The 144,179-nt window shown below is 34.4% G+C and overlaps 1 pseudogene; it reads right to left on the bottom strand.

Moving 5' to 3' along the window:
- Positions 1-25,248: 25,248 nt before the first annotated feature.
- On the bottom strand, positions 25,249-142,497 carry LOC149545072 (glutamate--tRNA ligase, cytoplasmic-like; annotated as a pseudogene).
- Between the last annotated feature and the right edge of the window lie 1,682 nt (positions 142,498-144,179).

The following is a 144,179-nucleotide window of genomic DNA, read 5'->3' as shown; positions in this document are numbered from 1 at the left end:
AACCTAGCCTATAACCATCATTTTCATCCTCTTAAGCCTACTACTTCTCTAATCCCACTTAATCATTCCTAATCATCTCCCTAATCCCCCTCATTAGCCTAAGAGTGTGCTCACACATGTGTGAGATGGCACTCTTGTCTCCCACTCTTCTTCTCAAATTTTCTCACACATGTGTAAGCAAACTTTGAATTCTTGACCATTTGCATGGCTTTCATGTCACCTTATGTGGCATCTACATGGATGCCACCTCACCAAGCCCTCCCTCAAGCCTATAAATAGAGGGCTTGTCTCAAGCATTTCCATCTCCCATTATTGCATTGTTACCATGCCATTTTGAGTTTTGAGTTCTCATGCTAAGAGTTTGCATTTGTAGCTTCATTTTAGCTTTTTTTTTTTAAATCATAGTTTGCATATCTAGTTAGCTCTTTCATGGCGTATCATCTTTATCCTTGAATTCCTTCAAGAATGGCTCTCTCCATAGTCATTTCTTGAGTTATTCTTCATCTCATTTAGTTTAGATTCATATCTTATTTGCATACACACTTACACTCACTCACTCAAGAGATTTCATTATTGTTGTGTTTGGGAGAGCACACCAAACATACCTCCCCATCCTAATACACCAACAAGGCCTCTCATGGGTGTCTTTGTTGAGCTGTAGAGGTGGCTGGAAGGTTGGATTTGTTGGTTTCTTAAGATTGCAAAACTCAAGCAAGCATTAGTTGATATTTATTCCTTGCATTTTGGTGAATACTTGATGCATTTTGAAGGTTTTAAACTAGTGTTTGTTTGTTAATCCATGCTTCTTGCAGGTCTCATTTTCTAGCACACACCAAGTTCTCATTAGAACTAACCATTTAGAAGATGATAAGGAGAAATTTTTATATTATCATAATGGGTTGAAGTCAAGCATTGAGGAAGAGCCGAGTCTAGTTAAAATGACTAGTATTGAGGAGGCATACAATTTTCCATAAGAGTTAAGGAAAAGAAGTTTGATAACAAGAATAGTGGAAGAGGTCACCATGGAAGATCTAGTGGATGGTCTTATGGAGGCTATTAGAGTAGTTAGAACTAGAGGGGAAAAAGGATGAGGCTAGTAGAGTAGTTAGAACTAGAGGGGAAAAAACTCCAATCAATTCCATGATCATAACAATAGAGATTAGAGAAGAAGAGGAAGAGGGCAAGGATCTGGAAGAGGGGGTTTCCATGGAAAATATTTTCACTATGGAGAAGAAGGGCACAGAGCTTTTGAGTATTCCCCTCATCAAGTAAGAACTAATAGAAGAACTAAAGGAAAGTCTAGAGTAGTTCATGCATCATCACATTTTGAAGATATTGAAAGAGGAGAAGTCCTAGTTAACAAAAGAGTCTTGTTGGGTGGTGAGAATGAACCTACTCAAATGAGGAGTTTATTTTGCACAAGGGGCTAATGTAACATCCCCATCTTTTTAGCCTCTCAATGGAGTTCTTAGCCTTTCACTCTTTGAAGACTAAGTGGAGAAACAAGGTAAAATAATTAAATTAATTTCTTATAAAGTAATTAAATAATTAAAAAATTAAAAGGTGACTTTATATTTAATTACTTTAATTAAAAAGTGACTAAAATAAATATTAAATCATAAGCCACTAAAATAATATTATATTATATGAAAAAGGGAATCTTCTAGAAGCACAACTAATTATTTTTGAAGGAGGAAGCTTCTAGAAAAGTGCAATAAAATAATATTTTAGGTTCTTCTAAAAGAGGTGAAGGAAAAGAATAAATAGAGGAGAGAGCTTCATTGTAGGGCATCCAGATTTGATATTGACATTTGCTTGTGCACTTGTGGAGCCAAGAGTTTCTACATGACATTTCAGTCATTGAGAATAATAACTCTCTCTGATTGGTAACTTTGAGGCTATGAAACTATCAACTAATATTGTTACATTTGTTGGAGGTGATGTTTCAATCATCTCATTGAAGCTTATTGAGTTATTGCAGCAATTCATGAAGAAGATACACCAAATTTAAAGGTCATTCAAAGCCCTTATTTTATCTACACTTTGGAAGGAGTTAAGAAGCAAATTTGGAGGCATATTACAAAGTCCATACCCATTTACTACAATCCTATAACAATACCACTATAGTGAATGACCGATTCTGATAAGTTTTAAAGTTGCATACCAATCTCAAGTTCCTTCATTTTATCTTCATATTTATCCATTATCTGAAAATACATTTACATGGTTCTGTATGGATAGTCTAGTTAGATTGTTGAAGTCATTGTAACCTAATTTTATATTATAATTTTATATCAGCAGAATATCAATTTGTAAGTTTGAAATATAATGTTAGTTTGCATGCCAACTATTTGACATAATGTCACTTGGCTGTAAGTGTTAATTTGCATTGAATAGATGTCATATAATGCATCAAGAAAAAACAAAAGAAAGTTGTATTTCATGTTAGGTGTAGTCTAAGTGGAAAAGAAGTTATTTTTATGTCATCCTATGATATTAGAAGTCATCTTTTTATTCTGAAAACAAACCGAAAAAAAAGTAATATATCCCTTTGTTGTACAAGTGTTTGACAAAATTCCTAGAAGAAAATATAGCAAGTTTCAATCAGATTTGGATAGGGATATTACAATGGTATCAGAGCTTTCATCTTGCTATCTTGTGATCAGTCAAATAGCAAATGAGTGAGAGAGAAATTAGATGTTATAATAGGAAACAATGAAGATAACGATATCAGAATCCTCAGGTTGAAGGGGATACATTCTCAGAAGCATTAAGAGAAAGAGATACTGGCAAAACAATTCAAAATATGGCAGAAGAAGAAAATAGGGATGCAAGAGCTGAAAGAAAATTTGATACCATGCTTGATATGATTTCACACTTATTAGAAAAAATGGATTAGCAAACCACTCAAAATCAAAACACAGTTGAATATAGTGAAGATGAATGGTCTATACATCGTACTGAAGACACTAGAGGATTAGCTTCTAGGCCTCTTTTTCCCACCTTTACACTAAGAGAAGAACAACCACATGCTACTCCAACTATTTCTCTTGGAGACAATGCTAGACAAGCCTACTTAGAGTATACCACTCTCCCTCCTAATATGAGAGAAATATGGACATTTGATCAATTCATGAATAAAAAATATAGGAGAGGAGGAAGGAATGATCACTATGCTCCAAGAAATGACTCTCAACAAACACTTGGTAAGATTTCCATGCCTTACTATGATGGAAGTAACAAATGCATAGCTAGGTCTTGGGTTCAAAAGCTTGATAATTATCTTTCTTTAAGACCAATGCCTGAAGATGATGCCATAAGATTTGCCACACTACATCTTGAAGGAGTTGCTCATAAGAGGTGGTATCATGGGTTAGTCACTCTTGGACACAACCTTAGTACTACATATGAGGAGTTTACCAATAAGTTGACTGAAAGATTTGATGTCAAAGATCTTGAGGTGAGTTGTCATGAATTGGCACAACTAAAATAGCATGGTTCCCTTGATGCTTATGTGAATGACTTCCAACAGTTATCGGTCATGGTTCCTAACATCAGTGAAAGAAGATTTTTGGTCTTATTCATGTAAGGATTGATGGAACCATTGAAGGGTTGGTTGAAATATTCTGATCCTCCCTCACTATAGGAAGCAATGAAGACGGCATGAAGTATGGAGTTTACTGCCCCTACTAGCAAGTTTATATCAAAGGGAACATTTTCCAATCATGAAAACAAGAAATTTTTTAAGGAGGACAAAGCTAAAGGTAAGTCTACTTTTCCATTTGACTATGAGACTCTTAATGATTTAAGGAAGAGGAAACTATGTTTCTATTGTAAGGGACCATATGATATTAACCATGACTACCCTATGAAACCTAAGGGGAAGTCAAATCGTGCAATGTGGGCACTAATTGAAGATTTTGATTTAGACCAGCAATATGAAATTAATGATTTAGAATTAAAAAAAATAGAATATGATGAAGAATTAGAGGAATAAGTGAAGCTCAGAGAGGCTTGTCTTAAAAATATTCAATGAGAAGGGTCTTTTAGGATGCAAGGGGTTCTTGCTGGTCAAAAATTATTACCCTTCTTGATACAGGTATGACACACAATTTTATTGATGATAGGCTTGTTGAAAGGCATGGAATACATACTAAGGAGTTTTAGGGAATTCAAGTTAAGGTTGTTGATGGTTACACTCTTAGGTGTGACAAGATAATTTCAAATTTTCCCATGCACTTGAATAATTATGAGTTCAAGGTAGATTTTTATGTGGTGAACATCAGAGACACAGATATGGTTTTGGGAATGACATGGTTACATGACATAGGAATATTCACCCTAAACCTTTGTGAGATGGAAATGAGATTTGAAGTAGATGGAAAAACTCATGTGTTGAAAGCACTCAGAGACACCATTTGCAAGACTATTTCTTTCAAGAAAATAGAACGTGTCTTGCATCATGACATGGTTGAGTGGGCAAAAAGTTGTGTTTTGAAGCCAACAAAGGAAGAGCAGCAAAAAATTATTTATCCTCCTGATATACAAGAGTTGAGGATCAAGCATGATGAGGTCTTTAGAAAGATTCCACCTGATAGACCTCCAAATAAAGGGGTAGAGCACATCATCGAATTAGAGGAGGGTTCTAAGCCTATGATAGTCACTCCCTATAGGCACCCTAAGTGGCTCAAAGATGAGATAGAAAAACTATCAAGGAGTTGCTAGCTATGGGGCGTATTAGACCAAATCACCTTTTGCTTCATCAGTAGTATTGGTTAAAAAGAAGGATGGTACTCTAAGGATGTGTGTTGATTATAGAATTCTTAATAAGAGAACAATCAAGAATAGATATCCCATTCCAAGGATTGATGAGTTGATTGATGAATTGCATGGTGTCAAGTACTTCTCCAAAATTGATTTGAGATTGGGTTACCACCAAATTTGTGTGAGGGAAGAAGATATTGAGAAGATAGCTTTTCATTGCCACTATGGACATTTTGAGTTTGTGGTTATGCTATTTGGGCTAACCAATGCCCCTACTACATACCAGTCTACTATGAATAGGGTATTTTATTAACAATTGAGGCAATTTGTGTTAGTCTTCTTTGATGATATCTTGGTTTATAGCAGGACATGGGAAGAGCATCTTCCACATCTTGACATAGTTTTGGGTATTCTTGGTAATTAATCTCTATATGCCAAGGAATCTAAATGTGACTTGGGTATGATAGAATTATTATATTTTGGTCACATCATTAGTGTAGAAGGAGTTTAGATGGATCTAGATAAGGCAAGGCAATTGTTGAATGGCCTACTTCAAAAAATTTGACACAACTTAAAGGTTTTTTGGGCTTATGTGGATTCTATCACAGATTTGTCAATGGGTATTCTATCCATGTAGCACCATTTATAAATTTGACCAAGAAAGGGGCTTTTCTCTAGACTCGTGAGGCATAGGAATGCTTTGAGACATTCAAACTACTTATGACTACTTGCCTAGTGCTTGATTTGCCTGATTTCACTAAACCCTTTGAGTTGCAATGTGACACTTCAGGTGAGGGAATTGGAGCTATCCTTATGCAAGACAAACATCCAATTGCATATGAGAGTAGGAAGCTAAGAGGTCCTAAGAGGAGATATAGTAGATATGACAAGGAAATGTTGGCCATTATGCATGCATTGGCCAAATTTAGGCAGTACGTAGTGGGTAGTAAGGTCATTGTAAAAATAGACCATAATAGCTTGAGACATTTCATTGGGTAGTAGGATCTCAATAACTGTTAGCAGAAGTCAATAAGCAAGTTGCAATCTTATGACTTTGACGTTTCTTTTGTCAAAGGTTCACAGAATATAGTCACTGATGCCTTGTCTCACTGACCATATTTGAGCTCTAAGGCTAAGGTTTCAAAGGATTGGAGTCATTTGATTGTGGAAAATTATGCTAAGGATTCTTGGGCTTTAGGTATTATTGATGGGTCACTGTAGGATGATAGGTACACAATGGTGAATGATCTTATCATTTACAAGGGGAGGATCTTCTTAACTCTAGGATCAAAAGTAAAGAACATAGTATTGAGGTTCTTTCATGATTCACCATTGGTAGGCCATCCCAAGTATTTCAAAACCTATCAATAGGTTCGGGAGAGGTTCACTTGGAAGGGACTAAAATTTGATGTTCTATGATATGTTAGGAAGTGTGTTGTTTGTCATTAGAAAAAATAAGACCATACATATCCTACTGGTTTATTACAACCACTTCCAATTCCAAATAAGAAGTGGGAATGTATATCCATGGACTTCATCACAAGGTTGCCAAAAGTGTAGGATAAGGATTGCATATATGTGGTGGTTTATCGCTTGACCAAGTTTGCACATTCCTTTCCAGTCACTATTTCATATTTAGCTGCACAGGTCACTGAACTATTTTTTTGTGAGGAGTTTAGATTGCATGGATTACCATGAAACATTGTTAGCAACCAAGACAATTGATTTATGAGCAATTTCTAGCAAGAGCTTTTTAGATTGTGTAGGACCGAGCTTTCTCCGAGTACTTGTTACCACCCTCATACAGATGGACAGATAGAGATAGTCAACAAATGTGTGGAAGGGTACCTCATAAATTATATTGTTGGGAAGAAAAAAGGGTGGGTTAAGTGGATATACCTTTGTGAGTATTGCTACAATACCACTTACCATCTTTCTATTTAGATGACACCATTCATGGCCTTGTATGCTTATGAGGCTCCTAGCTTTCTTGACTTGTTAATGAGTTGATGATTTGTTGATGAGTTCTACTACCCTTAGATGATGAGGGTAAGTTTGTTTTGATACCAGAGGCTATATTATATTTTAGAGAGAAGCAATTGAGAAGCTATGTCATTAGAGAATATTTGATTAAATGGAAGGACCTACCTATTGAGGATGGTACATGGGAGAGTGAAGAGATTCTACAACATCTAGAGTTGAGATTGCTTGGGGACAAGCAATTTCTAGAGGGGAAAACTATAATGTCCCAATCCTTTTAGCCTCTCAAGGAGTTCTTAGCCTTTCACTTTTTGAACGCTAAGTGGAGAAATAAGGTGAAATAATTAAATTAATTTCTTATAAAGTCATTAAATAATTTAAAAATTAAAATGTGACTTTATATTTAATTAATTTAATTAAAAAGTGACCAAAATAAATATTAAATCATAAGTCACTAAAATAATATTATATTATACGAAAAAGGGAATCTTCTAGAAGCACAACTAATTATTGTTGAAGGAGTAAGCTTCTAGAAAGGTACAATAAAATAATATTTTAGGTTCTTCTATAAGGTGTGAAGGAAAATAATAAATAGAGGAGAGAGCCTCATTGTAGGGCATCGAGATTTGATATTGACATTTGCTTGTGCACTTGTGGAGCCAAGGGTTTCTATAGGATATTTTAGTCATTGAGAATGATAATTCTCTTTGATTGGAAACTTTAAGGCTATGAAACTATTAGCTGATATTGTTGCATTTGTTGGAGGTGATATTTTAGTCATCTCATTAAAGCTTATTGAGTTATTGCGATAATTCATGAAGAAGATACACTTCAGATTTAAAGGTCATTTGAAGCCCTCATTTTATCTACACTTTGGAAGGAGTTAAGGAGAAAATTCAGAGGCATATTAGGAAGTTCATACCCATTTACTATAGTGCTAAGAACAATACTGCTACAGTGAATGACCAATTTTGATCAATTTTAAAGCTCCCTACCAATCTTAGGTTCCTTCATTTTATCTTCATGTTTATGCATTATCTAAAAATACATTTACATGGTTCTATACAGATAGTTTAGTTAGATTATTGAAGGCATTGTAACCTAATTTTATATTAATAGAATATCAATTTTCAAGTTTGAAATATAATTTTAGTTTGCATGCCAATTGTTTGACATAATGTCACTTGGTTGTAAGTGTTAATTTGCATTGAATAGATGTCATATATTGCACCAAGAAAAAAAAAAAAAAAAAGTTTCATTTCATGTTAGGTGTAGTCTAAGTGGAAGAGAAGTTATTTTTTAGTCATCCTATGATATTAGAAGTCATCTTTTTATTCTAAAAACAAATTGGAAATAAAATCAATCATATATCCCTTTGTTGTGCAAGTGTTTGAAAGAATTCTTAAAAGCAAATATAGCAAGTTTCAATCAGATTTGGACAAGGATATTATAGCTAATGTGAAGAAAAGTGTTGTGATGTGATCATTGATGGTGGAAGTATTTAAAATATGGTGTCAGAAAAGAAGGTAACAGAGCTAAAGATGAAGAGGTAGAAACACTTGCATCCATATTGTATTTCCTAGGTGCAAGATGACTAAAAAGTCATGGTCAATGAGTAGTACCAAGTGGAATTCAAGATTGGAAGCTACCAAGATGAGGTACTTTGTGATATCATACCTATATATATATATATATATATATATATATATATATATATATATATATATGTCATATGTTGTTAGATAGGTTGTGGCAATTTGACAGGTATGATGTACATGATGAGCATGAACATACCTACACTCTAACCAAGGAGGGAGTGAAACATAAGCTAAAGTCATTGAAGGAGAAAGAAGAAAATGTATGTAGTTCTGCTAGAATATGTTTTGTTGATGGAAAGAAGTTTCTCAAGGCAATGAGGCATGCGTATATGTGTTTTTCTGTAATTTCAAAAGATGGTAAAGAAGTAGAGGTACTTGCATAAGTTGTAGATTTGTTAGAAGATTTTCTAGATATTGTGTTAAATAGTGTACCTAATAGATTACCCCTAGTGAGGAAGACCAATCACTAGATGGACTTGATCCCAAGAGAAAATTTTCCAAATATAAAAGTGCACAAAATGTCACTAGTAGAAAGTGATGAGTTAAACATACAAATGCATTAGTTTTTGTAGAGAGGGTTGATTTGAGAGAGTCTAAGTCCATGTATTGTACTAGAAATATCAGCACCTAAGAAGAATGGATAATTGAGGACAAGTATAGATTATCAAACTATGAACAAGATCATAATCAAGTAAAAATTTACATTACCACAAATGGATGACATTATGCACTATTTGAGTGGAGCTGTGTATTTCACAAAGATAGATCTAAGGAGTAGGTGTCATCAAATTCACATTAGAGAAGGAGATGAGTGGAAGATTTCCTTCAAGACAAGGGAATGATTGTACAAGTGGTTAGTCATACCTTTTGGGATAAGAAATACTTGAAGTACTTTCATGAGGCTCATAAATGAGGTACTGAAGGAGTTTCTGGGTAAGTTTTAATTGTTTACCTAGATACTATTTTGATCTTTAGTAAGGCATTGGAGGAGCATTTGATGCACATTCATAATGTGTTTAATAAGTTGAGGGAAGAAAATCTACTAATAAATTTGAAGAAATGTAGTTTTTTGAAGGAGTTGGTGTACTTGGGATTTGTAGTATCAGCGTAAGGTCTCAAAATGGATCCTAAAAAAGTGAAGGCTATCCTCGAATGGCCTACTCTAAGGAGTGCAAGAGAGGTAAAATCTTTTCATGGACTAGATAGTTTTTATAGAAATTTTATTAGAGGTTTTATTAGTATTTGTGGACCTTTAACTAAAACAATAAAAGGAGATAGAAATGAATTTAAGTGGACTATAGGGGTAGATATGTGTTTTAATCTGTTGAAATAGAAAGTTATAGAAAAGCCCATTTTAACACTATTTTAATAAGGAGTTTCAAGTAGACTATGATGCTAGTGGTTTTGCAATAGGAGTTGTTTGAACCAAGAAGGTATACCTGTTGCTTATTTTAGTGAGAAATTAAATGATTTCAAAAGAAAGTATTCTATTTTTTATTAGGAATTTTATGCTATAGTTTAGGCATTGAAGAAGTGGAGATATGATCTTCTTCCTAAGGAGTTTTTTTGTATACTAATTATCAATCTTTGAAATATTTGAATAGTCAAGGAAAATTAAATCAAAGAGATTTGAAGTGGGTTGAGGTTTTGCAAAGTTATACATTTATTTTGAAACATAGGAGTGGGAAGTCTAACAGAGTTGTAGATTACCTTAGTAGAAGACACATTTTGATGAAAAAAATGTAGATTAAGGTGGTTGGGCTCAAGAAACTCAAGAATTTTATCTAGAGGATCCTAATTTTGGTAAATCTTGGAAATTTTGCAAAGAACCTGTTACACTTGACAAGAAAAAGAGGTTAGATTTCATAAACCAAGATGGTATGTCATTCAAAGAAAGTTAGTTATGTATTCCTAGAATTTCTATGAGGGGGAATCTCATTAAGGAGAAGCATAGTAGAGGATTGGCTAGACATTTCGATAGAGTCAAAACCATTGTGTTGGTTGCTGAAAATTATTATTGCCCATAGTTATAGAAGATGTCATAAAGTTTGCACAGAGTTTTAGAGTATTCTAGATGGTGAAAGGATTTAATATTTTTGGTGGTTGATAGATTTTCAAAGATGACACATTTCATTCCCTGCAAGAAGACTAGTGATGTTGATCATGTGGCAGAGTTATTTTTCAGAGAAGTGACAAGACTACATGGTCCTCAAAAGAGCATATTTTTTGATTGAGATACCAAGTTTGCTGGGTATTTATGACATACATTATGAAAGAAATTGAAGACATACTTGAAGTTTGATTCATTCCATCATCCAAAAATTGATGGAAAAATAGAAGTTGTGAGTCAAAGTTTAGGATTTTTTTTGAGATTCTTGGTTGGAGATAAACCAAAAGCTTGGGATCTAATTTTATCATAGGTAGAATTTGCATATAATAATTTTGTCAATAGGAGTATTGGTAAATCACCATTCCAGATTGTATATGCAAGTAGTCTCAGAAATGCTTCTAAATTATGGTAGTTGGATAAAGGAGAAATAAGTAGCGTTGAAGTAGAAGATTTTGTTGAACATTTGAAGAACATCCATGAGGAGGTGAGGAAGCATAGTATAAAGATGAATACATAGTATAAGTTTGAGGTAGATGTGAAAAGGAGGTATCATGAATTTTAGATTGGTGATAAAGTCATGGTTCGTTTGAGGAAGGAGATATGTATTGCCCCACCTGGAGATCATTGGAACAAGGATAAGTAAAATTCTTTACATTTTTTTTTCAAAGGGATAAAGCATGGATACATACAACATCAACATGAAACTAATCACAAAGATTATAATAGAAGACTCAACCAAATAGTCCAATCTATTGGAAATGATTGAAAAGATCATGAATGAAGGATAATGGAACTGGTAAAGAATGTTTTCAATCATTGTTTTGTCATTGATGTCAAACTTGCTACTTGCAGGAATGAAAATTGCTTTAGTGATCCAAATACTATTAATTGGTTGATTGACAAGGAGGTGGCAATTAATAAGATCTAACTAGAGTACCTAAGAGAAAGGTTGAAGTTATGATGATGTAATGAAGTACAAGGATCAGCTAAGCCATTGATGAAATAGTGTATTGATGACATACTCTGAGACACATGATGTAAGGACTAACTAAGTTTCAAATAGATTCTTAGTTGAAGTCGAGAAAGTTCAACTTAGTGTATGCCGAGTGATCTTTAAGTGCTGAGTGAATATCAAGTGTTGAGTAGTCTTCAAGTGCTGAGTGATCTTTAGGTGCCGAGAAGCCTTTAAGTGATGAGTGAAGATTAGGTGCTGAGCAAGATACAGGTGCTAAGCACTAGTTAAATAACATTAAGAAGCTAAGTAACATCGAAGGTGCCAAGCATCAGTAAATCAGTGATGTCGAGTTGTTGCATTATTTTGAAAAGTTGAAGATTCACCAAATCTAACCCAACATGGTAGTTATCTAGAATTTTGTGAACTAGATAAAAGAAAAGAATGATGAGCTGGTGGCACAAAACACTATGTAAAATGTTTTTGGTGAATATTAATGGATTTACCATGAAGTTTCTAGATAGAAATAAGATATGGGATAGATACACTATATCCTACCTAATCCATTGAAACCCTAAAGTTGGAGAGGGAGATTTGAGTGGGAAATGAAGAAGAGAACTTATTTATAAGGAGTTATAGGTCAGAGATCAAGTGCTTGTGTAAGAAAGGGAATTGGTCATAAGTGTGATCATGCAAAAAATCCAAGAAGAGTAAGAACAGAGCATCAAGACTATGAGTTGATCAAGTGACCATAAGATTGCATTGGCATAACGAGTGGAAGAACTCAAAGAGACAGATCTTGAAGGGTGAATAAGCTGTCAGCACTACAAGGAAGAGAAGCCAAGCAAAGAAAGGAATTGAAGAGTGATCTGAAATCTACATAGTTAGGGTTTCAATCTGTATCAGGTCAAAACCCTTCTAATACTTTCTTACCATTGTATTAGATATTGAAAACCCTACATTGCTAGGTTAGCTTAATAGCTAGGTGGATAAAGCCTTAGGAAAAAAATAGAAGATCCCCAGGAGAAGGATAAAGAGATCCTTAGGAGGAGGATAGGAGATCCTTAGAGAGGGATGAGAGATTCCTTTGAGAAGGTGACTAAAAATCCCATGGACTTGGGTAAGCCTAACAACTCTATGTAAATCCTTTAATGGGGTGACATTCCAAATTGAATGTTCTTAAATCCTTTAACAAGGTCACATTTAACAATGTGTTGTAGCCTTTAACAGGGTAGACCATCAGAAGTGGTTGAAATCCATTATGCAGTTATTTTGTGGGTATCATCCCCACTCTAGTTTTACCTTCTTATTCTTGGAGGGTTTCTAGGTTATCAAATCCTTAGTGTTATGGTGTGATGCATGTTTACTTTTCATGGTTGTTTAATGTTTAATTGCATGCATGATAATTTTAGTTATGTGCCATTAAGGATTTGTAGAAAAAGTTTTATTGGACATCATTGGACCTTGGATAACTGATTCACCTTCCCCCCTTAGTTATTCTAAATAATTCTAACAAAATCAATAAATGATTTCCAAGTATCACTACTTACCAACACACTAATTAACCAAATATGTGAGTTGAACATACAATGTTCATTTCCAATAGTAATGGAAATACAAGGAATCTTGAAAGATAACTAAGCCTAAAATACTTAAAAACTATCTAACTTTGATATCCCTAAACTTGCTAGGATCTTGAATCGTTATCTTAACTCTTGGAGGTCTAGAACCTAGCTCAAATGAATCATTACATATATATAAAATATATCTTAAGTATAAGTTAACATTCTCTTCTTCCTTATTCCTTCTTCCTTATTCTTTCTAAATAAGGAAGAAGAGAATGCCAACTTATACTTAAATGATATATTTTTCTTCACTAGAGGAAGCAACAACTCCAAAAAGGGTATCTCGAATACCTTCCAAAAAATATCCAACAAGTCTGAAGGTATCTACTATTTTCTTGAGTAGGTTTTCTCGTAGACCCTATGTGGTACTTTCTACAACTACTGTGTGACACTTTCTAGTATCAAATGATATACTTTACTACTACCATACAATACTTTACTAGTATCACATGATATTTTTTTGCTACCACACAATACTTTCTAGCATCGTACAATAATTCTCATTATAGCCAAGCAATACTGTTCTAGTATCATCTAGGTTTGCAAGGAAATACTGAAGGACCAATTTAGAAGGAAAATAGAGTTAGAACCTCCAAACCAAGGAGTACCACAACCACCATTGTCAAAGAGTAAGCACTCAAAAGCATAAAGGATATCAAATAATTCTAACATCTACTCCATAATGTCAAATGTAATCATGTAGAAAGAAACATCAGAGTGAATATACATGTGCATAAATAAACTATTACAATAAAGAAAGCACAAGAAAAAGGAGCCACCAAACTAACAACAATATGCTCATTTCCTCCCAACCATAATGGCATTATGAGACCTCAAAGGCCCTAACCATATTCCTGAGAAAGAATCTCAAATTGCCAACAAGATAGTTGGAGTTGTCTTATGAGATCATTCTTACCAATAACCATCAAATAACATCGTAAGAAAAATTATGTACAACTTGCTAATCTACCAATAACATCACTAATCCAAAGAAATGGTAAGAAACATCATCTAGCAATATGATACAACATCATGATAAAGAAATGCATAAAGTAAACATACTAAACATCATATAGAACATGATATTAATGTATCCAAGATAAAACATAAATCAGAAGAGAACATACTCCAAATAAACCAAATTATGAAGTGAATATCTAGCACCAACCTCAAACTAGAAATAGGCCATCTCTGTACACCAATCCCCAATAGTCATATAGGTAGATATGCCTTCCAACTACATGAAACCCATAGGCCCACTCCTATCATGGTGATGGAGATTATGATTTGACCACAATCACACAATATAGTCATCCATGGCTAACACTCACACCAAATAGTATAGAGGATTGAAACCAAGATCATGAGACAATGCAATACAACAAGTCTTGGTTAAATGCTCTATAGGTCTACTATGTAGGGACTCTAGTGGAGTGTAAGTCACTTAGCATCAAAAATCCCAAGCTATATCTAGCATGGAATGAATCCCTTAAGAAACCATCACACTAGTATAGAATGAATCCCTTAGGAAACCATCACATTGGTGCAGAATGAATCCCTTAGGAAACCATCACACCATGCCCTCAAATTAACCGTACAGGTCAAACCCTTAGATTAACTGCTCAGGTGTTCACTTATCTGATATTAAGTTTTAGTACCCATTTATTAATTAATTTATGACTTGTTAGAACTTCTTCATGCTACCTTCTTAGAATATACATTGGGGTATATGAGAGAAGCCACTCCACATGTCTACCCTACATACCCATATTCATCACACGATGTGTCTCCAAAGGCATTGCAAGTTCCCAACCAAACCCAAAATGAATAATCCCTCAATTGGTCTATGTCCATTAGTTTGGGTCTTGCAAGATCCTATCAAATGCATGTTCATGTTCTCATTTGTGGGAATAACCACTACACAAAAGTTATACACAATAAGAGTTGGATGAGAAACAATAGAAATATGAATTATAAAATCACTAAACCAAGCACATAGCCGAGAGTAAAAATTCAACATGAATCCCAATACAAGAAGAATATATATATGGTTAGATTGTATTCCTCATGGGAAATCCAAATCCATGACCAAGATTAGTGACAAGAAACACCCAAGAAAACTAGATGGCACACAAGTTGAGGCAAAATTACAAATGACCAGAATTCAACAAAATTAAAACCCTTTTTACAATTGGGTATTAAAACCCCAGATATCAAATAAAATTTTGGTTTGAAATCCATATCCAAAAATGGCCAACATAATGGTTAGAAACCCCCAAACCCCACACCAAAAGCAAGAAAATGCAAATACCCTCCCAACCGGGTAGAATCGACATACAAGAATGGATAGGAACACTAGTTCTTGTTGATAATTGGCTAATCAAGATATGTAATTGTTTTCATTTATGGCAACACATGATGTACATGTTTACGAGAAACCTCAAAAATAAAGATACTTAGCTTTTGGTAATCAAAAAATTGTCTAAGTATGAAATTTGGTATACAATAGTGTATTGTTTTGTTTATAACTTGTTGATGATGTCATATTATGACTAGAAAAGTTAGATGGAGATAGTATACATGTTGATATGACATGTATAACCTTAGAAGTCAATATAGACTATACAAAATAAAGATATTTGTGTTTTAAGTGAAACATGACAATGTAATTAAAGGAAAGAATTATTTTGTTTACAAAATAATTACTTGTCCAATTAGGGCCGACATCCTAGATGGTTACTCTAAGTTGGAAAAGTTTATTATGGTCTTAGCCAACTTAGCAGCAATTTGTGTAAAGGCATGGTATTTATACAAAGGAAATCTTGCGAATTCAATGGTGTTATCTTGTAGTAGTTGTAATGTTGAGAAATTGTATGTGAACTTTTGTGAAAGTGATATATGTAAATTTTGTGAAGCTTTTCTGAGATCTGAGACTGAACTAAGAAAGATTCTATATTCTAGAAGTTTGATTACTTGTTTAGGTAGTGAGCTTTTCTTGTAATTAGAAGTGCATGTTTGGGTAGTGGGCTCATCTTGTATCTTCTGTACTACAATTCCTAACAGGGTTGGCACAACTCCTAATAGAGTTGGAATCTCCTAATAGGGATTCAAAGTCTCCTAATAGGGACTCTGTATACTAAATTTTCTTATTGAATCCTAACAGGGTCCATCCTCTAACAAGGAACTTATATATTAATATATCATCTAGTGGGTATCATCCCCACTAGGGTTTTCCCTTGGCCAGGGTGTCCCTAGTTAAAAAAATGTGGTGTTATGAGTTATCTTTGTGCATGGTTACTATTACTATTTAAAATTATTTTATTACTTTTTAATGTATGGTTTAAAGTAAGAATAATATCTAGTTGGTGACTAAAGTTTGTAGATTACTGATTCACCCTCCTTTGTAATCCCTATTTCTAATAGTTCTCTACCTCCTAACAAACTAGTACCAAAAATAGACTAAAAAATGGAGCTAAGACATAAAAATGGAAGAGCCCTACCTATTAGCCAAAAGGAAAAAATAAAGAATGCTTGCAATAAAATAATCACTTTCCTAAAACTGTTAGAAGTCTCGGAAAACTATGGTCTCCTAGAGTTGGATCCAATGAGATCAATCCATGTCGATCCCATGCCCATAGCTCCCACAACAAGAAAAACCACAATCCTCCTTAAGAGGGTTTTGGGATTTTTGCTCTCAAATTCCAATTTGAAATTGAGAAGTTAGGAATAACTCGCCTTTTTAGGGTATATATTCACTTTAAAAATGAAATATATATTTAGGAAGATATCTGGCTTACTAGATTAAACCCCTTCTCTACATAGACAAAATCAGGTAATTCCAATTAAATGGAAATCAACTATGGCAAAGCTACCATTAATTAAAATAATAAGATCAAAAACCAAAATACCCTTAAAAAATTAAATCACAATATTTCAAATAATTTTTATAACAAATACAAACATCTAAATGCATAGACATAATACTAGTCTAGTCACAAATGCAAATGAATCCGGATTTATTAAATCATTGGAGGGTTTAATTAATCAATTAAACAAAATACGTCACCCATATAGGGATGAAATTTTCTAGGTATAAATAACCAAATCACTAACTCCATGTGCCACTACTAGGGGTATAAATCCTACACATTAAACAACATGATCAATACATCAAATAATAATATAGTCGAATTGATAAATACATCAAGTCGCGTAATTAATCATTGATTTAATTACATTATAATAACCTATTTAAATCATTGACTACATCATAAACCATCTCAAAGAAAGAATGAAGTAAATATCTATAGCATCAAATTATAGTATCTAGGATCCAATAAGTCCATCATATAATCATAAATAGTGTATATTTCCAAATAAAAAAAACCAGATATTGTTATAAAGCATCATGTAGATATGATCAAACTGAAAAACATAGTATCTATCATCTATGATATTGGAAATCAAAATACAGTATCTGACCATCAGGTCATCTTGAATATCATCAAACATTAGTATCAAAATATCTCTCGAATCAAAATATAACAATGTATAGAATGAAAACACGAGAGGTGATACAAGATATTTCCAGTGGGTACATATAATAAGCTAAAAATGAAGAAGTTTGAGCCAAGAAAGATAGTGCAAAAGAATGATTCTAAAAATGCTTATGAGCTAGAGTTTCCAACTAAACTAAATGTTTCACCAGTATTTAACATTTTAGATTTGACAAAATATTATGGAGGAGATGGAGATGAAGTTGCAGAAGAACATTGGAGTATTCTGGCATCTACTTCAACTATACATGAGATTAAGGAGATATTAGATAGTTGTGAGAGAAGAAATGTATAAGGAACAAAACATATTCTAGTCAAATGGAAAGGGAGGCCAGTGGAGAATTCATCATGGTTAGTATGGGAGGAGGTTGACTATATCAATTTTCCTCTAACTATTCAAGATAGGATAGGGTCACTTCTCACATTATCTAGTTTGTCTAATGCAAGATAATCCTAGGTGTAAATGAAATCTCCCATCACCCAAAAAAAAAAATTATTTCCAATTTTCTAGGTTTTGTGTTTTCAATAAGGCCGATTCTTATAGAAAGTTTCTATTTGTGTGATTTTTCTAATTTTAGTAAGTTGATATTATGTGCTTAGATTTTTCTAATCTCATATGTGGAGGTTCATCTTTGACATATCATCCAGCGAGATGAATATATTATTGTGTCATATATATTGATGCAATTAGTGCAGATTTTTTATAAGATTTTTGGCTATCCAAAATTTAGGTCTAGTGATGAAGGCCAAAATAGTTCTTAAATGAGGTAAAACCTCAATTGGTGGGTGTTTAATCAATGATCCATTGTAGATATCTAGCAAGGATTCTAGAATGGGGTTGTAATAGCTCATCGGGTTAATGGTTTGGTAGTTGTGGTCTGTAGAAGTGAACCCATTCGAAAACTTAATTTTTAAATTATCTAGAGTAAATATTATGTAATAAAGTGTGGTGAAATGATATAATATGAGTTTGGTCAACCTCAAGGATTAGGGCTTAGTGTCTAGGACTTTCTCAGGCAATTAAAAGTGCCTACATAAGGAAGACCCATAAGATGTCCAAGGTAGTTCTAGGTGATAGTCGCAACTCTATCTTGCAGACTATTGTAAGGAAGGTGCCCATGTAGTTTTACATATTATAATTCTATAATTCTACATTTGTAACAATAATAAGAAGCCCATATTCCATTCTCTCAATTTTTGTTGTTCTCTATTTCTGTTGTTTGTTGTGGCATTAACAGGAAAACCCTTCATCAATTTATGCATCAAAATAATTAGTGTACCTCTTCCAAATGTTAATAGTATTTTCTATCAGTTAAAGATAGTAGTCATTACATCCTTGGTTTACATCAATTAAAGTGTCTACCTTTTACTACTAGCACTTCAAAATTTCTCATTAATATTTATCTTAACTATCCAAGGCCTAGTCATCACATTTCATCTTTCTATAAAAAAATTTAAATGATTATCCATAGCTTTTGGTTATTGGTTAGTGGTATTCCTTTAAGTAATCCTCTTAAGTCAATACTAACTTAGTTTGATGAAGATTCCATCACACCTATGGTTTATGACTCCTTACTTGTTGTCTGGTTTCTTTTTCCACATCTTTTTTTTAAATCTTAGTTCTCATCATTTCCACATCAACAACTTTCTTCCCTTTGTTTCCCTCTGACTAGTAGAATGGTCAATTGTGCATTCTATAGCCTTTTGAAGAATGATCAATCTTGTGACACACAAAATATGTGATACCAATTAGATTTAAATGTCTCATAGTAAATTTCATTATTCTCACTATGTAGTTGATTTCCATATGCCCATAATATCCACATACTAGAACAAAAATGATCAAACACTTTTTCTTTGGCCATTGTGATCAGACATTTGATTGGGGATCGAAGAACCATTATATTTTCCTACAATCTTTATCATTATTACCATACTTATTTCAAGCATAATAGTAACCATCAATTCTACTTCAACTTGACCATTGCAATAATGACCATTTCATACTTGTGGTTCAATAATCGGTAGTATTCTTATAAAAACATTAGCATTATGACTAATGTCTCTCGAATATAAACAAGTAGGTTTAGTGAATTTCTTACTATTTATACGAGTCTACACCTTTTTATATCTTATGGATTCTCCTTTGTCTTGGATGGTTCTCCAACTTCAAATTGTCCTTGAGTAGTATAGCCCAAACTAGTTGAGGTAGTGCAAGGTAGGAGAATCCCCAAAGGAGATGTCCTAGCCCCCAAAAAATAACCACACAATGAAAGATAAACAACAATGCAAGATTTGAAGCCAAGTTACAATAATTTATTCATAGATATAACTGATTACATGCACTATTTTAGGTTGTAAGGCCTTCCCGATTATGGCCAAATACAAAGCAACTAATAGTTTTGCAAGATCCCTCAAGATCCAATCCAAACCCTAGCTAGTCCAAATCCACACTATGATAGAAATCTCCAAGGAAGATCTCAACTTGTGCTCGCAAGCCTACCAAACAATCTCCTTATTTCCTAAGTGTTAGCTACTAGCCTTTCTCAAAATTCACTCCTCTACCACCTCCTCTTCTCCAAGATGTAATTATACTCAACTAAGCAACAAGTTAGCCCAAAATACTACAAATTAAATATCCCTTACAATAACTACTTGAAGAGAAACTAGTTAGCCTCCAACAAAAATTAAATACCAAATGCCATTAAAGGCTTTAAAGGCTTGAAATACTAATTAAATACTGTAAGAATTTGGCTTAGGCTAGAATTCACCCAAGAACTAAAGAACTCAACATAAGCACACAGTAGACCAAAATAGGCAGAGTATGATTAGAATGATGATATTCATTCAATAATTGGGTGCAAGAGTACACTAGGAGTGCTTGAATATAAAGGCCTCAAGAGAGCTTCTAGAATGCATAGAAGTTAGCACCATGACATGTCATACAACCAGACACATGTCCACCAAATATGGATTATCCTCCATTAAGCATGGGATTAAGTACGATGATGTGAGGATAAGACTACAATGGTGTAGCATGCAAATCTATGGAGTAGACAACATGTGCTAAATAAGGAGTGCGAAAAATTGTGTTGTCATCATAACAACTTAGTGAATGATGCATACTCCTGTGTTGTAGACACCATGTGCCTAATAAGAGTTGCGTAACTCAATGAGAGTTCACAAACTCCTAAGTGTCTCGCCTAAAATAATAATAAAATAATAATAAAATAATGCAAAATAATTAAATAATGCATTAACCTAAGTAAAACTGAAGTAAGTGTAATAAGTAAATACTTATTTACACCAACACCCCCCCTTAAGTGCAAGTTAGGGGAATGCCCTTAAGCTTATGAAATCTAGGATGAAATGTAATATGGGTCCTAGCTGCTAGGCCATGTTAGGTACCCATGTACATAATGATATGCAAATCTCTCATAAAGCGGGGAAAGAGGGAAAACCTCATGGGAAAAACCTTCCCCCAAAAAGAGAGATAAAGAAGGATGCATTGATGGATGGAGTAATCAAGATCCCTCCATTACAAAATACATCCAATATATACATAAAAGAATGATAAGAAGAGGTAGAGAGACAGGATGGGCTCCCCCCCCCAAAGAAGAATGTCGAACAGTGAGTGCTCCAATGAAGAAGCTGATCCAAGACTATAGAATGGTGTTCCTCCCCTTAGGAAGAAACAATGCCAAGGGTAAAAATGAGATGCTTCCACTATGTGTAGAAAGAATACCATGGATAAGAGATTTCTCTAAAACCTACTCAACTGGCTGAAGAACCTGTCCCAAAGAACTGTTTGTCTCTGCAACTGATGAAGAATCTTGCTGCAACTGCTGATCATAAGTATCTAGAATCACTTCAACCTATGATGATTGTTCCTGTAGAGAATGAACAAGAGATTCTATAACCCTCATGACAACTGAAGAAGGAAATTTTGCATCAAGAAGAAGAGGCAGATCATCAATACTATCCCCCAAATCTGTCACTGAACCTTTATGTGGAAGACTAGAAGTACCTTGCTATTCTGGACCTATCACTATGGTGATGTATGCATGTGGACTGAACTGATGAAGTGACCTCTCACTGTATCTATCGATAGAACTCCATGTATCTAAATCTGTTGAAGCACTATCGTTGGTGTCACTATCAGTATCCACACTGTATGATGTGCAAAGAGGAGTAGAGGACAAGCTTGGTGATCTTTCCTCAAAATGTACATCCTTCTCCAAAAAAATCTGATGTGTCTCAAGATCTAGAAGTTTATATGCCTTCACACTATCTTCATAACCAATGAAGGTACAAGGCTAAGATGACTATGCCTTGCAACCCCTAGAAGATCTCTTTGCCCAAGCAGGACAACCAAAGACTTTGAAGTGTGTCACAATAGGTTTTCTGCTGCACCATGCCTAAAAAGGTGTTTTGCCATCTAAGGTAGGATAAGGAGAACGATTAAGAATGTGAGTGGTACTTGATATTGCTTCAACTTCTAATGATGGATCGAGAGACTTAGCATGAATCATGCAACTTGCCATAGACTTAAGAGTTTAGATCCTCAATGCTACAACATCTGTCTTATGTGGACTAAATGCTAAAGGAGTCTGAAGATCAATGCCCTCATGTCTACAAAAGTCCTTAAGTCTTCTGTTCACATCCATGTTTCCATTGTCCATGCGGAGTACTTTGATGGCCTTTCTAGATTTTTGTTCTACATGAGCCTTGAAGTCTAGAAATGCATCAAAAACTTCACCCTTACTATGCAGAAAGTAGACCCAAGTGAACCTTGAAAAGTCATCAACTAAGGTAAGTATGTAGTGACCCTAGCTGAATGCAAAAGGACCTGCTAATACCATGAGAACCATTTGTAGAACACTTGGTGCTCTTGAAGAATTCCCTCTGTATAACTTCCCCTCTAGATGTATATCCACTGAATCTAATGAACATTTACCTTTAGAAAAGTTGATTTGAGGTAGGCCTTTGACCATTTGGTATGTGCAAAGTTTCTGAAGATAGCGATAGTCAAGATGACCATACCGCTCATGCCATAATTGCATATTTGAATGAGATTGAGTTAACAAGGCCTTTGAAGGAGTCTTGGGTACAAAATGAGAGAAAGAGTACAACCTCTTGTGATCATTCACTTTCCCCACTACAACCAAGGAATTATCTTTAAGATTATGCACTTTTACTAAGTTTGGAAGGAACTCAACTCTATGTCCATCTCCAAAGTGAGTGACTTGGTAGATTGAAAGGAGATTTGAACTTAGGTTTGGAACATAGAGAACCTCTTGAAACTCTCCATTTTCCATTTCCATGTTTCCTTTTCCTTCAACTTCCATTTTTCTATCATTCCCCATGAAGATGTTTGGTACCTTTGAGTGATTCAATGAAGAAAAATCCTCCTTTGAAGAACCTATGTGATATGAGGCACCTAAGTCAAATATCCATTCCTTATAAGAGTTTGCATTTTCCATGAATGCTTGCCCTTTGCCCTTTGAATCTAAAGAAGATCCCTTCTCTTTGTAAGCATTAGGCAATGGAACATTATGTTTCTCCATGATGTTGGTTAATTCATCAATCTGTTTAAGATAACACTCATGCTCTTCATGACCTGATTTCTTGCAATAAGCACACTTCTTCTTCTCCTTATTATTGTCCCCTTTCTTGTTGGAATTCAAGGACTTGCCTTGTTGATTGGATTGAGGTGTTGTCTTTTCTACATCCTTAGATTTACTCTTCCATTTCTTCTTACCCTTTCCTTTGTTTGAAGATTGGCCAGCTGAATGTTGAGAACCCTCATTGGCCACCAATGCTTTGGACTTAGGTGATTTGAGAATCCCCATTTTTTTCAACTTCTTTTCTTCATCATCCAATAGTTTAGCATATTCATCAAAAGTGACTTTCTTGTAGGCAGACCCTATGGTAGTCTTTGAGGTGTTAAAAGAAGATACAAATGTGGAATATTCAGATGGTAGCTTGTTATGGATGAGATAGATTAGCCTGTCATCTTTGATAGAACTCCCACAATTAGTAAGCTTTGTCCTTAATTCATTCACCTTAATGATGAAGTCCTGTATAGAGTCATACGACTTAGGATCTAAGGAAACTAGCTCATCTTCAATCTTGAACACATCCTCTTCGGACACTTTACCATAAAGGCTTTCAAGGGTATCCCAAGCTTCCTTGGATGTAGTACATTTCTTGATTTGATACATGATCTTATCATCTACCCCCAAACATATATCACCTAGGGCTTTCCTATCCATGGCTACCCAATTTAAAATTTCACTTGTAAATACATTATCACCTGCTGGTCTAGGAAGAGTACCATCTACATATTGTGAAACTCCATTATGCATTAAGTGAAACAACATTTTGATTGACCATGTCGCACAGTTATGAGGAGTTAATTTAGGAAACTTAAAGTTGCCCATAATGCAAAAAAATGAAAGAAAAGTGCAGAAAAGAGATAACACAACACCAAGAATACCCCCCTTTTCACTAAATCAAGAACCCCCCCCAAAAATAGATGCTTTGGGCACTTTATTAGTAGTGCAATTATAGTGGGCCACTTGCCAATTTTGGCCTATGTAGACTTTTGATTTTTCTTGTTACAACATCTTAATAGAGTACAAATCTGAAACTTTACAATGTGCTACAATACTGAAGCATTACAAAGAAAAAAAAGTCCTATTGCTCAAAGTGAAATTTTTTTCCATACAACACTATAATCTAATGCCAGATCTAGAAAGTAGACAAAAAAATATGCACTTTCAAAAAAAATAGAACCTATTTTCGACTCCAAATGTGCCTGTACGAAGCATTTGAAGTTGCCAAATGCAGGATTATCCAGGTATAGTTGCCAAAACATGCAATTTTTGAACAATCCATGCACCAAAACCAAAAAATAGCTGCACCACTGAAAAATTTGGAAATTTTTCCCAATTTCAAAAAAAATTGCACCTGATTTGGAGTTCGGATGTGCGAGTTATGACCTCTTGAAGTCGGACTGCAAAAACCAAAATCAATTTGGTTAGGGGTTGCACCAGCAAAAGACGGGGTTAAATTTGATGGTCATACGGCTATCACAGTAGTTATAAAATAGCCTATGATGATGTATAGATGGGTATCAATTTTAAGGTCATGAAATGATGATGTCAGTAAAAAAAATTAGCCACTTGGATGACATGGCGCTGACGTGGGTCTGTGTCGTACGGATCCGTATGGATTGTATGGAAAAAATTACGTGGCCTAGTGATTGGGCATATGGCTACTGACTGTATCTACGTTGGCACTGACAGAGTGCTCTGTTGGCAGATAACATGACAAGTTTTGGCCATCGTAAATTTGTTGCGTGGCTAGGGGTTCAGCAATGGACGTGGCTGAGCTTGTGAACTAGAGATCACCGCATGACAGGGTTCATTAGAAGTGGTGACTGGGTGGGTGAGTGATTTAACACTGTGTGGCAGGATGACATGATACCATGTGTCATTTGTCATAGGGTCAAAAATGTCACCACTAAAGATTTGAGACTTCACCAATTTTCGTGGGTAATATCCCACAATTGCTGGGCGAAGGAATAAAATGTACTTTTTATGCACAGGCTCATGGAGCTTCAAATAAAGAGGCTTCTAGATGTTGGATGGGCATGCCATCAATTTGGTCTTGCAGGCTGAAGACTGTGGGCACGGCCGTCAATTTTTGGTTGATTCCGTCGGATTGTGAGGCCGCCAGTTGAGAATGGAAGACCGGCCGGTGGTACAGTATGTGGGATTTGGTATTGCCTGCGAATTAAAAAACCTACAAAAAATAATATATCCGGCCAAATATGCAGACCGGGGGTTGATAGCCAGGCTCTGCCAAAAAAAAATTTTCGACCAAAAAAATAATTCAAAAATATTTGAATAACGGCAGAAAAAATTTCAGATCCAAAAATAACAATTAAACAGATTTGAAAAATCATACCCAATTTGCAAATCGGTGCCTTTGGCTGCCGGTTTGCAAATTTTTTTTGCCTCATGATCAACTTTCACCCAATATAGGTGAGTTTATAGTCGATCTTCACCAAATTAGCACTCCAGATGCAACAAAGAGGTCAGATCTGGCTCTAGACACTCCCAATTTTTGTGAATTCTCTGAAATTGAGGTGCTGAAGCATGAACGGTCTCAAATAGCTACGTGATGAGAATCCTTCTCAGCTCTGATACCATGTAAGAATTTGGCTTAGGCCAAAATTCACCCAAGAACTAAAGAACTCAACACAAGCACATAGTAGACCAAAATAGGTAGAGTATGATCAGAATGATGATATTCATTCAATAATTGGATGCAAGAGTACACTAGGAGTGCTTGAATATAAAGGCCTCAAGAGAGCTTCTAGAATGCATAGAAGTCAGCACCATGACATGTCATACAACTAGGCAAATGTCCACTAGATATGGATTATCCTCCATTAAGCACAGGATTAAGTGCGATGATGTGAGGATAAGACTACAATGGTATAGCACGCAAATCTATGGAGTAGACAACATGTGCTAAATGAGGAGTGCGAAAAACTATGTTGTCATCATAACAACTCAGTGAATGATGCATACTCCTATGTTGTAGACACCATGTGCCTAATTAGAGTTGCATAACTCAATGAGAGTTCACAAACTCCTAAGTGTCTCACCTAAAATAATAATAAAATAATGCATTAACCTAAGTAAAACTTAAGTAAGTGTAATAAGTAAATACTTATTTACACCAACAAATACATCAAAATTAATTATCCAAGACCCAAATAGGTCCACTCAACCCCATCAAAATCCCTTAATCATGTAGGATATCCAACTACAATGGGATTCTCCTACATCAGACTCCCTAGGTGTGAAAAGATGTTCTTAGTAGCTAGAAGAGCATCTTTTGAGATCCAACACATAAATCTCAAACTATTTCTTCACATACATGCCCTCAAAGTCATCAACTTGTACACTCTTTCTCTTTCTGTTCTTATGTTTCTTCACCTCCATCCTCAGTGTTCCATAGGTTTTATGTCCACACTTGTTGCTAACCTTTTCAAAATATGCCAACTCAACTTGGCTACCAATACTCAAGCTCTTTCTACCAACCTCTTCATTTTGAAAAGGAATCAAGGAATTCTTCCTACCACCTTTCTCAATAGTATACACATTCTTGATAGAATCATACACAGCCTTAAAATCATATTGCCAAGGTCCACCAAGAAACACATGATAAATTTTCATGTCCATAATATAACACAACACTTGATCCTCATATTTATGATCTAGAAATCAACAAGGCACTACTCCCTCACTTCCAAAGCATGCTCAACTCGCAACCAAATAATCCTATAAGGATAAGGATGTCTAACTCTCTTCAAACCAAGTTTCTAAACCATCTCCTTAGTAACAAGGTTATCAATAGTACCACTATCCACAATCATATTATTGACTTTAGCAATAGACTTAAAATGAGTCCTAAACAAACTAGTCCTTTAATAAGAATCTAGTGTCCTTTGACCAACCAGTACTCACCAAGCCAATAAACTCTCCCCTTGCTCAGGTTCATGGTCTTCAACCTCATTCATAATAATAACTCTTTTGTCACTAGCCTTCTATGGACATTACTAAGATCTATGTCCTTCTTCATGAGATCTAAAACAAGTACCCTTAAACTCACCTCTACTTGTCCTTCTCTTCCGATCAATAGGTTTCGGTTCATCTTCTATACTTAGTTTAACCTTTGCTGAGTAGTCCATCTTCTCCTTCCCTATAGAACTACCTTGATTCTTCCTCTTTAGCTTCTCCTCTTCTCTCAAGGCATAATGATAAGCATCCTACCCTAATGAAATATTCAATATAACAACCTCATATTGAATATTGAATCTCAAATTATTAGTGTACTGAGCTACCTTTTCCTTTCACAATTCTCTATGCCCAAACCAAATAGTCAACTTATAAAACTCCTCAGTATAATCTTTCATAGATATATCTTTTTGTTTTATCTTTTTCAACCTCTTAAACAACTTAGGTTCATAATCAACAGGAATGGACTTAGCCTTCAACTTAGTCACTATCAATCTCCATGTAGTGATCTTCAATTCACCTTCTTCTTCTTTGTCTCTTTGTAGTTCCTTCCTCCAAAGAGCAACATATCCCTTTAGCTTAGTTTGTGACAACCTTAATCTAAGTGGATCCCTAATATCCTAAAGCTCAAATTAGTCTTCTAATTCACCAATTCAATTAATTAGGTCTTCAATATTCAAAGTACTTAAGAAATTAGAAACCTCCATCTTATGCTTCAACTTCAACTGAGATCCAGGTCCAAAAAATTGACCAACCCTATTTCCTATAGGTCTCTCCACATGATTAGCTCTAGCCTCACCACTTAATCCAACAAATTCAAAGTCTTTAATAGCTTCCCCATAACCATCTTCAATATCCATATGCCAAGGTACACCACCTATAGCAATTATGATCTCAACGATCATATCACTCTTCATTAATGTCATCTCAGATCTAAAAGTGGCTTTAACCTCCTCTATTTCAGATCTAAAATTTTCTTTAACACTCTCTGAGATCCTTTTTTCCACAACATCAATAAGATCATCAATAGCCCTAGGGTCCAATTTTCCTAGAGGCATCTTCCAAGATTTTTGCATACCCTAATAAATCCACTTCACAAAACCCTGGTGCAAACTGCCTCAACTTTGGTGCTTAGTCTATACACCCAGGAACAACCTTCACTCTAATACCACTTGATGTAATACAAGGTAGAAAAATCCCCAAAGGATATGTCCTATCCCCCAAAAAATAAGCACACAATGAAAGCTAAACAACAATGCAAGATTTGAAGCCAAGTCACAATAATTTATTCATAGATAAAACTGATTACATGCAATGTGTTACACTATGAGGCCTTCCTAGTTATGACCAAATATAAAGAAATTAATAGTTTTGCAAGATCCCTTAAGATCCAATCCAAATCCTAGGTAGTCCAGATCCACACTCTAGTAGAAATCTCCAAGGAAAATCTCAACTTGTGTTTGCAAGCCCACCAATAAATATCTTTGTTTTCTAAGCCTTAGCTACTAGCCTTTCTCAAAATTTTCTCCTCTACCATTCCTCTTCTCCAAGATGGATGAATAATGACTAAAGACTTGACCACAACCCCTACTTATACCCAACTAAGCCACAAGTTAGCCCAATATGCTATAAATTAAATATCCCTTACATTAAGTACTTGAAGAGCCATAAGTCAACCTCTAACAAAAATTAAATACCAAATGCATTTAAAGGCTTAAAAGGCTTACAATACTAATTAAATACATCAAAAATAATTACCCAAGACCTAAAAAGGTCCACTCAACCCCACCAAAATCCCTTAATCATCCATGATAACCAACTACCCTCGGATGCTCCTACATCACTAGTTGCGTCCTTGCATTTCCTTTGATTGTTCAGTTTCTAATCAAGATTCCTTGAAATTTCATTATGCCATTTCAATCTTTCATTGGTATGCTTCTCAATTTTTAGTTATTTCTTCATTTTTTCAAATTCATTTCTTAGTTTTTCATTTTCACTCACAACTTTTTGATTCTCATCAAAGGTGTACTTTTATCTCTACTATGTGTTAGTTATTTCTTGATTTGGTTGAGTTACGTTTCATTTTCCTTTAATGAATCTTCTTCTATCTTCTTTGCATCTTCAACATGTTTTCTTGCATCTTCTACAACTCTCTTTTCTTCAATATTTTTACATGTGCTAGCAACTTATTCTTCAAGTTCCCTTTTTACATTCTTTACTTTCTTGTTGAGCTTTCCATTTTATTCCATTAGTTCTTCTACGGTTCTTATTGATTCTTCACACATAGGACCTTTAGATAGTTGCTCAATTTTCTAAATGTAGTAATGAATTTTACTTAACATTTCTATCAATTTATTTCTTATTTCTAGGGTTTTTCTCATTTATTCACGTAGTTCATGAATAATAACCACTTTATCTTCAAAATCTTTCTTATACCTATACTTTTCTATCTTTAGGTATCTTTTCCTCTAGCTATTAGGTTAACATTCTTTGAAGACCTTGACTCTAATACCAATTGTTGGAGTGAAATGGTACTAAGAGGAGGTGAATTATTACAATGGATAAACTACTATTTCAAATCTATAGTTATACTATTGTATTAAGAATTAATCAAATAACTATTGCAATGAAATAAAGTTAGACCACCGGTCATTCACAACATGTAGAACATAATAGTAGTATTTTGGTTACATAGAAATCCCCTATTAGAAGTTAAAAACTATGGTCAGGATAATACCCTTAATCCAATCACTTTAGTTAAAAGGTTTCCTTGTTAGGATCTTACAAATACCCTTTTTGTGAGTTTTCCCTATTAAGTGTATTTGCACACCATTTATAGTACAAGAAGATCTATTAGGACCAACCTTAGTTAGAAGATTTATAATTCCTTCTAAGAGTCCACCTTGTTATAGGATAAAGAGACTAGTTAAGGTCCACCCATGTAATGGATTTCCATCATTGAAACTGTTAGGTAACTATACATTGATTGACCTATCTTTGGAACTCCTTTCCTATCAGATCCTTTTTTCTTTTCTATTGAAACTTCCATTTTTTCAATATTTTCTTCTACATATTCATTCACTCTTTTTCTCTATCTTCACCTATTACCCTATGTTCACCACTTATATGCTTTTTATCTCTGACTCAACTTGTTTTCCGCTTACCTAGTTTTACCTATACTCATTCTTTTTGCCACTTAACTTCTTTTTCTTCTTAATCTTACCCCTTAATTCAAATCACAATCTTATCACACTTGTACCTTATTCTCTTCTCATATTTCTATGTCCTTGACATACTTTCAATCTTTTTATTTGACCATTGTTAAAACTTCTTGTGTGATTCCCAAGATAAGTTAAAACATGTTTATGTTAGAAAGTAAAGTCCACCAAGATAATTGTGCAGGGGGGGAATCAGTTATCCAACTATTAAAACACTTATCAAGATTATTAAATCTTAACCATGTGAAAAATATAATCAAAATCCATAAGAAGATATATATACTCAATAACACCATATATGTTAACTAGGAAAACCCTTGATCAGAAGGAAAACCCTTGTGGTGATGCTACCCACAAAATGATGTACTAATATACAAGTTTCTTGTAAGAGGATGGACTCTATTAGGATCCAATGAAATACATTAAGTACATATTAGTCCCTATTAGGATATTCCAACCCTATTAGGAGTTGTAGAAGGTAGATGGACCCACTGTCCAAATAGCTTTAAGGGAAAGACCACCAAACTCACCATCCAACTAGTCTTTGTATTATTTCTTGAAGAATAATACAAAATGAAATAATCACATCTCCTTCTCTATCCTCTTGACCAGATCAAACCTTTTCTAATCTTGATACCAAATCACCAACTTCACATCCTAATGCAGGAGCATCTTGGTTTTGCTTAGTAGCTACTTTGGAGTTCAAGGGAGGAGGCTTGGTAGTTGCTTTGGTGGGTTCTTGGACTAGTACTCAATTGAATCTAAGGAATTTGGTTCTCAGCATACACTAGGAGCTTGACATGGTCTATGGAGCTCGGCATGGTCTATGGAGCTCGGCATGGTCTTGGGAGCTCGGCATGGTCTATGGTTACTCGGCATGGTCTTGGGACTCGGCATGGTCCTTGGAACTCGGCATGGTCTATGGTTGCTTGGAATGGTATGGGAGGTTGAAAAGGTCCTTGGTTTCTCAGCATGCTCTATGGTTTCTCAGCATGGTCTTGGGACTCAACATGGTCTTTGGCCACTTGGCATGGTCTTTGGTTGCTCGACATGGTCTGGGGGAGCTCGATTTTGCTTAGGAATTTGTTGCATATTGTAGGCCATGTATATAATTTTCTATAATGAGTTAGAGGATTAAAATTTCAAGGATGGAAGAGGGCCTAGATTTCTAACCATATTTTAAATCTCATGTTCTAATTCATCTGGTGCTAGGAGATATTGCAATTTTACTAAGACATCAATTTTGGGAATTTAATTGTTACAGGAGGCCGACTTTGGCATTTAATTTATGTATTTGTATTTAATTTGTGTTCTAGACTGACCTATGGCTTAGATTGGTATAAGTAGGGGTTTTGGAGAAGTCTTTAGGCATTATTTATCCATGAAGGAGAGGTAGAGGAGCTTGGAAGAGTGAATTTTGAGAAGGGCCAGTAGCTGCGGCTTGGAAAACAAGGAGATTGCTTGGTGGGCTTGTGAGCACAAGTTGAGATCTCCTTGGAGGTTTCTACTAGAGTGTGAATTTGGACTATCTAGGGTTTGGGATTGGATCTTTAGGGATCTTGTAGAACTATTACTTTCTTTATATTTGGTCATAACTAGAAAGGCCTTACAGCCTAGCACATTGCATGTAACAGTTATTTTTATAATAAAAGAGTTGTGATTTGGTATCAAATCTTACATTATTACTTCTTCTTGTTGCATTTTTGCTACATGGTTGTATAGCTAGGGGCTAGGACATCTCCTTTGGGGATTCTTCTGCCTTGCGCTACATTAGGTGGTATCAGAGCAAGGTTGTTCCTGAGTGTGTAGATAGATTGCTGAAGTTGAGGCAGTTTGCACCAAGACCTTTTGAGGACATGCAAATTGATTGATGGATGTGAAGATGGAAGTTTTATCATGTTGAGGCATGATCATAGAGAGTTTGTAGATTATAGATTCATGGTCCTAGACTTGTGATGTGGTTCCTAATTGTTCATGCGAGGTGGCAAGTTGTAATCTAAGTTGAAAACAATTTGTTTGTCACAAGGAGCATGGGAAGGATTTGTTGCAAAGGGTTTACAAAGATCTTGGGAGATGGCTCCAAGAGGATTGGACCTTGAGATGATTGTGAAACTTTGTGATGTGGTGGAGAGGAGGTTTTCTGAGATGACTGCTCAATTTGAAGCTAGCTTGGCTGATCGTGTTAAGGATAGGGTAAGGAAGGAATTCGGTAGCTATTTGTGGAGTTGGAGTCTACCAATTTGGAAGAGCATCATTTGACTAGTTAAGAGACTTTTTTGTGAGAGAAGATGGCATAACAAGGTCAAGGTGGAAGAGTTTGGTTTTTTTGATTAGTTTTTGGAGTCTAATACAAAACTTGCAGAACAAATGGAAGTTTTTGCTGAAGATATTCCTAACCTTATTGATGCTAGGATAGAGGTTGGTTTTCATGATCAGTTGGATGAGTCTAACATGGAAATTGTAGAGCACTTGGTCATGGATGATCTGGTTGCTATTGGTGGTGAGTTGTGTATTGTAGATCATCTTGTTGTGAGCAATGAGATGGTTGGTGTTGAGAGTTTGGCATGTCTTGATAGAGATCTTCATATTGTCACCAATGTGGAGTTGGTTGTTGCTGGTATGGATTCACTAGTTGTTTATATGGATGGGGGTTTGTTGATGAAGTGTTATGTTCAATTTGTTCCTAGGAGTGAGCATGGTGATTGGTTGGATGAGATTCTAGTGTTTGACAAAATAATGTGGATGTGGATGATGTGTAGATTGGTTTTCTTATCCCTATTGGAGTGGAAGCATTTGGTGAATATGAAGTTGGTTTTTTCTCTTTCTTTGGGCATCAAAGTGTGGGACACACTTTTCTATTTACCTGGGGAGTCTGATGCAGGAGCATCTTGGTTTTGCTTGGTGGCTACTTTGGAGTTCATGGGAGGAGGCTCAATAGTTGTTTTGGTAGGTGCTTGGACTGGTACTTGGTTGAAGAATTAATTTGGTACTTGACATATACTGGGAGCTTGGCATGGTCTATGGAGCTTGACATGGTCTTGGGAGCTCGGCATGGTCTATGGTTGCTCGACATGGTCTTGGGACTTGGCATGGTCCTTGGAGCTTGGCATGGTCTATAGTTGTTGGGCATGGTTTGGGAGCTCAAAAATTCCCTTGGTTGCTCGGCATGGTCTTGGGACTCGGCATGGTCTTTGGTCACTCGACATGGTCTTTGGTTACTTGGTATGGTCTGGGGGAGCTCGACTTTTCTTAGGAATTTTATTCTTGTTGTATTCTATGTATATAATTTTCTATAACAAGTTAGAGGATGAAAATTTTAGGTATGGAAGAGAGCCTAAATTTCTAATTGCAGTTCAAAGCTTGAGTTCTAGTTCACCCAGAGCTAGGAGATATTGCAATTTTACTAAGACATCAATTTTGGGAATTTAATTGTTGTAGGAGGCCGACTTTGGCATTTAATTTATGTATTTGTATTTAATTTGTGTTCTAGGCCAACCTGTGTCTCAGATTGGTATAAGTAGGGGTTGTAGGGAAGTCTTTAGGCATTATTGATCCATGAAGGAGAGGTAGAGGAGCTTGGAAGAGTGAATTTTGAGAAGGGCTAGTAGCTGCAGCTTGAAAAACAAGGAGATTGCTTGGTGGGCTTGCGAGCACAAGTTGAGATCTTCTTGGAGGTTTCTACCAGAGTGTGGATTTGGACTATTTAGGGTTTGGGATTGGATCTTGAGGGATCTTGTAGAACTATTACTTTCTTTGTATTTGGTCGTAATCGGGAATGCCTTACAGCCCGACACATTGTATGTAATAGTTATTTTTATAATAAAAGAGTTGTGATTTGGTATTAGATCTTGCATTATTGATTCTTCTTATTGTGTTTCCACTACGTGGTTGTATAGCTAGGGGCTTAGACATCTCCTTTGGGGATTCTTATGCCTTGTGCTACATCACATCCAATAATCCCTTGGATTGCTTACTCATATTTATCAAATAATTTGCATATAACAATTGAATGCATGCATCACAAGAGAATAACCTTCCTTTATACCATGTCCTCAAAATAATTTCTCAAGTTAGCCTTGAGGCCTTTCAAATTAATAATAATAAGACCTCATTAAGATATTACAAAATATTACATCTTTTCATTATTACAATCCATTGTCGGCTCATAGTCATTACAATTTCTCACACATGCAACCTATGAACTTTCACACTTACTAATGTCATTACCAAGCATTCTTCATCATAGTCTAACTGTGATCATTTTGATTCTATTCTAGTTAAGAGATACAAATCAATCATTAGAAACCTCTTAATAGATACTATGTCTGCTTACTATCTTTTGTAAATCAAGAATATCTTCCATATGTCTTTGACTCTCTATATGCACACTTATCCACATCATCAGGATACAATGCAGAATACATCCTTAATTGCACTTGACCTAATCATCAATACATAATAAGTATTACCTCATTCTCTATCTTCTACTCTATCAGTCTTTATAGAAATAATGGTATGTTGACATCAATGAAAAACACAGTCATGAATTCAACATGTTGTTGGAAATGTATTATAGACTAGGTGACATAGAGGGGGAGAGGGTGAACTAGGAACCAATAAAACTTGTACTTTAATTCACCAATTAAACTTTCACAATATAATATGATCTAATTGCATGCATGAAAGACTTAAAGCAATAAAACATTCATAACACTTGACACAATATTTGGTAATTTAGAAACCTTACAAACAGAAAGTAAAACTAGGGTGGGGATGATACCACAAGCTTTATTACTACTATATAAAGTTAGCCTATTAAAGGTTTTAATTGATCAATTATAGTGATCTTCCCTATTAGGAGCAATAAGGACTATTAGATCCACCTTGTGAAAGGATTTACAACATATATTGAAGTATGTACTCGGTTAGGAGATTTGGAAAAGACTATTAAGTCTACCTTTTTAGAGGATTTGATTGATGCACCTATTAGGATGAATCAATGGCTGATCTCTTATCTACAACTTAGTTTTTTGAATGAGATTCCTTTGAAATACAATGATCATCTTCCTATGATAGATAAAACTCTTCTTTTCCTTAGACTACTTTTAGCCTTCTTAATTCACACTTATACTAATTCTTACTTGATTCACATCGATGCTCTAGAAATTAAAATATGTATTAAATATATATCAATCCAATAAATTACCTTCTAGAGTTGGCTACAACACCTTTTTCAAAAAATATTAACTAAGTCAGCTTATTGTTGTAACTCAAGTTCTAAAGACCACTCAGGTGATATCTTGACACTTGACAACAATGTAAAATTGACAAACTTTGGCATTCACTTGACACTGGACAATGGAAAGTATCTTTATTAGGACTTTGGCATTCACTTGACATTACCCCAGATCACTGTGTACCTTCAAAATTATGGACATGGATTTGTCCTAATTCACTTACAAAATTTTTGAAGTGTGCAATGCTATCTTCACTTCTGTTGATAGTTCCATCACATGATCAACAATTGAGAACTGGTTGTAATGGATCAATGTTTTGTCATGTGTGATATGTTTTTGAATTGCATCCATGTTGTGAAGTATCATGCCTTAAAGTTATGCTAATGTTTCCCTTATCCTAGCTTCACCCCTCAAAAATTCTTCCTATAGATCTATTAGATATCTAATTTTCACAAAATATGTAGAACTACTACTAGGATCAAGTGACAATTGATGTGGACATTCCTTCATATTAGTATCTATCTTAGATAACTTATCTTTTATTTCCTTTGTAAAATTTTATGTGTCACTCAACTTCACAAATAAAGTAACAACATTATTTATATAAGTTTCAAATGTAGAAAGAACGGTGGACAATTACACTTGATCAATGCCTATTTTTTGAGCCACTTTCTCCAAAACTTTATTTTCAAATTTCCTTTCTACCCTTTGCAAAAAAATTTCTTGTTCACTCAATTCCTCATTAAACTTATGAAGTACTTCAACAAGTTGATCCTATATCATCTTAAAATTGAAGCACTTCCATGATAAGAGTGTTTAGCCCTCTAAGTAAGTGGTCTAGGGTAATGGAAAGTATCTTTATTAGGTCTTTGCATGGATCTAACTATTTTCCCACTATTTTTCTTCTCTTTCCCTATTTCCAACCTCTTTCTAACAACTTTCTCTGAGAAATTGAAGACTTTGACATTTTGGGTCAATGATGACCTCAATGGTCAAGGTCGACCTCAACCTTGACCTAGGTCAAAGATGATCTCGACCTTGACCTAGGGTAGAGTCAACCTTGACCCTTGCCCTAGGTCCAAATTTTAAGTTTTAGAGGCTTCAAGATATTAGGCTTCGGAAATTTTTATTTTCCCACTTCCATGTTAGCTATTTTAGGTTTTGGAATAGTAAAATCTTAAATTTCATTTAATATAGGTCCATTTCTAGTGGTTAAGGATAATTGGGATTTAATTCTCCAATGTTGGCCTCTCTAGAAGTTTTTGTCCTAGATCACTATATAAGGAAGCCTCCTCCTCTCATTTTCTCTAAGGCACATGAAGATGAAACTAGAAGGAGACAAGATATTATATTAGATGATCTATTATCAAGCATTCAAGCATTCATGATCCAATTCATCAAGGAGATCCATTTTTAGCCATTGAAGGATTCAATCTGTATGGATCCCTCTTGTTGAAGTTTTCTCCATCCACTTTTATTCAAGCCTCTTCCTATGCTAAGATCCATTGAAGATTGGTGTTGAAGATCTAATTACATTCCTTTGGAGCATCCATACTTGTGGATTTAAGGATTCAATCCTCCACAAGGAATTCAACATAAGCAAGGTGAATAGTTCCATTTACTTTGTTTATACATATTACAATTTCAATTATATTTCAAGGTTGATTCCAAACTAGGGTTTGAACAAGGAAAAACTCCAATCCAAAAAAAATAAAATCTTGTAGGTATAGGTATATGAAAATGAATTAATTTTATAGCTTCGAAACCCTTTTTGGCAAACTTCTAAGATCCATAAACATAATTTTTGTCGAAGCAGTATAGGTCAAGGTCAAATTTTGGTGTAAGATTATGCCCTAGAGTAAGATTGTGCCTTGCTATCTACGTCAAGGTTCACCTACCCTTAGAAGGACTTTTCTATGTTTTCTTTGTCTCAACATTTCTAGTCCAGAGTAGGTTGCAAAATCTCTCGAAACTATATATGAACGTTGAAAATATCATTGTCTAGATTTTTCCTACTCTGAGGTTACTATTTGTTTTCTATTCATTCAATATTTCAAGTACATACTTTCTATAGTAGAATATAGGATTTCCCCCTTTCTTTATATTTTCCATCATTTGATTCATTTGTGCATTGATCACTTCTTTTTGATTCATCAATCATTCCTTTTGGGAATTTGTGTTAAGGATAGGTCCTATATTCCTCCTCTTAAATAATATATCATAGCCCACACATCATATTTACCACTATTCATTTTAATCCTATTCAAATCCAAAATTTGTTGCTTTTCATCAACCTCAATACTCAGTGCATCAACAAATATGCTCTTAAGATCTTCAGAAACTTGATTTTTCTTTTTCTTCTCTTCTCCAAGCTTTTGTTATCTAGACCTTCTCTTCCATAGCCCACCAAGGGTATCCATATAATCAAGAGTTATATTGGATGTATCCCAATCTAGTATGAAAATGTATTCCTCTAGATTAAATTCCTCGTTAGATATTTCTACCTCTTTACCCTTTTCTTTATGTACAACACAAGGAATAATTTCATTTCCTTTGTTCAAGACTTTAGTGCTCAGTTAAGGCTTAACCTCAATTGTCATTACACTTTCTACAGTAGAAAAATAGTAGAAATAGTAGAAATTGTAGGGGAAACAATACTAATAGTAGGAATACTTGTAGTGCCTTTTTGAGACTCAATTTGTCATATTGTTGAGATGATTGGAGCCTATTGCTCAGTAGTTGAAGTGATAGAAACAACACTCATCATTACACTTAGTAGAGTTCCTCCAACATTCAATTGAATGTTTGGTAAAATAGTGTTTACCTAAACTAACTTGGTAGTAGCCTTCTCTAAGCTATATTTCACTAAGGATTTTCTCAAAAAGAGTGGAAAAGAGGCCATTACCTCTATTTCTATCTTCTCATGGTCCAAGTCTTGAATACTCTAAATTTTAGGAAGATCTTCAATTGTTTCTTGATCCTCTTCATCTTCTTCATCATGTCCTTCTACATTTTCTATCTCCTCATCTTCTATCTCAATATCCTCTTTCTCCTCATCATCCTTATCATCTATTTGAACAACCTCTTCAATAGGCTTGTGTAATCCATAGATATTATTCCATTCAATTATATTTGACCTCATAATTGATTCAATATCTTTTGACAAAATCTATAATGCATTGAACCTAGGGGTTAGCTTTATTTCATTCATCTTCAATGATTCTATTACTTCCTTGTCATAAATATTTGACATAAGTTGTCTCAAGGTTTATTCTCTAATGTGTAACAACCTTTAGTAGGATATCAGGAACTTTCTTTGTCAGTTCCTCTGGGGAGTACTTCCACTTAGCAATTTTATCCACTAAGGATTCTTCAACTAGTTTTTCTCTTCCTTAGTTCTTGTTTCACACTTCAAAGACTTGAAATCAGACATGCCTCCACCATCTTGTATTCTTTTAAGTCATTGTTCCAAGGTGAGGGCTAATATTTTGAATGTCACTTGATGATCTTCTGCTTCATCATTATCATCATCCAGTTTGAGCTTCTTCCTAGATTTTGTAGGTCACCTAGTGAGTACAATAGGGGAGGACTTTTCTAGCCTTGTTATTGTAACCTTCCCTTTCTTCTTGGGAGGCTCCTCCTCTTTAGATTCTTCTTCCTTTTCATGTTCCTCAACTTCTTCCTCTTCCTCAATGGCATCTCCTTTTCCCTCTATCAGTAGAATAGGGGAGTTAGAAAATTTTCTATCCTATATAATTTTCTCCACTTTCTTTCTTTCTCTTTTAATAGTGTGAGGGAGCTTGATTTAGAAAGAAATCCTAGCCTTGGCTTCTTCATAGGTACTAAAGTATGGTAGCTTGGGGTCCATTGGCTTATTGATAAGAGATTCAATTATATCTCTTGTGTCATCAATATTAAACTCATGTCCAAGAGGTTTCACCCATGATATCCTTGGCCTTACTGCCTGTATATGTACCATGTCACAATCCACAAGGAAACAAATTAATTTCTCATATAAAATGGTTATATCCTTCTTCCATGCCACATTATCTTTGGAAGGTAAAAAGTTTTGAGCATAAAATAATAATAAGGTAAAAAGAGATCTAAACTTACAAGGATTGCTCTTTTATGACCAGATGCTCTCAATGTTTTTGCTAAGTTGATTGAATTGCATCTCGGCAAGGTCAAAAGATAATTTTTTCTTCACAACTTTGTAAGCTAGGTCAATAGCTTCACAAGGAATGTTGTTCAGTCTTCTCAAACTATAGATCTTGTGAGCAATCAAATATATGCCAAATTTTATCTCTATGTTTGTAACTCCATTTAATTTCATGCCTCTACCATCCCATTCAACAAGTATTTTCTTTGTAGTTTTGACTTGACCTAGGGTGTTGGTAGTTTTTTCTTTGTTTAGAATAAGTAACCCTATGATTCTATGAATCATATTCTTAGTGATCTAAATGGGTTAATCAAACCATAAATGAATATTGTGAACTCAGCTTAGAATAAACCTAATCCTCTTCTCTTGAAAATATCTCGGCATGTACAGGATATGCTAGTTTCCAAATGCTTGTGTTCAGGTTTCAAACTCCCATCCACACACAATTCATTATATGCTTGGTTCAACTCTAGGGTTTCTAACTCTTGGATAGAATAGTGATAGAACAATTGAATATCATGAATTAGAAGTACCTTAGGAGGAATTTGTGATTGAGCTCTAATTGGGTCAAGTTCTTCTAAAATTGTTGGACTCAATTTGAAATATGGGGCTTTACAATCAACACCTTGGACCAATATTTCTAAACCTTTCTTCACTTTACTACTAGAAGATACTATTAAGCTCAATGATGCTTCAAATGTAGGAATAAACTTTGACAAATTTTCTTTGAATTGCTTGAGGGATCAAAGATACTCTTCACTCTTTTCTCTAAAAATATGCGGTGAAAAAATAACCTTCAATTTCTTCCTTTTAACAAAATTAATTCTTAAAATCACCATTAATGCATCGTACAATAGTTGGCTTAGTGACAAGTTTTGCAACTCTACAGATACCTTCAACTTGGTAAAGTTTCCAATTTGATAGGGTATTCAACTTGGAAGAGTCTTCAACTCTTGGAAAATACCTTTGATCTCACCATCTGTATCCAAGATTGTTAGGTCTTGCAACCCAACCTTGCTCGGTAAGGTCTAAGACATCACTTGAACTGCTATGTCAAGTTGGTGATCCCAATGCATCTGAAATGATGATTTGAACCTTTTTCTTGGTGACTAGAACTGATATGAGATATCTCCTTTTGAATCATAGTTCCAGTAATCTCCATAAATAACTAGTTTGAAATGGTTGAATCACTCGACTCATTGACTTAGGTGTCAATAATTTTAGGACTCTAATTTGCATCCTTAGGAGATTTTCTTATCCATTTCCACCTCCTTAAATTTTTGATATTCTTAACATTTTCTTTCTTTTCATCTTCAACTCTTCCTCAGTCATACAGTTTTTGGCAAGATGTCCAAGTTCTATACATACAAAACATCTCTTTGTAGTGTCTCTCTTCATCATGTGATGTTTTATGCAATTTTCTCCAACATTCCCATACACACAACAATAGTCACATCTACACCATGTGTTATAATTCCAACCAAATATATCTTTGACAATTTGTTCTACTAGGTTCCATTTCTTGGTCTTGCATTCTAAAGATTTATGTCCTTGTTTTTTACAATTGAAACACTTTCCTTCAAATGTAGATATCTCTATGCACTCACTCTCTCTATGTCTTTCCTTGTTACAAATGCAACACTTTCCATTGAATCTTGGTTTTTCATTGCTCCAACACTTGTTTGATGTATGTCCTATCTTTCCATAATGATTGAAAGTAGGTATTTTATTATTTTGAGCTCCTTGCTGAGATGATTCACCTTCTTTTGTGTATCCTAATCCAACTTTTCCTTTGTTTCTAAATTGATTTTTCTCATTCAATTGATTCATGCTTTCTTGAGATTTCATCATCTTCTCATTGGTTTTCTTCTCTATGCTAAGGTCATTTTGAAAGCTTTCATTCTCTATGCTTAAGTTGATAAGCTCTTGATTTGAATCATTGAGTTGACCAATCAGATCTTCTTATTAATGAGATAGTTTTTGAATTTGATTGTCCTTTTCTTCTATCTTTTTAGTTAGCAATCTTTTCTCTTCTTTGGCTTTGTCCTTTTGTTCCATGTCTTCACACATTTTGACTGATTGAATTTCTTGTTCTTTTCTCAACTTTTTGTCTTTTTCATCAAGAGTAAGATTCTTTTCAAGTAGATCTTTGATTTCTACATTAGCTTCATCTGAACTTCAATTTTAACAAATAACTTCAATTCCTTTTTCAATGTAGAGATTTTCATTCATTTGTACTGCAAGGAAGTTTTTTCTTTAAAAGAATTAATAGAGTTGCTCCTTCATTTTATTGAATTATTCCATGGCTGATTCCAGATCTAATTTTTCATTTCCATTAGCTTTTTCCAGTCTATATACTTCCATTGCCTCTAGTCTTTTCTCAAGCTGCTAAACTTTTGATATGAGAACTAATGTTCTAATACAATTTATTGGAAATGTAGTATACACTAGGTGATTGAGAGGGAGAGGGGGTGAATAAGGAGCTAATGAAACTTATACATTAATTCACCAATTAAATCTTTATAATATAATCTGGTATAATTTCATGGATGAAATACTGAAAGCAATAAAACATTCATAACACTTGACACAATATTTGGAAACCTAGAAACCTTCCAAATAGAAAGTATGTATTACATATATATCAATGCAATAAATTACCTTCTAAAGTTAGCTACAACATGTAATTCAAACAATATTCACTAAGTCAGCATACTCCTAAAACTTGAGATTTGAAGACCACTCAAGTGATATCCTAACACTCGGTAAGACTGTCAACTTGAAAAATATGGCATTCATTTGACACTGGTGCTTGGTTCACATTGATCACTCTAGAGTATTAGTGTTATGATAAAATAACAGATAGAAAAAATAATTAAATGCAAATATAAACAATAACAAAAAATAATTGATCACATAGAAGAGAACATAAGACACCAAGATTTAACATGGTTCACCCAAACCCTAGGCTACATCCACCAAACAACAAGTTCAATATTATTACGATCTAGTGATTACAATTTATAATACATTACAACTATATACCACAACAAGAAGTAATTTTTGCATCACCCATAATGAAACAATCCCTAACCCCAAGCCCTTTTATATAGTATGTATAGTACTTCCCTAATCAATCATCACAATCTAACAATCTCCCACTTGGGAAATAATTAGGCTCCAGACTAAACAACAATATCTCACTTGGAGACTAATACTATAGCTATGCCCCTACTCCATGTGACTCCCACTAGATCAAACCACCCTGGAGTCAGTTGTTCTTTTATTCTTGTTTAGTCTAGAAGACTAACTGAAGCTAAAAAGGATTTTAACTTCTCCCTTGTCACTACCTTTGTAAAAATATCTGTTGGATTGTCATCTATGTGTATCTTGTCCAACTTTAACTCTCCATCATCCAAAATTGACCAAATGAAATGGTATCACAATTGAATGGAACTCTGACTATCTGTAAGAAAATAAATATCCCTCTATAGGTGTCCCAATTCTTCCAAGAAGAATTTGAAGTCATATCATCTCCTTTGCTACCTCTATAGTGGACAAAACTTTAACATTTTGTAACCTAGAAACCTAGCTCATGGTTTCCCCACAAAAATTAAATACATAACCTATAGTACTCCACCTAGTATCAATATCCCTTGCCAAATATGAGTCAACATATCCCTATAAATCAGTAGTAGGGCCCCCAAAGTGTAAACACTTATTGGATGTTCCTTTCAAATATCTGAGAATCCATTTGACTGCATTCCAATGCTCAATTCTTGGATGACTCATATACCGACTAACAACTCCCACTGCATGTGCAATATATGGCCTTGAACATACCATAGCATACATTAAGCTTCCTATAGCTAAAGCATAAGGTACCTTGGACATCTTGTCCTCCTCTTCTTGTGTCTTTGGATACATCTCCTTAGTCAATTTCAAATGAGCAGGAAAAGGTGTGCTAACAACTTTAGCATTCTCCATAGAGAAACATCGCAACATCTTCTCAACATAATTAGCTTGAGATAGCGTCAATTTATTGTTCTTCATATCTCTACAAATATTAATACCAAAGATTTGTTTTGTTGCCCCCAAATCCTTCATAGAAAATGCATGTACTAACTGGTGTTTCAACCCCTTAATATGATCCATGTTAGACCTAGCTACAAGCATATCATCATCATATAAACATAAAATAATGTAACTATTATCATCCAACCACTCGAAATAAACACAATGATTTGAATGACACCTACTATGTCTATTCTCATGCATAAAACTGTCAAATTTTAGATACCATTGATGAGGTACTTGCTTCAAGCCATATAAACTTTTCTTCAATTTGCACACTAGGTTCTCCTTACCTTTGACCTCAAATCCTTGTGGTTGAGCCACATATATCTCTTCATCCAAATCACCATGAAGGAAGACTATTTTAACATCAAGCTGCTCCAAATGCAAATCTTTAGTAACCACAATATTTAAAATAGAGCGAATAGAAGTCATCTTAACAACAAGAGAGAATATCTCATCAAAATCAATGTCTTTTTCTGGTTCAAATCCTTTTACAAATAACCTGGCTTTAAATATTTTCTTACCTCCATCCTCTTCTTTTAACCTGTAAACCCATTTATTCTATAAAGCCTTTTACTTACAGGCAACTTGCATAAATTCCATGTCTTATTTTTTAGCATAAATACAGGCAACTTGCATAAATGTTGATCGTCTAACATTTACTAGTGTGTGTGGTATTTATTTTTCATACACACAACTTTTATAGAAATCCATATTAACACATTTCAAACTTGGTAAAACTTTCTTTGAATGAAGTACTTTCATACCTTTCTCACTCATGTGCCTAAGTCTATTGTACCACAATGCTATATTTGAATCTTTATCAACTATTTGTTCTCCCTACTCAATTATAGCAATTGTTCCTAAACATTCATTTTTCTTTGAGACAATTAAAGTAGAATGAACAATATGACTTGTACAAAGATATAAGGTGCCTACTTTCACACCTTTTGCTACTACAAGAGAACCTTTTGAAACCTTCCAATTTTTATCATTAAAAGTAACTACACAACCATCATCACTAAGTTTCCTTGCTGAAATTAAATTCTTTCTTAGCCTTGGAACATGTCTTACCTCATGTAGTAGTCAATCATTCCCATTCTAAAACTTAATCTTAAATTTTCCCTTTCCAACAATCTGACAAGGTTCATTATCCCCCAAATAAACAAGCCCAAAATCCCCTTGGACATAATCAATAAAATAACCTCTGTGAGGTGTAACATGAAATGAAGTACTAGAATCTAAAACCCATGAATCATCAACACTTTTTAAAGATAGAAGTAAAGCATCCTCTTCAGATTTATTACTTACCACATTTTCCTCCTTGTTTCCATCTTTTTTTTCCCCTACATTTTTCTTTCAAGTCCAAAAATCTTTCTTTTTATGCCCTGGTTTCCCATTGTACCAACAGTCATTTGGTCCTCTTGATTGAGACCTCTTCCCTTTTGACTTTCCTCTTGATTTCTCACAAATTTCAAAATTACTTCCTCTCTCAGCCATTCTGCCTTGACTTTGTGCATTCAAAGCACTTCAAGATGTATATCCACCTAATATTTTCCTACGAGTTTGCTCACTCAAAATAAGACCAATCACATCATCATATTTTAGAGTATTAGATCTAGAAACACAATTACTCATAGCCATCACCAAGCCATTCTAGCTTCTAGGAAAAGAACACAAAATCAAGAGAGGCCTAATTTATTCATCAAAATTAATACCCATAGAAGATAACTAACTAGTAACAATATTAAACTCATTTAAATGATTTGTAGTAAAACCACCTTCTGTCATCTTCATATTAAATAAATGCTTCATAAGAAATACCTTGATTGAAGTCGAGGGCTTTTCATACAATTTCTTTAGGGTTTCCATCAACTCTTCTATCATCTTCACTTTTGTAATATTAAATACCACTAATGGTGCCAAGCATAGTCAAATTCTTCCAAGTGCATTTCTATCTAAAATATCTCAATCATCATTTGTCATAGATCTTTGATTCTTGGTTTTTCCTTCCAACAGATTCCAAAAATTTTTCTAATAAAGATAGTCTTCCATTTGCATCTTTCATAATTGAATGTTCTACCCATTAACCTTGTCAACCCTTAGCTTACCCTCATCTACTATTGCACCCACTCAACCATGAGACCCTCTTGCACACAATAACTAAATATAAAAAATAACAAAAAATAATAGATCGCATAGAAGAGAACATAAGATACCAAATTTTAACATGGTTCACACAATCCCTAGGCTACATCTACCAAATATCAAGTCCAATATTATTATGATCTAGTGATTAAAATCTAATTACAATCCTTAATCCCTTACAGCTCAATACTACCACTAGAAGCAATTTTTGCATCACCCACAATGAAACAATCCCTAACCCTAAGCCTTTTTATACAATTATTTTTTCTGCTTTAGGGTTAAAATTAATTACAACATGTCAACCATAAAATTTTGATAAAATAGCCCCAAAAACAATTTCTTGGGGGCTTTTTCCTCAAACCTCCAAACAGTCGTGGCCTAATAGCCCCAGCTATATTGGGGGCTACCACCCCCAAAGCCCCACTCAAGGCTTGGCCCAGCCCCAAACCTTGCCAAGGAATTATGGAGTATGTACAATACTTCCTTGATTAGTCACCACAATCTAACAAGTAAGAACTCATTTAGCATTGAGTGACCTAGTGAATACTAGAGAACTTAGTAGACATTGAAGAGCTCGGTCAACACTTTCTTCCTTTAGCTTGGTCAACATACTATAGCTCGGTAGACATTGATAGACAGAGTAGACATTACAGAGCTTGATTAACACTAAAACCTTCATCAATTACACTGACAATCTTGGTAGAGTTTATGAAGCTTGATAGAAACTAATATCTACTTCTAGAGCTTGGTAGACTCTACTAAGCTTGGTTTACACTGTACATTACCTGTGATGCTCAGTAGTCATTGTGAACAATTCACCAAGTATTAAGTCACTAATTGAGTAATGATTTGACCTTAATGCCAAAAATCTTCCCCTTTGGCATTAGTGAAAAAAACACTTACCATATAAAAAATTTGAATACTCAAAATAGAAGTCAAAACTCCTCCTATCAACATCTTTGGGCCTATAACTCGGTTTTGATTTTTTTTTTTGCTCAGTAAACTCTGACTCTATTTTTTTTTTCTTTTTTCAAAATTGTTTTTGTAAACATATTTTCTACTATGTATATACATCTCTCTTACTATACATATTTTTTTTCTTTTATATATACATTCCCCTTGATTTTATTTATGATATACATTCCCCCTTGATTTTGACACAAATTCCAAAATTTCATAACTAAAAGGGAACACAAAAATATGTAAGGAAGTCATTGTGTACCTTCAAAATTATGGACATGGATTTTTCCTAATTCTCTTCCAAAAATTTTGAAGTGTGCAATGCTATCTGCACTTCTGCTAATAGTTCCATCATGTGATCAACAATTGAGAAATCATTATTGTGTATCAATGTTTTGGTATGTGAAATATTTTTTTACATTGAATCCATGTTGGGAAGTATCATACCATGAATTTTTTCTAGTGTCACCCTTATCCTAGTTTCTTCCATCAACAATTTTTCCTTTAGATCTATTAGATATTTGATTTTCACAAAATGTACTGAACTACTCTTAGGATCAAGTGAAAACTAATCTACACTTTCCTTCATATCAACATCTATCTTAGATAACTTATCCTTTATTTACTTAGTAAAATTTTATGTGTCACTCAAATAATGCAACATCATTATTTATAGAATTTTCAAATATAGAAAGAATGGTGGACAACTCCACGTGATCAATGGTTATTTTCTGACTTTATTTTCAAATTTCCTTTCTTCCCTCTATAGACATTTTTCTTGTCCACTCAATTCCTCATTAAACTTATGAACAACTTCAACATGCTGATCCAAAACTAGTTGCCTTTCATCAACCTCAATACTCAGTGCATCAATAAATATGCCCTTGATATCTTCAATAATTTTCTTTTTCTTTTTCTTCTCTTCTCTAAAATTTTGTTGTCTAACCCTTCTCTTCCATAGCTCACCAAGGGTATCCATTTGACCAGGAGTTATATTGGATAGATCCTAATTTGGTATGGCAATGTCTTCCTCTAGATCAAGTTCCTCATTAGAGGTTTCTACCTCTTTACCCTTTTCTTTATGTACAATTGAAGGAATAATTTCATTTCCTTTTCTTAAGACTTTAGTGATCTCTTTATCTTTTTCTTTATGTACTGTTGTAACTTGGGTTTTGAAGACCACTTGGGTGATATCTTGACACTTGTCAACATTGTCAAATCAAAAAACTCTCGCATTCATTTTATAGTATTGCTCAATCCAAATTGATCACTCTGGAGTAACAAGAACTTGGTAAGCATTGGGTGACTTGGCAAATATTGAAGAACTTAGTAGACACTAAAGGCTTGGTTGATCACTCTAGAGTAGTAGTGTTAGGATAAAACCATAGACATAAATAACAATTACATGCAAATATAAATAATAAAAAAATATAATTGATCATGCAGAAGAGAACATAAGACATCAAAATTTAATGTGGTTCACCCAATCCTTGGGCTATGTCTACCAAAGAGAAAGTTCAATATTATTACAATCTAGTGATTACAATCTGATTACAATCTGTAATCCCTTACAACTCAATACTACTACAAGAAGCAATTTTTGCATCACCCAAAATGAAACAATCCCTAACCCTGAGCCCTTCACTTCCGTATCACCACAATCTAACAATCTCCCACTTGGGGACTGATCAAGTTCCACACTAAAAAACCATCTCCCACTTGGAGATTGATCTTATAGCTATGCCCTTACTCCATGAGGCTCCCATTGGATCAAACCACCTTGGAATTAGCTTCTCTTTTATTCATGTTTAGTCTAGAAGACTAAATGAAGCTAAAGAGAAATTCAACTTCTCCCTTGTCACAACCTTTGTAAACATATCCATTGGATCATCATTTGTATGTATCTTGTCCAACTTTAATTGTACATCATCCAAAATTGATTGAATAAAATGGTATCACAAGTGAATGTGTTTTATCTTTGAATATAGAGCTAAATTCTTTGCAAGATGAATGGCACTTTGTCTATCTATAAACAAATAATTATCCCTCTAAGGGTGTCCCAATTCTTCCAAGAAGAACTAAATCCATATCATCTCCTTGGCTACCTCTATAGCAACAACATACTTTGCCTCTATAGTGGATAAAGTATTAACCTTCTGAAACCTAGAAACCTAGCTCATAGCTACTCCACCAACAATAAATACATAACCTGTAGTAATCTACCTAGTATCAATATTCCTTGCCAAATCTGAGTCAACATATCCCTATAAATCAATAATAGAGCCCCCAAAGTGTAAACACTTATTGGATGGTCCTCTCAAGTATATCAGAATCCACTTGACTGCACTCCAATGCTCAATTCTTGGATGACTCATATATTGACTAACGACTCCCACTGCATGTGTAATATCTGGCCTTTTACATACCATAGCATACATCAAGCTGCCTATAGTTGAAGCATAAGGTACCTTTGACATCTTGTCCTTCTCTTCTTGTGTCTTTGGACAAATCTCCTTAGTCAACTTCAAATGACTAGGTAAAAGTGTGTTGACAACTTTAGCATTCTCTATAGAGAAATGTTGCAACACCTTCTCAACATAATCAGCTTGAGATAGTGTCAATTGACTATTCTTCCTATCTCTACAAATCTTCATACCAAGGATTTGTTTTTTTGCCCCCAAATCCTTCATAGAAATTTCATGTGCTAAGTAGCATTTCAACCCCTTAATATGATCCATGCTAGACCCACCTACATGCATATCATCGACATATAAACATAAAATAATGTAGCTGTCATCATTCAACCTCTTAAAATAAACACAATGATTTGAATGACACCTACTATAAGTATTCTTATGCATAAAATTGTCAAATTTTAGATACCATTGTAGAGGTGCTTGCTTTAAGTCATACAAACTTTTCTTCAATCTATACATTAGGTTCTCCTTACCTTTAAACTCAAATCACTGTGGCCGAGCCATATACATCTCTTCATACAAATCACCATGAAGGAAGACTATTTTAACATCAAGCTACTCCAAATGCAAATCTTTAGTAACCACAATACTTAAAACAATGTGAATATAAGTCATCTTAACAATAGGAGAAAATATCTCATTAAAATCAATGCCTTTTTTCTTTGAAAAACCTTTTACAACTATTCTAACCTTAAATCTTTTCTTACCTCCATCCTCTTCTTTTAATCTATAAACCCACTTATTCTATAAAGCCCTTTTACTTGCAGGCAACTTACATAAATCCCATATCTTATTTTTTAGCAAAAAGTCCATTTCATATTTCATTGTAGACTTCCACTGAATCTTAGTATCCACCTGCATAGCTTCATCATATTATTCAAGTTAACCATCAATTGTTAGTGAAATAGAATACAAATAGGGAGAAAATCTTTTTGGAGGTCTAATTATCCTTGTTGACCATCTAACATTCACTAGTGTGTGTGGTATTTTTTGTTGCAATTGTTGCACATCATGAAGAATTGTTGGAACATCATCTTTTGGAGTATCATCTAGCACTACATAAACATCTTATTTCTTCTTATGTTACTATAACAGATCTTTGTACAACACTTTGTCATTGAATATGACACCCTTACTTCTTAAAATTTTATATTTTTCAAAATCCAAAATCCTATAACCAAATTCAACAATTCCATATCCAACAAATACACATTTCTTTGACTTAGCTTCTAGCTTGGTTCGATTTTCAAAATATATGTGAGCAAATGTTTCACAACCAAAGGTCTTGAGAAAAGAATAAGTCAACTTCTTACTAGTCCATGCTTCCTCTAGAATACCACAACTCAAAGGAGTATATGGACCTCTATTAATCAAATATACTATAGTATTGACAACCTCTAACTACATGTTTAAGGGAAACCCAACATGTAACCTCATTCTCCTTGCATGCTTCATTATTGTCTTGTTCATGCATTTAGCCACTCCATTTTCCTATGGAGTCCTTTGAACAATTTTCTATCTGCAAATACCATTAGTGGAGCAATAATCTTCAAATTCATGACTAAAATACTCACCACCATTATTAGATTTGAGACATTTTAATTTTCTAGCAGTCTCATTTTCAACCAACCATTTCCATTTCTTAAAAGTTTGAAATACATTAGATTTCTAAAGAAATAAACCCATACTTTTCTAGTTGCATCATCAATAAATGTAAGATAACAATGAAAGCCACCAAGGGAAGATACCTGAGTTGGTTTCCATACAATTGTATGTACAAGCTCTAATTTCTCACTTTTATTTTCCTTCCTAGTCTTCACAAAACTCACTCTCTTTTTTTCCATACAAACAACTTTTCACAAAAATCCATATTAACACATTTTAGACCTAGAAAAAGTTGTATCTAAATCTTCATCAGCTATTTTTCTCCATACTCAACTACAACTACTATTCCTAAACATTCATTTTTCTCTTAAATAATCAAAGTAGAGGGAACAATATGACTTGTACAAAGATATAAGGTGCCTACTTTCACACCTTTTGCTACTACAAGGGAACCTTTTGAAACCTTCTAATTATTATCATGAAAAGTAACTACACAACCCTCATCACTGAGTTTTCTTTTTCAAATTAAATTCCTACTGAGCCTTGGAATATGCCTTACCTCATGTAGTAGCCAATTATTCCCATTCTGCAACTTAGTCTTAACATTTCCCTTTCAAACAATCTGATAGGGTTTATTATCCCCCAAAATCCCCTTGGACATAATCAATAAAATAATCTCTATGAGATGTAGCATGAAATGAAGCACTAGAATCTAAAACCCATGAATCATCAAAACTTTCTAAAAATAGAAGAAAAGCATCCTCTTTGGATTTATTATTTACCACACTTGCCTCCTTGTCTCAATCTTGCTTTTCCCCTTCATTTTTCTTTCAAGTCCAGAAATATTTTGTTTTATGCTTTGGTTTCCCATAGTATCAATAGTCATTTGGTCCTCTTGATTAAGACCTCTTCCCTTTTGATTTTCCTCTTGATTTCTCACAATTTCTATAATTACATCCTCTCTCAGTCATTCTACCTTGACTTTGTGCATTCAAAGAACTTCTAGATATAGATCCACTTGAGGTTTTCCTATGAGTTTGTTCACTCAAAATAACACTGATCAAGTCATCATATTTTAGAGTATTAGATTTAGAAACAAAATTACTCATAGCCATTAGCAAGCCATTCTAGCTTTTAGGAAAAGAACACAAAATCAAGAGAGCCCTAATTTCTTCATCAAAATTAATACCCATAGAAGATAACTGACTAGTAACTATATTGAACTCATTTAAATGATTTTCAACAGGTCCACCTTTTTTCATCTTCATATTAAATAAATGCTTCATGAGAAATATCCTGTTTGAAGCTGAGGGCTTTTCATATAATTTATTTAGGGTTTCCATCAACTCTTTCATCATCTTCACTTTTGTAATATTAAATGCCACTGATGGTGCTAGGCATAATCGAATGCCTCCAAGTGCCTTTCTATCTAAAATATCCTAATCATCATTTTTCATAGATCTTTGATTCTTGGTTTTTCCTTCCAATAGATTCCATAAATCCTTCTGATAAAGATAGCCTTCCCTTTGCATCTTCCATAACTAAAAGTTCTACCCATTAAACTTATGAACCCTCAGCTTACCCTTGTCTTCCATTGCTCCCACTCAACCATGAGACTTTCCTACATAGGATAGCTGGAAAAAAAAATGTCACTCTAATACCACTTGTTAGGATAAAACCACAAACAAGAATAACAATTACATGCAAATATAAACAATAATAGAAAATAATAGATCGCATATAAGAGAACATAAGACACCATGATTTAATGTGGTTCACCCAATCCCTAGGCTACGTCCACCAAATAGTAAGTCCAATATTATTACGATCTAGTGATTACAATTTGATTGCAATCCATAATCTCTTATAGCTCAATATCACCGTAAGAAAAAAATTTCACATCACCCACAATAAAAAAATCCCTAACCCTAAGCCCTTTGATATAAGTATTTTTACCACTTTAGGGTTAAAATTAGTTACAACTTGTTAGTCATAAAATGCTAATAAATTAGACCTAATTTTTTTTTTCTCAAGGGCTCCATCCCTAAACCCCAAATAGTCATGGTCTAACAACCCCAACTATATTGGGGGCTACCACACCCAAACCCTAGCTCAAGGCCTAGCCCAACCCCGAACCCTATTGAGGAATTATGGAGTATGCATAGTACTCCCCTAATTAGTGACCAAACTCTAACAAGTAGGAACTCATTTAGCATTGGGTGACTCAGTGAATACTAGAGAACTCGATAGACACTGAAGAACTTGGTTGACACTATAGCTTGCTCAATAGTTTCTTCCTTTAGCTTGGTTAACATGTTGTAGCTCGGTAGACATTGATAGAATCGATAGACACTATAGAGCTTGGTTAACACTAATATCTTCATCAATTACATTGATGAGCTTGATAGAATTTATGAAGCTTAGTAGCAATTGATATTTGCTTCTAGAGCTTGGTAGACTCTACTAAGCTCAATTTATACTATACACTACCTATGATGCTCAGTAGTCACTATGAACAATTGACTAAGTGTTAAGTCACTAATTGACAAATGATTTGAATTTAATTTCAACAATCTTCCCCTTTGGCATTAGTGAAAAAAACACTTATCATACCAAAAATATGAATACTCAAAATAGAAGTCAAAACTCCTCCTATCAACATCTCTAGGTCTATAACTCGATTTTGGCTATTGTTTGCTACTCGGTAAACTCTGACTCTATTTTTTTTTCTTTTTTCAAAATTATTTTTGTAAACATATTTTCTTCTATGCATATACATCTCTCCTAATATACATATATTTTTTCTTTTATATGCACATGCCCCTTGATTTTGACACAAATGCCAAAATTTCATAACTACAAGGTAACACAAAAATATGTAAGGAAATCACTATGTACCTTAAAAATTATGGACATGGATTTGTCCTAATTCTCTTGCAAAAATTTTGAAGTGTGGAATGCTATCTACACTTCTATTGATAGTTCCATCATGTGATCAACATGGATCAATGTTTTGGCATGCGCAATATTTTTTTGCATTGAATCCATGTTGGGAAGTATCATGCCATGGATTTCTTCTAGTGTTGCCCTTACCATAGTTTTTTCCCTCAATATTTTTCCCTTTAGATCTATTACATATCTGATTTTCACAAAATGTACAGAACTACTGCTAGGATCAAGTGAAAACTAATGTGCACTTTCCTTCATATCAGCATCTATCTCAAATAACTTATCCTTTATTTCCTTAGTAGAATTTTATGTATCACTCAACTTCACAAATAATGTAACATCATTATTTACAAGATTTTCAAATGTAGAGAGAATGGTGGACAACTCCACTTGATCAATGACTATCTTCTAAGCCACTCTCTTGAAAACTTTATTTTCAAACTTCCTTTCTTCCCTCTATAGAAGTTTTTCTTGTCCACTCAATTCCTCATTAAAATTATGAACTACTTCAATGATCTAATCCAAAATTGGTTTCATTTCATCAACCTCAATACTCAGTACATCAATAAATATGCCCTTAATATCTTTAATAATTTGATTTTTCTTTTTCTTCTCTTCTCTAAACTTTTTTTGTCTAACCCTTCTCTTCCATAGCTCACCAAGGGTATCCATTTGATCAAGAGTTATATTGGATAGATCCCAATCTAGTATGACAATGTCTTCCTTTAGATCAATTTCCTCATTAGAGGTTTCTACCTCTTTACCCTTTTCTTTATGTACAATAGAAGGAATAATTTCATTTCCTTTTCTTAAGACTCATGTGACCTCTTCATCCTTTTCTTTATGTACTATTTTAACTTGGGTTCTGAAGACCACTTGGGTGATATCTTGACACTCGTCAACACTATCAAATTAGAAAACTCTAGCATTCATTTGACACTAGTGCTTGGTCCAAATTAACCAGTCCAGAGTAAGAAGAACTTTGTAAGCATTGGGAAACTTGGAAAATACTAAAGAACTCAGTAGACACTGAAGGCTTGCTTGAAACTACATCTCAGTCAAAATTGTCTTCCTTTAGCTTGGTTAATGTATTGTATCTCAGCAGGCACTACAGAGCTTGGTTAACACTAAAACCTTCATCGATTACATTGATGAGCTCAATAGAATTAATGAAGCTCGGTAGCAACTGATATCTACTTCTAGTGTTCGGTAGACTTTGCTAAGCTTAGTGTACATTCTACACTGCCTATGATACTCGATAGCAACTATGAACAATTGACTAAATGTTAAGTCACTAATTGACAAATTATTTGAACTTAATGTCAACACATGTCAATCATGCTCACACTTTCTATTACTTAAGATACTCCCCCATAAGAATATCTTTGGCATTATGCTAACAATCTCCCACTTTGGCATTGATGGTAATATAGATGAAAAACATCTAAGTTCTAATAATACTAAATCAAACTCTATTGTTGTTTTTTTTTCTTTGTTTCAAATCCTCTTGATCAATCAAATTCAAAACTCATAGGAGCATTGTTCTCTCTATACTTTCTCATTCTTAGGATCAACATTAGTTTTTCACACTTCTCCCCCATTGTTATAAATCAATGTTTCTTCCCACTGACATCGATAAATACATGAATAATTCTCCCCCATACATACATCTATCACATACTATCAAAATATTATAATGTATTCTCTCTCCCATATTGTGTTAGAGGATGTTTTTCATGTATACTTCTCCTCCATTAACATCGATGAAAAAGGCTTAATTATGTCAATCATCTTCAACCATCTCAAGTGGCCAAAGACACTATTCTATTATAATTACCAAGAGTCCTTGATGACTGTTCTCATCAAATATACTCCCCCATATAGGAAGCATCAACATTTGGTCTAGATTGATGCACTTTTTGCATTATCTACTCAAAAGTAGACAAGGGCATGACCCCAAGCATACCTCAAAAATAATCAAATGTATGTGTATGGAAAGACTTTGTAAAGATATTCACAATCTTCCCTTTTTACTTACATACTCTAATAGGGTCTCTTTCTCTACAAATTTTTCTCTTAGAACATGATACTTAATAGATATATACTCAGGCTTAGACTTCAACACATGATTCTTAGACATACTTATTGTACTTGTGTTATCACAATGTATAATAATAGGTTCTAAAAACTCTATCCTAATGACCTTCAACATCTACTTCATCCACATGATCTAATTACAATTGTTTATTGTTGATACAATCTTATTTCTTTATCAGACGAGAAAATAATCTTCCTCCAAGAAAAAATGCTCCACTATTGGTTCTCTTTTTGTCATCCATACTACCTTCCCAATCCACATTAGTATAAGAATACAAAGTAAAATCACTTGATTTTTTTATACCATAGTCCAAAATCAGGTATACCCTTCAAATATTTGAATATTTTCTTCATTGTTGTGTAATGTAATTCCTTAGGATCGTCTTGAAATATTGTAACTATTCTAACTACATTTGTTATATCTGGTGTGGTATGGGTCAGATATTGCAAACCTCCAATCATAGATCTATACTTCTTTTGCTCAATTGTATGTGTCTCATCTTTGCTAGATAACTTATGATCAGTTATCATATGTGTACCAACAAGCTTACAACTTTCCAAGCCAAATATTTTCAACAAGTCTTTGAAATACTTATGTTGTGATAAGAAAATACCATCACTATTCTACACAATCTATAGATGTACGAAATATTTCATCTCTCTAATCATGCTCATCTCAAACTCATCCTTCATTTCATTAGCAAATTTATCACTTCCTTCATCATTTCCTCCAAAGATTATGTCATCCACAAATATTAAAATGATAAAAAATCCATTCTCAATTTCTTTCAATTTTTTTAAAAAAAATTTCATACCTTTAGAAAATCTCAATTTTACCAAATATTTGTTTGATCTTGCATACCAGGTTCTAGGTGCTTATTTTAGACTATATAATGCTTTCTTCAATCTACATACCATGCCTCTTTATTTTTTAGAAATAAATCCTTTAGGCTTCTCAATGTGGACTTCTTCTTCAAGTTCTCCATTTAGAAATGTTGACTTTATGTCCATTTGATACAATTTGAACTTCTTACTAGTTACATAAGCCAATCCAACATTCTTACTATTTAAATTCTGGAAACAGGGGAAAATGTTTCCTTATAGCCTATGCCTTCTTGTTGTGAATATCCTTTGCATACCAATATTTTTTTATTCCTCACAACCTCACCTTGTTCATTCATCCTATTTCTTAATACCCATTTAGTTCCTATAACATTCTTGTCTTTAGGTCTAGGAACCAATTCCCATGTCTCATTCTTCACAATTTGATCTAGTTCCTCCTTTATTGCTTGAATCCAATGATCATACTTTCATGCCTCATCTTCACTCCTTGGTTCAAATTGAGAAATCAAACATATTTCCTCATGTAATCTATTTCTTCTCATAACTCCTTTGTCTTTTCTCCAACAATATGATTCTCAAGATGATTCTTTGTCAAATTCATGTTTGGTATAGGTGTTGTTTAAATTCTTACATCTTCTGTAGGTCTAGAACTTGGTTCTTCTCTTTTGTTGAACAATTTCAACATCATTCCACAAGTCATTGTTAGTCTCGAAGAAAACTTAAATATTTTCTCTAACAAGTTTAGGATTATCTTCTTCTTCATCAAAAATATAATCCTAGATTCTCTCTTTAACTTCAAACTTTTCATCCACTTTCACATTTGCACACTCAACAATTGTCTTAGTTCTCTGATTAAAACATATTTAAGAATTTTTTTCAATGAATAGCCAGGGAACATACCTTCATCACATCTTGCATCAAACTTAACAATATCATCATCTCTCTTTATGTAACACTTACTTCCAAAAATTCTGAAATATTTTACTAAAGGTGCATTTCCAAACCATAATTCATAGGGAGTCTTGTTTGTACATTTTTTGATCTGCGCTATGTTCATGGTGTATACTTTTGTGTTGACTGCATCTCTCCAAAATGTCTTGGATACATTATTCTCAAAAATCATGGATCTTGCTACTTTTGTTACCATTCTATTTCTTCTTTCAACAATCCCATTTTTTTCAGGAGTCTAAGGTGTTGATAGCTAACTCTTAATACCATTTTCTTCACAAAATATAATAAACTCTCTTAAAGTAAAATCTCCACCTCTATCTGATCTCAAACATTTTATCTTTAAACTAGGTTCATTTTCAACTCTATTCTTGAACAACTTAAACTTTTCAAATGCCCCAAAATTTTCTTTAAGAAATGCTACCCACATTGTTCTATTGAAATTATCAACAAAAAACATACAATACCTTTCACCATAGAATATTCTTGTTCTAGTAGGACCACTCAAATTTGTATGAACAATCTCAAATTTTGCTATGGTAGTGAACTACTTGCTGGGAAAAGAAACTTTTTTTTCCTTAGCCATAACACATTCTTTGCAAACAATATTAGTATGTTTCACAATTCTAGATAGATCTCTGACAACAAATGTACTACTAGCCTTCACAATGTTATCAAAGTTTATATGAAAAAATCCTCTATCCCATAACTAGCTATTATCTACCTTTGCAACCAAACTAGTCATCTCTTTAGGGTTCAATTGAAATACATTACTTTTGGATCTTGTACTAGTTCCAATCAACTTACCATCTTTATTATTGATAATGTATCTCTTCTCTGTGAATTGTAACTAATAACCTTTATCAACCAACTGTCCAACACTTAATAAGATATACTTTAATCCATCAAAAAATAAACATCATCAGTGTTAGTATTTCCATCAAGAGTAATAGATCCTATTCCCTTGATATGACAAGTTGCATTGTTACCAACTTTGACAATTCCTCTATCATGGTTACTAAGCCTAACAAACTTATTAATGTCTATAGTCAAATTATGTGAACATACACCATCTATAATCTAATTAGATTTATTTTCAACTTGCAAAACTAGGGATTTTTATTCTCTAACTTCTTTTTCACAATTTCTTCTTTTATAGCCACAAATCCTAATTCATCATTACTTTAACTCTGCACTCTTTCCTTGGATTCATCATCTTCATTTTCCAAACAATCTCTATGTCTTCTAGGCTTGAAATTATTCTTATATTGTTTCTCTCTTTTAGGAAAATTAGAAGCATAATGACCAAATTCATTGCAAGTCCAACATTTAAAAACTCTCCTACCATCTGGTTCTCTTCTTATAAGTAGGGAAATTCCTTATTCAATTATTCTATCCTCCTCAAATTTGGATTTTTTACTGCTAGCATAGTCTCCACTTGTGCTTGCACATCTTGATAAAGAAGGATGAACACTCAATGCATTTAAACTTGTTTCCACTTTGTCAAATTCTACATATTGCATTAAACTCACCTTTTCTACATCCAATCTTCCAAGTAAGGTATTTGTGGTAAACTTCGCAGTGCAAGGTATAACTTTCTTAATCACGTGTTGCCTATTTGAATGGTGGTGTAAAAGTTTTCAAAATCTTCCATATAATCTTGTCTTCATCTTTATATCCCTGGGAAGACTTAATTCTTGCAACAATCTCTAATATTCTATCAAAATAGCTTCTCACATATTCATCTTCCATCATTTTAGCATCTTGAAACAAACATATCCAATTTTGTTACCTAATTCTTTTAGCATGCTTATCACCCTCAAAAGTAGATTATAAGGCTACCCAAATTTCATGAGATGTCTTTAAGGATTTTACCTGGCATATTCATTCTCAATAAGAAGATGACAATAGTGCTTCTCTAGCAATAATATTACATATAAATAGATCTCTTTCAACTTTACTACATTTATTTATTTTTCTTTCTTCCACAATATTGTTTTAGTCTTTGTCATCAGCCAATACCCTAGACCCATACATAGAAAATTAGTCTTCATTTTATCCTTCCAACACTCATAGTTAACTCTGTCAAATTTAGGACTTTCTTTTCTTAAGTGATTTAGAACTGATCTCCTTAAGTTGTTAAGTTTTTATTCAAGGACCTAATTCTTTTATACCAATTGTTAGAAAGTAAAGTCCACCAAGATTACTAAGAGTAGGGGAGGGGGGCCTAAATCCATTATCCAACTATTAAAACACTTATCAACCTTATTAAACCTTAACCATATGAACAATATAATCAACAACCATAAGAAGATATGCATACACAATAACACCAAATACGTTAACTAGGGAAACCCTTGATTAGAGGGAAAACCCTAGTGGGGATGGTACCCACAAAATGATATACTAATATAAAATTTTATTGTAAGAGGATGGACTCTATTAGGAGCCAATGAAATGCATTCAGTATATCTTAGTCCTATTAAGAGACTTTGAATCCTTGTTAGGAGATTCCAACACTGTTAGGAGTTGTGCCAACCCTATTAGGAGTTGTAGAAGGTAGATGGACCCACTTGTCCAAAAACTTCAGGGGAAAGACCACCAAACTCACTATCCAACTAATCTCTATATTATTCCTTGTTGAATAATAGAAAATAAAATAATATCATCTCTTTTTTTGTTCTCTTGACTCGACCAAACCTCTTCTAATCTTGATACCAGATCGCTAACTTCACATTCAGTAATCCATTGGATCACTTACAAAAAATTATCAAATACTTCACATATCACACTTGAATTCATATATCACAACAAGAAGAATAACCTTCCTTTATACCATGTCCTCTAAATAATTCCTTGATTCACCCTTGAGGGTTCCCAATTAATTATAATAGGAATTGATTAATAGTTTACAAAATATTACATCTTTTTTTAATTACAAGTGTCGGCTCATAGTCTTTGCAACTTCTTATATGTGCAACCTCAGACCTTGCGCACTCATTGTGTCATGCGTGACCTTACTCCTTCTTGTTTCTCTTTGTTTGCTTCAGTTTGTTGTTGTGATTCAAGTTCATTACAAGGATATTATCAAACTGTGTTTATCAATTTGTTAAATTTAGATAGTTGATTTTTGGTATTGTGAAGATACAGTTACAGTGATCATTATCTGTTTATGTTAGTCTATTGTAATAAGGATTCGACTATTTTGAACTAGCTGTTTACGTTGATTCATAGTGCATGTTTGAACTCGGATCTGATACTAATCTTTGTTTATCTATTTATTTTGTAAGGAATTTTGTTACAGGAAGTTAATTGTAGAATTTCCAGTTATAATCTTTGTTTTAAAAAAAAAAATCAGTTTGGATAATTGCTAGTATGCTGGATTATGAGTTGGATGGAAGTGAATTTAATTTGATGTTAGTTGCATGACTATAGCATTGAAGTAATATGTAATTTGGCATAGTATTTCTAATTCGATTTATGTTAAGAAATTAACTATATTCTTTTAAGATGAGCATAGATATTTTATAGAGTTTTGGGGATTAATATATTTATATGCAAGGTGTCTTTGCCATTATCATTTGAGTTTATTGGGGACTTTTATACCCTAAGGGTATCGACTTATGTGTAAATTCTTTGATATCTTGAGGGGATATTAACCATGGTTGAAAATGCATATATAATATTGTATGCTGTTAAAAACATATAGTATGCTTTCAACATTTTTGTTGAAGTTGTTTTTATTAATATTACTTAAACCCAGTTGGGTTTTGTGAGGTAAGGAAAGGAATTGGAATTGTGTTTTATCAACCATTTGGTAGTGGCAATGAAGTAGACAAGGTTACAAATCTGAGTTAGTTGCTATGATATTAAATGCATTTAATGGAGGTTTTATGATTTTGGAGTGATGGTCGGCTAGTTCTTTGGGCATTGTGTCAGTTGCCAATTATTGGCCAGTATTAGGGTCTTTCTTCTCTATTCTGGTAAACACCTGTGAGGTGTTGCTAGAGTCTCGACATTATGGCTTGGGTGAAGGGGTTTTCTTTTGTACTTGGGCATGGTAGAATTGCTCTTCGAAAGTTGTTGTTGCTTATCATTTGTTATCAGTTGAAGTTGCTCTTGAGGTTGCAAGAGTTTGGCCAATTGGTAGTTTGGGTTGTTTGGACAACGAACTTGGTAGCTGGGCATCATTTTGAGATTTTACATTTTCTATGATATTGAGGTAGGGGGCCTCTCTTAAACCCTATCCTATTTCTATTGTTATGATTAACTTTGAAATGGTTATGGATGATTGTTATAAGTTGTTGTATGTCAATGTTGAGCATCAACATCTAACTCTATGTGTATGCAAAATTTGGAATTTTGTCGCTAAGTTCTGTATATACCCAGAATCAAGTGTGAGAATGTTAGAATACATTATATATTTGTGTTGCATTTGGGTTTATTCTATAATGTGGAAATGAGAATACTTTGTTAGTATCGGCTCTAGTAGAACTCAAACCCTATGAGTAGTTTTATTTTTCTAAGTAAATAATACTTATGTGGGGCATTCAACAATTTTTGAGTGGACTTATGTTTTAGACTGGAAAGAGATATATGGATTAAGTTCCTGTTGGATTAAAATTGGGTAGAAAATGTTAAAATATGATTGTGTTTAAACCGTTGCTTGGTTAAATTTCATTGTGACTAATTTATAAATAGTCTACAATAGTACATTGAAAAGAGGAAATAACATAAAAGATGACAACCTGTGGTTATAGTGACATCGACATTTTGTCAAATGGATGTCATGAAACTTAAATAGTATAATTTTGACTTACATTGACATTGGTAGCAAGTTTTATTTTAGTTAACAACATTCAGTTGGTTATTGTTTAGTCTTTTAGTCAACATTTTTTTGAATAGTAACAAACATTAGGAAATTTGTTTGATTTAAAAGGGAAATGTTGTATTCAATTAAGTTTGATGTGACACGGTAGCATTCAGAATTAGAGTTGAACTTTCAATGTGGTTGTTAATTGATTCTAAACAATGTAGTTGTTAATAAATTTTGAACAATTAAGAGATTACAGCTATATATTTTTGTCAAGTGGTATATGATGTAATTCAGAATGCTAATCTCATAAAATGATTTGATTATCAATTATTACTTATGTGAGATTTTACCGAGATGCATTTCTGTAGCCATTATGAAATGTTATATTATATTTATGTTTTGAAATAGAAACCTTTTATTATAAAGGTGTTTCAATTCATTATTTAGATGGAATGTATATTTCTAGCAAAAAAAAATATAATAGAAGTATGATATTGTTGATGGAAGCTCATTTAAAACAAAAATATCATATGTTTTTTTTTGACTCTAGATATCTTAGCCAAATTGAAAGATTCATTTAGATGATTATAACAAAAAAATTGAATTATATAGTAATAGGGCGTATAAATATAGTTTAGCTGATTTGTGATAGCTTAATTATATTTATGTGGTCTTAATACTATAGTTTTGGACCTTGTTGCTATGATGACCTAAGTGTTACTTTCGATATTGACAGAAGAAGATAAGTAATGCATTAGATGAAGAATGTATCATCATGTGAATACTAATTTGATATTTGTTTCATGTACTTTCTTAGTATATCTGTTTGATGTGTATGTTAAGAATAGCTGTAATGAGCATATATCGGGGTGGTTGAATATGATTTATCCTATTTAGTTAATTAATTTAGTGATAATTTTAAAATAAATTAGGTGGATTAATTTCATATTAAAGATAATTGGCCTTACCTATGACTTAAACCTAAATGATTAAGTACAGAGAACAAGGTAAACCTCTATTTTGTCATTGACAAGTATAATAGAGAATTATGTTATGTGTTGACTATGAGCATACCATACATGGATGCAGAATCTTAGTGCCATAACAATGACACCTCAATATATATATGATTCATTTACTGGTTATTCTTAGTGCGAGTTTAATTTTGCATTGGAAAGTAGATGTTTACTTCTTGCATATTAATTTCAAAACTACATTATGGTTAGTATATCAGACATCTGCATTTTGATTATGAAAATGTTAATCTAACATTTTGCAGGTGGATTACGCTTTCTATTTATGTGTACTGAGCCCTCTTGTTTGTTTGTTTTTTTTATTCTCTGTGATTACAGGTACCTCAAATTTACTATCAAACTACTAAAGAGTGTTTCTGAAGTTCACCTAAATTAGAAATTTTTATTTGTAGAATTCTCGTAGTAGACATAGGCTTTTAGAGATGATAATGTATCTCATTCTTATTCTAAACTCCATATGTTTTTGTATTTTGATGGAGATGTGTGTAGATAAAAAAAAAATTTGTGTACATTTTTCTTGTCTTTTGTTTTGAATATTTTTCTCTTATGCTTAGTGTAGCATTACACATTGACATCATCACCAGGATGTCTTCTATTATAGTCTAACTATGATCATCTTGATCTATCTCAATTAAGAAATACAAATCAATAATCAAAAACTAATTATTAGATACTCTATCTACTTACTATCTTCTATTAATAAAGAATATATTCTGCATGTCTTTGACTCTATGTATGTGCACTTATCCATGTCATCAGGATATAGTGTAGAATACATCCTTAACTCTGCTTGACCTGATCATAAATACATAGTTTGTATGATGAAGGGTACTCCTCTTAATACCATAAACCCATAATAGAAACAAAGAAACAACAAAAAATACGAGAGCAAAATATGGACTTCTTATTATCAATGAAAATGTAAACTTACATAATTCACAAGTACAATATCCTAAACCACATGGGCACCTTCATTATAGTAATCTACAAGACAATGTTGTGAACTACACCCAGAGTTGTCCTAGACAATGTTTGGGCCTTTCTTAAATAGGCAATTTTATGCCACCCAAGAAAGTTCTAGACATTGAAACCTAATAACTAGGGCTGATAGATTCTAACAATACATATAGAGTTGACCAAATACATCTTTGACAATTATTTTAGATATTTTTGGTAGCCCAAATTTGGAAGGCCATAACTCTTGCACTGTTGCTCTAGTTTACTATTATAACCACTTTTTAGAAATGCCAGCTTCTGATCTATAGGCTCAAAACCATGCTAACACCCTTCTCTCAAGTTTTTGGACCTCATCTGGGCACTCTAAGATCTCCAATAGTAAACCTAAGGATTTTTTTGCAATTCTTTCCACCAAAAATCCACAATAAATTCTCCAATACTTAAGATGGAGCAATGAGACTTTTATGGTAGGCTTATAGCTCTAAAATGAACCTTCATGTAGAAAATGAGAACATTTCAAGCTCAAATGACAAACTTACTAAAAATAGAAAGTTCTCAGAAATAACAACCCCCTTATCTACTAGTCCTTATAAAAATAGATAAGACTCAAGTAAAAGTATTTTTGGGTGATGCAAGATTTCTCTTACACCCAAGATGCTCCTATATTAGACACATGGGTAATTTGAGAAGTGACTTTGTCATGTCTCAGGTGTTCTAAGGAAAACCAAGATAGTTAACCTCCTCTTTTGCTAGCCATGATGAATCCTCTACTGGCCCCCCTTTCCATTTGACCAGGTATTACTCATAATTTTGATTCCTTGTACTTTTTCCAACACAACTATCTAGTATCTCCTTAATCTCCTTTGTAGTTGAACTAGCTACTAGAATACTCCACTGTGCTTATGCAACTTCATCTCCATCACCTCCTTCATAATACTCTATCAAATCTAAAATATTAAATACTAGTGAAATATTCAATTTAGCAGGCAACTCCACCTCATAAGCCTTTCCAAAATTATGCCTTTTTCACTATATTGCATGGTTCAAACTTCTTCATCTTTAGCTTATTATATGTACCCATTGGAAAATGCTCCTTTCACAAATGAACCACGAATTCATCTCTAATATGAAATTCCTTATACCTCCTTTTCACATCTACCTTAACCTTATATTATGTATTCATCTTTATGATGTGCTTCCTCACCTCCTCACGGATATTTTTCAAATGTTCAACAAATTCTTTTGCTTCAACACTACTTATCTCTCCTTTATCCAACCACCTCAATTTAGAAGCATTTCTAGGACTAATCCCATATACAATCTGGAATGGTGATTTACCAGTACTTCTATTGATAGAATTATTATATGAAAATTTTTCCTATGGTAAAATTATATCTCATCCATTTGGCTTATCTCCTACCAAGCATCTCAACAAGTTTCCCAAACTATGATTCACAACTCTTGTTTGTCCATCTATGTGTGGATGATGTGATGAGCTAAACTTCAAATTTGTCTTCAACTTCTTCCATAATGTATGAAACAAATACCCAAAAAATTTGGCATCTCAATCTAAAACAATACTCTTTGGCAAACCATATAGTCTCACTACTTCTCTAAAAAATAACTTTGTCACATGAACAACATCACTAGTCTTCTTGCAAGGAATAAAATTTTACATCTTTGAAAACCTGTCAACCACCACAAAAATAGAATCATGCCCATGCTACATCCTCAGTAATCCATGCTGCCATCATCCCATAGCTTCTCTGGTGCAGGTAATGGCTAATAGAAGCCCATATTCTACTTCACTCCTTTCACCATCTGACATACTTTGCAGCTCTGTAAAAAATTCTTCACATATTTCTACAACTATGGCTAGTAATAATTCTTAGCAACCAAAGCAATGGTCTTATCTCTGCCAAAATCTCTAACCAATTCACCACTATGCTTCTCCTTGATCAGATTCTCTCTCATTGAACTTCTAGGAATACATAACTAGCTTCCTTTAAACAACATACTATCCTAGATCATAAAATCCAACTACTTTGTCATGTCAAGCGTAATAGGTTTTGTACAAGCCTTCCACACTTTTATCTATGTTTTGATCAGAAAATGTTGTTAACAAAGTACTGAGTTCCTTGAACCCAACCACCTATATCCACATTTCTATCAACAAAATTTGTCTTCTACTAAGAGCATCTGCAACTTTATTAGACTTCCCACTCCTATGTTTCAAACCAAATATATAACTCTACAAAAACTCAACCTACTTTAAATGCCTTTGGTTCAATTTCTATTGACTATTCAAATATTGCAAAGCTTGATGATCAGTATATAAAATAAACTCCTTAGGAAGAAGATAGTTTCTGCACTTCTTTAATGGTTGAACCATAGCATACAATTCTTGATCATAAACATTATATTTTGTCTTTGCATCATTCAACTTCTCACTAAAATAAGCAATAGGTCGACCTTCTTGGCTCAAAACAGCTCCTATTGTAGTATCACTAGCATCATAGTCTACTTGAAACACCTTGTTAAAATTAGGAAGTGCTAAAATAGGCTTCTTAGTAACTTTCTGTTTCAACAAATTAAAACTCTTAATTGCTCCTACAGTCCACTTAAATTCTTTCCTATCCCCTCTCATTGTTTTAGTTAGGGGTTCAAAAATACTACTAAAACCTCTTATGAACTATCTGTAAAACCTAACAACTCCATAAAAATATCTTACCTCTATCACATTCTTTGGAGTAGTCCATTCAAGGATAGCCTTCACTTTCTCTAGGTCCATTTTCAGATCTTCTACTGAGACTATAAATCCCAAATACACCAACTTCTTCTTTACAAAACTACACTCCTTCAAGTTTATTAGCAACTTTTCTTCCCTCAACTTATCAAAGACCTTGCGAATATGGATCAAATGATATATCCTCCAAAGTCTTACTAAAGATCAAAATATCATCTAGGTAAACAATGAAAAACTTACCCAAAAACTCTTTCAGTACCTCATTCATGAGCTGCATGAAAGTGCTTGGTGCATTGGTTAGCCCAAAAGTCATGAATAACTACTCATATAGTCATTCCCTCTTCTTGAAAGCAGTCTTCCACTCACCACCTTCTTTGATACGAATCTAATTGTACCCACTCTTCATATCTATCTTTGTGAAATACTCAGCCCCACTCAAATAGTCCATAATATTATCCATCCTTAGTGATAAATTTGTATTTTATTTTGATCTTTTTGATAGCATTAGAATCTAGGCATATCCTCCATTCTCCATTCTTCTTTGGTGCTAATATGGCTAGTGCAACACATAGACTTAGACTCTCTCAAATCAACCCTTTCTACAACAACTCATGAACTTGGCTTTCATCTCTTCACTTTCTACTAGTGTCATTCTATGTGCTTCCTTTTTTGGAAAACTGACTCCTAGAACCAAATGCATCTGGTGATTGATCTTCCTGATTGGGGGTAATCTATCAAGTACATCATTTGATACAATATCAAAAAACTTTCTCAACATATCTACAATTTTTATAGGTTCCTCTTCTACTTCTTCTTTACTATCTTTTAGAATTATAGAAAAATACATATGCTCACACTTCATACCTTTGAGAAACTCTTTTCCATCAACAAAACATATTCTATACATTTTTTTGTTTCTCCTTCAACAACTTCAACTTATGTTTTACTCCATCCTTGGTCAGAGTGTAGGTATTTACTCATCCATCATGTATAGTATGCCTATCAAACTATAATGACCTACCCAAAAATATATGACATATATCCATAGGTATGATATCACATAATACCTCATCTTGGTAGATTTCAATCTTAAACTTCACTGACCACTGCTCATTGACCGTGACCTTGTGATCATCTTGCACCCAAGAAATATGGTATGGGCACGGGTGTTTCTGTCTCTTTAGCTTCAGCCTTGTGACCATCATTTTTTATACAAAATTGTTAGTACTTCCACCATCAATGATCACATCACAATACTTATCTTCACATCCAAAACTTGTGTGAAACAAGCTCCTTCTTTGATTAGGTTCATTCTCACCACTCAGTAGGACTCTTCTGTTAACTAGGACTTCTCCACTTTTAGCATCTTTAGAATGTCATGATCTAACATCTTCATCAAAATTTTCTACTCTAGCCTGGCATTTTATTCTTCATTCTATCCTTCCTTTGGGCTAGGAATATTCAAATACTTTATGCCCTTCTTCTCCATAGTGAAAACATTTCCCATAAAAGCCTCCTCTTCCAGATCCTTGTCCTTTGCCTCTTCCTCTCTATTCTCTATTGTTCTAATCATGTAAACAATTGGAATTATTTCACCTTTGGTTCTAACTACTACTTCCAACCTTATCCTTTTTCTTCTGATTATCATTACAACCTCTATAAGATCAAGTGCCAAATCTTCCACTGCAACCTCTTCCACTATTCTTGTTGTCAAACTTCTTGCTCAAATTCTCCTCAACTCTTAGAAAAAAATGATATGTATCCTCAATACTATTCATTTGAGCTAGACTCAACTGATCTTGAATACTTGGCCTCAACCCATTAAGATAATGGGCCACTTTATCCTTATCAACTTATGCATGGCTAGTTCTAATGAGAACTTAGTACAACTCTTTGGTATACTCTTGAATATATTTTCCTACTTGCTTCAACCCTTCCATATAATTCAAAAAATCAAGCTCATGATCCATGAGAATAAATTATCTCTTTAGTTTAGCTATCATTTGATCATGTCTTGTGATTTTGTTTTTACCCTTTTTATTTTGCTAAAACTAAACCTCCTACCACCAAATTTTTGCATGTCCCTTTAGTTTCATCTTCACAAACTTGACCCTATTACGATCCTCAATATCTTCATACTTAGAGTACTCCTCCAATTCATTGATCAAATCAATTAGCTCTTTTGGGTTAATATTTTCCAAAAATGTGGGAACTTTAAACTTAGGTCTTCTTCCAATCTTGGAGATGGCCTTAAAAAGCCTTTCTTCCTTTGGGTTTACAACTACCTCTACTTCAACATTTTCTTCTACTTCATCCTCATCCTTGCTTCCATCTCTTATGGGATGATATATTCCTCTATGCATTTTTTCTTTCAATGCTTGCATTTGTCTTTGGAGGGCTCTAAATCCCTTAGGTGTAACATCTACAACTCTTCTATTGCGCTCTCTTCATTGAGGCATTTGTGTGCTTTTGTTGAAACCCTAGTGTAAACTGCCTCACAATCAATGATCTATTTACATGCTCAGCCCAAACTACGATCTTAGTGTAAACTACCTCATAATTGATGATCTATCCACACACTCAAGAACTCTAGCTCAGATACCACTTGATGAAGGGTGTTCCCCTTAATACCATAAACCCATAACAAAAACAAAGAAAAAATAACAAATGCAAGAATAAAATATGGATTTCTTATTATCGCCACAAATGTGGAATTATATAATTCACAAGTACAATATGCTAACCCTCATGGGCACCTTCATTATAGTAATTTTCAAGACAATGCTATGAACTACACCCCGATCTGTCCTAGACAATAGTTGGGCCTTTCTTAAATAGGAAATTTTATTTCACTCGAGAAGGTTATAGAAATTGAAACTTAATACCTAGGGCCAATAGTCTCTAACAATACATACACAGTTGGCCAAATACATATTTGATAATTATTTTAGATATTTTGGGTAGCCCAACTTTGGAAGGCGATAACTCTCAAATCATTGCTCTAGTTGGCTACTATAACCACTTTCTACAAAATTTTCTATAAAATTTTTCAAAAAGTGGTTATAATAGCCAACAGTGAGCCTAAAGATTTTTTCAGAAATTTTCCACTAAAAATTTGTAATAACTTCTCTTATACTTAAGCTAGAGCAATGAGATTTTTATGGTAGGCTTACAACTCTAAAATGAACCTTAATATAGAAAATGAGAAGATTCTAAGCTTGCATGACTAACTTACTAAAAATAGAAAGTTCCCAAAAATAGCAACCCCCTTGTCTACCAGTCCTTATTAAAATAGAAAAGATTGAAATAAAAGTATTTTTAGGTGATGCAAGATTTATTTTACACCCAAGATGATCTTGCATCACTGTGTGACCTCGTTCTCTATTTGCTACTTTACTAGTCTCTATAAAAATAATATTATGTTGACATCAATGACAAACACAGTCATGAATGCAACATGTCAATCATGCTCACACTCTCTAATTCTTAGGATACTCCCCTCAAAGGAATATCATTAGAAATCATGCTAATAGTTTTACCTATTTAGATTTCTTCTTGAATCACCTTTACTTCTCTTGCTTCCATACTTCAAATGTTAAGTTAATATATCTGCTTTCAACACAAATCATCATTATTAGTTTGTCTTCAATTGCATCATTATACCAATCATGTGATCATTCTTCTTACTATAGGTAAGATAGGAACTTGTCATCTTCTTTTGAACTCACATTTCTTTACTGTGCTGGTCATGACTAAGTGTACCAATCATACCAATTGTTTCTAACATTTAATTTTGTTTATCACTTTTCATCTATAATTAGGTTGTCACCAATTACATCAATCTCATTCCAAAAACTAACAATTAAATAATATAAAAATGTGACTAAGCTAATAAAAATAGAGGGGTATTCTCTGTAAGTAGTCTTTATTCCATTAAATATCAACCAAAGTACAATAGATTTGTTTGAAACCTCACCAATTTGCCTTATGCTCCTATTACATTCATTGTGAATTTTATTTCCCATCCAAATCAATGACATCCCTATTCTTGTAGGAAAATTTAATAGATAGATAGGGGTCATTAACTTTTCCACCATATCATCCATTAGTTTTGATCACACAATAGTGAATTGGGAGTAATTTTTAAAAAAAACAATTGATTTTTTATTGAAATTTTAATGAAAAATATGTTCAAAATTTTAATGACCACACCCATAGCACCAATGGTAATGCTATACCTATGAAAAAAAAATTTCATCATTAAATTTTCACTTCTATGAGGGGTTTTCTCTAAAGTGAAATAAAACCCTATTAAAAAAAATATCAAAATTCAATGTTGGGTGATTAGAAACTCCAAAAAATGTGTGACTTATTTTTTACATAGATTTTTTCATAGGTACAATGCAATGTTTGATTGTTGGGCCATTCAAGAAAAAAAAAAACCATGAGGATATTTTCAAGAGTTTATCAAGGTTCTAACAAACAATTTTTGTATTTTTGACAAATTCTTATAAAAAATCTATTTGAAATGTTTAATGTTTGATCAAACAAGGTGTATTATCTCCAAATCTAAGAAAACCATTGTCATACTTATATAACTATGCAAACTTATCTAATTTGTCACCAATCATATAATAAGAACATCCATTTTCTATATGTTGGAAATATAAGAGGAATAACTGAGAGGAGAGGGGTGAATCAGTTACCACAAAAATAAATCCCAGATCCCTTTAGATGTTAGTACAAAATAAACTCAAAAAATTGAATACTGAATATTGCTGATGCTTGGAAAACACACATAAAATGTTGTAACTCGATAAATATTGAATATGCTTGGTAAGTACTTAAAATGAAAATCTTAGATGTTATCTATGATTATCATTATTTTAAATTAGATTCAAACACATAAAATAAAATAGCATGAACATATTTGACACTAGGATTTAATGTGGAAAACCACCAATTGTAACTAGTTACTATTTTCACTCTTTTGAAGTTAGCTCTATTAGGAGCCAATCCTATTAAAGTTTACAAAACACACTATTAGGTGTGACCATATTAAAGGATTTAATCACCCTGTTAGGAGTGGCCTTGTTAGAGGTCTTTAGAAAATTCAACAGGAATACCACCTTGTTAGAGGATTCACAAATAGTTGTTAAGCCAACTCTATTAAGAGATTTAGATCACTACTAAAATGGTTAGAGAGTAATAATGATATGACCTAATTTTTGGTGTAACTAAATTGTTGATTACAGATCTCTATTTTGTCTTGTACTTGATCCTTCTTGATTGAATATATCTTTTCAGCTTCACAAGGATATTCTACTTATCCTTTTAATTTACTTCCTTACTGCATCATTAGATCTTCAAAATCTTCCATGCATTACACTCTTACACACTTTCAAATTCTCAACTTGACCTTATACTTATATCATTCATAATGTCAAGTCAGCTCATATACAACTTAGAATAACTAATATTTATCACCTTAGTTAGTTAGAACCAATAGATAAATTAATTAAACTCAATATGCCAAAATAAGAAAATCTTTCATTAGTTGACCCTACTTGGTAGACACTAACTCATAATTTTTTTTTCAATATTAACCAAGTGAACTTGGTTAACACTGCATATTCACAAAGTTCCTTTGGTAACTGAGTGAGGTTGGTTAACATTGGTTCCATCTAACATTTCCTTCATTAATCAAGTGAGCTCAATAGACACTAACTTCTAAACTATGAAAACACAGGAACACTTGGTAGACATAGAAAACTATCTTCACTTCCTAAGTGAGTTTGATATACATTGACTAATAATGATATGACATTTGTGTAACATCAAAGACAATACATAATTAATCAATTGTTTCCAACAATCTCCCTATTTGTCATTGATGGCAACACAACATGTCATAACACAATAATTTTTTTGGAACAAGATTAAAGTAAGGAACATATCCTTAATTTCATTTTGATTCACATCTATGAGGAATTTCTCTATCAGTATCAAATCTTTTGGCCTACAACAACTATTACCAAGTTCATTCTCCCTCTTTGATATCTCTATGATAGTACACTTCTCCCTCTTACAAAAAACTTCTCCTAATTAATTTTTTTTATGAGATATGATAGTAAACTTCTCCCTATTTGACAATACATGCCAAAGACAAAAACTCTATTAATATCAATGTACCTTAAAAGTATTGATTCATTTGCAATATGCCTTTGTCAATACTACACCAACTGATTGATCTTCAATAGGTTCTGGTTGATGCATCACTAAACTTTATTTAGTGAGCTTCAAATAGGGGAATGATGCCTAGCTTACCTCTTACATACATAAATTCATCCTTAGGTAATGGCTTGGTGAATATGTCTACAATTTGTTCTTTTGTGTTTGCATATTCCAATTTGACTTCCTTATCTTACCCTAATTCTCATAAAAAGTGATATTTTATTTCAATGTGCTTTGTTTTGGTATGCATCACTGGATTCTTTGATATATTGATTGCATTGGTGTTATCATAGTATATGACTACTAGATCTTTGATCTTTATCTTCATTCCTTCCGACAGTTGTTTGAACCAAATAATGTTAGAACAATTAACTACTGCAGCCACATATTCTACCTCTACTATGGATTGAGAGATGCAATTTTCTTTGTTGCTTGTCCAAGACACTAGTCTCTTACCAAGAAATAATTCTCCACCACTAGTGCTCTTCCTATCATCAATATTTCTTGCCCAATCAGCATTAGTGAATACCATTAAGTCCAAATTGCCTCTAAGTTTGTACCATAAACCATAGTCTTTAGTACCTTTTAGAATATCTCATGATTCTCTTGATTTTCATCATGTGATATTCTTTGATATTTTCTAAGAATCTTGCCACCATACCAATTGCTAATGCAATGTTAGGTCTTGTATGCACTACCTATTGCAATTTTCCAATCATTGATCTATATGTGGTCTGATCTACTTCTTTTGAATAATCATTTTCGGAAAGCTTATGTCTAGTAGATATGGGCGTTCCAATTGGTCTTAAATCTTCCATTCCAAATTTCTTTACTATCTCCTTGATATATTTGGATTGAGTAATGTATATTCCATTTTTGTTTTGCTAAATCTGCAATCCAACAAAAAAATTTATTTCTCCAAACAATGATATCTCAAATTTTTTACTCATTTATTTTGAAAAGGCTTTGCATAGGTTATCATTTCTTAGGAATAATGTATCATCAACAAATATTTTTTCCAACACAATCTTCTTGTCTATTCCTTCTTTGATATATAAACTACTGTTATCATTTGTTCTTTGAAAGCCAATCTGTATCAAGTAATTATGAAGTCTTTCATACCTAGCTCTAGGAGCTAACTTGAGACCATATAATGCTTTGTGTAATTTCTAGACCATGTCTCTTTTGTTAGGATCTAAAAACTTTCTAGTTGTTAAATGTAGAGTTCCTCATCAAGAATTTCTTTCAAGAATGTAGATTTAACATCCATTTGATACACTTTAAATCCTCTATGTGCTGAATATGCTAGTAGAGTTCTAACACCTTCTAATCTTGCAACAAGAGCAAAACTCTCACCATAATCAATATCTTCTTCTTGAGAATAGCCTTTGCAAACCAATCTTGCCTTGTTTTTGGGAACTTTTTCATCTTCATTTAGCTTGTTTCTAAACACCCATTTTTGTGCCAATTACATTTTTATCCTTGGTTCTAGGAACAAGGGTCCAAGATTTGTTCTTCTATATTTTTTATATTTCTCAATTAATTTCTTCAACCCATATTTCATTATCTAAAGCATCTTTAACATTTTTAGGTTCAAATTTAGCAAGTAAACATGTACCTTTTAATTTGCTTCTTGTCATTGTTCCATCAGATTTGTCTCCAATGATCTGATCAGGTGCATGATGCCTTCTAACATATCATTCTAACATAGGTTCTTTGGATTTGAAATTAATTCCATTATTTTCATCATGAACTTTAGTATCTAGCTCAAGTTCCACTATTTATGACTTGGGTCCATCACACTCAGTTTGAACTAGCTTCTGACTGAAACTTGAGTCCTTCAAGATGTGACTAAGGTTGCACTATTTACAACTCAATAATTGTTAGAGATTTTGGAGACTTGGGGGGTAAAGCTTCCTTTCTCTCATATAGATTTGGAAAGATATCAAATTCATAGTAAACAAATCTTCTCTAATCCTCTGGCTCTTTGCTACTTTCTTCTTCACTCATTTTTGCGAACTCATATATTCTAACATGTTCAATTTCTATGATTTTATGAATAGACAAATTCAAACATTTGTATGCTTTACTTCTATAGGATTATCCTAAAAATATGCCTTCATCACCCTGACATCAAATTTTCCTTTTCTAGATTCTTTCAATATATAACATTTGCTACCAAATACTTTCAAGTAACTTACATTAAGTTTGTAGCCATACCATAGTTGATAATGAGTTTGATTTGATTCTTTCTTCAATTGTACTTTTTAGGAAAAAACCATGGACATAAATAACAATTACATGCAAATAAAATTGATAACAAAAAAAAATTGATCACACAGAAATGAACACAAGGCACCAAGATTTAACATGGTTCACCCAATCCCTGGGCTACGTCCACCAAACTACAAGTCCAATCTTATTACTTTAGACACCTAAATTTGATTACACCGCTTTGATAATCCTATTTAGTTATCCCTAAAGGCTTCATTAATTAAATTTTTATTTAATTAATCCTTTGCCATCCCCTAGCTGATTAATTTTAGTCTTAATTGATAAATCAAATAACCTATTATGTATCAATTAAATCCTTTTCTTCTATCTAAATCCAAAATCCCCATTTATCAAATAAATCTATTTGATAAATAAAACCCTCAAATCTAATAAGCCCCTAACTTATTCCTAAACCCTCTTTTTAGCCTAATCCACCCCATCCACCCATACTTACCAAGCTTAGCTACTAACTCACCCACCCTCATGAATGCCATCCACTTGCAAATCTCTAACATCCCTAATCTAATCCTAAACTCACTCCTAATCCCCCCCTAACCTTGTCACATTCCCTAAGTAAGCTTAAGACTTTCCTAAGCCAAGCAAAGTCAACAATCTCAACTCCCTCCAAAATATCCCAACCACTTAGCCATGAATGCTCTTACAAAGGCCATAAAGACTCTTACAAGACCATTCATTTCTCTTACAAGCCATAATGAAGGGTCTTTATGAGGATATTATCCCTTGAGCCTCGTTTGTTGACTCATCCTTCCCGTTTCCTCCATCCACTCACCTTGTGACATGTGTCACTCCCTGGTTGGTGCTAAACAAGCACAATCCATGTGCTCCCTTTTGAGTGCATCCTATCCCTCCTTAAGCTTTCATCTCTCCTTGAATCTTAACCATCCATCCCTCAAGCCCTTAGCCTATAAATTGAATCCCCTCCCAAGCCATTTCATCACAAAATTTAAGCCAAAGTTATAATGCTAGTTTGAGAACCAAAAGCCATCAACCATACCCTTATAATGCCAAATTGAGAGCTCACAAAGCTACCAATTTTCCATTTACTCATCCCCACCATTGAAGCATAGTTTGAGCATCTTGAGCATACATCCCAATCCTTAGACTCATCTACCAAGCAAAGAGCTAAATCCTATTGGGAGAGTCCATTCATTTGGCTCATATTTCCAATTGGGGTTTCCTTTTTAGTCTCTCATTTATGTTATGGTATTTTAGTTTGTAAATAATTTTGATTTCTTAATTTAGTGTTTCTAACATACTAATATAGCATATACATTTTGGCATGCCTGGTGGGACCCCACTATGAGTCATTTAATCATCTATTTCTATCTATATATTGTTTTTGGCTAATAATCTAATGTTTCTTGTTGTTTGAGTGAGTTGTAGGGTTTAATCTTGTTCTTGCAAGTTAAAAGAAGCATTGGGGAGAAAAAAAAACTTCAAAAATAAAATTCCAAAATTTTTTTGAAGAAAATTTGCGTGTTTTAAACCCAATTCCACGTAGTGTCGTCTCTGCAGATCGGCATCTCCGACTGGATGACTGTCATCTCCGAATCCTGAACTGTCGTCTCCAAAGTAAATCCTATCATCTTCATAGATCAGTGTCTCTGAGTTTCAGCATTTATCATCATCTCTGCCTCTAACCATCATCTCCACTTGGCCGATTTTCTTATTCAAAACACAAACTATCATCTCCACTGCCGCCAGTAGTTAAACTATCATCTTCGCTACCGCCAATAGTCAAACGGTCATCTTCGCTACCGCCAGCAGTCAAACTATCATCTTCACTGTCGCAATTTGTCAACTGTCATCTCTAACACTACCAGCTGCCTTCTTCATCAGACTGTTGTCTGCGAGTTTCAGCGTCTGCGAGTTTCAAAATCTTTGCAGATTGGCATCTCCACAGATTGACATCTCTGAATTTTGGCATCTCTACCTGATGAAATATCATCTCTTCCTATTTATGTTACATTTCTGTTTTAGCGTATCAGTTCCTGCACTTTTTATTTAAAAAAAAACAAAAAAGAGTATAAATCAAAATTTGACTTTTAGTGGTTTCGTAAGATTTAGACCATTCTAAACATTTTCACGCCTAGGAAAAACAACAAAAAAAGTTAAAATTTTTTTTCCCATAGTTAAGCTTTCATTTTGGAAGATTTTGGGTGACTAATCAATTTGCTTATTTTTGTCTTATTGCAGGTTGGAGTAACAGATTTAATCATGTTTTTTAGGTTTTCGTTGAATGAACTTGAATGGTTAAACACATTTTTCTTTGAATGTATGTTGTTCAAAACACACTCTTGAATGCCATGGATAAAAATCAAAATTTTCCTTGGAATGCATGATTAAAACAACAAATCTAATCTTGAATGCAAAAGATCAACTAACTATTGCAATATCTCACACTTCAATTTTTGGTGCATTAAAAAGAACAAACAAGTCTCTCTTTTGCATGAAACTTAGGCAAAGTTAATTTTTGAACACTTAAAAAATTTGTTAAGTTAAAATCAAAACAACAAAAATCAAATTTAGTAGTTTCTTCATTGGACTCACCCTCTTTAATCACCCATCAATTTAACTATTGGTTGCAATCTCAGTGCCATCTATGGGGATGGGTCCACCTAAGAGAGTGTTAAGCGTTCCATAATCAGATTCTACTTAATTTTCTTTTTGAGGGTTTGTCTTCAACTTATAAGATTTCTTCAATGTCCAAAAATCTAGATTAAATCGATCACACTTCATGTTTGGATTTTAAAATTGAACAACTATTGACGTGGAGGGTCTCCGAGTGCGCGCTTGACAATCGAGTTTCGCACATCTTTGTTTTGGGTTTGAAATAAACAAACACTCAATCTTGAATGCCTTAAAGAAAATTAATCGATACTTGATGTGGAGGGCCTTTGGGCATGCGAGTTTACTTTTTTATTGACCCTAACTCTTCTTCTTGTTTGCATTCTTCGATCAATTTTTCTTTGTTGGTGCATTTCAAAGTTGGAATTGAACATTGTCTCTTAAACATGAGTGCTTGCAAAGTCTAGATCAAAAAACTTAAGCGTCAGTTGGAAAAGAATCCTATCTTTTAGCCCAAGGTCATCCAAGTCTTCTCTCCCCTTGTCGTCTTTTGAGGCCATCTTGGGTGCATAAGATTAGGATCCAAAACCTTGTTTTTCTTTTTGGGAGGCCTGCTTGGGGATTTCATCACCCCTTGGATGACCTCAACTCCAGCGTTTCGACAGAGTATAAAGATCAGGAGGTGAATCTAAAGACACCTCTCTTGGAATCAAGATTTTGTCACTCAGGCTAAGCCTCAAGGAACTTTATACCCTTGAGAAGTGAAAGAGGAGAAGTGGGTTACCACTCCTCTCGGCTGTGTGACATCTTTTTGGTTTCATCTACGGACTTGGGCCTCACGTACCTTGGGTATATCGAGGAATCCCTAGCTAAATCAACTGTCATTCTTGCAGACAACCATCGAGGATGTTAATGTGTTTGAAGTGACTGATCAAAAAATTTGTACAAGATACACACTCCTCAGCGCAAGTATCACTTTCTACGAATCAAAAACTTCTATCTAGTTGTTTCTATCTATAGTTTGATTTTTTATTTGTTGAATGAATGTTTGCCAAACTTGGTCAATCCTAGCTTAAGGCATACTTAGTGTAGTCACTGCCTATTCCATAAGTTGAACAAGTTGAAGAAAAATAATCGAGATCTCTCAAAGCCAAGAAGATTCAAGAATTCATGTCAGAACAACCCAAACCCAAACAGAAGTTTCACAAAGTTAAACTCAAGCCATCTTAGGCATACCAAGAACTTTTAGCCAAGAGAAAAGAACTAACACCAAGCCCTCGAATTGCCAAACTCCACAAAGTAGAGGACAAAGCTACTGACAAAGCCCTTCAAGATGCCTGGTTAGATCGCACCATCCAACTTAACCAACATCTAGGAGTTAACAATGCTTATGCCTTACCAACTAGGCATGACTTCTATGATTAGACCCCCTTGTTTCTCCGCATCTTCTTGCATGAGCTTCACTTTAGAATCATCTTTGTAAGAAAGCCAGCCATCCTTAGTCATCCTCTTAAGTATTTTAGCTCATCCATCTCATTTAGAACCAAAACATCTATTTAGCAATCCAAAAACTTCACATCTAATCCTTCAAAATTGTTGTCACCTTGCCAAAAGTTTGCCATTCCTAAATCCACCAATCTCACCAAGGTTATCCCTTTGACAGAGCTTTGTCTAGGGTAATCTAGCTTTGTCACTTGTTATCCCTCATCACCTTGAGCTAAAGGTTGGGATCCACAAGTGGTCAATCTCATGTTCTTCCTAAAGGATCATCAGTCTATCCTTAAGTTGACACAATCACCACCAAGCTTGTACATAGGAAAGTAGACCTTTCATGTTTTGGCAACATATCTTTGAAGTTAGAATCCTCAACCCAATCTTCCTTAGGTTTTGTCATATAGCTTTGCCTCAACCTAGGAAATCATTTTCATAGAAAAGCCTTCCCCTTTTTCATCCATTAGCATTGTTGAATCTCATCCCTAGGAAACATTCTGCATTTTCATGCCACCCGTCACTTGCTCAGGCAAGAAGAAGAGGGAAACAATGAAGCCCTATCATTTCGATCCAACAACATCGCTCCCCTTCAGCACTCAACCATCCTTTAGCCTAGAGAATGCTATACCATCACCTACTGACATTGAAGCTTTCATGAACCAACTAGGAAATGCAGTATTGGTGAATGCCATTATAGACAAAAACAAGGAAACAATCATGGCTAACTTTCTAAGGGACAACATTGGAGCCTTTGACTTTGGAAGACCTCCCCCCTTATCAGAGCCATCTCACCCATTGTTTGGACAACTCCCACCACCCATAGGCTCTTATCATTCGAATTATCCTCAATATGTGTCAAAAGAAGAGCCTCAACCCACCCCATATGATCCAATAGACCCAAACATACCAGCCTCCACCCAAGTTGAAATCTCCCTTCCACAAGCCAATCCAGCCACCACCACTCCACCATTGGTCCATATCACTCCATCCCAAACCCCCTTCACCCAAAGAGCCTCATCATTCACTCCCGTCACTATTGTTGCTGCTACTCCCCAACCAAGCCTTCCAAATCCACCCATCTCCCAAACCAGTGCTAGTATCTTTGGCCAACCTCAATAATACACAATCGAGATGCCACCCATGGGGCCAAGTAATCAACCCTTTATCACCCCCAGCTTGTTTACCTCAGCTCAGAACACAATTCCATCATTTCCACTAGGTCCTTGGAGCTTAGTACCATCAGCCACAAATCCACAAGCTACTACCCTCACTCCACAAAGCTATCAAACCCCACCAGCTACTACCAATGTTCTACCAAGATCTCAAGTGACCCAAGCTCCTACCACCACTCTACCAAGATTTCAAATCCAGCCACCAAGCTATCAAACCCCATCAGTTCCATTCCCAAGCTTTCAATTCCCACCACCTCCATCACCAACCAATCCATTATATCCTATTACCAACTATTTTTCTATGCCACTTCTAGGAGGAAATCCATCACCACCAACCACCAATTACTTGGCCTCTTTTGCCATGCAGACACCTTCCCAGATGAGGGCGCAACCCACATATATTGGTCAAACTCCTCAAATCCAAAGCCAAGTTCCACAAGCTCCCCGATCCTTTCACCAAGCTTCACAACCATCTTATACCTTACCTCCACAAAGCAATCCATTTATCCCATAGCCAGCTTATGTTCCTCAATCCCAACCTCAAATCCAATATCAGTAGCAAGCCTTGCAACACATGCAGCAATATGTGCCCCCTCCACCTTAGCAACCCATCATCCACCATTCAGTTGCCCAAGCCATGTACAATCCCTACCAGCCCATACCTCAAAGCCATCCATATTCCATTGCCCCATCTAGCACATACCTACCTCAGGGCACTCCTACATTGGGGGCACCCCAGCCATCACCCATTAATTCAGAATGGGAAGCCATGAAGATAGCTTTGAAGAACATCTAGGAAGGAAATGATCCAAAAACCTTCAAGTTTGAGAATGTGTGTCCTTACCCATTTGACAGAGCCATTACCATGACACCATTTTCCAAGCATTTTGAAACACCCAAATTTGACAAATTTAGAGGAAAAGGAGACCCTGTCACACATATCAAAGAATTTTATATGAACTTCCAAGAAGTGGCATACGATGACATCTTCCTCTTGTGCCTCTTTCCCAAAAGCTTGGTTGGACCAGCTCTTGAATGGTTTTAGAGAATACCATATGGCACAATTAAAAACTTTGCTGAATTGTCTAAGGCATTTGTAGCCCAATATGCCCATCTTATTGAAACAGAGCTATCAGTAGTTGATCTTGTCCACACTAAGCAAAAAGGTGGAGAAAGCCTTCCCAAATATCTACAAAGATGGAAAACCCTTACCACCCGCATATCATGCACCTTGCCGGAGCGCCATTTGGTGAAAATGTTTATTGATAATGCCCATCCCAACTTGGCTCACCACATGACCATGAACTATCTGTAGACCTACAAAGACATCAAAGAGAAAGGAATGATCCTTGAGCAAGGACTCATTAAAGATGGTGTGGTCAAGATTTACAAGGAAGCCAACCAAAATCAATCACATTCCAATGAAAAGTCTAGGTATTGGAACAAAAATAAGGACATTGCAACAGATGGCATAACTGACACCAGACATGTGAATATTGTTGGTCCTTCCAAAAATTAGTCTAACCCACCATATCAATCAAATAATCAATTAGCTATCAACTACCAACAGCAGAATAATCAAAGCTATCAAAACCACAATCCAAGACCCAATTTCCAAGGGTCTAGCAATCAAGCTAATGCCATCAATGTAGCTGCAAGACAAAAGCCCAGATTCCAACCTGCACCTAGAAATTATACACCCCTTGGTGAGCCATTGGATGTCATTTTTGAGAAATTAGTCAAGGAAAACCTCATCAAATTTCCTCCTACCCAAAAAATTGACCCAAGCCAATCCAAAGCTGCATGGTATAAAGACAATGAGTACTGTAAATTTCATAGGGTAAAAGGTCACACTACCCTCAGATGCATGAAACTGAAAGACTATGTGTCAGACCTCATTGATCGGAAGGAAATCACTATTGGTGCCCAAGCCTCTCCCAATGCAGGCCTACAGATCTATCAAAATGCTTTTCCTCCTCACAACAATCAAAATCTTGGAAAAGAACCTATCCAAAACAACAACAACAACACCAACAATTGCTAGCCAAACCAACAACATGGGAAGAACAATGACCACACTTCATCATATATAGAGTATGGTAGCCTCATAGGTTGTATATCCGAGAAAGAGCCTTCTGTCAATGTTATCAATATCCAAGGACCAAACAATGAGTGTGCAGTCACCACTCAAAGAGCATGATTTAACATCACAGGCCCACCAGTTTCACCAGCACTATCAGGTCCATCAAAAAGTTAGTACAATATCTTGGAACACCTTGGGAACATGCCAGCCCAAATTTCCATTTTAGACCTTCTTCGCACTAGTCCTATGTACAAGAACATCCTTGATAGTGCTCTTATAAAATCTCGTGTCCCTTCAGATATCAACGCTACTAATTTTCATAATCTTGTTGGACACCTATCCTCCTCATGTGCCCTATCATTCAAACCCACTGACATACCTGTGGTCGAGCCAGATCACACCCTTCCGCTTCGCATAGCCATCATGGTATCCAATTTTGTCATGAAAAGAGTAATGATAGATAATGGATCAGCCTTAAATATTTGCACCCTAAAATTCATAAAACAAGCTAGGTATGTTGAGGCAGATATCATCAGTGAGGTTATCACCATCAAAGCTTATGACAACTTTGAAAGAACCACAGAAGGAACTATTTTGCTGCCAATCAAGGTTGGGCCAATCATCCAAGAGACACTCTGCCATGTTATTGATCTAAACCTGCCATTTAACATCCTCCTCAATCACCCATGGATTCATGCCATGAAATTCATTCCATCCACTTACCATCAGTGTGTCAAATTTTTGCATCAAGGCACTGAGGTAACCATCCATGCTGATCCAAAACCCTTTGCTTATTGCGATGCGGTTGAAGCTTCATATACAAACCATTGCCCTAGAATTGATATTGGCATAGCCATCACCAGTTCATCCCACACTTGTAATGACCCAGAAACCATCCTCGCCTCCACCCTATCTACCGTGAAGATCAATAACAAAGGCTATGGAGAGTATAGTCTGTCAGATGCATTTGCTGTCAGAGCACTCCCACTTGATCCACATGCCCATGGATGACCAACATATCACAAAGCTAAGGAGATTCCACCTCCTTGATACAAACAGTTTGGCCCAACAACCTTTGTATCCTCAAAAATCCCTCTTCATGAGGAGCTCACTCCAGATATCAACAATTGGTTACATAAGGATGCACCTCAAAGAAATCAAGCATGCCTTGATCACTTCAGCCAGAAGTATCTCCAAGAACATAAGCTCATCACTAACAAATGGAACTATCAAGGTGGTGGTCTAGGACCAGAAGAAAGAGGCATGCAGTGCCCCATCGACACACACAGGTGGGAATTGAAGTCAGGTCTTGGCTTTGGTATACCCACAACTGGGGGCACCAATATAGACGGTCACACTTTTTCGAACATTCACCGCAGCCTTGTCAAAATTGAAGACATTCTTGAGGAAGTTGAAAAGAGAGCCTATGATGATATCCTAGACCAAATCTCCCTTAGAGACTCTATTCTCCAAGAACTATCCATCCACCTCATTGACCTACCACTCGCCCATCCACAACTCATAGATTGGGACCAACCAAGCATCATACACGTTGATGAGTTCACATTAAAGGAAGCACTTCTAAGATTCATGGGAGTTAAAACTCCTCACAAGCAAACAAAGCCAGATTCTGCCTATATCTATAAGCTAGATCCCAAGGGGTATTTTGGAGAAAATCCCCAACCTAGTTCCGATACACCCAAAACTAGAACTAAGGAAAATTTGAGACTAGCAAAGGTAGCGAAGAGAACCCCTCAGCAAGAAAATCTAGAGTCACAAGTAGAACATGAGGATTTAGCATTACCTCCTCAAGATAATCAACCAGAGGTGTCTTCTATTCTAATTGAGGATACTAGAGAAGTCAACATCGACTCTTCAGAGATCCCCAGACTTGTTCACATTGATGCATCCCTATCACAAGACCAAGTTGATCTCCTCTTTGAGGTATTAAGAGAGAACATTGGCTGATTTGCATGGTCATATTAGGACGTGCCAGGAATTGATCCAAAGCTTGTAGTTCATCATCTTGTAGTCGATCCAAAGATCAAGCCTGTCAGACAAAAGCTTAGAAAAATACACCCCAAGGTGGCATTACTAGTCAAAGATGAATTAGAAAGAATGTTATCTACTAAGGTTATTTGACCTATTAACTACTCAAAGTGGATCTCCAACATGGTCCCCATCACTAAACCTTCTGGTGACATCAGAATCTGCACTGATTTCAGAGATCTTAACAAAGCTTGTCCAAATGATGATTTTCCCTTGCCCAACATAGATATGATTGTAGATCTTACAGCTGGACATGAAATTTTGTCTCTCATGGATGGATTTTTTGGGTATAATCAAATAAAGATTGCAGAAGAGGATTAGCATAAGATAACATTCACTACCCCTTGGGGAACCTTTTGTTACAACATGATGCCTTTTGGCCTAAAGAATGTAGGGGCTACCTATCAAAGAGCTATGACAACCATTTTCCATGATCTTATCCATAGCATTTTGGAGGATTATGTAGATGATATCTTGGTTAAATCTCACACCTTCATGGATCATCTTGCTGACCTGGAGAAAGTCTTTGATAGGCTAGCCAAATATCATCTCATGTTGAATCCCAAGAAGTGTGTCTTTGGGGTCACATCTGGCAAGCTTCTAGGCTTTATAGTGTCTAAACAAGGTATAGAGATCGACCCTAAGAAGGTCAAGGCTATCTTAAACATGCCTCCTCCCCAGACAGTATGACAGCTTCACTCTCTTCAGGGAAAGCTTCAAATTATCTGGTGCTTTAACTCCCAGCTTGTAGATAAGTGTACACCATTTTCACATTTACTAAAGAAGGATGAGAACTTCAAGTGGGATCAAATATGTCAGTGCAGCTTTGATCAGCTCAAGCAGTATCTCACCAATCCCCCTATCTTGGTTCCACCAGTTCCTGGTCATCCCCAAATTTTGTACATATCAGCAATGCCTACTGCTCTAGGGGCACTTCTAGCACATCTTGATGACTATAGCAGAGAAAGAGCCATCTACTACATCAGGAGAACCCTAGTTTTTTATGAAATCAATTATACTCCTATGGAAAAAGCTTGTTTGGTAGTTGTTTTCTCAACTCAAAAGCTTCACCACTACATGCTAAGTCATACAATATAACTAGTCTCCAAGATCGACCCTCTCAAGTATATGCTCTTAAGAACAAGACTTATAGACCGTTTGGCCAAATGGGTTATGCTCCTTAGAAAATTTGACATCCAGTATATGGATAGAAAGGCAATCAAAGGGCAAGCTATAGCAAATCATCTAGCTGATGCACCTTTAATAGATGCATATCCTTTGATCACAAAATTTCCAGATGAGCATATCTATCTAATTGAAGAACAACCCCCATGGAAACTTTATTTTGGTGGCTCATACACATCTCATGGATTAGGGGCAGGAATATTTTTGGTCACACCTGAAGGAGATTACATTCCAAAAGCCTTCAAGCTACAATTCCCTAGCACCAAAAATATAGTTCAATATGAGGCCCTCATAGCAGGATTAAAGATAGCTGTAGAATGGAACATTGCTGAGTTACAAATCTTTGGAAATTCTCAGCTCATCATCAAACAAGCCCTAAATGAATATCAACCAAAGATGAAAAGCTATTACCCTACAAAGAGCTAGTTGATCAGCTAACCTAGCATTTTACGAGGCTTCAGTTTACACAAGTTCCTCGAATACAGAACAAAGTAGTAGATGCTATGGCTACTATAGGCTCGCTCTTGGAAATTCCCCAAGTAGCTACACAGTATGAGTTTTTAGTCGAGCAGCTCCTCACACTTGCCTATGTGAATGAGGATTCAAACCGTGTTTGTATCTTGGTTGGTCCCCAATCCCCTTGGTGCCATGAGATTCATGCTTACCTTAACAATGGTATCATATACCCTCACCTCACACGTACCCAACGCTAGAACCTCATCTAGAAATCATCCCACTATGTTATGATAGCCAATACCCTATATCGTTGGGGTTATCACGATACTCTCTCTTGATGTTTAGACCAAAACGAGGATGTGATGGTGTTAAAAGAAGTACACTCTGGACTTTGTGGTGCCCACACGAGTGGTATTGTCCTAGTGTGACAAATCCTTAGAGCAGGCTACTATTGGCCTACCATTGAAGAAGACTCCTATGACTTTTTCAAAAAGTGTCTCCCATGTTAGCAGAATGCAAATCTTGTGCATGCTCCAGCATAGGATCTACAGCCTATTGCACCACCTTGGACTTTTGCTTGTTGTGGCCTTGATCTAGTTGGAACTATCACAACCCTCTCATTTGATGTACATAAATGGATAATAACATCTACAAACTATTTCACTAAGTGGGTGGAAGTAGTCCCCCTAGTCTCAGCTACAGGAGTTCAGGTCTCCAAGTTGATCTTGTACCACATTGTTTGTCGCTTCGGCATCCCATCCACCATCTTCACCGACCACGGAGGCAACTTTGAAAATCTCAACATGGAAGAATTATGCACTTCCCTCCGCATCCATCACCACTTTTCTAGTCCATATTTCCCACAAGGTAACGGCTAGGCAGAGGCAACTAACAAAACCCTCCTCAAAATCCTAAAGAAAGTTGTCAATGGTTTCGGCCATGATTGGCACCTACAAATAAATCTAGCCTTATGGGCCTATCAAACTTCCTTCCATACATCCACAAGAACAACTCCATACTCCTTAGTCTATGGTGCTGAAGTGGTACTACCTATAGAGGTTGAACTTCCCTCCTTGCGCATATCTTTGTAAGGGCAAATGTCAGATGAAGAATATAGAGTAGCTTGGCTCAACTAGCTATATCTCTTAGACGAGAAGTGAAAACAAGCCTATGATCATCTTACCATCTATCAAACTCATCTCAAAAGGAATTTCAACAAGAAGGTGCTCCCACGACACTTTCAGCCAGGCGACATGGTCCTCAAAGAAAACATGAAAGTCCAAGCAGATCGAGAAAAGAAAGGCAAGTTTGAACCTACATGGCTTGGTCCTTATGTTGTCACTACTTTCTTTGGCTCTGGAGACTATCAGCTATCTACACCAGAAGGAGAACTCTTGAATGATCCTACTAACATCATTCATCTCAAGAAGTTCTATGCTTGAAGATCCTTGGTATACCCAGCTTTTGAAAAATACAAAAAGAAAAAAAAATAGTAAAGAGAAATAAGCATCCAATGGTGAAAACTTGGCATTTCAAGCACCTTGGATAGGTACCTTGGTGAAAACCTAGTAATTTAGGTGCCTTTTGTACTAAGACTAATCCATTATCTATCACTATCCTATCCCTCATCCATTCACCCACCATCGCATAACACACCTACTTGTTCCCTTGGTGATCCAACCAAATATCCAAAATCTAATGGAGCTTGTAAATACCTCTTGTACAGCTTGTAAACCTTGTACCTCAGCTTTTAAATCTTGTACCCCAGCTTGTAAATCTTGTATCATCCCTTGTATCATAGCCTGTATATCCGAATTTTGTTCAAAGCTTGTATCCTAGTTTGTATCCTATCACATGCACACAAAGAATCCCATTTTCACTTAAGCTTTTTGCAAACCATCTACCTATCTGCCTATCAACTATTACAGATATCCCACCCTTCACCAAAATTTCCATCTCACAAAAACAAAACATGAACAACCTTGTACATTTGTAACATATTTTGGTCTGTCAGCTTGTACATCCTTTTTAGCTTAGTACCATTGTATCTATCCAACTTTCGTGTCAGTTCCTCCTTAATCAACATCTTGCACACATTGCACAACCCTTGGTTAGGTATTCCAATGCATCCTTTTGCTAGATCTCCTATCACCACAGTGTTATCCTTCTTAGTTCAGCTTGCCAGATGCATCACTCATCTAGATCCATCTGCTTAGGTGCTCTCCGATAGATCCTTGTAGGATATAGCTTTCCTCATGTCTGATCTTGGTCTGTTAGTACCTTGTCCTACCCCTCTCGTTGGCAATGGTTCTCTTTTGGAATTTTTCTTTTTTTTGATTTGGAATATTCCCTTTTGGGGTGTTCCCTCCTCAGAGTTGCCACGATCTTCCATATCATGGTATACTGCGAATGGGGCAATCTTGGTGTAAGGTCTTGATCAGATTGTTTGTTTGTTTTTCTTTTCTGCTCGTGGGTTACCCAGTGTCAGTTCCACTCTTATTCTTTCAAGATTCATGTGTGATGCTGGGGTAATCCTTGCATGTTTGTTTTGAGTCAGTTCGTTAGTCCTCTAGATAGATGGTGAAAAGGAATTGATGTTCTTGGTAACCTTGGCAATTAAACAATAGTCTTATAGAAAATCTAGTGCTCAACTACATGGTGGTACTTCTCTTTGAAGTATCCCCCCACTCAAAAAGCTTCAATGGAATCCCTTCATCTCCATTATCCCCAATCCATCTCCAGCATCTGTCTCTCCTACCCCAGCTTGTGCAATTGTATCTCTTTGAATCAATCACCACTCTTAGCTTTAGGGATCCACAATCCTAGTCTTAGGGATCCACCAATCCAATCAATCCACCAAGCCTCATCTTTCGAGATCCACCATCCTAGTCCTAGGGATCTCCAAAAACCATCTTCTGCCAATCTAACTCTTTGAAATCATGTTGCATCAGCTTTATCATCCCATCATCCATCTTCCTATCCTAGATTCCTTTTTATAGTGCTCTTCTCCTTCATCCTCCCCCCAATATCGAAAGTCTTAAGCTTTCTTCCTCTTGTGCCTCTGATTCTCCCTTAGTGAGAGTTTGAGCTAATTCAACCCCTTCTCTTTGGCAATCTAAGTCTCCCTACTCATCTCAAATTCTTGGATTTTTCAAGAAGCCGTCAAGCCTCACTTTCTCTCCCCATTGCCTTCTTGAGGGGGCATCTCTATGTCTAGTCTCTCCTCTTCTTATCCGAGACTGGGGCAACCTTGTTGCTAAAACATCTTCCTCGTGTCTTCTTCATTCAAACTTCTTTGAAATAGTATTGTCTCAACACTATGTCAAAGAGGGGCAAAATGTAGACACCTAAATTTGATTACACTGCTTTGGTAATCCTATTTAGTTATCCCTAAAGGCTTGATTAATTAAATTACTATTTAATTAATCCTTTGTGATCCCCTAGCTGATTAATTTAATTAATCATCTATAGTCTTAATTGATAAATCAAATAACCTATTATTTATCAATTAAATCCTTTTCTTCTATCTAATTCCAAAATCCCCATTTATCAAATAAATCTATTTGATAAATAAAACCCTCAAATCTAATAAGCCCCCAACTTATTCTTAAACCCTCTTTTTAGCCTAATCCACCCCATCCACCCATCCTAACCAAGCTTAGCTACTAACTCACCCACCCTCATGAATGCCATCCACTTGAAAATCTCTAACATCCCTAATCTAATCTTAAACTCACTCCTAATCCCCCCCCTAACCTTGTCACATTCCCTAAGTAAGCTTAAGACTTTCCTAAGCCAAGCAAAGTCAACAATCTCAACTCCCTCCAAAATATCCCAACCACTTAGCCATGAATGCTCTTACAAAGGCCATAAAGACTCTTACAAGCCCATTCATTGCTCTTACAAGCCATAATGAAGGGTCTTTATGAAGATATTATCCCTTGAGCCTCCTTTGTTGACTCATCCTTCCCCTTTCCTCCATCCACTCACCTTGTGACATGTGTCACTCCCTGGTTGGTGCTAATCAAGCACAATCCATGTGCTCCCCTTTGAGTGCTTCCTAGCCCTCCTTAAGCTTTCATCTCCCCTTGCATCTTAACCCTCCATCCCTCAAGCCCTTAGTCTATAAATTGAATCCCCTCCCAAGCCATTTCATCACAACCTTTAAGCCAAAGTTATAATGCTAGTTTGAGAACCAAAAACCATCAACCATACCCTTATAATGCCAAATTGAGAGCTCACAAAGCTACCAATTTTCCATTTACACATCCCCACCATTGAAGCATATTTTGAGCATCTTGAGCATACATCCCAATCCTTAGACTCATCTACCAAGTAAAGAGTGAATCCTATTGGGAGAGTCCATTCATTTGGCTCATATTTCCAATTGGGGTTTCCTCTTTAGTCTCTCATTTATGTTATGGTATTTTAGTTTGTAAATGCTTCTAATTTCTTAATTTAGTGTTTATAACATACTAATATAGCATATACAATTACAATCCAGTGATTACAACTTGATTACAATCTATAATCCCTTACAACTCAATATCGCCACAAGAACCAATTTGTAATACAATCATGGAAGCCTTCATGGCCATATCCACAATCGAGAAAACTATATGAACAAGCATGAATCCACACATCCCATACCATGCTTTCAACTTTCACAAATGCTCCCTTCGCTAACCTATCAAGCCTTGTCCCACTTGACTTTTGCCTTATGTCTTCTCCTTGTCACACCAAAAACTACCCTTGTGGTTGCTTATATAGTAGCAAGTCCCAAAAAACTACCAAGTGGTATTACATAAACCATTTGCTAAAACCATGTGCTACCTAACCCATTGACCCCACATTTAATATTGGGCATTTAATTATTTTTCTCAATATTAAATAATTATATAAAATATTATCAAAATGTTGCAATACAACTCATCAAGTATATCCCATGAGAATCTTTACATGTTTCACGCCCACTTAGATACAACATTACATAATAAAATAAAATAATAAAATATAACAATATTATGCAATGTGTGCAACACCCATTATCTCAAATCTAGTTTAAGAAAAATTGGACATCTAGGCAGATAACCAAGACCAGAGAAACCATGCAAATCATAACCTATATCATGTCCTTCTACAAACACCTCTAGATGTAAACTGTGCAAGTATGATCTCCTCCATAAAACCCCAACCAAGAAGCCTCAATAACACTAAAACCATACCATATAACTAATCATGGATGTAAGCCTCTCACAAGAAGATCAAACTCATAAACCATTTCTAAACCAAAGAATATGCCCAATATGAAACCATCTCCAAAACTCAACCAACATAGCAACATATGCACATGGAGATAACCAAGGCTAAACCATCTCTAAAATGAACCCTCTAGAACTAACTCATGTACCATAGATCAAGATCCATATCCATGAAAGAAAAGTATAATATATCACCAAATAAATCATGCCAAACTTGCACCAAATCTGAACAGTTTACGGTATATTTTGACTATTGTAACATTGTGAGTTTATGGCATTGGAGATTTAAGTTTTGATGTCATTGTATACTTAGTTAATTTTTTAGATTGGTCTCATGATGATATGGTTATCAATATTTGGTTTGGATATGTATGATGACTTGTTGGATCTACAAGTTGTGCAATGTTGTAAGTAGTCTATACTTATAGGTTGCATTTATGGCTTGGTTATGGGTTGTATTTTCCCATTGATCTTTCATTATTGCTTCATATTCACATGATTTTCTGATTTTTTCTTCATGTAGAAGGGATGAGATGTTGTTACTAGGTATATTCATGGTGGAGAATTGTGGTTGACTACTTTATGCTGACAAGTTGGATAGATTGAGAGCTAGATGCTCGATTCATGAATGTGATCATGATGTCTTAGATTTTGGTATGACATGATTGGATATATAGGTACATCCTTGATGTTCATTAGCTTTGATTTCTAATTTAGTTATGGTGGTATATCTTCTTGGTTTGAGGATCATGGTGATTTGGTTTCTTTTGAGGGGCCCATGAAGTGCACTTTGAGTTCCTTGATAGTTTGATGCTTTGGTCAATTCTCATGTTTAGAGGATGGTATTTTCATCATGATGTCATGGATAGCATAGATACATAGTTTAGTGGGAGCTTGTGATACTGATAAAGTGACAAAAAGAAGGAAAAATAGGAAAGAGTTGAGCAGGACAAGGCTTGGTAGGTTAGCCAAGGGAGCATTTGTGAAGGTTGGAAGCATGGTATGGGATGTGTGGATTCATGCTTGTTCACATAGTTTTCTTGGTTGTGGCTATTGCTTTGAAGGCTTCCATGGTTGTATTGCAATGGTGTTTTTGCTGAATAATACATGGTGATGGATGCTTTTGGAGGTTGGGTTTTTTCCCTTAAAGAGGGTTTCCCAGGGTATATCTTGTGTCACATTTTGTGGGTATGTTGTATATTCTCTTGCATGTGGATTTTAATTCTGTGTTTATTTCAAATCTACTATGGGTTATGTGGAAATGGTTATTACTTACCACATTTTCCTTCTTGTCTCCATCTAATTTATCTCCTTCATTTTTTTTTTTTGATTCCAACAATCTTTCTTTTTATGACCCAGTTTCCCACAATAGTAGCAGTTGTTCGGTCCTCTCAATTGAGACCTCTTCCCCTTTGACTTTCCTCTTCATTTTTCATGATTTCTAGAGTTACTTCCTCTCTCAATTGTTTTGCCCCTACTTTATGCCTTCAAAGCACTTCCTGATGTAGATCCACCTGAGGATTTTCTACAAGTTTCTTCACTAAAAATAACACTGATCACATCATCATATTTTAGGGTACTAGATCCAGGAACATAATTACTCATAGCCATTACCAAGCCATTTCAGCTTTCAAGCAAAGACCACAAAATCAAGAGAGCCCTAATTTCTTCATCAAAATTGATACCCTTTTTCTGTGCAAATCCTTTTACAACTAACCTGGCTTTAAATCTTTTCTTACCTCCTTCCTCTTCTTTCAACCTATAAACCCACTTATTCTGTAAAGCTCTTTTACCTACAGGTAACTTGCACAAATCCCATGTCTTATTCTGTAGCAAAGAGTCCATTTTGTCTTTCATTGAAGACTCCCACTAAATCTTAGTATCCACCTACACAGCTTCATCATAACTTTTTGGTTCACCAGCATCAGTAAGTAAAATAGAATACAAAGAGAGAGAAAATCTTTGTGAAGGTTTAATTTTCCTCGTTGACCATCTAACATTCACCAGTGTATGTGGTATTTGTTGTTGTGGTTTTTGCACATCAAACTTGGGCATAAGAGTGAGAAAGGAAAGAGTTGAGCGGGATAAGGCTTGACAAGTTAGCCAAGGGAGCATTTGTGAAAGTTGGAAGCATGGCATGGGATGTGTGGATTCATGCTTGTTCACATAGTTTTTTTGGTTGTGGCTATGGCCATGCAGGCTTTCCTAGTTGTGTTGTAATGGTATTTTTGCTAAATAATACATGGTGATAGATGCTTTTGGAGGCTAGGTTTTTCCCTCAATGAGAGTTTCCCAGGGTATATCTTATGTCACAATTTTGTGGGTATGCTGTCTATTCTCTTGCATGTGGATTTTAATTCCATGTTTATTTTAGATCTATTATGGGCTATGTGAAATGGTTATATTCTTTGTTGCAAGTTTCTTTATAGTACTTTGTTCAAAGTATGAACTACAGTTTTGATAGCTTCCTTCTAGTATTTTATTGCAACATTCTTTTCAATCATTAGTGTTTTTTCATAATTTATGATGGATCTATTTTTTCTTTTAGCTATACTAGGGGCTAATACTTGTCTTTTGATCCCTCTTTCAATGTAAAAATTATTGAATTCATTGGAGATGAATTCACCACCTCTATTTAAACTTAAATATTTTAATTTCTTTTTAGTTTTTTTTCTACTCTTGCTAGATACTACTTGAACTTTTGAAAAGCTTCTAATTTTTCTTTTAGATACATTACAGTCATCATTCTAGAATAATCATCAACAAAAAGAAAGAAATTTTTTTCTCCAGTGTAACTCTCTATTCCAATAGGTCCACATAAGTCTATATGCATAAGTTCTAAGACTTCTTCTAACTAATAGTTCTTTCTTTTGAAACTAGTCTTTCCCATCTTACCAATTTGGCAATTTTTGCATAGACCCATATCATACTTCTTCAAACTAGGAATGCATCTTACTCTTTTATGCTTTCTTATCTTAACTAGATTATCAAAGGTTCCATGAAATAATCTTTTGTGCCTTAACCATCTTTCTTCTACATGAGAAATAAAACATGAACTTTTATTGAGATCAAGATAAAATAAATTACCTTTTGTTTGTTTGCCAGATCCAATTGGGTTTCCTTTACCATCTAGTAGTTTGGCCTTTCCATCCATGAATTCTACCTTGAATCCAATGTTATTCAACTGTGCCACACTCAGTAGATTATGCTTTAGTCCTTCAACCCAATAAGCATTGTCACAAATAAGTTCTTTAGTCACAAAAATACATCCTTTTCCTTTTATGTTACAAGGTTCATTGTTTCCAAATCTCACACTACCTCCATCATAATATTCCATGTGCTCAAATTTTGTTTTGTCTCCAGTCATATGATTTGAATAGCTACTATTAATAATCCATGTATTATTTTTGCTAACATGAGAGATAAGTTCCATTTTATCTCCTTCATCATCAGATTCATGTTTTATTGCAATATATACCATTTTATATTTACTGTTATCAGAATCTTTAGCCATAAAATAAGATTTCTTACCTTTGTCCTTATAGTTCTTGTAGTTATTGGAATCCTTATTGTCTTTGTGCTTATTGCTTTTCTTTTCATCTTTGTTTTCTCTATTTGGACACCTTGCATAATGTGACCAACTTCTTCATAAGAAAAGTAGATTAGAAGAAATATACCTTTGTACTTTCCTTTACCTTTGAAATACTTTCTTGTAAGTAGGGCTTCAACAACTTCAAGATCATATTTTGAGATTTCTTCTATTTCTTCTTCACTTCCTGATTGACTAGGCTTTGATTTCTTACCCTTTTCCTTGAGTGAGAGTTTAGCTTCAAATGTAGACTCAGTAATTTTTGAACTAGGACATAGTTATCAAAGTTATCTAACTCAAAAGTTGTCAATATTCCAACTAGAGTATCCAAAGATATTTTATTATTTGGATTACATCTCATCTCTTGAATAGTAGACATTCTAATTGCATAAATAGGAAGAAGAGTTCTAAGTACCTTGCTTACAACTATTTTTTCTTCAATGTCTCCTCTAGATGCTTTGATTTTACTCACATTTGCTTTGATTCTTTCCACATATTTTGCAATGTTCTCATCTTTTCTCATTTTCATTTGATAAAAATGACCTCTAAGACTTTTTTCTTTAGCTCTTCTTACATTGTCATCTCCTCCATAAATGTTGTTTAGTTGGTCCACATTTCAGGAGTAGTTTGACAATCTTTTACTTCATCAAATTCAACATAACTAAGAGCAGATGTGATATTAGTCATCATGATGTTATGATTCTTCCTTTTAGCAATATCTTCAACTAATAATGTTCTAGTGGGAGTCTTTTATTTATTATCAAGATATTTATAGCCTGAATCACTAATGGTAGCCAAATGTAACCTCATAAGTCCTTGCCATGCTATAAAATTATCTATATTCAACTTGGGAATCTCTCTTCTATAAGACATCCTAATTTTTAGCTTATGTCCTTAAAACCTTCTTCACAAGCACCAAAATATCTAATACCAATTAGTAGAAATATAAAAGGAGTAACTAAGAGGGGAGGGGTGAATTAGTTACCACAACAATAAATCCCAAAACCCTTTAGATGTTAGTATAAAATAAACTCTAAAAACTAAATAATGTTGATGATTAGAAAACACACATAAAATGTTGTAACTTGGTAAGTACTTAATATGAAAATCTTAGATGTTATCCATGATTACCATTATTTTAACTTAGATGCAAACACATAAAAGAAAATAGCATGAAAACATTTGACACTAGGATTTAATGTGGAAACCCAATTTGGGAAAGCCATCAATTGCAATTAGTTACTATTTCCACTCTTTTAAAGTGATCCTTGTTAGGAGCCAACCCTCTCAAAGGTTACAAAACACACTATTAGGTGTGACCCTATTAAAGGATTTAATCATCCTATTAGGAGTGGCCTTGTTAGAGGTCTTTAGACAATTCAACAGAACTGTCATCTTGTAAGAGGATTTACAAATAGCTGTTAAGCTAACTCTATTAAGAGATTTATATCACTATTACAATGGTTAGAGGGTAACAATGTGATGCCCTAATTTCTAATGCAACTGAATTCATGATTTTAGATCTATGTTCTAGCTTGTACTTGATCCTTTCTAATTGAATATATCTTTTCAATTCCACAAGGATATTTTGCTTATCCTTTTGATTCACTTCCTTACTACAACATTAGATCTTCAAAATCTTCCATGCATTCACACTCTTACCAAATTTCAAATTCTCAACTTGAACTTATAATTATATCATTCATATTATCAAGTTATCAACTAATAATGTTCTAGTGGGAGTCTTGTATTTATTATCAAGATATTTATAGCCTGAATCACTGATGGTAGCCAAATGTAATTTACTAATATTCATCACCTCAGTTGGCTAGAACTAATCGATAAATCAATTAAACTCAATTTTCCAAAATAAGAAAATCCTTTGTTAGCCAACCTTGCTTAGTAGAAGCTAACTTAGAAATGATTTTCCTATGTTAACAAAGTGATCTCAGTTAACACTGCATATTCACAAAGTCCCTTTGGTAACCAAGTGAGCTTGGTTAACACTCATCTTCTATAAACTTTCCTTTGATGCCCAAGTGAACTTAGTAGACACTACCTTCTGAACAAGGCTAACATAGGAATACTCGATAGACATAGAAAATTGTCTTCACTACCTAAGTGAGCTTGGTATGCATTAACTAATAATGATATGACATTTGTGTAACATCAAAGACAATACACAATTAATCAATTGTATCCAACACTATGATCTATTTAGATTTCTTTCTACATGTGAAAGAAAATCTCTCTCTTCATTCACAAGGACTTCATATTTAATAGTAGAAAAATTTATTTCTTCTTCACTCTTCATAGATTTATTATCAAATCCATATTACATAGCATAATATTATTCCTTACCATATTTGACTTGTATGGTTTAGCCTATATTTAAGAATGCTTATAGGGTATCGAGAAGAAAAATGACCTATATCATTGCATCAAAAATATATGAGTGGTAACTTTCATTCATACTTTCCCTTACCTTTGTGTTCTCTCTTAGTAACCAATGCTTCAAGTTCATCCACTTTTCTTTCTTCTTCCTTTATATTTACCCAATCATTATCATGATCTTATAGTTAGGTATAACTACTTTTACTAGTGCTCCAACTCTTTTTTAGTACCCTTTTATTCTTATGAACAATAGTTTTGAATGCAAATTAAACTTTAGGTAAATAATCTTGTAATATAGAAGTTTAAAATGAAGATAATTTACTAATTAAAATTTTTCTTTTGAAAATTTGTGAGTAATCTAGGATCTCTTCAATTTCCAATGCTTTGTTTTCATAAGTTGGCACCAAGCATCTCAAGATCATTGCATTGATCCCATCTTCTATCCTAACTCCTCATGAATTAATCATTCTACTTACAACTAGTGTTATCCTCTAAACATATGGTTTCATTGTCTCATCCCTTCAACTTCTCTTTTCAACTTTGCAACCTAGATTTATGGTATATTTGTCTCCTTCATAAAGTACTTCCAACTTTTCCTAGGTTTCATGTGTAGAATCAAGTTCCTTGATCTCTATAGATTTATCCTTTGATAATGTACTTATTAAGGCTTCTCTATTCACAACCTTACAGGTAAATTTCTTGCTATATGCCTCAATATTTGAGCCCAACTCATCTCAATATTAATTTATTTTTGGCTCTTTGTAATAATATTGTATTCAATTCCTAAATTGATCAAATGATTCCTCATCTTGTTCTTCCAATTATCATAGTTTCCACCATGAAACTTAGGATTTTCCTTCTTACAACTTCCCAATCTAGATCTCCTCAAGTTGTTAAGATTTATTCTTAAAGATGGTGATAAGATGTAATACCAATTATTAATAATAAAAATCCTTATAACACAACCAAGGAAGGGGGTGAATAAGTTGTCTACAATATTCATAAACATTAAACTTTTAAACCAAATCACTAATAAAGATATAAAAAATGTAAAATTGTATGAAAAAGATATAATCCAATACAATAAGATACAAGATTTTTGTTCTTGAGGAAACCCTTGTTAAGCTAAAAAAATTTACTAGGCATCATACTTACAAGATCACACACTAATATGAAAATATCCCTATTAAGAGATGTGACCCTATTACGAGCCGATATAAAGCATTTATTACATTGGTATTTTTTCAAGGATAAGTCTCTATTGAAAGACAAAACCTACATTAAAAGTTTCAAAAATGTATTATGATTTTATGGTTAGAAAAGCCTTGCTCCCTAAGAACATTGCTCAAATGGTGAAGGTTAAAGCCACCTTGAAGAGGACTCACTATCTAAAATGATAAAGGTTAAATCCACCTTTGATGATGTAAATAAATGATGACTCAATCTCCTTTATATTTATAATGAATTACACAAGGAATTATTAGAGATTACACTCATTCCTTTATCAAATAATTTGACCAAACTTTAGCTCTACCCTAATATCCAACATCAAGAATTTCACATAGACATTTACATTCTGATACATTACATCAAGGAACAATATTTCCTCTATACTTGTTAAAAAAAATAAATTAAGTCAACTTATTAGGACTTTCCCAATGCACAAATAATAATATCAACCAATGCTAAGATACACACACCACCTATTACAAATATATCACAATTTAAGATATCAAAATACATGTCAAAATCCATGATGAACACTCACCAATCCTTAATATATGTTACACCATCCAGTTGGCTCCCAAAAGTGGTTATCAAAATTCTATTTGCAAGTGAACAACAAAAAATAAACAAGATATTGAAGCATACACTAGACTGAATCTTCTACCATGCCTTATGCTTGTATATAGTAAAAATACAAAAAATAGCTCTCACATAATTCCCTATTACTAGTCTTCACAAAATAAATTCTAAATCTTTCATATATCCACATACATCTTTACAAACATAAACATAATGTTTTCACTCACTCTACAACATAAATCCAAGCTTACATACTTAGGAACATTGTACACTATCTGTACTCTATTGCTTGAATGCCTATACCACACAAAATCAAGGTCTGTATAACTTATATCTGCAACCTATGAATATCTGTTTACATCAATGAAAAAATTGTATGTCAAAACCTTATAAAAATTATTTCAATAAAAAATCTCCCTAATGTCAACATAACCTATATCCAAGGCATTGCAACTAGGAGGTTGATGAACTATCAAATTGGAGTGTTTAATAAAATATCTATAGGAGTATATAGCTTATTTCAAGTTTCTATAAATAAATAAACACTTAGGATCATACTCCTTGCCCCATGAAGACCTTATTATGATATATTTTCATGGAATTATAACTAAAAATATGCTTTTTATTAACTAGCTAAACCCTCTTTAGATCAAAAATAACCTTTGTGGATAAAAATTGAGGATATGATTACCATGAAATTCAAATAATTTATGATTATAGGAAAAACACATGTAGTAAATATTTAAGATAAGGATACCATCCTTTCCAACATTCTACCAAAGATTTATTACTTTAACCCATAAATGGATATCTACCTTAATTATGATTTGTATCAACTTCATGATCTTTTCCATATAATAGAACTTTAAAATTTATGTAAAAAATTATACTCTCCATCATTACTACCTCACAATTACATTTTCAATTTATTATATGGAAACATTGCTTCAATAATAAGACTATCCAAACAAGTTAAAATGTAGCTATTTAACATTAATGCTTGACTGAACATGTAGAAATAGAATGAACTAATATCCATGCTATTTCACTATAAAAGAAAATGAAGATAATTATTATCATGACATGAAAGGACTCAACCCAATTTTTCACACTCTTCATAACTATTGAAGAATATTGTAAACTTTAAGACAACTACAATTGACACAAGGTAGGAGGAAAGGAACCAATTCTAGTCTCCTAACACCTCGTCAAGAGCATACACCAAAGAAATCATAAATCTAGAAGAAAAGAATCAACCTTATCCATGAATAGAAACTGATTGATTACAAAATTTGCATGATCTCTCTCTCTCTCTCTCTCTCTCTCTCTCTCTCTCTCTCTCTCTATATATATATATATATATATATATATATATATATATATATATATATATATATATATATATATATATATATATATATATATATATATATATATATATATATATATATCTATATATATATATATGTATATATATATATCTATATATATATATATGTATATATATATATATATATATGTATATACACACACACACACACACACACACACACACACACACACACACACACATATACATACATATACACCAGGTTTTAATGCCTTCCTAGTTGCATCTAGTATAGTAAACTACAATATCACAACTCAAAGTTTTCTATCTTGAGACTTTTTCTACTTCTCTTATATCTACCAACTTACTTTCCTAAATCTATTCCAAGTCCTTATATATCTAGAATGACCATAAGTTGGTCTGTCAAGCAATTAATTATAAAATAGGCCCTTCTTTGAAGGAGAAAACAAAAGAACTAGTAAATGAACAAAAGAGATCCCATACTCTTAAGGATAGGTCCACACATGATCTAAGAGATGTTTCAAAACCAAACAAAATATCATGTCATCATAGGAAACCACATAGAAATAAGCTCCATAGTACATTGGATGAAGTGAAAAGCGAGTGGAAAAAGAGGCACAACAATCCAACCATAAAGAACATAATATTTTGTACACTTAGGGTGGTTCCAACCACTCATATCTTGAAACCACTAGCAGAAATGACTACACCATGAATAACAAATTGGTACATAAAACAAAGCAATATTTTTGGTTGATGCAAGAGTTCTCATTGACCAAAGATGCTCCTACATCAAACACCTGGGGTAGATAAAGAATTGATGTCTATATTAGGAAATCTTGATTCTCTAACCTAAATTATAAAGATCCAATTAAAATTGTGTTATCCATTAACTATATTCAACTAGTTTTTTCTTCCACTGAATAAGGTACTCCAAGTAGTCTTTTCATCTTATGTTCTTACCTACTCTAATGTCCAAAACCTTCTCAATTCTTTCAGTCTTCCTCTTGGGGTAATATAGGTTATCTTTTCATTCCTCATCTAATTCAAAATACTCAAAGATGCATGCAATATTGAATATGATTGAAATATCCACATCCTTTAGTAATTCAACTTCAAAAGCATTTCCACTATCATTTTTTTTCAAGATAATATAAGGACCAAACTTCTTCATCTTCAACTTACTATAGGTATCAACTAGAAATAAATTCTTCTTCAAGTGAACCATAACTTAATCTCCAACACCAAAATATTAATGTCTTCTTTATTTATATGTCTTTTGTTTATATTCTTGATCACTAGTCTCTAGATTATTCTTCAATTCTTCATGCAAATTCTTCATGAAATCCACAAATTCCTCAGCTTCAACACTTCTCTTCATTTTAGTACTCAAATATCTCAACTTAGCAGTTCCTTTAGGATGCATTCCATTTACTATCTCAAAAGGTGTCTTCATAGTACTCATGTTTATAGAATTATTATATGAAAACTCTTTTTGTTCTAAAATTAAATCCCAATCAGCAGGCTTATCCACAATTAAATATCTCACTAAATAACCCAAAATCCTATTCACGACTTTATTTTGTTCTATCTATTTGTAGATTAAATGTAGAGAAAAAACTAAACCTCAATATCTAACTTCTTCCAGAGTGTCCCATAGAAATAACCAATAAACTTAGTATCCCTATCTAAAGTAATTATCTTTGGAAACCTATGCAATATTCCCACATAAAGAATAATTATGCTACATGTATTTCATCTAATGTCTTCTTACAAGGTATGAAATGGACCATTTTCAATTATATCAACCGCTACTAGAATAGAATCACTACCTCTCTGAGTTCTAGGTAAGCCAAGCAAAAAGTCCATATTGTTATCTTCCCAAGGTTTATTTGGAACAAGCAATGGTGAATACAAACCCATATTTTGACTAGTTCCCTTTAGTATTTGACAAGTTAAGCAACTCTTAACCATTTTTTGAACACCTTTGTATATCTAAAGCTAGTAATATCTGTCAAAGATCTTCTTCACTATTTTGTCAATTCCAAAGTGTCCAGCAAGTCCACCACTATGTTTCTCCTTCATGATGTTATCACTCATAGATCATCTAGGTATGCACAATTGAATTCCTTTAAAGAACATCTCTGCCTAAATGAAATACTCAGCCCACTTATTTTTCTCACTTGTCATGTGATTCTTACAAGTCTTCCAAGGTTTTTCAAAATCAATTACAATTTCATACAAATAGTTCAAATTATCAAAACCAAGTATCTCAACTCTCATTTATGTTAACAAATTCCTTCTTCTTCTTCTTCTTAAAGCATCAACTACTTTGTTTGACTATCCACTTTTATGTTTCAACATAAAAGAAAAGTTTTGAAAATACTCTACCCACTTCACATGTCTTTGATTCCCAAATACCATAAAAAAATTTGATCAGTGTACACCACAAAATCATTAGGCATCAAATAATTTCTTTATTTTTTCAAAGCTTGAACACTAGCATATAATTCTTGATCATTAACTAATAACCATTCTTAGCACCATTAAACTTCTCACTAATTTCTTTTATAGCTCTTCCCTTCTTGAATCAAAACAACTCTAATGGAACTTCCACTAGCATCACAATCAACTTGAAAAACCTTAGTAAAACCAAGAAAAATAAGTGTAGGTAATTTTGCCATCTTTTTTTTCAATGTTTTAGAACTCTTATGTACTAAATGTGTCAATTTAAAATCCCTTTTATCCCCTCTCATAATCCATGTAATGGAATTACATAATGAACTGAAATTTCTCATTAACTTCCTATAGAGACTTGCTAATCCATGAAATGATCTAACTTCAACAACATTCTCAGGTGTAGGCCACTCAAGAATAATTATTACTTTTTTAGGATTCATCTTTAGATCATAAAAAAAAAAAAAAAAAACCAAGGTGCATGATCTCTTCCTGATGAATGATCATTTCTTCAAGATAATAAAAATTTCTCTCCTTTCAACATGTTCTTCCTTAGTCTTATTGAATATCAGGATGTCATCAAGATATACAATCACACAATTACCCAAGAATTTCTTTAAAACCTCATTCATCATCCTCATTAAAGTAATATGTGCATTAGGTAAACCAAAAGGACTAACTAACCATTCATACAAACCTTCATTTGTCTTGAAATCAATTTCCATTCATCTCCTTCTCTGATTTTAATCTGATGATACCAACTTTTCAAATGAATCTTTGTGAAATATCATCCTCCAGTCAAACAATCCATTACATCATCCATCCTAAGAAATGAAAATATAAACTTCATTGTGGTATTGCTTATAGCTTTATAATCAATGCACATTCACCATTCTTCATTCCTTTTAGGTTTCAATACTACAGTTACAACATAAGGACTCAAAGTTTCTCTCATTAGACCCTTATCAATCAATTATTACACTTTTGTATTCAATTATTCATTTTCATATGTGTCATCCTATGTGGTTATTTATCAGGAAAACTAGCTCCTGGTATCAAATCCATACAAATACTAATACTTCTTATATGAGGCATACTGTTAGGTACATTATTAAAAATAATATCTTGAACTTCAATCAACAAAGATTCAATCTTAGGTGCATGCTTAAGTTCATTTTGATTCTTAGTCTTCCTTGGAATCAAAGAAAAACAAACATTCAATTCCTTCACACCACTAACAAAATGATTTCCATCAACCAAAAATACTCTTACTATGGTATAATGATTCTCATCGAGTTTTTGTACCAAAGGAAACAATTCTTGTTTCTTCTCATCAACCCAACTTGTTAGCCCCAGATGATGATGTAATTGATACTATGAGATTATTATTTGAAGTATGTAAAAGAGTCATATCAGTTATTATATTATCATTGACATTAAGTCTTATTTTACTAGACATTAGGATAACTCAATAGAGTACCATATCATTTGATTGATGAAGAGGTTTCCAAGAAAGTATGATGAAGATATAAGTGATATGTAAGATATCAATAAGTACTTGAATTTTTTGGACAATGATAATGTATTATTGCTTTTATTATTTTACAATCATGTATTTTTGCAAATTATTGAAAGAACAAGCTTAATCGAGTGACAAGGTTCATAGAGGGAGACTATATTCACTAAGTGACTATAGTATTGCTTGAGGGATTGGAAAAGAAAAGGAGAAAAAATGCAATGCCAAAGAAAGTCAGTATTAATCGACTTCTATGTTATCTAAGTAAATGTCATGTTTACCGAGTGATAGCTAGATGAACAAGTTTAGAAAATTGGAATCTAAGGATGACTTTTTGATGCAAGAGCATCCTGGGTGCAAGGGCAATCTTGCTTCACCCAAAAAAAATTATTTTTAGTCTTTTCTATATTAATAAGGACTGGTAGACAGGGTAGTTACTATTTATGGGAACTTACTATTTTTAGTAAGTTTTTCATTAGAGCTCAGAATGTTCTCATTTTCTATAGGAAGGTTCATTAGAGTTGTAAGCCTATCATAAAAATCTCATTGCTCAAGCATTAGTATTAGAGAAGTTATTGCAGATTTTCAGTGGAAAAATTTACAAAAAAATCTCTAGGCTCATTGTTGGAGGCCTTAGAGTGCCCAGATGAGGTCCAAAAACTCAATAGAAGAGTGCTAGTATGGTTCCAAGTGTGTAGATTAGGAATTGGAATTTCCAAAAAGTGGTTATAATGGCCAATCAGAGCAATGGTTCATGAGTTATGGTCTTTAGAAGTTGGGCTACCAAATTTTTTAAAATAATTTGTCAAAGATGTATTTGGCTGACACTATGTGTATTGTTAGAGTCTGTCAGCCCTAGGTATTAAGTTTGAGCTTCTAGAACCTTGCCATGTGGCATAAAACTACCTATTTAAGAAAGGCCTAAACATTGTCTAAGGGAGCTTTGGGTGATAGTTCGTAGCTTATCTTGCAAATTATTGTACTAAAGGCACCCATGTGGGTTAGCATATTTTACTTATGAATTCTATAATTCCACATTTGCAGTGAAAATATGAAGTCCATATTTTCTCAAAATTTCTATTGTTTCTATTTTTTTTTTATGAGTTTATGGTATTAAGGGGAGCTCCCTACATCAAGTGGTATCAGAGCTAGGTTTATTGAGTGTGTGGACAGATTATTGACTATGAGGTAGTTTGTACTAGAACCATGGTTTGGGCTGAGCGTGTAGATAGATCATCGATTGTGAGGAAATTTGCACTAGGGTTTTAGCAGAAGCATGAAAATGGCTCCACAAAGAGAGCATGGTGGTAGAGCTATACGTGATACACCTAAGGGTTTCTGAGCCCTCCAAAGACAAATGAAAGCATTAGAAGAACAAATATGTAGAAGACTGAATCTTCCCATAAGAGATGCAAGCAAGGATAAGGATGAAGTAGAAGCAAATGTCGAACCAGAGGTAGTTCTAAATCTAGAGGAAGAGAGGCTTTTTAGGGCCATCTCCAAGATTGGAAAAAGACCCAAGTTTGAGGTTCCCACATTTTTGGGAAATGTTAACCCAAAGGACCTAATTGATTGGATCAAAGAATTAGAGGAGTACTTTGAGTATGAAGATATTGATGATCCTAATAGGATCAAGTTTGTGAAGGCAAAACTAAAGGGACATGCAAAGATCTAGTGGTAGGAGGTTCAGTTGGAGTGAAATAGAAAGGGAAAGGAAGAAATCACTAGATGCCATTGAATGAAAGATAAATTGAAGTGACAATTCATTCTTGTGGATTATGAGCTTGATCTATTGAAAAATATACAAGGGTTGAAGCAAGCAGGAAAATCTATTCAAGAGTATACTGAAGAATTCTACTAAGTTCTCATTAGAACTAGCCATGTAGAAGCTGATAAGGAGAAAGTCACCCATTATCTTAATGGCTTAAGGCCTAGCATTCAAGATGAGCTAATTCTGGTTTGAATGAGTAGTATTAAGGAGGCATACTAGTTTACCTAAAGAGTTAAGGAGAAACTAAAGAAGAAGTTTGACAATAAGAATAGTGGAAGAGGTCACGGTGGAAGATCTAGTGGCAATCTTTTGGTGGTCATAATGATGATCAAAAGAACAAGGATGAAGCTAGAAGTAATAGTCAAAACCAAAGGGGGGACAAATTCAATCATTTCCATGATTAGAACAATAAAGACCAGAGAGGAAGAGGTGGAGGACAAGGATCTAGAAGAGGAGGCTTCTGTGGGGAATGTTTTCACTGTGGAGAAGAAGGGCATAGAGAATTTGAATGTACCTAGTACCAAGGAAGGAAAAATCAAAGAATAGAAGGTCAGGCGAGAGTTACACATGTTGATGAAGATGCTAGATCCTCACATTCTAAAGCTATTAAAAGCGGAGAAGTTTTGGTTAACCAAAGAGTCCTCTTGAGTGGTGAGATTGAGCTTGAGCAAAGAAGGAGCTTGCTTTGCACAAGGTACAAATGTGAAGATAAGTGTTGTAATGTGATCATTTATGGTGGAAGTACTAATAATCTGGTGTTAGAAATGATGGTCACCAAGTTGAAGCTGAAGATGCAAAAACACCCATGTCCATACTGTATTGCTTGGGTGTAAGATAACCACAAGGTCATGGTCAATGAGCAGTGCTTAGTGAAGTTCAAGATTGGAAGCCACTAGGATGAGGTAGAATGCGATATCATACCTATGGACATATGTCATATGTTGTTGGGTAGGCCATGGCAGTTTGATAGACATGCTATACACGATGGGCAAGCAAATACCTACACTTTAACTAAGGATGGAGTGAAACATAAGTTGAAGCCGTTGAATGATAAAGAAGAAAAGGTATGTAGTGGTGCCAGAATATGTTTTATTGATGGAAAAGAGTTTCTTAAAAGTATGACACATGAGCATATGTGTTTTTCTATAATTCCTAAAGATAGTAAAGAAGAAGTAGATGAGGTACCTGTAGAAGTTGCAAATATGTTGGAAGAGTTTTCTAATATTGTATTAGATAATGTGCCTAATGGATTGCCCCCAATTAGGATGATCAATCACCAGATGGATTTGGTTCTAGGAGCCAATTTTCCAAACAAGGAAGAACATAGAATGACACCAATAGAAAGTGAAGAGTTGAATAGGAAATTTCATGAGTTGTTGTAGAAGGGGTTGATTTGAGAGAGTCTAAGTCCATGTGTTCTACCAGCAATATTAGCACCAAAGAAGAATGGAGAATGGAGGATGTGCATAGATTCTCATGCTATCAACAAGATCATAATAAAGTATAGATTGCCATTGCCAAGGATGGATGATATTATGGATTGTTTCATTGGAGCTAAGTATTTCACAAAGATAGATATGAAGAGTGGGTACCATCAAATTCATATTAGAGAAGGTGATGAGTGGAAGACTACTTTCAAGATAAGGGAAGGACTATATGAGTGGTTAGTCATGCCTTTTGGGCTAACCAATGCACCAAGCACTTTCATGAGGCTCATGAATGAGGTACTGAAGGAGTTTATAGGTAAGTTTGTCATCGTTTACCTAGATGATATATTGATCTTTAGTAAGGAATTAGAGAAGCATTTGATTCATATTTGCAAGGTGTTTGATAAATTGAGGGAAGAAAAGTTGTTTATAAACCTAACAAAGTGCAGTTTTGTAAAAAAAGAGTTGGTACACCTAGGATTTTTAGTCTCAAGAGAAGGTCTAAAAATGAACCCAAAGAAAATGAAGGCTACTCGTGAATGGCCTAGTCCAAGGAGTGCAACAAAGGTAAGATCTTTTAATGGACTGGGTACATTTTATATAAAGTTCATAAGAAGTTTTAGCAGTATTTGTGGACCCTTAATTGAAACAATGAGAGGGGATAGGAACGAGTTTTAGTGGACTGCAAGAGTAGATAAGAGTTTTAATCTGTTGAAATAGAAAGTTACTGAGCAACCTATTTTAGCAATTCCTGATTTTAACAAGGTGTTTCAAGTAGACTGTGATACTAGTGGTATTGCAATAGGAGTTTTTTTGAGCCAAGAAGTTAGACCTATTGCTTATTTTAGTGAGAAGTTGAATGATGCAAAAAGAAAATATTTTTTTTATGATCAAGAATTTTATGCTATAGTTCAAGCATTGAAGAAGTGGAGACATTATCTTCTTCCTAAGGAGTCTGTTTTGTATACTGATCATCAAGATTTGCAATATTTAAATAGTCAAGGACAATTGAACCAAAGGCATTTAAGGTGGGTTGAATTTTTGTAGAGTTATACATTTTTTTTGAAACATAGGAGTGGTAAGTCCAAAAAAAGCTACAAATGCTCTTAGTAGAAGACAAATTTTACTGACAGAAATGCAGATAGAGGTGGTTGTGTTTAAGGAACTCATTACATTGTATCCAAGTGATCCTAATTTTAGTGAAGCATGGAAGGCTTGTACAGAACCTGTTACACTTGACAAGACAAAGTGGTTGGATTTCATGATCCAGGATAATATGTTGTTCAAAGGAAGCCATTTGTGCATTCCCAGAAGTTCAATGAGAGAGAATTTCATCAAGGAGAAGCATAGTGGAGGATTGGCTAGAGATTTTGGCAAAGATAAAACCAGCTTTAGTTGTTGAAAATTACTATTGGCCATAGTTGTAGCAAGATGTGACGAAGTTTGTAAAAATTTTTAGAGTATGTTAGATGGTGAAAGGAGTGAATTAGAAACAGGGTCGTATTAACCATTACTTGTACTAGAGAAGTTGTGGGAGGATATCCACATGGATTTTGTTCTTGGATTACCAAGGATAGAGTGTGGGTATGATTCTATATTTGTGGTGGTTAACAGGTTTTCAAAGATGGCACATTTTATTCCTTGCAAGAAGACTAGTGATGTTGTTCATGTAGCAGATTTATTTTTTAGAGAAGTGGTGAGATTACATGTTCTACCAGAGAGTATAGTTTGAGATCAAGATACTAAATCTTATGGGTATTTATGGGTACATTATGGAAGAAGTTGAAGACATATTTGAAGTTTAGTTCATCACATTATCCATAAACTAATGGATAGATAGAAGTTGTGAATCGTAGTTTGCAAAATTTGTTGAGATGCTAAGTTGGAGATAAACCAAAAGGATGGGATATGATTTTACCACAGATAGAATTTTCATATAATAATTATGTCAAATTGATAAATCACCATTCTAGATTGTATATGGGAGAAGTCCCAAAAATGCTTCTAAACTAAGGCATTTGGATAAAGGAGAGATAAGTAGTGCTAAAGCAAAAGATTTTGTTGAACATTTCAAGAACATCCATGATGAGGTGAGGAGGCATATCATAAAGATGAATACATGGTATAAGGCTAAGGTAGATGTGAAAAGGAGATATCAAGAATTTCAAATTGGAGATGAAGTCATGGTTCCTTTGAGAAAGGAGCATTTTCCAGTGGGTACATATAATAAGTTGAAGATGACTTGAAGTTTAGACCATGCAAGATAGTGAAGAGGCATGATTCTAGCAATGTGTATGAAGTGGAGTTTCCTGCTGAATTGAATATTTCACCAGTATTTAATATTTTAGATTTGATAGAGTATTATGAAGGAGGTGATGGAGGTGAAGTTACAAAAGCACAATGGAGCATTCTAGTAGCTAGTTTAGCTACAAAGGAGATTGAGGAAATACTAGATAGTCATGTTGGAAAAAGTACCAAAAACAAAACTTATGAGGAATATCTAGTCGAATGGAAAGGGAGATTGGTTGAGGATTCATCATGGTTAGTAAAGGAGGAGGTTAATCATCTTGGTTTTCCTCTGAATACCTAAGATGCGATTGGGTAACTTCTCAATTTACCCTAGGTTTCTGATGCAGGAGCATCTTGGGTGCAAGGGCAATCTTGCATCACCCAAAAATATTTTATTTTTAGTCTTTTCTATTTTAATAAGGACTAGTAGATAGGGTGGTTACTATTTATGGGAACTTACTATTTTTAGTAAGTTTTTCATACAAGCTCAGAATGTTCTCATTTTCAAGAAGGTTCATTTTAGAGTTGTAAGCCTATCATAAAAATCTCATTGCTCAAGCATTAGTATCAGAGAAGTTATTGCAGATTTTTGGTGGAACAATTTGCAAAAAAATCTTTAGGCTCATCGTTGGAGGCCTTAGAGTGCCCAAATGAGGTTTGAAAACTCAATGAAAGGGCAATAGGGTGGTTTTGAGCCTATAGATCAGGAGCTGGCATTTCTGAAAAGTGTTTATAATAGCCAATCAGAGCAATGGTTCGTGAGTTATGGCCTTCAGAAGTTGGGCTACTGAAATTTCTAAGTTAATTTGTCAAAGATGTATTTCGTCGACACTATGTGTACTGTTGGGGTCTGTCAGCCCTAGGTATTAAGTGTGAGCATCTAGAACCTTCCTGACCAGCATAAAACTACATATTTAAGAAAGGCCCAAACATTGTCTAAGGGAGCTCTAGGTGATAGTTTGTAGTTTGTCTTGCAAATTATTGTACTAAAGGCACCCATGTGGGTTAGCATATTGTACTTATGAATTCTATAATTTTGCATTTGTGGTACAAATAAGAAGTCCATGTTTTCTTGCAATTTCTATTGTTTTTATGTTTCTATTATGAGATTATGGTATTAAGGGGAGCTTCCTCCATCACTTTTGATGGAAATTTGGAAAGATTGAGATGGTATAAGGCATGAATCAAACTTTGGAACAAGATCAATGATTCAAAAAATTCAAAAAGGATTTGATGATGGAGATTGAAGAAGGATAAGGATGTCCATGAAATTATTAACAAGTTATATTTTCTCAGTGTCTAAATTCATTGTATGAATTTTTTAAATCTAGAAATTTCATATAAACCTAAGATCAACAATACTTATTAAGAAAAAAAAGATGGAAGGATCTGGAAGCATTGAGAAAACTATATAAGGATTCCAAGAGGACATGTTTAGGATTTTGATTTCATGGGGTTTTTAGTCACTGATCAAGAGTTGATTATATTGGTTAAGATATGATTAAAGGATGTTGTAGATGCAAAGTTGTTAAAGAAAAAAGAGTAAAGAGTTGATCCAAGTGAACCAAGTAGAGAAGAGGAAAGATAAGAATAAGAATTGATGAAAGTGTGAATCAACTAAGTGAGTAAAGATGAGAAGAAAGAGAAAGAACAAATGTATGGACAAGCAAAGGTAGTTTCTATTCTTAACAAATCATTTATACTATTACTATTTAACCATTATAAAAATTAAATATCAAAAGAACTGGGTGGACGTAATAAGTCTGTGAAATCGTATATGGTAACATTAATTAGTGGTGTTTGTAAGTCCTTTAAATTAGGCCATTCTTTAATCAGGAACAAGGAGTGATAAGGTCTAGATGGTCTTTTGGTAAAATCCCCTAACAAGGTCACATTAATAATGTGTATATAACCTTTGACAAGGTAGGCTCCTAGAAGAGTTCACTTTAGAAGAGTGAAATTTTTTGGGTTACTAATCCTAGGTATTTTTTTCCCTTCACAAGGTTTCCATGTTAAATCATGGTGTCAATTATGTGAATGTTATTTGTGTTGCAAGTTGTTTTACATATTTTACAACTTACTACAACTAGGTAATAACTAATTGAGTTTGTTGACACCTAGTAATGAAAGGAACAATGAGTTAATAGTTTGGATGAAAGTGTTTGATAGAGCTTATTAATGTTTACACTAAGAAATTACTATGAATAATAATTATGATTTTTTATTGGTATCAAAACATTTAAAGGGATTATATGATAATTGGAGATAATAGATTCACCACCCTCCAATTATCTAAAAAATTGATATAAGAGCTATGTGCTTGGAGAAAGAAGTTTAAAGGAACTTGAGCTAAAGATCAAGGATATATATAAGAGAGGTACCAAGATTGAACAAGGAGAATTTTTTCTCATGGAAAGGCCACATGAAGCTACATATTTTTGGTACCGGAGACAATGTCACAAATTGGTTAGAAAATGAATATACTATCCCTTCTCATCCCCTAACTATGTAGAAAATGAATAAGAGAAATAATCACAATTGTCTAATGATTAAGATTACATCTTCTCTTAATGATGTTGAATTTTATGATATCAAAAATTATGCCAATTCTAAAAAAATGTGGGATAAACTAAAGCTAGTACATGGAGGAGATGATAATGTAAGAAGAGCCAAAATTGAAAGTCTCAAAGGTAAGTACACTGACATGGGAATGAAAGACAATGAGATTACTGCACAATATGTGAACCAAATCAAGAGTGTTGTAAGTGCAACCAGAGTTGTTTTAGGAACTATCATGGATTCTGAAATTGTAAGTAAAGGTCTTAAAACTATTATTCATGCTTATGTTAATAAAGACTCTACAATTTAGGAAGTAAGAGCTATGCATGTAAATGATCTAACACTTGATAGCTTAGTTGGTCGATTGACTACATTTGAGCTAAGAAATTATGATAATAGTATGGTTCCAATAGAAAATACATTTAGGTCTTTACTAACCATCAAAAATTCAAAGAAAGAGAAGAAAAAGTAAAGAAGAAAGTGAGTCTGAAACTAAAGATGATCTAAATGAGCTTGAAGAATTGCTTGCAAGAATTTTTTCAAGAGGTAAAGGTAAATACAAAGGTAAAATTCCCTTGATCTATTACAAATGTATTTATTGGTCACTTCATGTCCAAATGTCCTACTAGAAGTAAGTGTGATAGAAATGATAGAAATGACAATAAAGATTTCAAGTACAAGAAGAACATGGACTACAAAGACAAAGGAAATAAGTCATGCTACATTGCTGAAGAAGAGCACACCGAGTCAAGTTTTGATGTTGAAAAGAAAGTAGTTGAAATGGTTTATATTGCAATAAAGGAAGATCCAAGTTGTGAAATGATGAAAGGTGCTCCCCTTAATACCACAAACATGTAATAAAAACAAATAAATAACAACAATTTGTGAGAACAAAATATAGGCTTCTTATTATCGCCATAAATGTGGAATAATTTTTTTTTGAAATACAATATGAAAACTCACAAGGCTTCCTTCCTTACAATAATTTGCACCACATAATTGTGAACTATCACCTAGAGCTATCCCAAAAAATGTATGAGCTTTCCTTAAATAGACATCTTTACATTGTCAATGTAATGCCCCGCCTGGAGATCCTTGGGACAAAGGTAAATAAAAGTCAATATTTTTTTTTGTAAAGAATGGAATAAAATAACATCAAAATGAAATTGATAATAATTTCAAATTGAAAGACTTAACCAATGAATCCAACAACCAAAAAATCTCCAAGTGATACCAAAACCTAAATGAAAAAGCTATAGAGGCCACAAAACACATTCAAATATGAAAGAGCCCAAATTTGAAAGTTCAAACACTAGAGTTTGAGAACTCAATAAAGGGTAGCCAAGTCACCTCTTAAAAAGTTTTGGTCAAGTCAAAAAGTGCCCAATGATCACTTGAGAAGGTTTTTTCACAAACACATGTGACACTTTATTATAGCCAGGTGACACTTTTTACTATAGTCATGCAATACTTTTTGTCTAGGTGATATTTTTACCTATATTTGGACTATAATTTCTACTATGGCTAGGTGACATTTCTTACTATGGCTAGACAACACTTTTCTAGTGTCGTACGATATTTCTCACTACTATGGTGCAATACTTTGCTTGTATCGCCCAATGCTGAAAAAATGCCACCCAAGTTCAAAACCAAATGGCAAAAAGACAAGTTTAGAAGGCATACAAGGTAACAAACTCCACACTAGGGAGTGCCAAAACTATAGTAGTCAAAGAAATGTCACTCGAAGGGATGAAAAAAAAGACACCAAGCAATAGTAAGTAGAATCTATCTATCCATCTAATCCATAACAACATATGAAGGAATATGTGGAAAGTAACATCACAATGAACATACATGGTTCATAAATCAAACATAATATGAAGAAAATATAAACAAGTAAACTCATTCTCAATTCCTCCCAACCATAATAGTATTATGAGACCTTAAGGGCCCTAGCCATCCTCTGAGTGTAACATCTCAAAATACCAACTAGATAGCTAGAGTTTTCTAATGAGGGTGTTACCACTACAAATGTAATAACATCATAAGAAAAAAAATATCTAACATGGTAATCCAACAAAGCATAGATACTCCAACTGATAGTGTATCACATCATCTAACTATATGATAAAACATCATAATAAAGGAATGGATCAATGAAAATAAACATAATCTAAACATGATATCCAAGCATTCCAATAAAAGCATAAATCACAAGGAAAAATACTCCAAAAACCTAAATATACCAACTAAAACATCAAGCATTGTTCTCTACTGGAAATAGACCATCTCTATACACCGATCCCCAATAGTGGTATAGGTAACTATGTCTCCCAACCATATGGTACCCATAGGCCCACTCCTCTAGTGCTGATGGAGATAGTGATCCAACCATAAACACACAAAAATAAAATCCATGGCTAAAAGTCATGCTATATAGTACAGATGACCAGAACCAAAATCATGAGACAATGCAGTTACAATAGGTCCTAGTTAGATGCTCTATGGGTAAACTATGTAGGGACTATAGTGGAGATAATATGGCTGGTACTCCCAAGATAAATCTAGTATGGAAACTCTCTCAAGATATTCCCTTGAAGGTCATCATGCTAGTATGGAAACACTCTCATGGTACTACCTTGGAGGCCATCACTAAGTGTTCTTGAAATCAAACCGTAAGATACTCGCCCTTAGATAAATCACACAAACATCAAATTTTAATTATCTTAGTTTTATTATCCAATTTGTTTCTTAAGTTATCACATACTTAGAACTTCTTCATGCTAACTAACTCAGAAATGAACACCAAGGTTACAAGAGGAGCCCCTCTACTATCTATCCTACATACCCATGCTTATTACACAATGAGTGCCTGTAGGAAATATATACCCCAACCCAACCCTAATGAAAATAAATCTACTAGAATCATTGGAGAGTTTGGGTCTCACAAGAAATGACAAATACATGTGCACATATTCATGTGTGGGCACACCAACTCCATGTAGATAATAAAAGACAAGCATTGAATGAGAACACAAGCATAACAACACTCAACCAAATACAAGATCAAGAGTATGGATGCAACACACATCTCAATACAACATAAAAATTCCATAGTGATCAGATTGACATCCTAGAGATAATCTACATCCATGACCAACTCCATGCCAAGAAAACCTAAAAAAATTAGGTGGCACACAAATTGAGGCAAAAACCTCAAAAACTTAACATTGATTAAAATAAACAAAAATAAAACCCATTCAACCCATGGATGAATGAGCCACAAAAATCCCATAAAAAATAGGGTTTAAACACTGTATGAAAAAATAGCCAACATAGTTGTGTGAAACCCAAAACCCCCATCCCAAAAATTAGGGAAATGCTCATACCTGACCAACTAGGTAGAGCTAGCAATTAAAAATGAAGAGTAACACTAGTTCTCAACCTTCTAACATATAGCTACCATAAATAGATGTAAAAATAAAGTAGAAATAGGAAAACATGAGAGCCCTACCTAATAACCAAAAGGGTAAACATGAGAATCTGAACAATAAAATAAAAATCCTATAGAAGCTACTAAAAGTCATGACAATCCAAGGTCTCCCTAAGATGGATCCAATGAAACCAATCTTGTGACGATCCCACACCCATAGCTCTTATAGCAAATATAAATGCAATCCTACAAAAGAGGATTTGGAAATTTTCTCTCAAATTTCTTATTTCAAAAAGTGAGAAGTGAGGAATAAAATTCCTTTTTGGATACTTATTCACTTTTTGAGTGAATAAAGGATTAGGGTAAATAACCAGGTCACCTAGTTAAACCCTAAAACAACCCAAATGAAAACAATTTATTTGAAGTAATTGGAATTCATCTATGAAAAAGTTGTCAAAAATTAAATTAAATAAGATAAAGTCCAAAATTCCCTTAAACCAAAATCACATAATTCCTTAACAAATTTTTCAACAAATATGAACCTCTAAATTCATAGACATGCTCATAGGTGTAATCATGTAATGCAAATGAGTCTGGATTTATTAAATCACCAAAGGGTTTAATCTAGATAATCAAATATGATACGTTAACCATACAGTGATGACATTGGTAAAATATGAATAGCTAAATCACTAACTCCATGTGCCACTACTAGGAACATAAATCTTGCACACTAAAGAAGATGATCAAGTGCAATTGCATATAATAACATAGCTAAAGAAATAAATGCATTAACTGATCCAATTTAACCATTTATTTAATCATACTAAAATAATCAATTTAGATCACTCACTTTCACATAAAGCATCACAAAGAAAGAATGAAGTAAATAACCATAGCATCAAATCCAACATATAAACTTAATCAGAGGATATGTCCAAATACGAGATAACCAGATATCATCATAAAACATTCTATCATCTCAAAAAGGCATCATCATGCAAATATGATCAATTGAACAACATAGTCATCTAACATCTATGATACTAGAAATCAAACTATAACATTTGACCATTAGGTCATCTCAAATGTAAAAATAACATGAGTAACAAGTATCTCTCAGATCAAAATATAACAAGGTACAAAATGCAAACATGAGAGGTACTATAGCCAGGGAAATTTCTAGACATTCAACCCTAACCCTTGAGAGTGACTAACTCTAAAATTATATATAGAGTCAACTTGATAACCCTTGGACACTTATTTTGGAAATTTTGGTTGGTGTAAATTTAGAAGGCCATAAATTTTGAACTATTGCTATGATTGGCTATTATAACCCCTTTTTAGAATCTATAGCTTTTGTTCTACTAGGATTGACTCACACAAGCTCTAATTGAACCCATTTTGGAGCCCATCCAAGGCCTTTAAGTCCTTTAATACAAAGCCTAAAGTTTTTATACCAAAATTTCACACCAAAACTTTACAATAAATTCAAAAATACACATGTTATGGCATTGAGACTCAATTGATAAGCTACTATATCCAAGGTAAACATCCACCTCTAAAATTAAGACATTTTGACCTTGTGTGACTGACTTACTAAGTAGAAATCCTCTAGAGACAACAACTCTAAACTAAGAAAACCCTTATTCAAGAAATAAAAAAGAAATATTTTTGGGTGATGCAAGAATTTTCTTACAACTAGGATGCTCTTGCACCACGAAAGATATGAGAATGAAACTACCCTTATTTCACATGTTACTATGAATGACTCATGGATTATTGATAGTGCTTTTCACATCACATGACTAGTGATCTAAGTAAGATTGATAAACCTAAAGAAATTGATGATGGTGTAACTATTAAGTTTGGTAATTATGTTTCATACTTAGTGAAAGTTAAATGATCATTAATGTTAGATGACAAGATCATTTTTGATGATGAATATTGGGTTCAAGGACTTTAATATAATCTTTTGAGTGTTGTACAATTAAAAAACTCAAGTCACAAGTTAGAATTTGAGAAAAGGAAAGTCAAGATATTTGATGATGAGGGAAACCTGATTGGAAGAAAAATGCAAACAAAAGGTAACTTGTTCTATCTTGATCTTAGATTTGGGACATGCTTATTTGATAGAATTGAGGATGTGTGGTTATGGCAGAAGAGGACTTTTCAATTGAATTTTGAGAAAATGGTGAAAATTAGTAGAAAGAAAAGAGTAAGAGGCTTAGTGAATTTGTAAAAGCTATAGAATTCTATGTGAAAAAAATTTCATTTCAGTAATATGACAAAGTCTACTTTTTCTAGCAAGGAACACACTTCAAATGATATTATAGAATTAGTGAATATTGATCTATTTGGTCCAATTAGTGTTGATAGTTACTATGCTGATAAATATTTCATATTGTTTGTTGAAGATTATAAAAAGATGATAATTGTAATGTTCATAAAGGTTGAATAACATGCTTTTGATATGTTCAAATGCTATAAAGATAGAGTTGAAAAGGAAACTAGTAAATCTTTGAAATGTTAAGATCTAATAAAGATAACAAGTTTATGTATACTAAATTTACTAGCTTTTGTATTGAGAATGGTATCAAAAGATAACTATCTACACCAAGGATGCCACAATAGAATGATATTGCTAAATGGAGAAATAGATCCATCACTAAGATATTTTTGGAGAGAAGTAATCAGTACTATTGTTAATACCCTCAACTAAGTTCAATTGAAGAAATGAACAAACAAGAAAACCTATGAAATGTGGTATGGTCATACATTGAATGTAATTTATTTCAAAATATTTGGATGTAGGTGTTACATTCATAAAGATATTAGGAATGGTAAACTTGATGTTAAAGGAGATGAAGGTATATTCCTCGGTTATTCATCTAAGAGTAAAGCTTACAAATATTTGTGTTGATGTGTGGTATCTTGAGTTGGATAAACCTATGAGATATAGTTATATATGTTTTTATTATTATACAAGATAAATTAATATAATAATAATAAATATAATAAGGGTTAATAATGATGAATAAATATGGTTATATTTTTTATAATATTAATTATTAATTAAAATATAGGCATGTCCCTTAAAGGGACATGTTTATTCAAGGCTTACTCTTATTTATATGAGGAGAGCTTCCTTTGGAACACACATACCACAAAACATGGTAGTGCAATTACATCAACAATGATCCATGAAAATTAATATGGTATCTGAGCAGTGTTCATTTTTTGTGCCTTCTCTTTAATGAAAGAAATACTTGAATGTTGTAATTTGAAAGGAAGTATTCGGATAATTGTAGTGGATGCGTAGACATTCCAAAGGTTTTATATGTCATTAGTAAAGTCTTGTTCATTATCTATGCATGGCATGAGAAGGCCTTGGGAATTTGGGAATCATCAACTAAAAATAAAATAGTTTGAGAGTAAATATTAATACTCCTAAGATCAAACCTCTTGAATAAATTAGATATTACCTCTTACTACCATGAAATATTATTTGCTAGTTGCCATAGGAATTTTTTTTTTTGAAGCATGGAAATTTTGATAAATTATTTCATTCTCATATACCTTGTCATGAGAAATATAGAGTGTGTTTGAAAACAATTAGAGGAGTTGTAAAATCCATTAGAATGATTATATTGGAGGGAATGAATATCGCTACCAAAGTCAAAACAAAGGAAATAGTACACCATTTTCTAATCAATTTACATGGTGTCCATGTAGCACATAAAAAAAATTAATAAAGGCTTCTCCTTTGACATTTGTCTTGAGGTAGCGGTGGAAGAAACAAGGAGAAGGGGCAGTTTGTTATAGGAAGGTCCCACAACCACAATGGTCTCCCATATGTATCTCCAATGAAGTTTGTACTCTATGATCAAGCAGGTTGTAGGTAGATGAAGCACATGAGAGGGGGTGTAAGGATTATATCAAGATGACTAAGGAGTTGGTTAGTGGTGGGAGAGTGTGGCTTTTGAGTTCTCTCCTTAATGTGCGAATGAAGGGTGACAAGGGTATCGTAGTGGGGTTTTCCTACTAAGCCCCCTTCCCTTTAGCAAGTACAAGCTTATATCTTTATTAGCCTGAAGAATCCCTAGATTGGTAAAAGGATTAATAAAGGGAGTGTGGCATGCACATAGCACAAAATTTATTTGACTAAAATATGAAATCGTAGAATGGAGCATGAAAAGTTGGAAAATTAGGGTGACATGACATCAAACACCTAGCCTCATGAATAAAGGTTTGTGTAAGGTATACTCTGTATTTAAATATTTCTTGTTCATTTCTATGTTTAATATTATACATTTGTATAATTTTTTGAATGTATAAATATTTATTAGAGAAATGATTCATAATTTATGAGATGAATATAATATTTTCTAAGAAAGTATTTATGAAAGTTTTAAATGTGAAGGTTCAATCAACAATAATTGATATCTTGTGAAATAAATTTAAAAATTTAACATTTTTATAATAGTTGAGATTAATTATTAAAGGTATTTTTAATATTATTAAATAATTATGTGCCTTGATCTTATCTGAGAAGTTCTTGTAGGAAAAGAAGAATTAATATCAAATTCAGAGGGAGTTTGACACTTCTTCAAAGGTAAAAGAGCTCTGAAGATTAATTTTTAAAGGGAGACTTGTTAGAAATAATAGTCCACTAAGAAAATTGAGGGGAGGGGGGGGGGGTGCAGGGGGGGTGAATTAGTTATCCAATAACATTTATCAACCTTAATTAATCTTAAACATGCAACTAAAGTATGAAACAACCATACCAAGATGCACATACACAATTACACTCAATTTGTTAACTAGGGAAACCCTTGATTAGAGGAAAAACCCTAGCGGGAATGATGCCCATAATCACACACACACACACACACACACACACACACACACACACACACACACACACACACACACACACACACACACACACACACACACACACACACACACACACACATTCCTTGTTAGAGGATGGACCCTGTTAGGAGTCTATAAACACATTCAGTACATAAGAGTTCCTATTAGGAGATTTTGAATCTCTATTAGGATATTCCAACCCTATTTGGAGTTGTGCCAACCTTGTTAGGATTTATGGAAGGAAAAAGGATCCATTGTCCAAATAGCTTCTGGGGCAAGACCACTGAACTTCACTATCCAACTAATTTCTCAACTATTCCTTGTAGAATAATTTTTCATACTATGCTTTATCCTCTTTCCTCTACCCTATCAAATAGACCAATCATTTTTAGACCTTGTAGACCGGGTCTCAAACCTTAAATCCAAATATCAAACCTTATATCTCAAAATAAAACCTCAGTAATGAAGTTTTCTCCAACTTCACTCTGCTCTACTTATCTTTGCAATTATATATTTTCTTCTCCTTTTTTTTCTTCTTTCTTACTACATTGTTCCATACATAATAAAGGAAAATTTCCTTACTTTATGCCAAATCCATAAAAAAATTCCCATGAGTAAGCTGTTATACCTTCTCAATTAATTATTATAGAACCCCATTAAGAACATGTTTTACTTAATGATAACATCAATCTGTCACCTTGTAACTTGAATAAAATTATGTAAGTGTAATATTATGATGAGAAAGATTGTCCACACCATCTCCAACATGTGTTCTACATGCCTTTAACCTTGCTTCTCAAAATAATAACTCTACTAAGAGATATAACAAGTTTACCAAAACATGCTTCTATAAACTCTATCTTAGAATAGTCTTCACCAAAAATTCCATAACTTCTTCTAGGCTTAATAACTTATGCACCCAAGGCTAACTACATATAATAGAAACTTATTAGTATCTCCCTTTAACTTTTCTAGTAAAAACACTCAACGATATGTTTATAACAACTTGATCTTCACCGATGTTCTTCTGTCAAATAACACAGAAAATTGCTATGTTGACATCAATAACAAACACAATCATGAATGTAATATATGATGATGATGATGATGAAATAATTTTTCTACAATAATCACCCATAGGAATATAATAAACATTCATTCTTTCAACAATCTTTCCCTTTGGAATTGATGGAAACATAGATGAAAAACATCTAGTTCCAAGAATACCAATTGTTAAAGACTGTTTATCCTTTCTTTTCAAATCATCTTCATCAATCATACATGCTTCTCCCCCATTGATATACCTCAATGTCCTCTATATAATTTTTCTTTCATTTTTTAATCTCTCCCCTATTGACATCGATGTAAAAGGTTTCAACAACCATGTATCATTACATCTTGTCAATCTCTGCAACAACTGTCTCTGACCTACTTAAGTATCGAAAGACACTATTCAAAAAAAACATTTATCAAGAGTCCTAGATGACTCTATCCATCACATGTACACCCACATATTGGAAGCATAAGAATTCAGTCCATACAAATAATAGTGCTCTATACTAATAGACTGATGCATTGTTTCATCATCTACTCTAATGTAGGTGGGGGCATAATGTAATGTCCCCATCTTTCTAGCAACTAAGTGAAGTTCTTAGCCTTCACATTCTCCAAAGGCTAAGTGGATAAATAAGGGGAAATTGATTAAATTAATTTCATATAAAGTCATTATATATATTAAAATTAAAATGTGACTTTATATTTAATTAATTATTGTATTACAAGGGAGAAGCTTCTAAGGAGTACATTAATTATTGAAGGGGAAGCCTCTAGTAATTTAATTTTCTAGAAACACAATTAATTATTGTATTGAAAGGGAGGAGTTTCCAAAGAGCATTAATTATTGGAAGGTGGAAGCTTCTAGTAAATGCAATTAACTAATATTTTATTTCCTTCTAGAAGGATGAAGGAAAAGTATAAATAGAGGTAGGAGCTTCATTGTTTAGCATTGGATAATGGTGAATTGCATTTGATAGGAACTTGGATGTACAGTTCTATTCTTAGCATTAGAGGACATTAATCCTATCTTGTGACATTCTAGACATCATTCCCTTAGGGTTTGGCCTTTGGAATTCATTGCTATCAACTCATTAACAGGCAAGTTGGATGCATTTCCAGCCATAGGTAGATTGGATGTTGAAATGTCCCTTTTCTGATTTTTATGTGATATTTCAAGCTTCAAATCAGATCTTTAAAATAAAACAACCAATATTTCAAAGATCCACCAATTTCTCAATAAAATCCAAATCGGGTATGACCGAAATAGTGCCAAAAACTTCACAACTTCACAAATTATTAATAAATCTGAAAATGGATATTTTTACAGAAATTTTAGAAGCATAAAAGCCTACAAAATGACATTTCTAGATCTATATAGCCTTTACACAATAGTTCACAAATGTAGGACAAAAACTATGCTCATCGAGCTCCCGAAATTAACACAAAAATGCCCGAAAACACCACAAAAACACTAATAATCTATCTCAAAAGTTTAATCACATCCCAATACATATATTCAGCTCTATTTTAACATCTTAAAGTCTGAAATACAGCAGCAACTGAAAACACCAAAATCATACAAAAAACACACCCAAAAATTCACAAATCTGCATTGTTCAGCACAAAGGCAAACTCTATATGAGCATGCACATGGAATGGCTTCAAACTCCTATCCTTAGCCTTCTTGGAAACCTGAAAACTCCTATTCTTGGGTCTCCCTAGCAACCTGCAAACTCCCATTCTTGGGTGTCCTTCTCTACAGGTTTGGCAGCCTCTGAAGAATAACAAAGAAATTAGCAAAAATCAAGTTCTCCAATCAGCCCAAAATGCCTCCAAACCCCTTAAAAGAGGGCATAACCCTAACTCACATCCAAGAGGGGTTAATAAAACATATTTTAATAATAATCTTCATTTATTAGTCCATTAGCTTCTAAAGATTATCCCCTTTTTCCAAAACTTCACCTTTTTGGGCCTGCCTGCCTTAGCAAAGATTATTATTTTTAATTATTTGAAAAGGGGACATGACAAGTCCTCCCCTCCAAAAAATTGCTTGTCCTCAAGCAATGGCTGAACAATAAACCAATCAATCCACCTGGATCCCAAATGTAGTCATGAACTATACTACTACCAATTAACATAGGCTCCTACAATATCCTCTGCAATATGACCAAGAGGAATCCATAATCAAACTGACAATTATAGCTCAACCAAACTCCTAAATCACAACTTCCACAGTTAGAAACCCATGAGACACAAACTCTTAGAACATCAAAACCCAAGTAAAGTGGACTACCAACATAGTAAATACCATCAATGCATTCCACTGGCCTATATGAAATGTACAATCCAACTCTGCAACAATGGTGAATGCTCCCGAATGAAACTGTACCAAGTATGGAGAATCCACACACTATACAATGCCTACAGTCAACACAACTCTATAGATCACTGACCACTATCTCATAACCATAACTACCATGCACCCCTGATGGTGAAAAGCCATCACAAGATAAATAGCAAGAATTGGAACCCAAACCAAATTTTCCTGCCATCAACTGCTCAACACAAAGATCAAATGCTAACTGATGTACATACCTTGCAATATAATGTTGATAAAAAAAACCAACCTCAATCAATAGCTCACCATGAACAAGTGATACAACCCACTGTGACTGATCACCAGCTAAGTTAGGAGATGTCATAGCCAAAGGAGTAGAATCAATAACAACACCTGCTGAAGCATCACTCTGAAACTCCTACTCTAAGTCATGCATTATCAAGCTATCAACTATAGAAACTATCGCCATGTCGTTCCCATCACAAATCTCATCCTGAGGCATTAAACTATCCCATAACTAATGATAAGAACTAGAAACTAAAGTACATCTCTGTATCATCATCTCATCAACATGGTCATCAAAGGTAAATTGATGAGCATACCTTACAATGTAATGCTGATAGAATGCGCCAATCTCAATCAGTGGCTCAGACTGCAATCTAGATGTAACTAACTGCAATCGATCACTAACCAAGTTGGAACTGACTACTACCTCCAAAGACATCACCAAGGGAGTAGTATTACTAGTAGGAACCATGCCAACTATCGGCTCACCAACATCACACATGGTCTTTGATACATCATCTCTAGTCTTTATGCCATTAGTGCTAGAGGTCACCACCATGTCAGGCATACCACAACAATCTACTGCAGCACCCAACTCAACTGAACCTAACTGTAGTGGGGATGAACTTGATATGCCAATGTTAGTATCAAGGATGGATGCATTACCATCTCCACTATCTTTGACAATCTCGACCATGGACATCCTCGGATCATCAGACACCACAGCTTGTGACTGTACAGAATCTAGTAAAGACTATAGTTTCTCTAACTCCATGGTCACCTTAGCCAAATGAAACTGTGACTCCTTGAAAGCCAATTGTGTACTCTCAAGAATCTCAGAAGTCGCCTCAAGCTGCTCAGTAAGCTCACTCACCTCATCTTCCTTGGCCAACAATGCATCATATGTTGTACTGCCCCACTCCATAAGATAATCTCTATCGGCTACCAATTGCATATAATCCTGTCTCAGAATCTGAATAGCCTCCCATAAAGAGTGGAACTCCGTCAAGGAAAGATAAATACCTCCCTAGTCATCACTAGTAGGAGAACCCCATCCATAAACTGCTAACAACTGATGAGCAGCATCGAAATGTTGGCAAGTGATAGCAATGTCTCGGTCACTAACTCTCAACTGATTAGACACATGATGGCACTAGCTTGACTGTCTCCTACAAACCTCCTCTGATGCACTATCTAAAGGAGTATCCTCAAAGTTACTAGTCTCTAGAGTATTACCATCCATATCCTGTGAATCAACTCTAAAGCTCATATCAACATACGGAGTATCAAAAATTGTAGCACTGTTGTCCAACTCCTCTGTACCCAAGGAAACTAAGTCTTCAAAACTACCCACTGCATCCTCCTAGATGTCATCAATGCCAATATGATCATGGGACTCATCTGTACACACTGCCAAATATGAAAGATCATCAACACATTCTAGCAAGTATGGTCGACTGGATATATGAACAAAGCCCAACACTGGTGTATAAAAACTAATACCAACATCGAACAAGTTGCTAGCACAAGAAAAGACAACACCATGCAATCTGCTAATCGAATTCATGATAGCACCCAAACAAACACTACTACCAAAAAGTGTTAAAGATCTCCAGTCAACTAAATCCCAAATGCCAATATAACAATCTCGAGTCCATATTTATAAACTAGAATCAGCTGGTAACTCAAGCAAAATCCTCACTTGAGTAATATGACCAATACCAACTAACTCCACATACCTGTCATGATGAGATAATGAAGTCACAATACTATCTTTGTTCACTTTCAGCTGGCTGAACAAATTGTGTGAAGTACTACCAGCCTCAACCTCATGTGACGAAGCATCTAACTGTGCCTGGTACTCTTTCTTAGCAAAGTCATGAATGCTCAATGTCTGCTCATCTCTACTAGGTATCTCACCATCATGTACAACAACATCCTCATAATCATCATCTGAACCCACTACGCTGTAGTCACTACCTATTGTAACTATACCATCCTGAATACTTGTGGTATCACCCTTTAACGACTTGTATACAATTGTCTCAATTTCAGTATCAATTTGACCATTACTATCAATCTGCATAATATCCTTTCTCACCACCTCCTATGGTGAAGTAGAATCTGAGACCTCAGCCTAGCAATAAGCTAGTTTCTCAAACTCCTCATGCAAGTTCTTGGTAATTGTGTCATCTGCCCTGTGAGAAAATATGCCAAATAGAAATCCAGTCAACTTATCCACCTTAGCTGGGTCGAAAAACATGTCATTCATTATACGGTGGTGCTCAACCAACTGTTCAGACATGTCATGGCTTATTTTCCTACGTTTATCTTGAATGTCTAAATAACCATCCTTTCTACTATTCTGACTCTGGATATGAATTGTCCAAGATCATGTCCTTTGAGACTCTGTACTATACCTTTCCATTCTAAATAAAGTAGATTGTAACCCCAATAGGTTATAACTTCTTCAAACACCAAGAACTAACATGCAATTAATTAGAAGTAGCACGCAACCATAGATTTTGACAGGCAGTTGATTAGAAGCAACATGCAACCACCAAATTCACCAAGAACTAACATGCAAATGATTAGAAGTAGCATGCAACCATTGATTTTGACATGCATCTGATTAGAAGCAACATGCAACCATAAATTATGACATGCAAGATCTGGGTAGTTGTCAAAACTAACATGCAAGATCTGGGTGGTTGTCAAAACTGACATGCAAACTTCTACAAACCCTCAGGCTGGCAAGATCATGGCTCTGATACCACTAAAATTTCCCTTTTCTGATTTTTATGTGATATTTCAAGCCTCAAATCAGATCTTTAAAATCAAACAACCAATATTTCAAAGATCCACCAATTTTTCAATAAAACCCAAATCGGGTATGACCGAAATAGTGCCAAAAACTTCACAACTTCACAAATTATTAATAAATCTGAAAATGGATATTTTTACAGAAATTTCAGTAGCATAACAGCCTACAAAATGACATTTCTAGATTTTTATAGCCTTTACACAACAGTTCACAAATGTACGACAAAAACTATGCTCATTGGGCTCCTGAAATTAACACAAAAATGCTTGGAAACACCACAAAAACACTAATAATCTATCTCAGAAGTTTAATCAAATCCCAATACATATATTCAACTCTATTTTAACATCTTAAAGTCTGAAATACAGAAGCAACCTAAACTGATATGAAATACTCAACTGAAAACACCAAACTCATACAAAAAACACACCCGAAAATCCACAAATCTGCACTGTTCAGCACAAAGGAAAACTCTATATGAGCATGCACATGGAATGGCTTCAAACTCCCATCCTTAGCCTTCCTAGAAACCTACAAACTCCCATTCTTGACTCTCCCTAGAAACCTGCAAACTCCCGTTCTTGGGTCTCCTTCTCCACAGGTTTGGCAGCCTCTGAAGAATAACAAAGAAATGAGCAAAAATCAAGTTCTCCAATCAGCCCAAAATGCCTCCAAACCCCCTTTTCCAAAACTTCACCTTTTTGGGCTTGCCTGCCTTAGCAAAGATTATTATTTTTAATTATTTGAAAAGGGGACATGACAGGTGTAATTAGTGAGTTGAATAGTTTGTTATGTATTTGATGATGTTGGAGTAATTAGTGAGTTCCCATGTATTTAATTTTATTAGTTTGAAAACTAATATCATTTCAGCAGTAGTTCAATTTTTAGTTTGCATGAATTCCTTCACTTTTGTTCATGTTATGTGGTTTAAATCTATGCAAAGACATTACAATCTCTTTCAGCAATTGGTTTAGTTCTTGGGCATTTCTAGGGTGCCCATTAAGTGGTATCAAAGCCCATTATAGTGGTATCAAATAGGAGTATTAGACCTATAAGTCCTGCCATCCTATGGAGATCTTATAGAGAGTTTGAAACAACATTTATGTTTGAGCATGCGACAAGGGTTTTATAATTTCCACAATACCAAAGCAAGAAAAAGAAGGAGTTCAAACTTGTAGAGAAAATAGGCTAGTTCATTCATGTAGGGGGACGTAAAATTCAATCATACAGACATAGAAGATATATTCTTTGAACAAGACAACAATATGGGTGACTGAGATGATAGGAATACAGGATTAGATGGAGGTAGGAATATCGGTCTAGATTAGGAAAATGTAATGTATAGGTTACTAGGTACATTAGAGAAGGGAAAACATATGCAACATGAGAAAAATAGGACAACTCATATGATGTTGAAGCTTATGGCTAGAGAGATGGGCATCAATATTAATCTAGTTGATGCCATCTATGGAAATATAATAATGGGAGAAACAAAAATAATAGGGGCAACGATAATGGAGGCTGAGGCAACAACAATGGTCCTAAGAATAACATTAATGGTAATAAAAAACATGGAAATAATGGGAATGAAGCCGATAACTTTAGACATATTGCACACCTAGATCAAATAGCAAGCTTGAGACCTCTTTTACCCAATTTCCCACCTAGAGATCTAGTTCAACTAGTTAATGAACTATAGATTACGGAGTTACATGATTAGTCTAGGAGGGATTGGGAGGCTAGTGAACCAGAGTTTTAGGAGAACATTTCTATCAGAGATTATATGGACTTGAGGATGAGACACATGCCCAAATCAAGAGGAAGAAGTCAAAACCTTGAGCTAAGAAAGAAAGTTGGGAAACTTTCTTTACCATATTATGATGCTTCATGGAAGATGATTGCACAAGCTTGGGTGCAGAGGATAGATATATACTTGTAGTTGAATCCTATGCCTAAGGAGGAGGCTACAAATTATGCAACCATTCACTTGGATGGAATGGTGCATGAGTGGTGGCACCATGGAATGTTAATCTTGGGACATAATCAGATCACCTCTTACGAGGAGTTCACTAAGAAGCTCATAGAGAAATTTGATACTAGGGATTCTAAATTACAATTTAAGGAGTTGGTACAACTCAAGTAGTGGGGATCAATTGAGATATATATCAGTGAATTTCAAAGGTTAGCTATGTTGGTCATAGATATTTTAGAGAGAAGGTTAGTAGTGTTGTTTATGGATGGACTCTCAGATCCCTTGCGATGTTGGGTCAAGGGGCATAACCCAACTATGTTACAAGAGCCCACTAAAAAGGCTCATGACTTAGCACTTTCTTCTAAAATTAGATTTTAGCATAGGGATTCTTATATAAAAAAGGACAAGGAGAAGGACAAAAAATATTTTCACAAGGATACTCAGCCATAAGGAGATAAGTTGGATAATGACAACCTGAATGATTTGAGAAAGAAGAAGCTATGTTTTCATTATAGAGAGCCTTGGGATTTATCTCATAAGTTTCCTCTCAAGGCTAAGGCAAATCAAATGGAGTATTTCTCATCAGACAAGTCACAATTAGAGAGGGACGGTCAGCACTTTGATTCAGATGAGGATAACACTATAGAGGACATAAACATTCCTGAGGATGAGAAGTCATAAGCACAATTAACAGGGGCTCAGAAGGCAATCACATTCAAGGTCAAGGGTACTATCCAAGGGCAGAAAGTGATCTCACTCATTGATACTGTGGTTACACATAATTTCATAGATATACAATTGGTAGCCAAGAGAGGTCTATAGACTGAGGAGAATGTTAGGTTAGAGTCATGGTAGCTAATCATGAAAAACTATTATGCACTTGAAAGATATCTAATCTTCACATTAGGTTTGGAGATGGCTATGAGTTGGATGATGAGTTCTATGTGTTAGACATCCTCGGTATGACATGGATGGCCTCACTAGTTGAGTTCACACTCAACTTAGCAAAATTGGAGATGAGTTTTCAGCATGAGGGGAGAAACTATTGTACTTAGAGGACTTTTAGATGGGAGTTACAGAGTAGTTTCCTTGAGGAGAATGCAGAGACTTTTTTGGCATAATGACATAGAGTGGGCAGTAGAATGTTTTCATATGCAAGCTTCATGGGAGCCATAGGTGAAGAGTCATCCACCAGATATCTAGGAGATACTTGACAGGCATACTAAAGTATTTGGTGAGATTCTGCATGGGATTCCTCTTGATAGATGGATAGAGCATGTTATTGAGCTTGAGGAGGGAGAGAAACTAGTTATGATTACTCCCTATCATCATCCTAAGAAACACAAGGATGAGATAGAGAAGGTAATTAAGGAGTTGTTGGAGATGGGGCATATCAAGCCTTGTAAGAGCCCCTTTTCTTTATTAGTAGTGTTGGTAAGCAAGAAGGATGGAATGATGCACATGTAGATCAACTATAGGGCATTAAATAAGAAGACTATTAAGAATAAATATCCCATCCCACGAATAGACGAGTTGATTGATGAGTTACATTGTGCATGATTTTTTACAAAGATTGATCTACTATTAGGGTATCATTAGATCAAGATGAGGGAGAAGGACATTGAGAAGACAACTTTTTAGTGTTGCTATGGCCACTTTGAGTTTTTGGTTATGCCATTTGGGCTAACCAATGCCCTTGCTACATTCTAGAGTTGCATGAATCAGGTATTCAGGGAGCAATTTATGATATTTATCTTGATTTTCTTTGATGAAATTTTAGTCTTCAGTAAGACTTGGGAGGAGAATTTACAACATCTTGAGATGGTCTTGTCCACTTTGGAGAAAGAGTCACTATATGCCAAGGAATCTAAGTGTGAGTTTGGGATGACTGAGCTACTATATCTTGGGTATATCATCAGCATAGATGGAGTTTGGGTAGATCCCAAAAAGATTAGGGCCATTTTTTATTGGCTTAATAATGTAAAGAGGTCAACGGAGGTGATTGATAGGTAAGAATACTTCTTCAAGTTTGAAAAGCTTGTCCTAGAACCCACTAGCCCTTAAGGCACTTAACTAGGCCAAGTACACCCCAATGGCTCCAAATGCCTATGGTGGATTGAAATGATGTTAACAAGGTGTATTTAGTAGGTTTCAACCAGTTTTGGTCTTCTATGCAACTCCCAACATTCAAATCCCTCAAAACTGTCTTTTAGGCCTAAGAGCCCCCAATTAACCCTGCCGTGACTGTTTTTCCAAGTTTTCTCCTAACTTTTCCAATGGAATAGGAAAAATAATTGCATTCTTAGATACCCTTTTTGGATTTTTTCAACATACAAAAATTTCAACTATGACTTCTTTTACAAGTTTTAGACTTCCTTCACAAACCCCTTGTTGACAACCATATGAAATAGGTGCATTTACAAAGAAACTCATAAAATTAATTAAAATATAGACTTAAAATTTTTCATAGGTCCAAAAAATCTCCCCAATTAGAGGATTCTTCAACCAATTTCACTCGAGGAGCATTCTAACCCCAAAAGCCCCAAATTTGCCCTCTTGAAACCCTTGTTCTTAGGGCTTTCTAGATCTCCCACGTACTAGAACTTCCAGACCCAATTGGAAGTGTAAACACCATTATTTAAAAATTCCAAACATGTTCCAAGAATTTATCCATGCCCTCCTTAAGGCAAAACTCCCGCTGCTTGAGCCTACTAGGCCCTTTTTCACTAATTTTCACCCATGTTAGTCGGTAGCTATCCTTCAAACCTTGTTAACTGAAAATGTTAATGCATATCTATAATTTAAATGTTATATTTGACCCATACCATGAAAAATAGAAGAAATATCTCATGGAATGACCATGATTATTAGTAAAAACCCTCAAAATTGCTTATAAATGTGAGTTTCCAGCCAATCAGTGAATAATAGGTTAACAAGATGCAATGAAAAGTTAGTAGATCTTCATGAAATAGTGTTAAACATAAATGGAAATGATAATACCACTTATTCCTATCAGATTGGAACTCAAAACACCAATAAATCTTCAAAATGCCCTAAAAAACAAGGATTTTTTATTCCATTTATGGAGCAGTCCATACAACCACTGTACTTGTCCATACAATGAAGGTTACTAACCTTATATAGATACTATAGGGACCCCTTAACCATTTCCAAATGGTTACACATGATTATCTTTAACCAAATTCAAGTTATGGCTTTTCCCTCCAAATGCATATAACCGTTACTATTTGAAATTTTGAATTCTTCAACTATTAAAACAAGCATTAAATGAGTCCTATGAACCTTCCAACCTATAAATTGACATGAGTTGACTATGAAAAACTATATGAACTTGTAAAATGACCTATTTAATCTATGCACTCCCTATTTCTCTTACAATGCAAGATTTTCACAAATTTGTCCTTTTAGGACTTATTACAAATATATGCTTTTTATGCATTTAAGCTTTATTTCATGAAAGAACACATCATATCTTCATCCTCTTGGTGCTTTTTTCTTCAAAAGGGTCCCAAGGAGATGCCCCTACATGACTTACTCCTATGAATCTTACACAACTTAAGGGGTTCCTTGGTCTCTGAAGGTTTTACACGAGATTTGTTAAGGGATTTTAATAGATTTCTACACCCTTGACAGACCTTACCAGAAAAGTGGCCTTTACATGGATAGAAGTAGGTCGAGGAATCTTCAATCATTTCAAGAAGGTGATGTCATCATGTCCAATACTAGCTCTACTAGATTTCATGAAGCCATTTGAGTTTCATTGTAATGCATCAGGAGATGGGATTGGGGTAGTCTTGATGTACGAGAAGTATCCCATAGTTTTTGAGAGTAGGAAGCTCCATGGAGTGTAGAGGAGCTATTATGTTGACAATTAGGAGATTTTGGCTATTATGCATGCATTGGCTAAGTTTCAGCCCTACCTAGTTCGGGAAAGTTTGTTATCAAAACTGATCACAACAACATCAAATACTTCATGAGCCAACATGATTTGAATGATAGACAATAGAAGTGGATCACAAAGTTATAAGCTTATGAATTTGACATTGAGTTTGTCAAAGGTAAGAAGAATGTGGTATTAAATGCTTTATCTAGGAGACCTCATATTTGTGCTCTAGTTGAGATTATAGGATATTGGAGAAATAAGATTACAATAGAGTATGTGAGGGACACTTGGGCTTCTGGAGTGATTGAAGGTACCATACAAGATGATTGTTATGTGGTGATAGATGGATTGATTAAGTTCTATGGTAGGATATATTTGGTTCCTTCATCATAGTTTAGGGAGTTAATAGTGAAGGAATTTCATGATGCACCTATAGCTAGACATCCAGGGGTCTTTAAGACCTATAGGAAGATCCATGAGCAGTTCACAAGGAAAGGGCTCAAGGATGATGTTTAGAAGCATGTCAAGGAGTGTGTAGTTTTCCAATAGAATAATGGAGAACACACATATCCTACAAGGTTGTTACAACTTTTGTCCATTCTGGATAGGAAATGGGAATGTATTTCTATGGACTTAATCATTGGGTTACCATGAGTATAGGGGAAAGATTGAATCTATGTGATAGTTGACTGGCTGACAATGTTTGCTCACTTCTTTGCCATTCCATCCACTTACATAGCAACATAGGTGGCTGATCTTTTCTTCAAGGAGATATTTAGGTTACATAGCTACCTAGTTTTATTGTCAATGATTAGGATAGTAAATTTATGGGTACATTTTGGCAAGAATTATTCAGGTTGTGTGGTATAGATCTTACACCTATAACTAGTTATCATCCATAGATAGATGGGAAGATAGAGATAGTGAATAAATGGATGGAAGGATATCTAAGGAACTATGTGACTGCACAACAAAGGGCTTGGATCAAATGGCTACATATGGGAGAATATCTTTATAACATCAATTATCATATGTCCATCAAGATGACTCCATTCATGGCACTGTATGGTTATGAGTCACCTAGTTTCATGGATTTGGTTTTGGGGGATAATAGAGTGCCCAAAGAAAAAAACTTTTTGCAGGATAGTAGGATATTTTGAGGGTGCTCAAGGAGAATATATAGCAAGCCCAAAATTAGCAGAAATTGTATCTTGACTAGCACCAGATAGAGTGCAGCTTAGAGGTTGGTGATATGGTTTACCTAAGGCTACAACCATATAGACAATCATCACTCAAGAAGAGTGGAGTAGAGAAGTTGAAGCCTAGGTTTTATGGCCCCTATAGAGTGATTCACAAGGTGGGCAAGGTTGCTTATGAGATTGAGCTTCTAGAGGATAGTTGGGTGCATAATGTGTTCCATGTGTCAAGGCTTAAGAAAGCCATTGGTTAGAGAGTTGTGCTTTCTACAAAATTTTCACAATTAGATGATGAGGGAAAGCTTGTATTGATCCCTAAGGCTATTATGGATACTAGGGAAAGGACCCTGTGAAATAGGTTGATTAAAGAATATTTAGTCAAATGAGATACCTACCAAATGAAGATGCTACTTGGGGGAGTGAGCAAGTGCTATAGAAAATAGGACTAAGATTGCTTGAGGGCAAGCAATTTCAAGGAGCGTAGACTATAATGTCCCTATCTTTTTAGCAACTAAGTGGAGTTCTTAGCCTTCATGTTCTCAAAAGGATAAGTGGAGAAATAAGGGGAAATTGATTAAATTAATTTTTTATAAAGTCATTAAATAAATTAAAATTAAAAGGTGATTTTATATTTAATTAATTTAATTAATTATTGTATTACAAGGGAGAAGCTTCTAGAGAGTGCATTAATTATTGAGGGGGAAGCCTCTACTAATTTAATTTTCTAGAAGCACAATTAATTATTGTGTTGCAAGGGAGGAGCTTCTATTGAGTGCATTAAGTATTGGAAGGGGGAAGCTTCTAGAAAATGCAATTAATTAATATTTTATTTCTTTCTAGAAGGGTGAAAGAAAAGTATAAATAGAGGTGGGAGCTTCATTGTTTAACATCGGATAATGGTTAATTGCATTTGATAGGAACTTGGATGTATAGTTCTATTCTTGGAGTTAGAGGATGTTCATCCTCTCTTGTGAAATTCTAGACATCATTCCCTTAGGGTTTGGCTTTTGGAATTCATTACTATCAACTCATTAATAGGCATCTTGGATGCATTTCCATCCACTGGAAGATTGGGTGTAATTAGTGAGTTGAATAGTTTGTTATGTATTTGATGATGCTGGAGTAATTAGTGAGTTTGAAAAATAATATTATTTCAGCAATAGTTCAATTTTCAATTTGCATGAATTTCTTTGTTTTTGTTCATGCTATGTGGTTTAAATCTACACAAAGACATTACAATCTTTTTCAGCAATTGTTTTGGTTCTTGGGCATTTCTAGGGTGCCCATTACTAGGCCTGATATGCCCCATCTCCAATAACTCCTTAATTGCCTTCTCTATCTCATCCTTTTGTTTCTTAGGATGATGATAGGGAGTAATCATAACTAGTTTGTCTCCCTCCTCAAGATCAATAACATGCTCTATCCCTCTGTCAAGAGGAACCCCATGCAAAATCTCACCAAATATCTTAGTGTGCCTGTCAACTATCTCTAGGATATCTGGTGGATGACTCTTCACCTGTGGCTCCTGTGAAGCTGGTATAGTCAAACATTCTGCTGCCCACTCTATGTCATTATGCCAAAAATGTCTTTGCATTCTCCTCAAGGAAACTACTCTGCAACTCCCATCTGAAAGTCCTCTAAGTACAACAGTTCTCCCCTCATACTAAAACCTCATCTCCAATTTTTCTAGGTTGAGTATGAACTCAACTAGTGAGGCCATCTATGCCATATTGAAGATGACATCATAGTATCCCATGTCTACCACATAGAACTCATCCTCCAACTCATATCCATCTCCAAACCTAATGTGAAGATTAGATATCTTCTGAGTGCATAATAGTTTGTCACCATTATCTACCATGACTCTAAACCCAACATGTTCCTCAGTCTATAAACCTCTCTTGGCTACCAATTGTGCATCTATGAAATTACGTGTAGCCCTAGTGTCAATGAGTGAGATCACTTTTTGCCCTCCCCTAACCTTAAATGTGATTTCCTTTCGAGCCCTTGTTAATAGTGCTAATCACTTCTCATTAGGAATGCTACTCTCCTTTGTAGTGCTATCCTCATCTAAATTAGAGTGTTGATCCTTCCTCTCTGATTGTGACTCCTCTACTAAGAAATAATCCATTTTATTTGACTTATCCTTAAGAGGATACTTATGAGATAAATCCCAAGGCTCTCTAAAATGAAAACATAGTTTCTTCTTTCTCAAATCATTTAGGGTGTCATTATCCAACTTATCTCTTTTTGGCTGAGCATCCTTGTGAAAAGATTTTTTGTACTTTTCCTTGTCCTTTTTCATATAAGAATACTTGTGCTGAAATCTGATCCTAGAAGAAGGTGCTAAGTCATGAGCCTTTTTAGAGGCCTCCTGTAACATAGTTGGGTCGTGCCCCTTGATCCAATCTCACAAGGAATATAAGAGTCCATTCATAAAAAAAAATACTAACCTTCTTTGAAATTCACTGATGTACGTCTCAATTGATCCCCATTGCTTGAGTTGGTGCAGTGGCACCTATTGAAGCATGGTAAAACCACTCAAATGTATAAAAATAGAGTGGAACTGATATAATTTAAGTCCTAAAGTCATTTTAATCATATTTCAAGGTTTTATGAAAATTTTAAAGTCATTTGAATAATAATTGTAAAAGTTGTTCAAAAGTTGCCAAAATTGTAATCACAACTTTTACAACTTGGTGACAACTCTTGAAAAGTTGGTTTAAACATGTTAATGGGTAGTTGTAGGTCAGTTGGAGAGTTTAATGTGATTCCAAATTATATATATTTGGTCTCATAAATATGAAATGGTGATTTGGAGAAGTTGGAGGAAGGATTTGGAATGGAAGAAAACTTATTTTGATGTTGTATATTTTAGTTTTCTGGTTATTTTTTCCTGCAATTTCTCTGATGTTTTGATTGGTGCAAACTCAATTTGAATGATACAGACCTGAAGCTTATATTTTTGGAAAGGTATATGAGTTATATTTGACTTTATTTTTGTTTGGCTTATTTTCATTATGTTTGGAAGAAGTTATGGTCGTTTTAGTGAAGAATGGTGAGATTCTATCACAATATGAATGGTTTTGAGGAAATTGCAATAACTTTTATTTCCTTTCTTGGATTTGGCTATAACTTGGAGAAAATATTGCTAGCTCACTATTATTGAGTTTGAAAAAAAGGATTAGTCTCATTATTTTATTTGTGAAATTTATTAATGATTGATTAAGGGTTTTAAATTCTTCCCTAGTTGAGAAATTGTTCTTAAAAGATGGAACATTCTTGCATTCATTTGACTAGTTGGAAAATATTATAAATGTAAATCCATACCTATAATTTTAGAGATTTGTGGAAGGCCCATAAAGCTCACTTTTGTTGTGCTCTCTGCATCATGAGTTGTGTCAACTCCTTGAATTGTAATTCAGGATCCTTGGTATCAAATCTCTCTATGGGCTTTTCAATGAACTCCTTGTAAGATGTGATTTGATTATGTCCCAAGGGTACCATGCCATGGTGCCACCACTCATGTGATAGTCCATCCAAGTGAATACCTACATACTTTATAGCCTCCTCCTTAGGAATAGGATTCAACTACAAGTATGTATCTATCTTCTGCACCCAAGCTTGTGTGGTCATCTTCCTTGAAGCATCATAATATGGTAAATAAAGTTTCCCAACTTTCTTTCTTAGCTCAAGGTTTTGACTTCTTCCTCTTGATCTAGGCATGTGTCTCATCCTAAATTCCATATAATCTTTGAGAGAAATGTCCACCTAAAACTCTAGTCCACTAGCCTCCTAATCCCTCTTGAACTAATCATGTAACTCTATAATCTATTGTTCATTAACTAGTTGAACGGGATCTCTAGGTGGCAAATTGGGTAAAGGATTTTTTGAGCTTGCTATTCAAGTTGGGTGTGCAACATGTCTAAAGTTATTAGCCTCATTCCCATTGTTGCCATGTTTTTTATTACCATTAATGTTATTCTTAGGACCATTGTTTCTGCCTCGGCCTCATTTATGATTGCCCCTATTATTGTCATTTCTCCCATTGTTATTGTTTCCATTGTTGGCATCACTTGGATTAATATTGATGCCCATTTGTCTAGCCATAAGATACAACATCATATCCATTCACCTATTTTGATAATTTTGCATACACTGCCCTCCTCTAATATACCTAGTAACTTGTACATTATATTTTCTTAATCTAGACCTGTATTCATACTCCATCTAATCCTATATTCCTATCTTCTTAGTCACCCATACTATTGTCTTGTTCAAAGAATATCTCTTCTATGTCTGTATGACTATGTATGTCCCACCAATACATTTGACCCCATTTTTAGACCAAATTTTTTGACCATCTATTAAAATGGGGTCAAATTGGTTGGAATAGGCAAGAAAAAATGTGTTTTTTTAAAAATCCATGCCCGTGTTGGTCGAAATTTTGACCAACAATAAGAGTTGGTTGAAATTTTGAGTGTTGGTCAAAATTTTGACCAACACGGGCTTCTATATTGTTTTGAAAATGTAAAAAACTGTGCCCTATTTCATTGTTATGCACACTCTGCATCGTTATGCCAAACATGAGCTTCATATCTGGTCGTTTGAATGCTTAATCTCAAGGCAATAGTTAGAAAGTTTGGCACATCAGAGATCAGAGGATTGATCTGACTTGAACAATATTGATAATGCTACTATGAGTATCTAACTAGGCCTTTTCTTTTAATATTTTTTCTTCGATCATAACCATGTTTGAATGTCTTTGTCAACCTAAGCGAAACCCATCTGGACATCAAGATGCCACTTCAAATAGAGAGACTTATTTAGAGTTTGGTCGTGACTTAATAAAAGAGCTATGGCAGAATAGTGATCAAAAATATGTTTTGCAGATACCTTCCCATCTTACAATCTATGAAATGTAACGTATATATATTTCTGAATCATTTTGTATGTGCATTTTAAGCATTGAAGTTTCACATCATATTTTAAGATTCAATAGAAGTTTTGAATCATACTCATGATTCATCTTCAGATTTAATGAGAATGAGAAATTATCATGAAGTATTGATTCCAACCATCGATGTTTTAATTATGTCTTGATGTTTTTAATTGACCAGAATAGGGTTTTGTTTAGGGTTATTTTTTAATGACTGAAAACCTGAATTGATCTCCTGTGCAAGCAAGTCTTCAAAAAAAGTGGGTATAGTTTTGGGTATTCTTGGGGGCTTCTTGTTGATGTTATTTCTATGCCTATTTGAATTCAGAAAAAGATTCAAGTCTGCGGCATTAAGGAAAGGTACTTTTGAGGTGATTTTTTTTGGTAAATCATTCTTTCAAATGTCAACAAAAATTTTGGCTAGTTGATTATATAAGAGCTACTCACTCAAAAAGGAAATAAGGGAGAAAAAATTCCATTTATTTTTTCTTGTAAAATAAAATCTTCTCTATACAAAATGTGTAATATTTTTCCCATGCATCAATCAGTAGAGAATCCTGATACAGAGGTGTACTCTGCTATTGGGAAGGAGCATGGAAATTTTCTCAACTTGGAAAATATAAAGGCTGCAACTAGAAATTTTCATGATGATAACAAGCTTGGAGAAGGGGGATTTGGCTCTATTTACAAGGTAACATAACTCTAACCACATTAAATATGCTATTAAATTGAACTAGGTTACTTCTTCATTCTCCATTGAACAACAATCTACAAATTATTTCATAGAGAATGAAAGGGTGGGAATATGTCCTGAAGTCACACAAAATAGGCATTTTAATTTTGAATTTTAGGACTTTCATATATTATTAGAATACACTCGTACAATTGCTTGAAGTATAAATTCTCAAATGTTCATCGGTATATGTTCTACGGATACCTTCCCATACAAAATAATTCAGAACATTGATAGTTATGAGAGCTCCCCTACCAGTGTGTATGTGACACAGAGCCAAATTAGACATCTTTGTTTGAATAGACTACTGAAAGCTATATCAACAGTTTGCAATGAGAGTCATATTTGGACATCAATGTAAAATACCAACACAATGTATAGAAACATACGTAAATTCATCCATTATTGACCATAAAGGTTTTGAGTCAGTGAAAAATATACCTTCTTTTTAGTAATCAAATGCTCAACTTCAATAAGTGACAAGTTGACAAGCTCTGAAATCTCTGGTAGCCAAGTCAGCTTTAGCTTTGTTGTTTTGACTGATCCTTCAAGATGGAGCATGCCATGAAGTAGTACAATAATACCCTTTAAGTCCTTCTCAATATTTTTTATTATGGCATTGCTCGAATCCATCAGTGTTACCTCTTCACCTTCTAAGACAAGAGCAACATCAGCACTCTCCAACCAAATGTGTTTTGTGTAAGTAGTTGCTTTCTTGCCATCACCTTCATACTTTTTATGCCTAGCCAGAATTTTGACAAAAGGTTCTTCAGGCCCATTTGTTAAGCATAGAAGAACACAATTTTCAAAAAGAGTAGTGTGTCGAAGATAGACAGGGTCAATGATTTTTTTATTCATTGTCCAAAGCTTGTCCCACTCCATTAGATTTAGATTTTTAGATTTTTTGATGCTCCTTAAAACAAAAGTTCCAAAGAAAACTTAGATTTATAATTTTAAATGGTATAGGTTATAAGAATCTGTATGAAAACTATAGAAAATTAAGTGAAAAAAAAGGTGTTCCAAAGAAAAAGTCCAACATTTAAACTTTTGACAGAATAAATTGCTTTAAGGCCTCTACTGTCAATCCCCTTAGCAATGTTCCTTGCACTGTTGGGAAGCGAGGATCATCCCAACCCTCCACTTTTTCATTATCTACAAACCACTCCAGTTTTCGCTTGCTCTAGAGAGTATAAACAAAATTCAAATGGCTAAAATCCCACACATGCACTTTTCACAAACCCATGTCTTCTAAGACCCTATAATATTGTTCATTACGATCATGGTACTCACTTGACCGGAGAGCATGTGTCACACCTTCAATGCTATCCACATATGGGCATGCAAAATCATATGTTGGATATATCTTGTATTTAGATCTAACATAGTGATGGTGGATAGGATTGCATCTATAATAAATAGGATCTCGCAATGTTTTGTTAACATCTTGCATATCTAGCTTACCTCTTAGACAACATTGCATCCCCCTCTCAGTAGCAGCAATCATTTCTTTCCACAGACACATATTTTTCTCCATAGAGTTATTCCTATTGATGGACTCAATTCCATCCATTCTCTCTTTCTGCATCTGCTCTCAAGGTGTGTCATCCACCAATCTGGGTCGCATAAGAAAACTTTTAAATGAGTTGTGTTAATATATGGTTACAACCAAAGTCATAAGGTTTTTGACATTGGTGGAGCCGTAGTACACTGATAATTAAATGGTAACATATTCTACATAAAGGTGAGTTTGTTATTTGGAGTCCCCTGGTTGCTTTTTCAAACTAATCAACCTTGATTTGATAAGTGTTTCTACTTGTAAACTACAGTGTTAGAATTTTGATGTGGAATTGCTTTTGCATGCAGGCTCATTTGGGGAAGTTTTTCGAGGCATATGTAAAGGAACAAAAGTTGCAATCAAGATTTTACTAGAGCAAGACTTGATAGAGGAGAACATGGAAGATTTTTGCAATGAAATATCACTTTTAAGGTAGATGCATAACATTCTATTCAAAATACTATAATCATCATTAATTTCTCCTGCTATCTCAAATTACTTTAAATAAAGAGGTTGTTAGGACTTTTCTTTCTCATACATTTTTTGTTTTGTTCTATATGCATCTTGTCCAGTCGCTTGTGACATCCAAGTGGTACTTTCCAGCTCCCTGTCTATAGCTTGAAGTTATTGTTATGAAAATTTAAAGTAGGGTGAAGTTTTCTTCTAAAGTTCTCAAAAATTATATACAATTGTATGTTGTGTTTATCATATAATTTGATGCTTTGGTTTGGATATCTTGTATGTGTAAATAGTACAATGCCTATGAGCTTGTTTAGAACTCATGCAATGGTCGCATCACAATTTGTGTGAAATTGCTTGTATTTTTGGCCCTAAAATGCCCTAGACGGTTTGTATTCACCAAAATGCTAGTATTGAAACCATGCAAATGCAATCAATATCATCACCCAAGATGTTTGCATCCAAACAGTGCTATGCAAGGAATAATGATGCATTTTTGTTGAAGCAATACACACAAATTTGCTCCAAAAATCACCACTTTACCTTTAGAGTTCAAAATGCATGGTGGAGGTTCCTGAAACACCGTACTACAAAAAATGTGGCCCTGCCAAACTTCCTGGCCAAAATGGTAACTGTGTTCTATATAAAGATGCTTAGCTTGAGAAAAATTCATTTTCTTTTGGAATATGTACACAAAAGGCTCTAATTTCTCAGGAAAATAGCATTTACCTATAGGTTCATGGAAGTGCATTGAGCATCTAATATTTTAAAAGCCTATTGTTACCAATAATGCCTGAGGTGTAGTTTATGGTCATCTTTCATTCGAGAGCTAAAAATAATTTTATTTTCTAAGGATTTTTTCTTTTCAAATATATCATGCCTATATATTAGGTAGTGATCTCCAGCTTTCAACTCTGTAGAAATCCCCTAGTAAGTCTGTCAGAGCTAGGCTTCCACTTCCAAAGTAGATTATGGAGTACAAATTTGGATCCCATAATGGCAATGGGGTTTTACATAAAGATGCTCATGCCCAATTATTTTGATGGCTTAAGCCTTGTAAAGCCTGATTAGGAAAATACAGGAAGCCATTGGGCTCTGCTAACGTGTCCATTATGACTAAAGAGTACTTCATGGTCTTCTTTGCTTGAAAAAGATGTTGTTTTTCAAAGAGGAGTTAGTTGTGTTAGAAGTTTGCTTTTTTT

The sequence above is a fragment of the Cupressus sempervirens genome, chromosome 8 (assembly GCF_028749045.1).
Source record: "Cupressus sempervirens isolate cs-2001-9-10 chromosome 8, ASM2874904v1, whole genome shotgun sequence".
NCBI lineage: Eukaryota > Viridiplantae > Streptophyta > Pinopsida > Cupressales > Cupressaceae > Cupressus > Cupressus sempervirens.
This window is presented reverse-complemented; position numbering and strand designations above follow the sequence as displayed.